General features: G+C 39.7%; 1 protein-coding gene across 4 annotated transcripts; it reads left to right on the top strand.

Moving 5' to 3' along the window:
- The first annotated feature begins 21,025 nt into the window (after positions 1–21,025).
- On the top strand, positions 21,026–100,353 carry CTTNBP2NL (CTTNBP2 N-terminal like). Of its 4 annotated transcripts, none has more exons than XM_069090364.1 (6): positions 21,053–21,153; positions 21,950–22,044; positions 51,827–51,934; positions 85,431–85,661; positions 93,700–93,807; positions 96,266–100,353. In XM_069090364.1, the coding sequence occupies exons 2-6, from the start codon at positions 22,012–22,014 to the stop codon at positions 97,748–97,750; spliced, it is 1,965 nt and encodes a 654-aa protein (XP_068946465.1). In that variant the 5' UTR covers positions 21,053–21,153; positions 21,950–22,011; the 3' UTR covers positions 97,751–100,353. The 4 variants fall into 4 exon arrangements, with proteins under 4 accessions (XP_068946467.1, XP_068946465.1, XP_068946468.1 ...); XM_069090365.1 differs by having other exon boundaries at positions 21,132–21,213; XM_069090366.1 differs by lacking the exon at positions 21,950–22,044 and having other exon boundaries at positions 21,026–21,153.
- The last annotated feature ends 3,474 nt before the right edge of the window (positions 100,354–103,827 follow it).

The raw sequence follows: 103,827 nt of genomic DNA, 5'->3' as shown, positions 1-103,827 counted from the left end.
TTCCTAATATCATGGTGTTATGATTTGAGGTGTTGGGAACCCCAAAATGCAAGCATACAGGGGGTCTGCCTTGAAAGAATTTAACCGCTCAAGCCTTCTTTCAGTCAGAGTAGGAAGGTTTTATTATAACACACTGCTCAAGCTGGCAAAATTCCTAGTAAATCTGCTGTATTGTATAACCAATGGAAGCTGGTGAGATTCTAAAAATGTGATCAATTTAATGGAGATAAGATTGGTACTTATATAAAAGAAAAGATAGTGAGAAGATCTGGATGGAATAAAGGAGTAGTAAATGGCCTGGGGTGGGCCAGACATTGCAGACAATGAAAGGAGTTAAATGATTCCAGCTGGGTCAGAGGGCCACAGGGAAAAGACAGTTAAAAGGATTATTGAGTATCTAGATAGACTGGGATGGGCCAGATGCCTCAGGCAAAATACCAGTGACCTGAGCTATTGAAATGTGTGGGAAAGTTTAGGGGCTGGGGGTCTTTTCCTTTTAGGGGTCCAGGTTTCATTGCCCCATTGATGGTCCTCTTTGAAAACTAAGGACAAACAACAGTCAAGTGATCCTGGGTAAGTCACTTGTTCTCTGTTTGCCTTAGTTTCTCTAATTGTAAGATTAGAGATAATAACAATACCTACCTCCCTCAGTTTTTATGAGGATCAAATGAGATTATATTTGTAAAATGCTAAGCACAGTTCCTGGCACTATAGGCATGATATAAATGCTTATTTCTTTTCTTTCACGTCTCACTATCAGCCTTCAAGCAATAACAGCTTGAACTTTCATAGTAAAAACTGAGAGCTTTCACAGTGTGGCAGTTAGACAGCATCCCCACCCCATCCCTGCCTTAAACTTGAGCTACATTCTCCCACAAACACACAGTGTGAATGGGAAGAGTAGACACAGAGAGTATACTCATTGTAAGGCATATATATAGGGAGTACATGTGGACAAAGCAATTCACAACTCACCACACCCCCAGTCCTACTGATGGGGTACAGGCTCTGGGAAACCCTTGGAACTCTGATTGAATCTTCCCACTTGATGAGGCATTTGCCTGAGGCCATAAGCCTTTCATGATAGCTTGGGGCCCAAATCTATTACTCTTAACCTAGCCTAACCCTCCATTGTTCAGCTACTTCCCACTCTTGATTCTATCAGACTATCTATGCCCAAATCTGTTACCTTAAACTAGCCTAGCCTTCCATTGTCTGTCATCTCCAGGGAGCCTTCAGCTACTTCCCACCCTTAATCCCTTTCCAGAGTCTGACCTCAGTCCCCTCAAGATCCTCCTTAGACTCCTCAAGACTGCCCCCAAACTCCTCTTCTAGACCATCCCTAGATCCCTCCTATAGTCTTTCTGTATATAAGATCCATCTTGCCCCCATTGCTGAGATTCAGTCTAGCTCAGACTCAGTCTGTGTCAGATTGTTCAGGGACTGCTTGTCAACACAAGTAGCACAAATACTTACGCTTCTTAAGAGTCTACCTAGGGCAGCTAGGTGGCTCCATGAATAGAGCACCAGCTCTGGAGTAAGAAGGACCTGAGTTCAAATCCGGCCTCAGACACTTTAACATTTACTAGCTGTGTGACCTTGGGCAAGTCACTTAACCCCAATTGCCCTGACCTCCCCACTCCAAAAAAAAGAGTCTACCCATTATGGCAAATATTTAATAAACTTTGTTTTACTTTGACTGAGGAGAGAAGGCTTGAGTGGAATTCTAGGCAGGACCCAGCAGGTGAGTATTTTGGGGTCTGGATCCCTACATAATCCAGATATTCTTTCTCTTCCCTGGGGTCTGGATCCCTACATAATCCAGATATTCTTTCTCTTCCCAGCATGTCCTCTTCTTGCTCCTCCGAGGGTCCATCATCTTTGACAGGCAAGTCCTTAGTTGGGAATCCTACTTTGACTTCCTGCTGCCAGGACTGACCTCTCTTTCCTACTATTAGGGATTACATACCTTGTTTATCTCTCCACTGACTTTCTCTGTTCTCCTAGGGACACCAGGGGTGTGGTCAATCTTGATCTAGTCAATGGCAAATTGCCCTCTGGTTCCATCAGGAAAAATTTCACACTTCACAAAGGGGCTATTAATGCTTATTGTCTCTACCACCCTTCTGTATTTTCACCTCCTGGGTTAATCAATTGATCAGAGGGGCCATAACTAACTCTCCCCATCTATGAATACAAAAGATACAAAATCTTTTAGGGTAGGGGGTGGGAAAGGTGCTACCATTTGGAGGGATCAAGAAAGGTTTCATGTAGAAGGTGGCACTTGACAGAAAAGAAGTTGGGAAGGAAACTAGGGGGTTCTGGGGGCTTAGAAGTGAGGAGAGTAAAATCCAGACATGGGGGACAGCCTAGTTTCCTTCAAAACAACCCAAGTACCACATTCCGTATAAATAATTTCTTGCTTCCTCTTCATTTACTAGTGCTACCTATAAAATATAACCAACTTTAGGACAAGAACTGTTTCAATTTTTGCTTTAGTTTCTGGTTCCTAGCACTTAAGGCTTTCATAAATGCTTATTGATTGATTGCTGAATGGTGGGGAGGATTTTCATTCATGCAGCACCTTGAGGCAGCTAGGTCATGTAGGTCCATAGAGCATGAGCCTGGAGGCAGGAAAACCCAGGTTCAAATCCAACAGACATTTACTAGCTGTGTGATCCTGGTCAAGTCACTAAACCCTATTTGCCTCAATTTCTTTGTCTGTAAAATGAGCTGGAGAAGGAAATGGCAAACCACTCCAGTATCTTTGCCAAGAAGACCTTAAGTGGGGTCATGAACAACAACTGGGACTATGGTTTTTCATGTTTATATCCCCTGGGGCCAGTAGTACAGTGGAAAGACCACTGGCCTTCACATTCCTCTTCTAGTGTTTACTACCCCATGACTTTGGACAATTCACTTAATCTTCCCTTAGTCTCTATTTCTTCATCTACACAATGAAGAGGTTGGACAAGTTGACCTTTGTGGTCCCTTTCAGCTCTAGCTCTATAATCCTAAAATAATGACTTGCATATAGCAAATAGGCTTTAGTACATTTCCATTGACTTGAATTCTAGAGACTAAAGCTTTCAATAACCCAAGAAAATCATTTTAAAGACATTGCAATGCAACAAAACAGTAGAGCAGAGTGGAATGCACACAGGATTTGAATCCAAAAACCTGGATTTAAGTCCCAGCTCTAAAGCTGTGTGACCTTGAGCAAGTTCCTTAGCCTTTGGGAACCAAAGTATCCTATCTATAAACTAGGCATAATGCTTGCATTACCTGACCTCAGGAGACTATTGTAAGACTCGAATGAGATAACACATGTAAAGTACATTGCAAACTATGCTCTATAAATGTCAGCTACTATAATTAAAACCAGCCTTCTTCCTCCTCCCCTCCCTCAGGCCCCTGGTCACCACTCTAAGCTGCTTGAAATTGGTATTCTGAGCAGATGCAGCCAGCTGTAGAACTGCTGTTATCTGATGGCAGAATCTGGGGAAGGAAGCAGCAAGAGGAAAGCTGTATTTTCTGGAGACTTATTTTTTCCCTCCCCAGGTTAGCAGAAGGAAATAATGGAATTCAGATTGGAATAGCCTTGAGATAGAGCTTCTGCCCACCAGGTGTTTATCCTAGCTCATGAAAATTCTATTTGAAGTAATGAAGAAACACTCCCTATTGGAGAAGCAAATGGAAACCCCTTGTTTCTGGGTCCATTTGAGAGAAAGTGGCAAAAAACAAAGAATAGAGTGACCCAAGAAGGAGAGAACTTGCAAAAATAGATATATGCATCCATCCAAATTAGAGTCAGCCAGCAAACATTTTTAAGTAAGTCAGCTTACTATGGGCCAGGTGGGGCAGCTAGGGGGTGCAGTGGATATAGAGTGCCAGGCCTGAAGTCATGAAGACTCATCTTCATGAGTTCAAATCCAGCCTTAGACACTTACTAATTGTGTGACCCTGAGCAAATCACTTAACCCTGTTTGCCTTAGTTTCCTCATCTGTAAAGTGATGGAAAGTCACTTTTAATGGAAGTGGCAAACCACCGCAGTATCTTTGCCAAGAAAACCCTAAATGGGGTCACAAAGAGTCAGATAGGATTGAAATGACTAAACAACAATGGGCAGGGCACTGTACTAAGCCCTAGAACACAAAGAAAGACAAAAACATGGTCTGTGCCCTCAAAGAGGTCACATTCTAATGGGGAAGAAAACACAAACAACTGTCACTCAATCAACAAGCATTTATTAAGCACTTACCTTGTACCAAACATTTACTAAGTGTTGGAAATAACAAAACAAGCAAAAAAAAAAAGTCCCTGGCTTCAAGGAGTTTACAAATGAAGAAAACAACACAAACACAAACACACACACACATACACACACACGACAGAAAGAAAATTAAAAGGAAGGAGGGAGAGAAGGTTTCTGGCACTGGGTCATGGTGGAGAAGTCCAGAGGAGTGCAGCCTGGTGGAAAATGAATTATGAGCATACAAGACACACAAAGTGTAAATGAAATGTGATCTCAGAGCAAAGGAACTAGTACATACAGACACAGGTATATACACCACACACATAAATATTTATAACAAGAAAACCCACACATAAGCCCAGGATTTGGAGGCAGAGGAGATGGGTTTAACTCTCAGCTCTGCTGCTTACAACCTTTGTGACCTTGGACAAATCACTTAACTGCCCTCTACCTCAGTTTCCCCACTAGGATAATTAGAGGAATTCCTGAACAACTTGTTGTGGAATGTAACATTTAAAAAGTTGAAGAGACATAATTTCTGGGTAATTAAGCATTTTATTAATAATGCTAGCATATTATCAATAAAATGGCTTAGTGAGGGGCGGCTGGGTGCGCAGTGAATAGAGCACCGGCCCTGGAGTCAGGAGGACCTGAGTTCAAATGTGACCTCAGACACTTAACACATACTAGCTGTGTGACCTTGGGTAAGTCACTTAACCCCAACTGCCCTCCAAAAAGCAAAAATAAAATAAAATGGTTCAGTGACACTCTTAAAAGCTAAAGACCCCTCATGGTGGTGGGCTCACAGTTTATATGCCCCTAGAGGAGTGAGTATTCCTGAGGGTGGAAATCAATTCTGATTAGTTAGCAATTAATGAGACGATGAATATTATAAAATAGAACAAATATTATAAATAGAGGACCTATTCTAATGATGAGGTAAGGGATATGGATTTACTTCTAAGTCAACCCCAGCCTCTGGAAATGTAGACAAATGATATTTATCCCTCACCCAAGTGTAAGTAGAACACAATGGACCAGATAGATTAAATCTCTTGTAAAGTTGGGTAGGGTAGCAAATACCTAGATTGAGGAGAATATTAATCTTATCTGCCATCATTACTCTTGTCCTTTAGAGGCTGAGTCTTGAAATGAGGACTTTAGAAAAGAGGGGAGAACTTTGTATCTCCCCAAATCATTGGCTCTTAATAATAATTTCTCTCAGAATCTTTGTTTAGGTCTTTGGTTATAGTTTATCATTTAGCAATGATTTGGCTGATATGGGCTACTGTGGATCTATTGGAGATTAATTGTTTGACTCAGATCATTGAAGGTGCCCTATAATAAAGTTGCATAGAGTCAACCTTTCAAATCCCCCTCCCATCTTGAAGAAGCACCCAAAGACCAACAGAGTTAAGAAACAATCTGTATCCCAAAAGGGCAGCTGGAAGCCTATACATGAAGAGCAGCTGACTCAACAGAGATGCTTATAATGGCCTTGGGACAAAGGCACACGGGAATTGCATGTGTCTTCAACTACATGATCTAAAGGGATAGTTCCTAGACACCAAATTCTAGTTTCCAGAAAGAATATGTTTGTAATATAAGTTTCCAGAAAGATAGGGGAGAATTCATAGGCAATGCCAGCTGAGAGGTTGCTTCTACAGCAACATTTCCCCCCTCCCTATCCTGCCTACCCCATCCCAGTTCTTGAGTTCTACAATCCATCCTCCTACAGAGAAAAAAAGGTTGTTTTTTTTTTTTTTTTGGCAGCATCCATCTCTTGGAGAGAAGTTAATTGAAAAATTGAATTGAATTGAAAAATCAACCAGGACTAAGGTACAGGATGGGGAAGCCAAAGACCTAGATTTTTCACTATTATTAGCATGACTTATTTAGATAGTGTAGGTCCAAATGGCAAGGAGAAAGGCTTTCTAGAAACACAACATGAATTTTCTTTCTGAGGGATTTCAAGCCCTCAAGGAAGTAACATAAAAGTATAAAAGTAGATATCTCTATAGTGGGTGTCTGAGGCAAAAAAAAAAAAACAAAAAAACCAACCAGGACTCACTGGAATACTGGGGCTTTCCCCTGTGGCAATACCAAGTTCATTTGCCTTCCACCAGGAATCCAAAATCCAGGGTGGTTTTGAGTCTGGAGGACTACATAGGACTCCAGAGAAGAGTAGTATTCACTAGAGAGGAAGAGGAATCATATAAATTGGAAAGACTACTGGAAGGCCATTATGCATTTTCCTTGGGGAAAATTAAAGACTTTCCTGTACTTAATATACGTTTTGCACTATGACCTTATGTGTTTATGTAGGAGTTTGGGATCCTTTTATGTCTGTGGAGAGATAAACGTGAGTTTTATTTTTATCATATGCTGAGATGTCCTGAAGGGAACTTGGAGTAGGTACAGAAAGAGCCAGAGTTATGATTCGAATGGGATGCCCCTATGATTAGACACTCTCTGTTAGTCTAGAGTTTGAAATCCTAAACCACAGATACAAGGAAAATGATAGGATTGGACTACATAACCAGATCTACATCTGGTCCCATGATCCTAGAGACCATCAAGCACTTTTAATTTGTGCACCTTGAACTGACTCTCCAAACCAGACAGTATTTTCCAGGTAAAGTCACATGACAAAGGATAGATTGAAAGGGATTTCTCAGTGGATCCATGACTCAGGTGTTGGGGGCTGGGGAAGAGGTTGAGGAGAGTAGCTATATTTTGTGCTTCTCTGGGCACTAGGTCATTCCACAGCACTGCAGAAGACTGTAACTTTCCTACATCACAATTAGGTAAACTGAGGCAAAAACTCCCCCCAGCAATAAACAATAGTAAATATTACCACTAAGACTTAAGGCTAGGGGCAAAAGTTCACAGTTGTAAAGTTGAAGTCAATGGTCCCTTACAGGAAGCCCAAAATTGGGAGCATCAGCGTCTTGCTCCTTTGATCAGAAAAGGTCACTCTAGTCAGCTCAGAAAGCCACAGTGTTTTATATGGAGAGGAGGAAAACTGCTAATACCAGTTTCTTTCAAAGGGCCATTTATAGGGAAACTGCTTAGAAATGACAGCATAGCTATAATCAGGTCATTATCTTTCCCTACAAATATTTCGTTCCTTTTGTGAACAACAATGATCCATTCAGCAAACTGTGTGGCTACTTCAGCTGTAATAACAGAGCAAGAGAAACCTAGAATTGGCTTTCATCAACTCGAGACTGTGGGGCAGATTGGCAAAGCAAGAATTCGGTCTCTGGCACCATCACCTGCCCATTGTTTGCTCTGCAGGGTCAGATTGAGGTGGGAATAGGGGAAGGAAATGGGTCCACCTTCAAGAGCTGTCTTCTTGGCAATGGCAATATTAGTAATAATTACTGATGTTAATATAGTGGTGTAAGATTTACTGGACCTTTTTCATATATTATCTCACTTGAGCTTAACAACAACCCTTCAGATAGATATTACAGGTATTATTATGCCCATTTAAGAGATGAAGAAACAGGATAAGGTTATCTGAGGTTAAGTCACTTGCCCATAATCACTTCACCTGCTCAGGGAAGAAGATAACCTGAGAATAAAGGCAACTGAAGGAAAAGAAAGGAGTAAAAGGTCAGAAACTGACCTTTCATGACCCCTTACAAATAAGTACAAAATCTTCAGCCATTCATATACACCTTCTCCTAGACTCTCAACCTCCATAGAGAGTGGTTACACTTGAGAGTAAGAGAGAGATGACATCAATAATTTCACTGACTAACCAACTCACCTAGATTTTACAATAGAAGGTGTTTACCTTGGTGATTCCCAAGGCTACATTGAAAAGGAAAAAGGTATTGATTCTTCCCCACCACTGGCTATAAACCATGAAGTATTTCTACAAGGTGTTAGGGTATTTTAATGAGTACTTTTCCAATGGTGAGAAGGGAGCTATAGTGGCTCAAAGTTTTAGACTCAATATGAGTGATGAGTGTGATACAACTGCCAAAATGTTCCTTTGGTTTGGGGCTACGCTTTTTTAAAAAAGGCATAGATTCCAGGAATAAGTAGATCATGGTCCCAGTGCTCATCCCTGATCAGACCCCAGCTGTGTACTGTGTTCAGACCCATTCATCACACTTAGGAAGGACTTTGACAAGCTAGAAAATATCTAAGGATGGGTGATAAGATTGATGGAGGGCCTTGAGTGCATGCCATATAATGATCAGCTGAAGGAACTGGGGCTGTTTAACTTGGGGAAGAGAACATTTGTGGTGGGGAACATGATACCTGTCTTCAAGTATTTGAAGGGCTGTCATGTGAAATGGGAGTCAATTTGTTTTTCTTGGCCCCAAAGGCAGAACTTGAAATAATGTGCAAATGCCGGGAAGAGACAAATTTAGGTTTTATTGCAGGAAAAACTGCTTAACATTTATCCAAAAAGTGAGGTGGGCTGCCTTAAGAAGTAGTGGGCTCATCTAAGACAACTCCAAAGGACTCATGATGGAAAATGCTCTCCACATCCAGAGAAAGAACTTTGGAGTATGAATGAAGATAGAAGTATACTATTTGCTCTTGTTTTTTTGTTGTTTTGTTTTTTGTTTCTTCTGTCTCTTGGTTCCTCCCATGGGTTCTAATTCTTCTTTACCACATAAGTAATGCAAAAAATATGTTTAAATCAGGTGGGATTTATTCCAGGAATGCAAGGGTGGTTCAATATCAGGAAAACTATCAGTATAATTGATCACATCAATAACAAAATTGACAGAAACCATATGACTATCTCAATAGATGCAGAAAAGGCTTTTGACAAAATACAATACCCATTCCTATTAAAAACACTAGAAAGCATAGGAATAAATGGAGTCTTCCTTAAAATAATAAGTAGTATCTATCTAAAACCATCTTCAAATATTAGATGTAATGGGGATAAGCTAGAAGCATTTCCAATAAGATCAAGGGTGAAACAAAGATGTCCACTATCACCCCTCTTATTCAATCTGGTATGTGAAATGTTAGCAGTAGCAATCAGAAGAAAAAGAAATTGAAGGAATCAGATTAGGCAAAGAAGAGACTAAGCTATCACTCTTTGCAGATGATATGATGATATACTTAGAGAATCCTAGAGAATCAAGTAAAAACTATTTGAGATAATAAATAAATTTGGCAAAGTTGCAGGATATAAAATAAACTCACATAAGTCCTTGGCATTCCTATATATTTCTAACAAAATCCAAAAGCAAGAGATAGAAAGAGCAATTCCACTTAAAGTTACTCTATAAAATATTTGGGAATCTAACCTGCCAAAACAAACCCAGGACCTATATGAACACAATTACAAAACACTTTTCAAATAAGGTCAGGTTGTAAAGAAGGATTAATAATAAAGTCATATCTAACTAATTGGAAAAACATCAGTTGCTCGTGGCTGGGTTAAGCTACTATAATAAAAATGACAATTTTACCTAAATTAAAATTACATATTTAGTGCCATATCAATCAATCTACCAAAAAATTACTTTATATGGGGGCGGCCAGGTAGCACAGTGAGTAAGAGCACCGGCTCCAGTGTCGGGATGACCTGGATCAAATCCGGGCTCAGATACTCAGCACCACACCCAGAAATAATAACTGGCCATGTAACCTTGAGCAAGTTACTTAACCCTGATTGCTTAAAAAAAAATTACTTTATAGAGCTAGAAAAAAATAGGAGCAAAATTCATTTGGAAGAACAAAAAGTCCAGAATATCAAGGGAATTAATGAAAAGAAATGCTAGGTAAAGTGGCCTAGCCATACCAGATTTTAATCTGTATTATAAAGCAGCAATTATCAAAACTACTTGGTACTGGCTGAGGAATAGAGTAATAGATCAATGGAATAGATTAGGTACAAGAGACTCAGCAGCCAATGACTATAGTGATCTACTATTTGATTAACCCAAAGACCCCAGTTTTGGGGATAAGAACTCACTATTTGACAAAAACTGCTGGGAAAACTGGAACATAGTATGGCAGAAATTGGGCATAGACCAATATCTTATACCGTATGCCAAAATAAAGTCAAAATGGGTGCACAATCTAGGTATAAAGGCTGATATTATAAGCAATCTGAGAAAGCAAGGAATAGTTTACCTGTCAGATCTATGGAGAGGGCGAGATTTTATGATGAAACAAGAGTTAGAGAGCATTATAAAATGCAAAATGGATAATTTTGATTACATTAAATTGAAAAGTTTCTGTACAAATAAAGCCAATGTAACCAAGATTAAGAGGGAAGTAGAAAATTGGGAAAGAATTTTTACAAGTATCTCTGATAAAGGCCTCATTTCTAACATATACAAAGAATTGAGTCAAATCTATAAGAATACAAGTCATTCCCCAATTGATAAATGGTCAAAGGATATGAACAGGCAGTTCTCAGAAGATGAAATTAAAGATATATATATATATAAGCATATGAAAAAATGCTCTAAATCACTATTGATTAGAGAAATGCAAATCAAAAGAACTCTGAAGTACCACATCTCACTGGTCAGATTGGCTAAGATGATCAAACAGGAAAATGATTAATGCTGGAGAGGATATGGAAAAATTGGAACACTAATGCATTGTTGGTGGAGTTGTGAACTGATCCAACTATTCTGGAAAACAATCTGGAACTATGCCCAAAGGGCTATAAATAAGTGCATACCTTTTGACCCAGCAATATCACTTCTAGGGTTGTATCCCAAAGAGATCAGAGAAGGGGGAGGAGGACCTATGTGTACAAAAATATTTATAGCAGCTCTTCTTGTGGTGACAAAGAATTGGAAATCAAGGGGATGCCCATTAATTGGGGAATGGCTGAACAAGTTGTGGTATATGAATGTAATGGAATACTATTGTGCTATAAGAAATGAGGAGCAGACAGACTTCATAACCTGGAGAGACATATAAACAGGTATTGAGTGAGAAGAGCAGAACCAGGAGAAATTTGTACACAATTACAGACACGACACATGTGTGACAACCAACTTTGATAGACTGGGCTCCTCTCAGCAATGTAAGTTTACAAGAACTCCAAAAGACTCATGATGGAAAGAGATATCCACATTCAGAGAAAGAGCTGCAGAGTCTGAATGCAGGCTGAAGCAAACTACTTGCTCTCTTTCTTTTTCTTGTTTTGTTTCTTCTTTCCTGCTGATCATTCCATTGGTTATAATCCTTCTTTACAACCTGACTAATGCTTAGTGTGAAGGATTTTTTATATTCTATATTGTATTGGGGGGGGGGGGGAGAGGGGAAGAAAATTTTAAATTCAAGGGACTGTGGAACTGAATGTTGTAAACTAAAAGTAAATAAACAAATTAATTTAAAAAAAAAGAAAATATGTTTAAGATGAATGTATGCCTATATGAAATTGCATGCTATCCTGGGGAGGGAAGAGAGGAGGGAGGGGGAGAAAATTTTAAACTCAAAATCTTTTGGCAGTGAGTATTTGAAAAATAAATTTTTTTTTCTAAATTAAAAAAAAAGTAGTGGGCTCCCTCTCTTTGAGCAAAAGCTGGGTGGCCATTTGTTGGGTATGTTGTAAAGGGAATTCTTCTCCTCCTTCTCCTCCTTCTCCTTCTTTACTGATTGGACTAGATGGCCTATTTGGTCTAGAAGGTTCTTGCAAACATGTGATGCTATGATTCAGTGGCTTTAGTAACCTGGGTATCTGTTTAACTTTCTTTGAGGGAGTTTTCTACTCCATTCTACCCCAGTTAGTCTTTCCTCTCTCCCCACGCCAGCCAGTCTTCCAATAAAATTATATACCTAACTAGATATAGAGCCATGACTAGAAAAGAATTGTCACCATAACCAAATTTTGGTTTTTTGCTAAGATAATGCCATGACAGTGGGAGAGAGGGAGGAAAGAGAAGCTTCCTTACACCACTATGATGATGTGGAGAGGGTTCTTCTTGCCCTCAAATAAAAAAATATTGGGCACCATATATAGAAAGGGTCCCCCATATCAGCACCCCTCCCAGCCCTCACTCCCAAGGGATGATGATGAGGATGATGATAAAGTATTTATTAAGGGCTTACTATGTGCCAAGAGGGCAGCTAGATGGTGAAGGGGATATAGTACCAGGCCTGGAGTCAGGAAGATTCATCTTCTTGAGATCAAATACAGCCTCCAACACTTACTAACTGTGTGACCCTGGGCAAGCCACTTAACCCTGTTTGCCTCAGTTCCTCATCTGGAAAATGAGCTGGAAAAGAAAATGGCAAACCATTCCAATATCTTTGCCAAGAAAATCCCAAGTGAGGAAAAACAACTCAACATACAACATATCTCTAGCTAAGAGCTAGAGATACAAATATAAGAAAGCAAGACTTTCTATACGGTAAAGAAATTTCCATCTGGCTGGAGGAAGACAAAAGGGAGCTAGAAGGTGTGTGGGGGAGGGGCACGTTTGGATATACCTAGGAAGTGCCATGGAGACCTAGAGTAGGTATGCAGACCTGCTTCCAGGCAAGATAAGGTAAAAAGCTCATCTATCAAAGCCTAGACAGGGGTGGAGAACCTTCAACCTCAAGACCACATGTGGTACGGCTTTCTATGTCCTTGGATGAGACCTTTTGACTGAGTCCAAGTTTTACTGAACAAATCCTTTTATTAAGGATTGTAATGTTTGTATTCAGTCAAAGGGCTGTACTTGAGGACCTAGAGGGCACATGTGGCCTCAAGGCCGAAGGTTCCCCACCCCTAGAGGAGGTGACAGGGTCATAATCTAATGTTCCAGTAGGAGGGGATGAGGAGTTTGAAGTGATAGGTAGATTGCATCAGAAACATCAATGAGATCCAGTCACAGAAGGCTCCGTCTCCCTATCCCAATTTCTGAATATGCCCCAGGTACTAGTGTTCCTGATAATGATTCTGAAATGGATCTAAGATGTGCTTCTGCACCCTTAAGACTTTAGGCTTTCCCCATAACAACCTTGTGAGTTAGGTAATGCAAGTATGTTTATCCCCATCTTATAGATAAAAAAATTAACACCAAGAGAGGCAAAATAATCACATAGCTACTAAGTGTCAGAGTCAGGGCTCTGTTGCTCTGACTTCTGGAATTAGGTTCTATTTCTTCCCTCAGTCTCAAGCCCTCGCCTCCTTCCAAATACATTCTCTTTCTCCCCTTCCCCTCCTCCTCCCTCAAAAAAATTTTACTAAATTCTGTATAAGGCTTAACGAGACTGAAGAAATTGCCCTTTGATTTTGCAATCTCTTGGACCAGACAAAAGACATCTTCCTCCCACACAAGAGCTCCCCAGACTGCCTTTTAATTACATAATAACCATCCCAGACTGGCAGGAAGGGACCAAAGGAGAAGTGCTTTGAGCCAGTTTGGTTGGGCTATGAGGATATGACAGACGCCTGCAGAACAGTCCTATTCCCAGCAGAAACTGCAGAAAAAGAAAATTAAACAAGTCAATGGTAGAGAATGAGTTTAGCCTGGAGAGGGCAGAGACGGCTCTGGATGCTGGGAAGCTGCAGTGTTCACTATTTAGCACAAGGGGGAGTAGGAGGTACGTGCAAACAAACAGAGAAACTTATTCTGAGACAGTATCATTCCACGACAATGTACATAGTTACAGTTACCTTGCTCAGCAGCCAAAGATATTCCCTATGTGCTCTGTGCCCTGAGACTGACCCTACTGTTCCCAGGACAAGAAGAGCCTGATATGTTGGCCTCTAGCTCTGTTGTTCAGTCGTTTTACTAATGTCCAACCCCTCTTGACCACATTTGGAATTTTATTGGCAAAGATATTGAAATGGTTTGCCATTTCCTTCTCCAACTCATTTTACATATGAGGAAACTGAGGCAAAGAGGATTAAGTGACTTGCCTAGGGTCACCCAGCTAGTGTCTGAGGCCATATTTGAACTCAGATCTTTCTAATTCCAGGTCCTGCTCTCTATCCTGTGTACCACCTAGCTGCCTAACTGTCTGCTGGGTCTCATTGCAGGAAAATGGTACTTCTGTAGGTGAGTGACTTAAGAAAAATGTGGGACCAAGTGGGAAAAGACGTATATAACATTCACTCCAGATTGAGTTACAAGACTGGGATGTTATTCAAAACACACATACACACTAACTTTTCTCTAGAAGTTTATGGAGAATATGGGGCTGAATTAGCCCCTTAATTCCCTTTCCCAGTTCTCAACCTCATAAGCTTTCAGCCAGATACTCTTCAATTTCTAGACCTTCAGTTAGCCTCTTCCCTTTCTTCTAAATCTAGTTCAAATTTGACACCTACTCCAGGAATACTCCTCTCCCCTTTTCAGCCCTGATCACCCAATTAATCAATGTACAGGTATTTATTGAGCACCAATTATATACGTACATTTTCTAGGGAAGGTAAGCTGGTTACACACAAAGGATAATGGAAAGGACCTTAGATTCCTAATTGGTCTCCTGCTTCAGGTCTCTTCTGTCCCCAGTTCTTTATCCTCCACACAGCTGCCAATGACATTTAAAAAGTACACATCTATCTTTCTTCCAAACAAACTCGGGTGGTTTCCTATTATCTCAGGACTCCTCAGTCATTTAGAGCCCTTCACATCCTGATTTTAATAAACTTTACAAGACTTATCATACATTATTCCCTTTTACCCTCTCTATTTACTATTCTTCACACAAATCATTACCTCTCCATCTATGGGCCTTTACACAATTTGCTCACCATGTCTGGAATGTGTACTTTCCTTACCCCTAGTATCCTTCGAAGCTCAGTTCAAAAGCTAGCTACCAGATTAGGAGAACTTTCTTACTCTACTCCCACCACACCCTGCCCCCAGCACCTACTGCCCTTTCCCCAATACCATGTGTTTATTCCTTTTATATACTTCTGTACACATAGAATCTCTTCCTACAAAATATAAGTTCCTTCCACGTGGGATTGTTGATTTACTCTTTCTCTTCCTAGCTCCTAAGACAGTGCCTGACACATAGTAGGTACTTAATAAACCCTTATTGATTGATAGAGACACTAGTGATTCTCTTAGTGCTGTGGTAGACCAGAGAGCCCTCTACACATGGAGTTTCAAGAGAACTAAGTTCAAGTCCTGATTCCTATTAGCTTTCTGATCTTGGGCAAGTGAAATAACCTCTCTGGCCTATTGTTTTTTGTCTGTGAAATGGCAATAATAGTGCCATCCTGGCCCATTTCTCAGGTTTGTTCACAAGTCAGTCGGTTAAGTGCATATTACATGCCAGGCACTGTGCTAAAAACACTGGGGATACAAGAAAGGTCAACTGGGGAGACAACATGAAAATAGCTTTGTGGAAATGTTGCATCTAGGGGTGCTAGGAACCCCAAAATGCAAGGGTCCAGGGCAGAGGTCTGCCTCGAATGAACTCAACCAGTCAAGTCTTCTTTCAGTCCAACTATTGAGTTTATTAAGATACTGGTTGAGTGGGGAAGATTCCTAGTGAGTCTGTGGTATTTATGACACCAATACAGGCAGGCCAGATTCTAAGAATCTTCACAATTTAAGGGGGGTAAGATTGGTATTTTTATACCAATAAGAAGATCTGGATGGGATCTAGGAGTGGCAAGTAGCCTGGGGTGGGCTAGGTGCCAACAATGAGGGCTACCATGAAAGAACAGTTAAAAGGATTATACTGGGATGGACCAGGTACCTCAGGGAAACTTGGTTGCTGAAATTTGTGGGAAAGTTCAAGGGCATTTCAGGGGTACAGCTCCTATCCCCATCATTAACAAGATATACACAGGATAAATTAGAGATAATCAAGAGAAGGAAGGCACCAGTACAATGTCTGGTGCATAATAAGCACTTAATAAATGTTTGTGGGTTGATAATAGATTTAGAGCTGGAAGGCACCTTAGAGATTTTCCTGAAAAAAAAGAAAATACAGATGAGGACACTAGGCCCAGAAAAGGTAAGTGACTTGTCCAAGGTAAATAGTAGAAGAGTCAGTACTTGAACCTTCAAAAAGGATATTTTTCCACTTTTTCAAGATGAGAATTTAAGGACTAATTTATAAGGTGGTTTTTTTTTAAGCTTTGTAATTTGTAAATCTAGAAGAAGAGATAGGAAAAAACTTTGAAAAGGTAAATCTTCCACCTTAAGGTGTTATTATGCTATCTGTTTACACTACATGTGCTCATTTGCATTTGTTTCTAAATTTCCTCATAAAGTTCTTTTGTAAGGGCACATTACTCCCTAGAGACCAGGTACTCCCTAAGGGCCCAAGTACTTTCTGCTTCTTTTTATTCTGCTCTAAAGCATTTAAAGCCTGGGCTCTGCCAATTGTAGGTTTTGTTGGAAGATAGGGTGTACTATCCCCACCCACTCACTATCCCCTGGAGTAATAAATTAAAAAGAGGAGTAACCAGAAAACACCAAGCAGAGCTGATATCATTCATGTTGGGTTCTCCCACACAAGTCCAGGAGGAGACCGGAAGGGGACTCATTGGAAGTCTGGGAAGATTTTGTTGTTGCTACGAAGGAAACAAGTCACAAAACAGAACTCCCACTCGTCCCAGCAGTGGAGCAAAGGTTGGGTGGAGAGGTCAATGGCTACGAGTGTGTGGAGGAAAGACTGATTCACCAGACTTGCTCTCCTGGTGATTCAGGAACAGGCAGAAAAAAGCCAGAGTTTCTCCCCATTGTCAAGGGATATGGCACTTCCTCATCATATTGCAGAGCAAATGGGAGGAGAAGGAAATGAAACTATTTGTGGCCCTGTATCTATACCAGCACCTAGCTTATACAGGGTGTCCCCAAAGTCTTTTAAGTTTTAGAAACTTTAAATCACATGAAAACTTTTGGAATAACCTATATTTTAACATTTTGGCCATTTGCTTCCCCCTTCTTTCCTACTAAACTCTAAGCACCCTGAAATAAAGACCCACAACATTTCATTTTTATATCCCTATAATAGTACCTGAGGTTCTAGCCTCCTCCCTGGACCCTCAAACCAGAATACAAATAGCAGACTAAAGGGTAGAGAAGAGTGGTCTCTGATTCTGTCATTTTTCCCTTACCAATTGTACTGCATCCAGAAGCAACGAAGAATTAGATAATGGGTGAATGAATTTGCCATCCTTCACACACAAAGGTGACACCATTAGTCTACCACAAACAAGTTAGATGTCATGCTGAGTAGTTTTTCTGTTTAGACCTGTTAGGTTTACACTATCCTTTCCTACCCTGTCCCTCTTGTGACTACTAGTATAGACAGGTGAAATAGATTGGGTGGTGCAATCTTCCACCATGGAATCCTGGGATTCTGACCTCCATTGTACCACACTCATAAGAGCAATCTCACTCAAGACATCTTTCCTCCATCACTCAATGTTGGTCTTCCAAGTACCAGCATGGATTGTGCTCCAAACAGTCCATAGAAAGGGAGAAGGAAACACTTGGTAAGGTGTCTTGAAGTATTTGAAGGGTTGATACTATAGAAGAGGGATTATATTTTAGAGGATATCTAAGGTCCTTTTGATCTACAGATCCTTTTGCTTGGGGGGAGGGGAGGAGGAAGAGTGGTAGAAGTTTGGGAGAGACAAATTTCAAAGTATAGAAATTTATCAAGAGATAAATTTCTATATTTATCATGAGAATAGATGAGAGAAAAGGGACAGTACAGATCATTTAATCCAATTCATTTAAAAGTGAAGAAATTAAGAGTCATCCTGGATTCCTCTCCCCACCCATCCCCCCTAAACCCCCCCACACACACACACACACACATCATGTCCAATCTGCTGCCAAGGCCTGTCAATTTTACCTTTGCAACATCTCTCCAATTCACCCCCTTCTCTCACTGTTGTTTAGTCATTCTGTTTTTTTCATTTGTTTTCAGTCATGTCTGATTCTTCATGACCCTATTTAGGGTTTTCTTGGCAAAGACGCTAGGAGTGGTTTGTCATTTCCTTTTCCAGCTTTTTTAAAGATGAAGAAACTGAGGCAGAGTTAAGTGACTTGCCCAGGGTCGCATAGCTAGTAAATGTCAGAGGCTAGATTTGAACTTCTTAAAAGGAGTCTTCCTGACTCCAGGTACTCTATCCATATCCACTTCATCACCTAACCTTTACCCATCTAATACAGGCCCTTGTCACTGCACACCTATGCTACTGAAATAGCCTGCTGGTGAATGTCTGCCTCAAGTCTCTCCCTGCTCCAATTTATCCTCAATTCGTCCCCTAAAGTGAATTTCCCAAAATGCAACTCCAATCATGCTACTTTCCTACTCAATTAACTCTAGTGGCTCCATATCACCTCCAGGATTGAATATAAAATCCTCTGTCTGGCAATCAAAGCCCTTTAAAACCTAGCCCACTCCCCTATACACACATCTTTCCAGTCTTCTTGTACTTTCCATTCCAGTGACTGTCTCAAGTCTCTCCCTTCACCAATTTATCCTCAGTTCCAGAGATTGTTCTCCTTGCTGTTCTTCCAAGAAACACTCCACCTCTTATCTCTGAGCATTTTCACTGGCTGTCCCTCAGGCCTGGAACCTTCTGCCTCCTGGTTTCCCTGGCTTCCTTCAAGTCCCAGCTAAAATCCCACCTTGTTCTGGAAGTCTTCTCTTAAATCTAGTGTTTGCCCTCTATTGGTTAATTCCTATTTATTATAGTGATGAGGTGCAGGCTCTGGGAACCTCCTTGAACTCTGATTGAATCATCACATTTGATGAGGCATTTGCATGAGGCCATAAACCTTTCATTGTGGCTCTGCCCAAACTTTTGTTACTAGCTTGGCCCTCCATTGTCCTTCTACTTCCCACCCTGGAGCCTTCAAAATACCTATACCCAAATCAACTAACTGACCTCATTAACTCCTCCTGAAGACCCTCCCCAAACTCCTCTCCTAGACCATCCCTAGATTCCTCCCACAACCTTTCTGTATATAAGACTCCATCTTGTCTCCATGTGGTGTGAGGGCACCATAGAATTTTCTAGCACAGACTTACTCTGTGTCCAATATAAGCGAACTTTTAATAAACTTTGCTTTTCTTTGGCTGAGAGAAGACTTGAGTAGAATTCATTCAGCAGGACCCAGAGTGTTGGTATTTTGGGGTCTCAAGCACCCCTAACCCTATATCTCATCATTTTATGATGAACCTCTTCAATAGGATATGTATGTGTGTGACATGCATATATCTTATTTTTACATAATTGTTTGCATGTTGTCACCCTTTAGATTGAGTCCCATATTGTGGTGATTAAAAAGTTTTGAGAGACATAGTTTCTAGAGATTTGTCATGTTATTAATAAGGCTAACAAGTTATTAATAAAAGGATGGGCATTTAGCTGTCTCTCTTAGACCCAGCTTGTTATTGTTTATCCTTCCTTCTGGAAGAGGACCATGACATCAGGAAGATGGTGCCATGACTTGCAAGTGAATTGGACTTACGTGAGGGAGGGCTGTGCCAAGTCACCAGCCTCATTCTCTCCTCAGGAGCCATCTGGATCCAGTGGCAGGATGTAGAGCAGGACAACTGGAGATGGCCCTCTTGAAGCAAAGACAATCACGGCAGTGGGCTTATAGTTTATATACCCTTCAAAGAGTAGGTGTTCAATGAGAGGCTGAGAATGATATCATGTCACCCTTGGAGAGAAAAACTATCTCTATACTGGGACCACCCCCAGTCTTGGGTTATCTAGATGAAAGGATTTATTTCCACCCAAGTTTGAATAGAACGAGATGGGTTTCCCCAATTTAGATTAAATTCTCTGTAAAGTTAGGTGGGGTCTGACCAAGACTGAACAGAGTCAATTCGATCTCATTATCAGTAAAGTCCTTCAAGAGACTGAATTTAAAATCAGGGTTTTGGAAGAAGCTGAGAGCTCTGAATCTCCCTCAAGATATTGAATATTAATAATCGTTTCCTCTCAATATATAATATATATACTATGCAATTGTGCATATTTCTTTACATACATATGTGTACATAGACACATATACATGTTTACATACCTGTATTTTGGTTTTACATAGTTGTTTGCACGTGTCACCCTCGTGAGCTCCTGGAAAGCAGGGTTTGATTTTTTTTTTTTTACCTTTCTTTGTATTCCTAGCGCCTAGCACAATGCCTGGCATATAGTAGGCATCTGATCAATGCCTGTTGACGGAGTGAAGCCCTGAGTCTTTTGCCTTCAAAGAATTTGCATTCTGCTAGATTATGGAAGACAGGACGGCAAGATGCTATCATAGCGCACCCAGTTTCCACCACCATCCCTCTGCTAGCATGTGGAGTCTGGCCCCAGCCAAGATCAGGACCAGAAGGGTTATCTGCCATTCCTATTGGGGTAGCCAAGGACAAAGCGGGGTTTCTCATTTTTAAAGTGAGGGCTAGAAGGAGATCACAAATTGAATAGAGTACTGGTGAACTGGACGATGGAGTACAAATTCTCAAACCCGAACAATACGGGGTAAAATCGCAAGCCGGGAACATCATCTTTGGAACGAACGCCAAGTCCTTCCCGGTTCGTGGAGGACCAGGCGAAGGCATACACGCCCCTTGCCGCGGCCGGGCAAGCGGGCGACGGGGCGAGCAAACACAGAGCCCAGCAGAATTGCGGCGCGAGAGCGGAGCCGCGCGCCAGACAGGGAGGAGGGCTCTTCCCGCAGGAAGTGACGCGAGCTCAATCCCAGCTCGGCTCTCCCCAAACAAAAGGGATCTTGGGGCCCCGGGAGGAGCCTGAATGACATTGGAGAAGCCCCGCCTCCCCCCGGCGAGGATTGGTCAGCGAGCCGCGAGGCTGAGGTCACTATTGGCCCGGGAAGCTGTCAAGGCATGGCCCCGGCGGGGGAGGAGGCGGGGAGGCGGCGGGGAGGCGAGGGACTGTGGATGGGAGGCGGGAGGCGGAGGCGGAGGCGGCGGGGAGCGGATCCCGGAGCGCCAGGGAGAGGTAGGAGCCGCTGGGCCGGGCACTCGGGGATTGCGGGGAGACCGGGGTCTCGAGAGAAAGGTGAGGGTGGGACTGCCGGCCTCCACCCGGCCCCCAGCACCCCATTCCCCGAGGGGGCGGGGCCCCTTCCTCCTCCTTCCCTGCCCGTGCCCCCCATTCCCAGAGGAGGCGGCGCCCCGACCTTTGAGGGGATCCCCAGGCCGGCCCCAGCTTCTGTCCAGCCGCAGACCCCTTCCACGCGCTCCACCCACCTTCCAGGGGGACGCCTCCCTTTGGAAGGGGGCTCCCCCATCCCGCGCCCCTCGCCCCCCTCGGCCGGGACAGTCCCCTCCCCCCTCCCCGCCACCTGCCCCAGCTCTCGGGGACTCGGAGGGGAGCTGGATTCCTACCCTCCCGTCTTTTTAGAGTGAGTGCTGCTCTCCCTGCTCCCTTCCCCATTTAGGTCGGTACCCTCACACCTACCTGCATCCTTAAATGAAAAAGGTCTCCCCATCCCAAATCCAGCCCATCCTTCTGCCCTTCCCCGCTCCCCCAGACAGTCAGCCCCCCGGACCTCTCTTCTCCCACGAGTCGAAAGCCTCATTTTCCTCCCCTTTCAGCTGGAGGCGTGAGGCTGGACAGTAGGGGAAGCCCATCTAGCTGGACTGGCCCGATGGAGTCTCCCAAGCTTTAGAGCTGTCCCTCCCTCTTCCATTCTCCCCTTTGGGGGAACCCAGCTTGGTGCTTAGGGTACGGTTCTGTGTGGCTCGCTTCGGTCTTTGACCACCACTCCCTTCTCGCTCCACGAATTCCCTAGGGAACTTGAGATTCTACCTCCCTGTTTCTTCGAGCCCGGCTGCTGCCGAAGTTGGCTAATTGATGAACTTGACCGAGTGTGTAGAATATAAACAGGTAATGAATAACTTAGGATCCTCGGTGAGGATCCTATAGGATTGTAAATAAGGACCTTTAGTCTAGTGACCGAAGGTTTGCCGGTTGCCCTGGGAGACTTGAATAACCTTGAAAGGTGTAGATCTTGAAACAAAAGGCAGGAAGTGTTTCAAGAAAATCTTGGTCCAGTTGTTGGAAGGTTTATGATTAATCTGGTTTAATGGCCTTTGGTTCCTTTCTTCTCGATCCACACCCACTATTAGATGCTGTAGGTCTTTTCTTTAATTGAAAATATTAGTGGGTAAACGTTGTAGTTTGGTTTTTACAGGAATAGCATCACCTGCAGAATCCCAAGTAGGTTGACCAAGGTAAACTGCATATGCCACAGCTGTAACTAAGCTAAAGGATATTAACTAAAGACTCAAGGAAGCATTCATTTATTTATTAATCACCTACTTTATGCCAGCAGGCACTGTGCTAAGCAATTTACAAATACTTCATTTGATCCTCACAACGAACAGGAAATTGAGGCAGACAGCAATGTAGTGATTTGCTTAGGATCATAGAATTAGGGTCTGTCAGAGGATTTTCTGAACTTTAGGTCTTCCAGACTTCCAAGTTCAGCTCTGTGCCACTTGCCCAGCCCTTATTTCCTTGCATATTAGCTGTGGGAGGATCCTTAGAGATCCTGTAGTATAATCTCTTCATTTTACAGAGTGGTGCAATGACCTCCCTATAAAGTAATATAGCCTAGGAGTGGCAGAGACAAGACTGTCTCAGGCCTTCTGACTACTAGTCCAGTGCTTTCCACTCACTGTGATATATGGTATGTGGTATTTTGGAATTCGAATTAACATGAATGCCATTGGATTGTCAGTCATCCAATAAGCTAACACTTTGCATATATAAAAATTCATCTTACATTTTAACATTACTTCCTTAATTCTCACTTGTAAGTTACCTAATGCTGGTATAGTGTTGGAATAGTGTTAATTGTGACAAAGTGCTTAGGATCCAAGTCACCAAGGGTATACATTTGCATTAGATATTCATTATTGCTTTTACTTCCAAGACAAGTCAATAATAGGGCAACTAAGTGGTGAAGTAGATAGAGTGCCAGGCATGGAGTCATGAAGACCTGAATTCAAATTTGACCTCAGACACTTACCAGCTGTGTGACCTTGGGCAAGTCACTTAACCTTTATCTGCCTCAGTTTCCTCTTCTGTAAACTGAGCTGGGAAAGGAAATGGCAAACCATTTCAGTATCTTTACCAAGAAAATACTAAATGTCAGGGTGGCTAGGTGGTGCAGTGAATAGAGCACTGGCCCTGGAGTCAGGAGGACCTGAGTTCAAATTCTGGCCTCAGACACTTAACTAAAAAAAAAGAAAAACAAACTAGCCTTGTGACCTTGGGCAAGTCACTCAACCCCAATTGCCCTCCAAAAAAGTAAAAACAATAATAATAAGAAGAAGAAAATACTAAATGGGGTCACCAAGAGTAGGACACAACTGAACAACAACATGTGCTATAATGATAATAGCTAGCAATTCTATGGGACTTTGAAGTTGGCAAAGCACTTTACAGATTTTATCTCATTTGACCCTCACTGCAACCTGGTGAAATAGGTGCTGTTATTATCTCCATTTTCCAGATGAGGAAACTGAGGCACTCCAAAAAGAAGAAAAAAGAGTTGAAGTAACTTGCCCTGGCCTAGCCAGCTGACTGTAAAGTTTTGGAGATGCTGAGAAAGGCCATTCCAATTTCAAAGTCCAGGGTCGGCTAGGTGATACAGTGAATAGAGCACCAGCCCTGGAGTCAGAAGTACCTGAGTTCAGATCGGCCTCAGACACTTAACACACACACAAAAAAACTTGGGGAAATCAAAACCCCAATTGCCCCTCCTTCCCCCCCACAAAAAAAAAAAAAAAAAGCAAAAATAAAACCAATTACAAAGTCTATCTCAAAACTTCCCCAGGGTAATGATTTTTGAATTGTAAATCTCAAGCCTTCAGTTCTTCTACAGAGATTTTTTTAAAGGTTGTTCCCAGAAATAGTCAGAAAAACTAAAAAAGAACTGAGGCTGGTTGGAAGCACTTGAAGAGTAACATGTTTACTATGTACACAGAAGTATATGGAGATATTAATATTAACACTTGGACTCCCTTAGCCAGGCTTACAAAATCTCAAAGGGCTAAGGCTTATCAAGATGCAGAACAGAAAATAAAGTTGACTGGATATGAAACCGAAGAAACTAATTGTCAAGGCCCATCATAAATACATTGCCATTGTATTATTTGGCAGAGTAAATAAAAAAACTGGCATTTTGTGTGTCTTGGTGATCATTACAGCACCTGTTCGGTCTTGTTAATCTCAGAGCAAAGCTGGGAAGCTGTCACCTCCGTGCAGACGTACAAAGATAATTCTTTGATAAGATGAGGCCTGTCGTGATACTATAAACAATCCACTCCTTTTTACCCAACATTTGCTTTTACTTTCCTTATCTGGTCTGCCTGAAGGAACTTGTTCAGCCTAATCACCACCAGTGATTGAAGTATCCACAAAATCATTTTTTGCTTTTCTCTCTCCCTTTAAAAAAAATATGTAATTCCTCCTCAGAACCTGGGCAGGACTTAAAAATATAATCAGTACTAATCTTTTCAGGGTTTCCTTTTACTTTTCTAAGAATCTGGTGTGAATATGAGTTTAGAAAAGTATTTCAGACATTACATGTCTTTGCTTATTTCATTACTTGAGAATGGTTCCTGGATATTTTACTTTTAACAGGTTTCATAGTTTCTTTTCTTTTTTTTAAATGGATCTTCAAATTAGTTCTCAAACTTTCATAAATTACCCTGGTACTTGAAGGGTGTTCATAGAACAGTACTTGGATTTCAGACTAGAATAGACTCTAGTTCACACAAGTTGATCACAGAAGTTCTGACATGCTCAGCTTACAATGAGCTTGTGTGTTGGCTGAATCAAGTTTGCAGTGCTGCCAGTTAATTTGCAGACCAGAATTGGAATTCATTCTGTGAAAATCTTGGCTTTTCTGTATCAAGCAGAAATTCTAAGTATTGCCAGTGGAGTGGTTGGTGATCATGGCATGAGACAAGGAACTGAGATTTATTTCTAAAGGAAAGTAGAGCTATCTGTGGAAGTTGACCTCAGAAATGAGTTGTCAGCCTGTTTCTAAAGCACATTTGTTTCTGTTTCCTGAAGATTTGATGCTAATTGGATAAGTTCCAGTTCAAAGCATCCCAGGTTAAAAATGGTTTATTTGTCAGTTTGCATATGAATAAAGGCTAAGTAATGGAAGGTTATATATACTTAATATATACATATATGCTATAAATATTCCCGCCTTTGTCTTTAGACATTTAAAAAAGATGAGAGTTAAAAACTAGTAGGAAAATGGTTAACTTGCTTTGTTACATACATTGGTGAATAGCAAAGATAGCAAAGGAGAGAGTGGAGATAAACTAAAAGCCAAATCTTCCACAAATGTGTATTCTTTTACATCATATAAGGACCTGAACAGTTGATCCTGAGAAGTTTTAATAGGTTTTTTCTTGTTTTTGTCGTTAATTTTGTCATTGAGGGTTTTTTTATTTAGTGAATTCTTTTCCATTGTGGGAAAATCCTGCTGTTCATATCCCTTCCCTCCCACCTGCATCTCCCAGACTCCCATATCTTAGTTTTATAACTAGGTCCTAATTATCTAATTCTTTGGTTAGAAACCCAGAGCAGTCAGGCTTGACTAAATTGCACTTGGTAAGGCACTTGCAGCTTTAGTAAATTCAAATCCTTTTTCAGTCCCCTTTTCTGCTGGATCTAAAGCAAATACAATCTGATTGACAGTGGATTTTTTTTTTTTTTTGCTTGAGAAGGGTTTTCTTCAGGCCAGTTTCTCCAGCTTCAAACTTCTGTCCTGAGCTCTAGAACCTTCATCCTGAGCTTTGGGCTTGGGAGCTGCCAATATTACAGAGAAGAATAACATGGTTGGTTGGAGTATTTGAGATGAGAGAAACAGAGGGACAGAGTAAGGAACAGATGATAGCTGTATGATCTCCACTTGATGGGTGGCCAGTTTGGGTTTTCATTCAAAAGTACCCTTTACCTTGGGCCATACCTAGGTCGATTGCTGGAGCCACGGAAGCATACTTGTGGATGTAGTAGAGAGGGAGCTAATGAATTGGGGAGGGAGGTGAACTAGTCCAGGATCTTATCACATCACTGGGGAACTATTTCAATGGCCTCTCCAGCTCTATCAAGTCTGCCCACCCACCCCCCACGCATGGAGAAGCTGCCAGACTAATCTGCCTGAAACACTGCTTTCATCATTTCATTCCTTTGTTCAGACACCTTCAGTGGCGTCTCCTTGCCCACAGGATAAAGTCTACACTCTTTTCTCTGGCATTCAGAGCCCCCCACAATCTGGCCACAACCTTTTCCAGCATTCTCTCAATCCCAGCTACTTCACTTGTCCCCTGCTTGACACTTAGCACATTTTGGCTCATAATGTTACCAGTTTTAATGGAGTGATTCCACCAACCTGAAGAATGTGCCCTCCCTCTTTGGTTTACCTTATATTAAATTTTTATCCTACTTGTATCTTTTATGCCTCCCCCCCTTTCTCCTGTAGAAATAAATGCCTCCAGGGCGGGGACTGGTTTTGTTTTTTTGTTTTTCGTTTCCCTTTGGTATTCCTTGCCAGAGGCTAGTGCTGTGCCTCTCACTGAGTAGATGATTAATATGTTTATTGAATTTAATTCCTTTATCTCTTTTTTGCTCTGCTCACCCAACGGATTCTAGAACAGGAATCCTTCCTCCACTTCCTCCTAATCACACCATGAAGTCTTGCCTAGCCAACAACCCCTTCTCCCCATCCTACCCTTCTTCAATCTTTCATGCCAATCAATCTGAAAAATCCCATGCATGTGATCGTTTTAAACTAATATTATAATTACTTGTGTACATATCTTCCCTTTTACACACACACACACACAAGTTTATTATATATCAATGACATGCAAGGAACGTGCTGGATTCCAGAAGAACAAGAATAAAAATGGCAGTTGGACCTGCCCTCAAGGAGTTATGGGGGAGGGGCATGATATATGTATATGAGTCAGTGTACAAGACAGAAAGCAAGTACTGTATTGACCTAGTAAATGGCTTCTTAATTGAATTGAGGCACAGGAGAGAACATTGTCAGCTGAAGGAATGGGGAATGCTATATAGAAATTTGTTGAGAGCGGTGGCAGGGTTGTGTGGGTTTTAATTTTTGTATCCCCAACACTTAGCATAGGGCCTTGCATTTGGTAAGCACACAATAAAATAACTATTTATTGAATTGATATGAATATGTCTTCTCAACTAGATTGGAATTATTTTGAGAGTCAAGGAGTGCCTTATACTTATTTATATTTCCCAAAATTCCTAAACAATGGCTTTGACATAGTAGATACTCAAAAAATATTTGTTCATTTTTAATCAAGTCAAACAATCATTATTTCCCATTTAGAGCATCAGTGAATCTGGCCACCCTTGACTCAGATGCTAAAAATAAAAAGTCTCATAACAAAAGTCTCACCTTCTACAGGAAGCCTTCTCCAACTTCTCTCAATTCCAGTACCATCCTTCTGTTGGTTATTTCCTGTTTATCTTGACTTCTATATATTTGTTGGGATGTTGTCTCCCCTATTAGATTTTAAGTTCCTTAAGGACAAACTGCCTTTTGCCTCTTTTTGTATCCCCAGCACTTAGCACAGTGTTGGGTATATTGTAGGTACTTAATAAATTTTTATTGAATTGAATTTTGTCTAGTTGAATTTTGGGCTGTTGACTGTAAATTTAAGAAAAGACAGACACTTAGCATATAGAACACTTTTCTTCTCATGTCCTTTATGCATTTGGTATAACGTAAAATAGATTTTCCGAAAATATCACAGCTATTTCTCAGGCATTATAGGTTTAACATGTGACTTGATTAGAAATTGTAGAAATTCAGCTGAAAGACAGACTTGTCTGTACCATGTAAAAGAAACAGAAGGCTGATAGAAAGTAGCCATTTCTCTTCTCTAGTATCATGTAAAGTATTTGAACGATAGGTGATCTCTATGTATGCTTGTGCAAACATACTGCCTGGACTTCCTGTATTAGTGCTGATTTCCAATATCCTTCAGTGAACTATGGAAATATCCCCAAAAGTCCCAATATTTTGGCAAATGGTAACTAAATGAATCAAGTCATTACAATGTAAAATTAAACAGGTTCCAAAAGATGAAACCAAAATATGGAGACTTGCCAGGCTGAAGAAACATCATGATTACAATTACAAAACAATTTGCATAAAAAACCACCATATTGAATGTCTGGAGTTAAGTGTACAGAGTTCAGTTGTGTGATCATTGGTAACATTAAGTTGCCAAGAGCTCAGGAAGACTGTACTTCTGTACACTCATGTGAGCCTGAACAATTGCCCCATTTTTTTTTCTTTGGAGGTAGGATGGACATGGTGTTACAAATAAAATCCTTTTGAAACTCTTATGTCCAAGATTTGAAAATGCAGTCATTGTATTTGGTGGCAACCCTAGTCTTTTTCAGGAATTTACTAGAGTCTCTCCCTTTGAACCATATGGGTAGAAGTTACAGGGAGGAAAAGTTCTTACTATAAAGAAGACTGTGCTAGGTTCCCAAAATACAAGAATGAAAATGGCAGTTGGTCCTGCCTAACTCTACCTAACTCTAATTAGAGTAGGCCAAAAAAGAGGATGGACTGCCTTGGGAGGCCTTCAGTTCCTACCACCGGAGTTCTCCAAGGAAAAAGTAACTGACTACTTTTAGGAATATTGTCAAGGGAACTTATGTTTTGAATAGGGTTTGGACTAGATAAGTGTTCACTAAATGTTAGCTAATACCAGTCCACAGAAAATTGCCATTTGTTAATGCAATTTTTATTACCAACCATCTTTCTTAAAACCTATAAACTGATTTCTCCTCTCCATCTTCCCTTTGTCCTGTTTTCCCCCTCTCTCTTCCAAGCTCTGAAACTGCCCAAAGCAGCCAAGCTAAAACCTAAAGGTCAGAAGTAGATTTAGTTATTTCATTAATCTGCAGCATAGTTTGGTTTGGGAAGCACTAGACTTATATGATGGTTGAGGTAACATAGAATCTCTGGTTGTCTGGCTAATTTGCAAGTTTAGAAGCAGTAATATTTAGACCTGGCAGCCTTGTTTGGGGGCTCTAACTTAGCCACCATAACAGTAACCCATTGCTAAGAGGAACAGTTAATAAGTTCATTGTTATTGCATTGAGGGTAGGGCGGGAAGAATTTTAGATCAGATGGTCTCTTCACCCCCTCCCACAAAAAGCAGCTATTTGGACTTAGATTGGTAGTTTTAGTGCTGGTGATTTACATAGAGCCAGAGCATGAACTTCAGTGCCTTGTAGCTAGATTACAGGGGAGTAGTATGCAGTTTCCCTTTGTTTCATGTTGCCCCCCCCAAAAAAAAAGTGGGGGAGTGATCCTCCATTTCATACTTGACTACCTTTTAAACTTCCTGAATAGTTATGAGGTGAGTCTCTTCACTGTTTGCAACATTGATCCTTAAAAGGATCTTGGACCCTATTATGAAAACCTTGGTTGAAGCAGTGACTTCATCCTATGTTAGGATTGGAAAGTCTTTTGTATTCCAGATTGCCTCTAGAATCATGGACCATAAATCATTTTACTGGAAATTAAAGACATCTAAAAATCAATTTACATGTTCCATTTAACTCAATGTGTTTACAATGATGTTTCACAAATCATAGCATCCTTATTTCAGAAAGTCCTGAATTCAGGAAATAGATGCCCAGTTGAAATTGTTATAATAAATTGGTGTAGTTGTATAAGACTGATTTCATTTAAACTGGATGAAGACAAATGAAACTTTATAAAAATAATTACAGCAGCTTAAACAATGTGGAGTAATGGAAAGAACATTGGACTTAAAGTCAAGAGACCTGAGTTTCAGCTCTGTCCCTGACACTATTATAATTTTTGTAGCCTGGGGGAAATCATCAAACCTTTTTACCTCATGTGTTATGGTGAGAATCAAAGTGTAATTTTATTTTATTTATATATATACACACACATGTATATGCATATATATATGAAATGAGGATTGTTACTAATTATTCTAAATACCATGGCTCGTTAACAACCATACCAGCAATTTGACTAGTATTACTCTTTTAATCTGATCTCTTTCAAGTAAGAATATAGTAAGGACTATAAACAAATATCTAAATAGATAAACTTGGTTTTGATGGCTTTACTTATTTCCCTGACTGGGAAGGGAATGTTTACAGTTCTGCATTTGAAGCCAGTTCTCCTTCAGTACACAAACACTTCCTTCTGGTATCAATACAAGAGAGAGACATAAGTTTTATAGCACACTGAAGATTCACTGCACTGGACTGGAGGGAGGAGATCTTATGAGTCCTTCCTCCTCCAGGTCAGCATTTCTCCTGATCCATCAAATTAAGGAACCGGGCAGACTATTTCTGAGCAAGGTCCTTCCAACTCTAATGTTCTATGAACTCTAGGAGGATTGATGGTGAATTAGTAAGCTTTCTGTGGAGTTTTCCTCCTTGTCATCTTGTTTCATTTAGCATATAAGAATCTAATCCATTTGGTCAAATTGGATGATAAAATGAATTGAATCAAGTTAACTAAGATTACTACCACCAACACTCCAGGATCCCTGTACTAAAAAGGGAAACGAGAGGGGTGAAACTGGCTTGAGTTTTGGTTTTTTTTTTTGTTGTTGGTGGTTTTTTTTTTTGGAAAACATGCTACAGAGAAATTTGATGGACGTAACCTTATTTATATAATCTTTGCCTCCTCCCTTGACTGAATATAGATCTAGAGACCAGGGTGCTGCTCATATTCCTCTGGTATTGAATAGAGTAGTACAGCACTAAAATAATGATCTTTAAGAATATTTACTTGATCATAGTGTTTATCTCTTGAAGATTTTCAAAAATCTATACTGACAATATTGGGTAAACAGATAGCTTTTTCTATATACTTTGCTTGTAATAGCACTGTTGCGATTAGATCCTATAATCTGCTCAAAGTGTCCCTCTTAAAGTATCATGAAATTTATGACTTTCAAAATAATTATTCAAAATTGTGCTATTTCATATTATATACTACAGCCTAGATGTAAATGTAGACTTAATTGAGTAATAAAAAGCAAGGCATCTATAAAAAGTTGTTACATTACTTTGACAATAAAATGAAAGATTAGATTGAAGTTTAGTAGGTCTTTAAAATTACCTGTTAATTAGCATATGACAGGAGTATCCCCATTATACCTTTTAATTCCATTTCAGAAAAGTAGTGGTTTAAAAGTAGTGGTGCTAAACTGCATTGCTAAGTATTGTGGGGGAGTTTGTAACTACAAAGTTAATTTTGTGCCTTGATTTTACTACGTGGAAAAATAGCATGAGTAGAAATCCCTTTCTTTTGGAAATTATTAAAAGATCTGCTCACTTATCTAGACCTTGTCACAAAATAGAACTTTTGTTAACATTTTAAGCTATTTCGCTCTTTACCATCTTCAAAGCAGATCTTAAGCACTAACTAAGGTTCAGTCTGAAAGGGAGATGAAGATGAAGGCTGCCATTTGGAGAGCAACTTAATGTCTTGCCCATAATGTCCAAATGAGCCTTAACAGGATCCAGGAAATGTTAAAGTTCAAAATCTGAGACCTTTTAAGTACAGAAGTGATGTTTTTTATAATAAATAACTCAATTCATATGGCATGTTATCTAGGTAATATCCACAGCATGAATGAATGAGTCAATGAAAAATCATTTATTAATAACACTATGTGCAAGGAGAATACTGGGCTATGTGCTGGGGATACAAATAGAAAAGTAGACAGCCCCTGCTTTCAAAGGGCTCATGTTCTTCGGGGGACACAGCTGCTGTCAGATGTAAAGGTTCAGTAGTCCTTAGGGGATACTAGCAAAGCAGATTGTAATGCCTCTTCTTTAGTGCCATTTCAACCAGTAAAATTGTAAGAGTTTCTGATACAGAACCATTTGAAGGTGCCAAGGACTTTGGTGGTGAGAAACTTTCTTTTCTCAGTCTTTGATGGGTGTAGCTACATCACCTGCATAAGCAGATACCACACAGCATCTCCATGGCGGTTGCCTGCCAGAATGGGACCTGGGCTGAAAGAATCATGCCACTGTCCAGGGCTCCTGCTTCTTTGGGCCCAACTGTTGTTGCATTTGGTCAGCAGTGATTGCTGCACTTAAGTGATGGCCTCAGACCTAGGGGGTAGAACCTAGGCCAACGGTCTTGGAGACATGGCTATTCCAAAACCTCTTGGGTTCTAGGCTATCTCTCTAGGGTTCCAAGGAAAGACAGTGATAGTAGTTTGACTTCACTGTCATATGTTGCCTCTTGTCTCCCGCCACCCCCATGCCCAGTGCCTTGCATCTGCAGCTAGCCAGTTTGCCTGCTGCATAGATAGTGGATGGTCCTTTTTCCACCAAGAATATCTTCCCCTAACATGGCTGTGGGTATTGGACTGGAGGTCCTGGGCTTAACCTGCCAGTTGGTGGCAGTCACCATTTGGCAGAAGTACTGGGGAGATGGTAGCTCCCTTCTGCACAGGGATTGTTCCCCGACACTCTAAGGTTGTTCTTAGTGCTTAGAACAACCAGCCCTAATGAATTATTAAGCAGAAGAATTCAATTAAGATGAACATTCATGATGTCTAGGTTTCATACAGTTATTAATATAATAAGGTTATCTTTTTTCTTTTCTATTCTGACTTTCTAATAGAAACAAGTTATTTAATTCTGCTGAAAATTCAGATTTTATAATATGTAGTCAGATAATGAGTATTTCAGGTTTTCAGAATTAGCTAATATTTAGTGTTTGGATTTTGTTCATTAAAGGGGCTGTGGCAGTTTTTTGTATGTCCAGGGAAAATAGTATTTGAGTGAACTAGCTTTTCCCAATTTTGTAGCTTTTCAATCACTAGTAATAAATATTTGCTATATATTCTTAGTCTCAGCTTAGGAAATTATAACCCAAGTATGACTTTCCCAAGTGTACCCAAATATGTGCTGTGGGGGAAATTTAACAATTCTGGAGAGATCTGTTAATTATCTGATTTATTCTCTGTAATAGCTAAAGGTAATACTGCTTTTGAAAGATCTAAATGGGAGAGAAATGTTTTTCCAGATCTTTGTAGTCTCTTGAATTAACTCTTAAGCTTTGCAGAATCAATAATTCTGTCTAGGCTTTTTGCTCCTCACTGTCTGTTGTTTGGAAGGGGTGGGGGTGGGGGAGGCAAGGGAGGTGGGCAATGGGGAGAACAGGGTAGGGAAGGAAGGCCTGTGTTTTTCTAGAAGTACACACCCATATACTACTCACACAAACATATAATCTTACCTGTACTCCACCCTGTCACACCCTCCTGTACCTAGCCATTGCTGTTGTTTGGGGTGTTTCCTTTTTTGCTGCCCAAACTCCATCTAAAACAGAGCAGACCAGTAAATCTGTCCAGGCGGGAGTCAACACCTCACTCAGAACTAGGTCTCCATATTGTTCCCTGTGGAACACAGCAGAGGCAGAGCAGATGCAGCTGAAGTGCCATCCAGGGAGGGAAAAGAAGGAAACTGTGACAGCATGTCAGAGGAGCATGGAGTGCTTATTATCTCTCTAAACTTGATTCTCTTCCCTCTCCACATTCTCTGCTTTGGATTGCATCATGTCCCATGGAGTCACCTCTTGCTTTGTGCAAGTGACCCCCAAAGCTATATATCCAGCCCTAAAGTGTTTCCTGACCTTCAGTCACATATTACCAAATTCCTGCCTGACATCTCTTCCTGCATATCCCATAGGCATCTCAAACCAAAATGTTTAGAACAAAGCTCATTATATTTATCAGATCCCTCCCTTTGTAAAGTATCCCATTTCTTTTGAGGGTATCATCATCTTCCATTTTCCTATCCCCATATCCAGTCTTTTATGTGGTTACCAAAGTGATTTCCCTAAAGCCTAGAACTGACCATGTCATTCCTCTACCCAGTCAATGCCATTTATCCTAGGAACAAATACACACTCCTGTGTTTGGCGTTTGCTTTGCATTTGACTCCAGCCTATCTTTCTAGGATTCCTTATTACACATTACTCCCCTTCATACATTCTACATTCCAGCCAAATGGGACAACACGTAACATTCAATCTCTCATCTCTGTGGCTTTGCAGAGACTCTCACTTATGCCTGGAATGGCCTCCATCTTCACGTCCACCTCTTAGGATCCCTGTTTTCTTTCAAGACTCAGCTCAGATACGTTTCCTGACCCACCTACCACCCTTAGCTCCCTTCTCTCTCCCCCTGAAATTCCTAGAGCCTTCCCCACCAAAATGACCTTGTCTTCATTTTGTATATACCTAAGTATGTACACGTTGTGTCCTCTCTAGAGTGAAAGCTCCTTGAGGACAGAAACGATTTCATTTTTGTCTTTGTATTCTCAGCATTTTGCCCAGGGCCGAGGTGACACAGTCTTGGTCAGTTCTGTCTGCCACATCTCTCACATCCAATAGCCTCTAACCTTATCGTGTCTTCCCCTGGACTATTGAAGTAGCCTCCGAATTGGTTTCCCTTCCCCCAGTTTCTTCCCTGGCCAATGATCCAACTTCTACATAGCTGCCGAGTTGATATTCCTGAGACAGATCATGGGCTTATAGATTTAGAGCCGAAAGTGATCTCAGAGATCATCTGATCCAACTCTTTGGTTTTATAGATAAGAAAACCATCAAACAAGTCTGAGCCTCTTCCCCCCAACACACAGGCTTTCTGCAGGCTGCAGTGACTCTCTGTTGCCTCTAGGATAAAATACAAAGTATTCTGCCTCCATCCTCCTTTCCCGTCTTCTTATAAGGAATCTTCACACACACCCCCATACATGGCACTCCATCTCTGATTTCTGTACCTTTGCTTCAGTGGCCCCTGTCTGAAATGCATTCCTCTCCTCCCTGTGCCTCATAGACACAGCTCAGGCACCATCTCCTTCGGGAGGCCTGTCCTGATTGGACACTCCCCCCTCCCCTCCAGTTATTAACACTTTTTTGCTCCTCTCTAAATGGCTTTGCATTGACTTGGGTGCACTTTCTATTTACTTATGTACATGTACTGTCTCCTCCCCTTCCCTACTGAAAGATCTCTGAGGGCAAGGACTGTTTCCTTTTTGTACTTGTATCCCTAGGGTCTAACAATGCCTTGCTCATACTACCTTGCATGAGTAGCTGCTTGAAAAGTATTTCTTGAACTTAATCTTTGTTAAAATTTTAGCTTTCCCTTCCCCAACACTTGCCTGACACACTGCAGGTACTTTAATCAATGTTTGTTGAATGAATATGAAAGAAAACAGGGCAGAAGAGATAAAAGACCATAGCAGAATTGTTCACAACAAAAGCAGGTATGGTAGTTCAAGGAGTACCACGGTGCTATGTAAGACTCACAACCCCCAGCTTGAGACATACTTTAGAAGATGCTTCTACAGTCTGTCTAGCTGTTGGCCCTGGCTTGGTGGGAGGTACGCCTGTAAGTAGAAAGAATGGCATGCTATTAAAGCTCATTTTTAGAAACTGCTTGTGGAGAACTCAAACTGAGGTTCATACTTAGCCCTTAAATGGATATAATATCCCAAGGTATTGAAATATAGCTACTTTTTAAAAAGATTATGTAGGTAGCCTTATTTTTCATGGAAATATGAAGCTGAATATAGTTATAGCTCTGGAATATCAATATAGTTTACAGTTCATTCATATCATACATAGACTAGGGCAATACATTCAGGCAACAAGTTCATGAGCTAGTTAGAATTATAGACTAGGCCCTTCAGAGAATCATAGAGCCTTACAGCTACAAAGGACATAAGTAAACAAAGGGCAAATCATGAACCCTTTCTGTAGCTGTAGCATCCTTAACAGGTAGGCATCTAGTCTCTACTTAGAGACATTAGTGATAAGTAAAGTCACTACCCTAAGTTAAACCACACCATTTTTAGATAGTTTTGATTGTTAGTACATATCTCCTTATGTTGAGTCAAAGTCTGTATTTTTTCCTGCCCACTGATTTTAATTTTGTTTTTTAGACCCAACCAGAAAAAGTTTTAATCTTTCATCCCTATGACACTGTACCAGATATTTGATTACAGTGGTCATGGCCTCCTTCCCCCAGTCTTCTCTTCTCCAAGCAAAAAATACCAATTCTTTCAACCAGTGCTTATCCAGTTTTGAGTCCTTTCACCATCCTGGTTGCCATCCTCTGGACATCTTCCAGTTTTCAGTGAACTGGCTGGATGTGTTATTTCAAATGTTGTGTAATTAGAGCAGAATACAAGCTTATTGTACCTCCTTCACTTAGGAGAGTTTGCTACTACTAAGTAAGACTAACATCATTTTAGTTTTTCTGTTACATATCACTGCTAACACTATAGGAAATGTTTGTCAGTGTTGATCATTCCTTCATAACACCTCTCATATCTATCCCCTTGCCTGTACTCATACTACCTCTGGCTTCATTCAGGCCATCAGCATCTTCTAATCATTCTCTCCTTTCTCTGATCTCTCTTCCACACAAAGGGGAGGGAGGGAGGAGAAGGGAGCAAGCATTTATTAAGTGCTTACAATGCTCCGGGCACTGTACTAAAGACTCTACAAATACTATTTCATTTGAAATTGTGACCGATCAGTAGCCAAAATAATCTTCCTGCAGTACAGGCCTGACCATATCACTCCACTGCTCAACAACTCTCAGGAACTCCTTATGGCCTAGAGAGAATAAAATTTAAACTACTTAGCCTAGAATCTAAGACCTTCCTAATATGGCTTCCATCTACCTTTCCATCCTTATTTCTTACTATTCTCCTTCAAAACTATATTACAGCCAAACTAGACTGATAACTGTTTTGAATTTGATATACTTTCTCTGCCTTTATACATTCACACAAGATATTCCCCATTCTTAGAGTATATTTTCTCTTTATCTTGCTTGTCAGGATCCTTGTTGAGTTGGTTTTTTTTTTTAGTATTATTAAATTATATTTATTTATTTGCAAGTGAAAAGCCTTGTTTCCTTCCCAAACTCACTTCTTCCTTGCTTCCCCCCTTTGAGAAAACAAGAAAAACAAAAACTCTGTTACAAACATGTATACTTAGGCAAAACAAATTCCCACCTTGTCTGTGTTCCAAAAAGAAAAAAAATCTTAATCTACATCGAGTCCATCACCTTTTTATCAGGAGGTGGGGGGTAGCATTTTTCACCATGAATCCCTAGAATAATGGTTGGTCCTTATGTTGATGAGTGTTCCTAAGTGATTCATTGTTTCTCTTTATTATGTGGTTGTGACTATATAAATTGTTCTCCTGTTTCTGCTTACTTCATTCTGCATTGGTTGGTATGTTTTCCCAGATTTATCTGAAATCATATCCTTCATCTTTTCTTATAGCATAATAGTATTCTATCACATTCATTTACCATAACTTCCTCAGCCATTCTCCAATTGAGTACATCCTGTCTCCACTTTGATTTCTAGTTCTTTACCATCATAAAAAGAGCTGCCACATACATACTCATACACTCCCTTTTCCTCTTGCTTTGGTCTCTTTGGAGTATAGACATAATAGTGATTATTGCTGAATCAAATTTGCACAATTTAATAGCTTTTTGAGAATTGTTCCAGATTGGTTTTCAGAATGGCTGGACAGGTTCATTAAAGTACTTGTTTTCCCATAGCTCGTCCAGCATTTGTTGATTTCCTTCTTTTTTTTCCCCCAATTTTGCCAATGTGTAAAATGGAATCTCAGAGTTGTTTTAATTTGCATTTCTCTAATTATTAGTGGTTTAGACCATTTTTCCTTGTCTTCTTTCAAGGATCAACTTAGATGCCACCTCCTCTTTGAAACCTTTTCTGATTCATTCCCCTCCCTCAAGTTTCTCAATTTTCCTTACTGTTTTTCACATTTTACCTCCACCCTGCCGCCCTCCCCCCCCCATATAAGTTACTTGGGGGTAAATATTGTTTTCTTTTTGGTATTTTTGTCCTTAGCACCTTTTCCATAGTAAATACTTAATAAATGTTAGTCAAATGGAATGCAATACTCCATATGTGATTTAACCAGGGAAGACCACAAGAGGACTGTCCTCCCTCTTCCTCGATGCTGTTCTTCTCTAAAAACCATCCAAGATCACATTAGCTTTCTAGGCTGCCATCCCATACTCTCGAGCTTCTGTCCTCCAAATCCCCAAGATGCTTTTCACATGGACTAGCCAAGTAGCCACCATTTTTTTTTTTCAGTTCTGCCATTTAAAAAAAATTAAATCCTGTGACTTTACATTTATTCCCACTAAATTTCACCTTCTTAAGTTCAGTCTATTGTTGCAGCTTATTATCTTTTTGGATCACAATTCTGCCATTCAAAATATTAGCTACCACTCCCAGTTCTGTGACATCTGCAAATTTGCTCTGTGCTTCCATCTAAGTCATTGATAAAAACGTTTTTTAGAGCAGGACCAAGGACAGAGGTCTTTGAGATTGACATCAATTGATATACCACCATTCTTTGAGGCTAGCTTTTAATCTCTTTCCAAATACATCTAACTATCTATCCCACAAAGAGCTCACCTTATGTCAGACTTTGTCATATACCATGAAGAAATCCAGAACTGCTGAGTCTGCAGCATTCCCCTGATCTAATAGCCTTGCCTCCCCCCTCAAAAAAAAAAAAAAAAGAAAGGAAAGGAAAGGAAAAGAAGGAAAAAAGAAATCAAAAGAAAAAAAGAGAAATTGAGAGGCATGACTTGTTATTGATGAACCTAACTGGCTGAAAGTAATCACGCTCATCTTTTCTAAGTGCTCTAAACCTATCCCTTTAAATAATTTGATTAGAAAATAAAATCCAGATCACTAGTTTATAGGTTGAAAATATACTTTCTTTCCCTTCTTGAAAATCCATGCAAAATTTACCTCTCCCCTGTTGCATTTATGTAGTGCTTAAAAGTTTTCAGAAAACTTTACATCTATTTATTCATTTAATCCTCACAACAACTCTAGGTAAATATTTCTGTTCCTATTATATTGATATGGAAACTGAGACTGAGAGATCAGATGACTTGTCCAGGATCTTTCCAAGGCCACTGACTGTGGCTCAGCCATCACGTGTCAGTTCTCTCAGTTTCCTAGGAATGCAGTTCATCCAGAGCTGTTGAGTGAACATCATGTTTCAATTAAGTCTCTCTTCATTTTTTTCTATGCTTCCAAGTTTAAAAATCTTTCTTCTCCTTGATGGAAAAAAGAAAAATATGACTTAAGCACCTTATACTATCTCTTTTTTTTTTAATTTAATTTGTTTTTATTCTGAACTTCAAAAAATGAGCATTTCTGTATACAAAATAGAGTACAAGAAGAGGGATTGTCTATGAAACAGTGAATCTCTTTTTACTTTAAAGTATATAATGAATTCAATTTATTTTCAAATCTGTCCTTGTTTGTTGTGCTTCCTTCCGAACTTCCTCCTCTTCTTTTCAATGGATATGTGAACTTCTAGAAATGTTTCAGTGACCTTCCTCTTTCTTTTCTTGTTTTTTGGGGGAGTGGACATCCCCATTACTATCCCTCTTTCCCCTTTTAATTAAAAACAGAAAAGATGGGGAACACCTTGTAACAAATAATCTGTAGAGCAAAACAAATTCACACTGTGGCCATATTACACCATCAGCTCTCTGTTAGTAAATAGATAACATGATTCATCCTTTGTCCTCTGGAAATGTGTTTGCTCATTGATCATTTTGATCATCAGTTAGTCTTTCAAAGTTGTTTTTCTTTACAATGTTATTATTGTATTAATTGTTCTCCTAGTTTTGCTCATTTCACTTTGCATAAGGTCATTCTCTCTAGGATTCTCTGACATAATCTCTTTAATATTCTTAAAGCACAGTAATATTTTATTACATGCACAGACCACAGTTTGTTCAGCCATTAACTGTTTGATGGGAACTCTCTAAATTTCCATGTCTTTTCTTTCTCCTTTAAATGTCCTCTTCAGGATCAGGGAGTTTGTTTTACTTATGACTGTTTTCTTTCCAGAATTATACTCTCTCTTAACCAACATCTTCCATGCCCTTTTTCCTCTTGAATTTGGTGCATTTCTACACCTCACTCTTAAATCTGTGTTCAACCTTCTTTTGTCTGGTTCAGATAAAAAGAATGAAGTTCATCTGATAAAACTTACACAAGAGAAAAAGTAAAGCAAAAAGTAAGCAAGTTCCAACTCCCTTTTGTAACATTCTACACAAGTATATTTCTTTTAAACTCCCTTTTATTTACCCTCTTTATATTCTAACAACAGAATCAAAACCCCTCTCTGTTTTTCTTATTTATCTCCCTTCTTACCCTTTGAAGACATAATGGTTCTCAAAAGACCCTTGTACTCCCCCATTAGAAAGTTAAAACTGTATCATCAGAATGCTAGGGACTTCAATGACCATGTATTTGGTGTGATCACTGCAAGGAATTCAGGCATTGCTAAAGATTAAAAAGAAATAATTCCTGGACAATTAACAATCATTTTATTAGTTATGGCTAGCAGGTAATTAATAAAAGGGTCATTTGGCTGTCTCTCCTAAACCCAAGATCCCTCATGGAACCAACTCAGTGCTCATATGCCCTTGGAATAGTGGGTGTTCCTGAGGGTGGAAATCAACTCTGACTGGTTAACAAGTAAAGAGAGAATGACTATTATAATGGGAGGTGACTGTAGCAGCAAGCACCCCAAGCGTCCTCAGGGTTTGCTGCCACCACAGGTTCTTGGATCTGCTTTGATAAAGGACAGCAACTCAAAATGGGTTAACAAGCTTACTTTAATCAGTCAAACATGTATCATTTACCTAGTTCAGGGGAAAGAGGTCAGCACCCCGAACTTCAAAGTGTACAGGCAGAATTATTAAGACAGAAACAGATCAAGTAGACAGCTTTCCAAACTGTCCAGCCATTACATCCATACCCAATCAACATCTGGGTTTTTCAAAGCCGGGGGGGCTCTGGACAACGGCTTCCCAGAATCCAGATCAAATCACAGAACACTTCTCAAAGTGAGCCCCAAAACAACGCTACACATCAGGGCTGATATAGCCTTCTCCTGGCTCAGAGAATGTAACAACCTTATTGACCCACTGGCCAATCAAAAAGTATCTACTGAAAAACAAGCCTCCCTCCCCAGGCTTCTGGTGCACTTTAGCCTAGGGGCAGGGAAGATCTTCCAAATTTACATTCCCATGTCAGTGACCTTATCTGATGAGCCACCAGGGGAGGTGATTTTGATCACTCGGACTGAGACTCATCTATACTTATACCACCCCCATCTGGTAATCTGGAAAAAACAGGGAATCTACTTCCACTCAGACCTGTCTGACTAAAACTCTGCAGATGGGAATTCACCAGTTCACTCAGACTAGAATTTCTTTACCTTTTGATCAAATCTAAGGTTTTCCTGTTGTGTAAGCTTCACCCAGGAATTCTTGTCATTCATTTCATTATCAGCCGCGTACATCAAAGGCTGTCTGAATAGCCTATGGGGGTTGATTTCTGAATGAAGAAATAGAAGGAGGAAAACCTTAGTCCTAATTCAATAATTGGTTATTAATACAAGAAAGAAATAATCCTTTCACTCTGTCATCCCAGAGTGGAGGCTTGCACTCTTTTTGCCTCTGGATAACAGCAGGCTACAGTCCTCCCACTGGAAGGCTTCCAGCTTGTTTGCCTGAGTGGAGTCTTGTTTCTTATTGCTTGTGGGTTTCCCTCTAGCTTTTGGGGTGGTTCTGGGGTGCAGTAAGTCACTCGCTGAAGTTGCTCATTGAATTTCCTCATCATTATATCTGATGTCTTTTTTAGGTTGTTGGAACAAGAGTGTAGGAGCTCCTGAGTCAGCCATCTTAGCCTCTCTTTAGTCTGTTACTGCCATCTCCTCCACCCCACAAGAAGGGAGATATTACCTCAGTTTCTACCAGATATTCAAAACAAAGATGTCATGGAAAACAGACCTCTCCTAGTCCTTGATGAACACTAAAAAGGCAGACTATGGCAGCTACAGCTCATCCTTAGCCAGAGAGAAGGGCTCTTATCTTTTTCATTTCATTTTCACATTCTACTTGTTGTGTCCTTCTTTATCCCCCACTTCCTGGAACATTTTCGATATTATATGACCTAAAACTTCTAATTCTCAGTCATTCATGTATCTGTGGCTAGAAAAATGGCAACATGGCCTTGTCATTTTCTTTCATTACATCACCACCTTCTCTTGAAGCCTTGTACTATTCTCCTTCTATTCCTTGAGGCCGCGTTCAAATCCTACCTTTGAAGCTTACTGGCCTTCTGTCCCTGGCCAAGTCACTTAGATGCCGTGTCTCTCAGGCAACTCCTTAGGACTTATGGGATAAGATGTAGATGGTTTGTAGTCCTTGTCAGTGGAGGCACTTCTCATATCAGGATTTCCTCACACAAAATTTTAGCCTTTCTTACCGGACCATGGCACTCTTGTTTTCATCTTCAATTACCTGTCCTCTTATATCTCTTCTACTAGTCTTTACAATCTGAATTTGTCAGCGAGCTACCTTTTCTGCTTGTTCAAACATTTTGTTCTTTTTAGACAACTTGAGCTTTTCTCCTTACATTCTAATTTGGAGAACCTTCCAACCCCCTCGAGTCACCTGTTGGAGCATCTCCAGATGTAGAATCCTACCAGTGTAATTTCTGAAGTCTTTAACTACTCTATGAAGAGCAGACTGGGATATCCTCTTCCCTTTTTTGTCCCTCACTGTCTTAACCACGTGCCAGACATTGGGGATACGAAGAGAAAGACTAGCCCCTCCCTGCTAGGAGAATACATATTCTTACATAAAACTATGACCAACTAAGAGAAGTGACTGATTCTTAGCTAAGTCAAACACATCCTGATGGCAACTATGTTTTCTTTTTCTTCTTGACATTCCTTTTAGATTATTAGATATATACTTTCAAATGTATATTACTTTAGGTTGATTTTTAAGTACATACCTGAAATTAAAATTCCAGTTTGTAGGCTATTAGGATTAAATACTTTTTTTTAATTTAAGACACAATTTTGTTTTCATATACTTTGTTATGAAAACAAAAAAACAAGTATAGAATTTGGCACTTCACATTTATAAATAAATAACTGGGGGTGGTTGGTGACTCATCAGCATCATTCAAAACTGAGAAGTTGAGAGTGGGTTTTTTTGAGGGGATATTTTTTGGGTTATTTTTTTTTCATAAGAATTTTCCATACACTAATTTGGCAGGCTCAAGGTTCCCTTGTAGCTATGGTATTTTGCTTCCTGGGCACATCACACAGAGTCATGGTCATTCAAACAAAATTATATTTGTCTAATTCAAGGTACAACATCTGTCCTGGTTCATTTTTATTTAGATTTTAAAGTATTTTTTAATGGCAGTGGTTATCTTAAAGTCAGAATGGTTTTAAAAACAATTCCTACCTGACTATACTTGTAAAAAGGAAAATAATCTTTCAATCAGTCATTAAATATTTATTAAGCACCCACTGTTCACTAGGCTCTGTATGCTGGGGATACAAAAATCCCCCAAAAGACAGTCCCTGCCCTCAAAGAACTTATAATCTAATAGAGGTGATAACAAACAAACATATATATATGTGTGTGTGTGTGTGTGTGTGTGTGTGTGCGTGCATGTATATATACATATATATATATATGATGAACAGAAAATAATTAACAGAGAGAAAGCACTGGAATTACATAGAAAAACTTGATGTAGATGGCTTTTTCATGGAGGTTAAGTCACAAAGGGTAGAAGAGAAATAGGATGATAACTGGCATGAAAGTATCATATTTAACATTCTATTTCTGCTTAGAGGTCTGGTTGATTTCTTATTTCTTGTCAGTATTAAGACTGATTTTCCAAATGGAATTAGAAAGAATGAAATCTGACATTTATCAGATTTCCAAATTTTGTTTGGTATAGTTTTGTGGACAGTCAAATTATTTGAAGTGTTGAACATTCCTATAACCATGCTGAAAGCCTTTTAAAAAATAACTCATTTTCCCTTGAATTTGAACCAAAACCACATGAGCTTACATTTCCCCTTTAGGAGCTTTTGTTTTGTTTTAAGCCATAAGGCTTTGCCAGTTATTAGGTCTAGCACCAAGCCAAGAATATCATTGCTGTCCTGAAAATTCCATTTTATATCTTTACTATTTTTTCATTTATAGTTAAACAGGACATAAATTTTAATGTAGAGCTATAATAGGTTCATATTAGAGTCAAATATATAGTGTTCTGTAAAGTTATAAAACCCATACTTTTGAAATTAAATTCTTAGTTTCATTTTGTATAAAGGGAGAGGAACTAGAAAAAATGCAATACAAGCCTGATGATTCTTGAGTTTACACTGTATTCCTTTAAGAAGTCTGTTTCTTAACCAGTTAGAACCATTTAGTGGTGGAATAGAGAAGGCAGAGAGGTAGTATGTACCTCCTCATTGGAGGGCTTCCAGCAAAGACTGAGGGACCACTTGGCAACTGTGTTATAGAGGGAATCTTGTAAATCAAGAGGGAATCTCTTTACAACACAGAATTTTTGTAATTCTTCCTATGTTATATTTCTATTATTTTCTTCTTACACATACTAAGACCAAATTATTTCACTCTAAGTTATAGCAGAGTGTTCCAGATGTTGAAACTTGTGTTCATAAGGGTTCTCCATGGTACACAGATAACAAGAAGTAAGATTATTGCTGCCCTTGTCCTTCTACAAAGATTATTATTCTTTCTGGCTTAAGGAAGCACTGGTTTATGACTCAGTGACCCTGGAGATTGTAACAAATGTACTTCTTCCTTTCATAAAAGTAAAAATGAAATAGCTTTGATATTTTTAAAATAATATTTTGTTTATTTTTATTTTACATCATTCATTTCCACAAAATTTTGAGTTACAAATTTTCTCCCCATCTTTCCCCTACCCACCACCCCAAAACAGGGATCCCACTATATACCCCCTCCCCCAATCTGCTGTCTCCTATATCCTCCCCCATCCCTCCTCCAACTTTCTAGTAGGGCAAGATGGATCTCCATACCCCAGTGCCTGTATATTTCCCAGTTGCATATAAAAAAAAAATAATAATTTTTTTAAGCATTTGATTTTACAACTTTGAATTCCAGATTCTTTCCCTTCCTCCCTCATCACCCACCCTTTCTGGGAAGATAAGCAATTCAATATAGTTTGTGCATGTGTAGTTATGCAAAACATGGATGTACTGTGAAATACTGACTATATTTCCCTCCATCCTATCCCACCCCGCACTTGTTCTGTTCTCTACTTTAACCTTGTCCCTTTTCAAAAGTGTGTACTTCTAACTACCCTCCCCCCTAACCTGCCCTCCCCTCCATTATCCTCCCTCTCATACCCTTTCCCCCTACTCTCCAGTAGGGCAAGATACCCAATTTAGTGTGTATGTCATTCCCTCCCTAAGCCAAATTCAATGGGAGTAAGGTTGACCCATTCCCTTTTGCCTTCCTGTTCTTCCCCTCCATTGTAACAGTTATCCCTTGCCTCTTCTATGTGAGATAATTTACCCCATTCTGTCTCTTCCCATCTCCTCTCATATTCCTCTCTCATCTCTCAATTTCACCTTTTAAATATCATCCCTTCCTATTGAATTGATCCTGTACCCTCTCACACACTCACACACACACACATATATATATATATATTCAGATGCACATATACCCTCCTATATAGACATATATATGTATGTATACATGCATATATATATGCACACATTTATTTTCCCTTCAACTATCCTCATACTGAGAAGTTTCATAAGTTACAATTATTGTTTTTCCATGTAGGCATGTAAATATTTCAACTTTGATAAGTTCCTTATGATTTCTTTTTCCTGTTTACCTTCTCATGCTTTTCTTGCATTTGAATGTCAAATTTTCTTTTCAACTCTGGTTTTTTTTTTTCATCAAGAATGCTTGAAAGTCCTCTACTTCATTGAATGACCATATTTTCCCTTGAAACATTATACTCAGTTTTGCTGGGTAGGTGATTTTTAGTTTTAATCCTAGCTCCTTTGACCTCCACAATATCATTCCAAGCCCTTCGATCCCTCAGTGTAGAAGCTGCCAGATCCTGAGTTATCCTGATTGTGTTTCCACAATATTCAAATTGTTTGTTCCTGGCTGCTTATAATATTCTCTCCTTGATCTGGGAATTCTGGAACCTGGCTATAATATTCCTAGGAGTTTTCTTTTTGGGATCTTTTTCAGGAGGTGATCGGTGGATTCTTTCAACCTCTATTTTGCCTTCTGGTTCTAAAACATCAGGGCAATTTTCCTTGAGAATTTCTTGGAGGATGATTTCTAGGTTCTTTTTTTGGTCATGGCTTTCAGGTAGTCCAATAATTTTTAAATTATCTCTCTTGGATCTATTTTCCAGATCAGTGGTTTTTCCAATGAGATATTTCACATTGCCTTCTATTTTTTCATTTATTTGGATCTGTTTAAGTATCTTGATTTCTTATAAAGTCATTAGCTTCTATTTGCTGCAGTCTAATTCTGAAGGAATTATTCTCTTCATTGAGCTTGTAAAATTCTTTTTGCATCAGGCAAATTTGGCTTTTTAAGGCATTCTTCTCCTCATTGGCTTTTTGGGCCTCTTTTGCCATTTGAGTTAATCTACTTTATAAGGTGTTATTTTCTTCAGTCAGGTTGTTGACTTTCTTTTCATGATTTTCTTGCATCATTCTCATTTCTCTTCCCAATTTTTCCTCCACTTCTCTTACTTGATTTTCAAAATCCTTTGTGAGTTCCTCCATGGCTTGTAAGTAGCTCATATTTTTCTTGGAAGCTTTTGGTGCAGGAGTTCTGACGTCATCGTCTTCCTCCCGTTCCATGTATTGATCCTTTTTGTCCCCAAAAAAGGAATCTAAAGTTGGATTGCTGTGCTTGATTTACTTCCTTTGCTTGCTCATGTTGCCACTCAATTACTTGACTTTTGAGCTCTTTGTCACAGTAGAACTCTGCTTCCAGAGGGGAGGGCTTTGTCCCAAATCGCTGGAGTTTTTGTAGCTGCCAGAGCTATTAGGAGGGCACTGTCTCTGCAGTCCCCAAAAACTCTGGCTCACTGGTCACACACCCCAGGACCTCCACCCAAGTCCAGATCCAGATCCAAGCAGGTTAAAGCAAGAGCGATTGCCCTCTGAAAGTTCCCTTGGCCACCCTACGATCTGCAGGCTGGGAGCTCTGAAGCAGACACATGTAGGCGGCTGCACCTCTACCACTTCTAGCTCCAGGGGCAGAGGCTGGACCCACTCCTCCTTCCCCCCCCCCCCCAGTTCCAACAGAGTCCTATACTGACCTCTCACTTTTTCTTAGGCATTTATGGGTTAATAATTCTGGAAACCACCACAGCTGCTGGTCATCTACTCTCCTGAAGTCTGAGCAGAGGCTGGTTGGGGCCACCCTGCCCTAAAACTGCAGGCTCATGCGGGGCTGGGCTCAGCTTCCAGTGCCGGCCTACTGGGCTGCCTTCAGAGGGAGTTTTGTTTCTCTCTGTCACTTTGTGGGTTCTGCAGCTCTAAAATTTGTTTAGAGTCATATTTTGTAGGTATTTGAGGTGATTATGGGGGAAGCTCACAGAGTTTTCCTGCTTCTATGCTGCCATCTTGACTCTGCCCCCTAGGTTTGATATTTTATGATGGGAGTTACTTCTTTATAAATTCTGGACTCTGGCAAATAATGTTTCATTCATATGTAACTGAATGATAGCTTTTAGAGCTGGAAGAGATCTTAAGAGTTCATCATTACCCCACTAATTTTAAAGATAAGGAAAATGAGGTCCTAAGGGGTTGGTTGACATGCCCAGGGTAGTCACAGAGCCTAGACCAGTATCCAGATTCCCCAACTTCCAGTCCATTGACTGCCACCTTCCAGTTAAAGGTATTTGTAGAAGATAGAATAGTAACTTACATTACATACTGCTTTACCTTTTATAATGCACATTCCTCTCAACCCTCGGAACTAAGTACTGTAATGGGTATTATTATCTTCATTTTACAGATTAAGAAATTAAACTCAGAGAGTCTGAGTTACTTGTCCATACTCACAGGTTTAAACATAGATTTTTCTCCTAAGTCCAGTCTCATTTGATAATGGTCAGTTCATGTAGAAATCTTTCATTACCAGATATGTTCCTGCTATCTTAGTACTTATATAGCCAATTGATGGGCATGTAGTGATTGTTCCATAAATCCATTCTTAAGTATGAGACCCAGCCTCTTCCCTCTTAGACTTTATGATATTGTTGGTAAAATAAGACATATCCATATATATATAAAAGTTAGATAGTGATGGCTCCAGGACTGGTTCAGTGTTTTACTATGTTCAATGTAGATTGCTTCCAGTCCTTTCCATATGTGATTTTTATCCACACAAAAATCATTGGAAGCTCATTCCTAGGTTCATAGAGCTCATCTTCCCCAGTCTTATTATGATTTCCTTAGGAGTCACCATAATGGCCCCCACCCCAGTTCTGCCACATACTAGCTGTGTGGCTGTGGACCACCCATCTGAATATCAGGGTCATCATCTATTAAGGGGAAATGCTTTTTATTTTGGTTTTGGGGTTTTTTTGCTTTGTTTTTGGAGGGGGGAGGGCAGAGCAATTGGGGTTAAGTGACTTGCCAAAGGTCACATGGCTAGTAAGTGTTAAGTGTCTGAGATCGGATTTGAACTCAGGTCCTCCTGACTCCAGGGGCTGGTGGTCTATTCACTGTGCCACCTAGCTGCCCCAGGGAAATCATTTTTAAAACCCCAAGTTTATAGATAAGAAACTCAGAGAGGCTTTAGTGACTTGTCTAAGACCACATGTCTAATTGCAGCCAAGCGAGTACTTGGGCCAGACCTTTTGATTTCCAATTCCATTGCTCCCAATTTGTTGGGAGTCTGTTCCTGTGGTAAAACTTCTCCTGATGCACTATATTATCTAGTATAGTCTCGTAGCATAAGATTCTTCATTTCTTACAAATTCTACAGAGAATTGATACTTTATTTGTTCATTTTCTCCTCAATCTAATGTCAAAAGTCATATTAAGGAGTCCATGAATCTTTTGTGAACCTCTTAAAGGCACATCAGAATGCAGTTGTGTGTGGATTACTGAAGCATATGTGAACAAGTAATATTGTATTGCAGTTTAAAGCAAATTATTATGGGAGAGCCAATTAAGAATTGAAAAAGGAGAGCAAAGGGAAAAAGACAGAGTTTACACTTCTACCTCCTCAAGTAAATTATCTGACCTAAAGAAAGCCCTTCACGGAGTGTATTGCAGTCTGTGTGTAGTTTGTGGGAAATGAGTCTGTAGAAAGTATCAAATGTATGCTATACAAGATGCCACTCAGCACATTTCAAAAGGTTAATAAGTCAAATAAATGGGATTGGTCATAGAAAGTCACTTGAAAGCATAAGCATCATGTATTTATTTATGCCTATGATTAAGTCTTTGTTGCTATGTCCAATTTTATAATAGAATATTTGGCAGCTGCCCCAAGTAGACAGTTTGAAAAAGTGGATAAAAGAGGTGGCCCTTCTTGCCAAGGCCACTCCTACATGCATCTTTGATCATATCCTTCCCATTTTCTCCAGCAGGTTGACTCCTTTACCATCCCCACTCTTTAATAATCGGTCTCTCCCCACTTCCTGAGTTTTTTTTTTTTCCCAGCGACCTACAAATATGCCCCATTCTTAAAAACCCTCACTTGAACCTACCATCCCTCCTAGCAATTGTCCTTCATCTCTCCTGCACTTCTGAGCTAACCTCCCTGAAAAATCTTTCTATACTCAGTGCCTTCATTTCCTGTTCTAAACCCTTTATCATCTGAGTCCTGATCACCGCATTCAACTGAAACTGCTCTCTCCAAAGTAACCGTCTCTTAATTGCCAAATCTAAAGGCCCTTTCTCAATCCTTATCCCTCTTGACCTCCCCTCTTGACCTCTCTGAATTCATTGACCTTCTCCTGGATACTCTTTACTCTAAGTTTCTATTCTGATGCCCGCTCTTCATCATCCTCCAACCTGTCTGAATATTCTTTCTTAGTCTCCTTTGCTGGATATCCATCTGTATCATGCCCACTACCTTTGGGTGTCCCCAAGGCTCTATCCTGAGTCCTCTTCTCATTTCTCTTTATAGTCTCTTACTTAACAATCTCATCAGCTCCTGGTGGCTCAGTTTCTGTGCAGATGATTCCTAGATATGCCTATCCAGCACTAGTCTCTTCCCTCAGCTCCAGTCCTGAATCACTTATTGTATGATGTCTTATTGATCACTTATTGGACCTTTCAAAATTGGGCATGTCCCAGAGGCATCTCAGACTCTGAATGAACAAAACTGAGCTCATCATCTTCCTCCCAAACCTGTCCTCCTAGTCACCGGGTCTCACCACCTCAGAATCATCTCAACTCCTCACTCCCCCCATATAGCCAGTCATTTAGCAGATCTTGTCATTTCTTCCTTAACATCTTCATTCTTTTCTCTTTATTCACACAGACCCCACCCCAATTCAGGTCCTCATTGCCTCTTATCTGGATTTATTGTAGTAGCCTCATAATTGATCTTCTTTCCTAAGTCTCTTCCAACTCCAAACTGCTGCCAAAATGATTTTGCCACAGTTTAGGTCTGACTTCCCTCCTCAATATACTTCTGTGGCTCCCTTTACTCCTGGGACTAAATGTAAAGCCCTTTGTTTGGCATTTAAAATTCTTCACAACCTGAACTTTTCCTTCCTTTCTTATATTCTTCTTATATTCTTATATTCTACTGCCCTCACGGCACTGTGTGATCTAGCCTTACAGACCTACCTGCTGTTGCTTGCACATGGCCACTCCACCTCCCATCTGTATTTGTATTTGCTGTACCCTGTACTTGGAATGCTCTCCTTCCTCACCTCTACCTCTTAGAATCCTGGCTTTCTTCAAGATTAAGCTCAAGCACTGCCTTCTGCAGGAGGCTTTCCCTTTCTCTCTAAGGTTTGTCTTCTCTCTACCTTGTATGTATCTTTCGTGTATCTATGTATGTACATTTTATCTTCATTAAAATGCAGACTTCTTAAGGACAGGGATATTTTTGTTTTGTTTTGTGTTGGGTTTTTTTGTTTGTCTAGCATTTAGTACAATGTGTGGCACATAGTAAGAAGTTTTAAAATGCTTTTTGATTGATTGTTTGAAAAGAAGTATTTGCCCTTTGTGTTTTTGTTAGGGTATTTGGCTCCATTTAACATCTACTACCCAATTACCATCACTAGAGTTTCATCATATCCAGATACTGCTTAAAATTAATAGGCCATTAAAACAGAACTTTAAAAACATCACCTCTAAAAAGAGATTTTAGTGTCTACCCAGATCCTCAAAGATGTGTATCTGTATATATTTTAGGGAGGAAAAAAAATTTTTAATTGTCACTGTAAGCAGTTTTGGATTCTTGAAGAAAGTACATTTTTTCCTCTATTACCTTATAGTCTTTGATTAAAACCAGAAACCATTCATTGCTATTTCCAAACTAAATGTACTATTTCCCCCTTAAAGCATTTTATGACATCATTGTTGTTCTTTTAGGGTTTTTTTTTTCAACCATGCTGTTGATTGCCCTAATAGTTGTTTTTATTTTAGGAATTCAGGATGAATCTGGAAAAACTCAGCAAGCCGGAACTCCTGACCCTCTTCAGCATTCTAGAAGGCGAGCTAGAAGCAAGGGATCTCGTCATTGAAGCTTTAAAGGTATGATTTGAGCACTGAAGGGAAGGGCATGGTTCTTTCTTCCCTGCTGGTCCAGTGATAGTGATCTACTTAACCCAAATATCTATGTGCTACAGAGCCCCCAGTGAAGTTGGTGATGGGGAAGTGGGACACATGGCCATCTCTGGGATGTGACTGCAAGAACCCCCACCTCTTTCTTAACCTATTTGACGCCTAATTTCTGAAAGTTTATCCTAGAGCTTTATTCCTTTATTTAAAACTTTGATCCCCACTAAAAAGCCCTCTGCACCTGGAAGGAGACAATACTTCATTCTGTTATTAGTCATTGATGTCCTGTCAGTGAGTGTTGTTTGGATATTTTTTGAGCCCATGTTTCAATAATACTAAGTAGAAGGGCTAAGTGAATGAGATGATTACTGAAGGGCAAGTGGGTACAGGGAAAAGCAATAAATCAAGGAAAAGTTAAAAAGGAAAATAAGATAAAGATGCTAAAAACAAACTTTCTAATTTGTGTTATGCCTAGCCCTACCAGTGTCCTTTACAGGGGAAGGGGAGGAGGGAATAAGCATTATTTAGCACCTACTATGTGCTGGACAGTGCACTATGCACTTTATAAATATTTTATCTCATTTGATTCTCACAACAACACTGGGAGGCAGGTGCTGTTTTTTACAATTTACACCCATTTTACACTTGAGGAAACTGAGTCATACCGAGGTTAAGTGAATTGCCTAAGGACACACAACTGGTAAGTGCCAGGTCTTCCTAGTTCCAGCCCCAGTGCTTTATCCATTGTGCCACCAGCCGCCTATTGGTACAATTTTTTTTTTAAGTAAGTTAGTTCACTTCAGCACTTAGGAGAAAGAGTTAGCTTTATAGTCCACGGTCCTGCTGAGTTTGGATTCTAGAATCCACTCCTTTGGCTTTCATCTCCAGTACAGAGTGTCACAGACTTAGGCCAGGAAGAGAAAACTGGAGGTGAGGCCACATTATTTGCACACAGTTACATTTGTATATGTGGCAGAGCTAGCATTTGAACCCGGGTCCTCTGACTCAGAATCTTAGATTCCCTTCCAGTTCTGAATTGTGTGAAATCTATAATGACTTAGACTTTTAAGTGATTATTAAAAGCTATATGAAAATCAGGCCGTCACAATACTGTAATTAATTTTCATATAGCCAAAATCATTCTCATTAAGTGAAAGTGCGTTTCTATCAGTCTTTCACATACATTCACCTCTCACTGTCCTTTCAAAGATACTTTATAGCAATGGAAATCTTTCCCTCTCGCCTGAGTAGAGAACACTGGCCATTCCATATGAGACCACTCCCAAAGCAGTAGTGTTTCTTTTCCCGAACCTTCCTCTTCAGCCTCCTCCCCAATACTAGATACTTCAGGGTTAAGGGCTGAAGCTTAGCCATGGTTAGATAATCCTTTCCTGGATTACTTTAAAATTACAAGCCTGATAAAAGTAAAATCCACCTTGATACTTCTATATTTTGATATATTTGGAGTGAGTTGTTAATTTGTGGCTTTTGAGACTGGGTGGAAATGCCTATAGGCAGTTATTATTGCAAGTCTAAAAGCTTAATAGTGATTCTGGGAGTAATTTCAATGCAATTAGATAGATGCCTTTCAGTGTTGCTAATTATTGCAAAATATTGCTCCCTCTTTATTTTCACTTTTTTTTGTATAATTGTGTTTTTATAGAAATCCATCTTAATTTCATTTCTGTACCAGTTCATGCAGCAATGTCTTCATTGGTGGCACTTTTGTTAGAGTAATTCATCAATTTTAGAAAACTGTCCTGTTTCTCTTCTTTCTCTGCCTCCATCTACCTTCAGTTGTGTTTCCCATGACTTCACTTTGAATTATATTAATGAGTTTTCATTTGATCCATGCCATTATTTTTAATAATATATAATAGCTAACATTTATATAGCGCTTACTAGGTACCACCCAGCACGCTAAGTGCTTTACAATTTTTATCTCATCTGATCTTCACAACAACCCTGGGAAGGAGGTGCTTTTATTCCCTTCATTTTACAGATGAGGAAACTGAGGCAAACAGAATTAAATGACTTGCCCAGAGTCTAAGACCTGATTTGAACTCTGGCATTCCTGACTCCAGGCCCGACTCCCTCCACTGCATCACCAGCTGCCCCAGTTACATGCACTGACCCTCCCTAGACAGTCATTATCGACTACAGCCTGGATTGCATCTATTGGGAAGGGCACTGAGCCTGGAGAACTGGTTTCCAGTTCTGTGCTCTGCTTCCATGTCCCACCATGCCCTAGACACTCCCAGGCAAGCCCTCCCCCCTTTGTGGGCTGGGCTTCTTTTGTAAAATGAACTCTTTTAGGCTGTAGGACCCTTCCAGTCCACGTGGCCCAAAGGCAAGCATGCAACCCACTATTCTCTTTCTATCCTATCCTTCTGCTCTCCCTCCACACAAGGTGCCTCACAAAGCACTTTGTACCCAGTGAGCACTTAATCAGTGTTTCTGATTCACTGATACCTGGCCAAAGCTTTATTTAGAAAGGCAACTTAGGACACACCTACCATGTTCTGCTTCCCTCTGGGCCAGCTCACCCAGGATGCACTAAACTACCTCCATCCCACTGCCACCTGATTCCATCCCACTCCTTTCTCTGCCACCCTCCCATTCAATCCATCTCCACTGTCACTGTTTTTCTTCCAGGGCAACATGGTTAGTGGCGGGATCAGCAGTGAGTTAGAGGAAAAAGGGATGGAGGGGGCTAAGATTTTGTCTCTCAAATTCATCCTCAGCTGGAGGTGCTGTTCAGTTCCAGGAGCCAGCACTGGTGGCTTGGAACCTGGGGGGGGGGGGTTCTGAGCACTAGAGCAGAGGTTCCTGCTCCTTCTCTACCACCTCTCTTCCCCCAACCCAGGCCTAAACTGGGACTTGTTTACCTATTTCTCCATAAAACACATCGTTATAGAAAGTGGGTTAAGCTCAAGTATATTACATGTTAAGTAGGTTTATGCAGCCTAGCCTAGCAACCTAACCACTATTTATAACATTATTTCTGTTGCAAAACTGAAATCTTATTTCAAACAACTAAATTGCAAATGAACTTTTCCATGGCAGTCTCCTGAAGTTGTGGCCACTTTCATTTAGGCAGTATAAAGGATGAGTTTGCTTCTATGAAAACTCTCCCCACAGAATCTCTTGTTTTGCATCACTTCACAAGTATATAACTGAACCTAAAAAGCCATGACAAATAAGAGTGTATCTGTCTACTTTCGATGGCTGCCGTAACACTTCAAGGCTTTACGAAGTGTTAAGTTTTACAGCCTGTTCTGGGTTGTTCCATTCCTTATCTTCTGGTTCTGTCATTAGATTAATAAGTTCAGTTGCTTACCACAAATGTTTTTCCAAAAGATTTGGAGTGGGGATAGGGGGTGTAGTACATGGATCCCGTTTTATTTACCGTAGGCAACGTCCAGCAAGTTGAAAAAACAACTAGAGAAGCAATAGCTATAATTAAGGGAACATTTTGCTCCAAGATCTCATTCAGTAGCGCACACAAGTGGTGTCTTTAGGCTGTGCATGCTGCCTGCAGGTGATAGCTTTATCTTCCCAGGCTTAAACTGTATTCACTAGAGGCAAAATGAATAGCTTTACCAGAAGAGGCACATCTTGAAACACTATTATTAGATAAAACAACGAACAACTGGATTCAAAGTTTCAGTCCCAGCAGAAAGACAACTGCCATACCAGAGTCTTTGAGCTGAAATGAGATCTGACTTAATTTTTTGCCATATTCATTCCTCAGTCCATTTCTACCAGTGTATTTGTTGAACTTCTCCAAATCTTTGTTGCTCTTTATTATTTTTTTTCTTGCTTGACATTCTCTTTAATTCATGAAGATTGCTTGCCAAAAATCCTTCTTCATCCTGCATATCTACAACTACATTTTCTTTCAGGAGGAGACCTTGGGATTTATTTTTTCCTCCTTACTTTCGACCTGATTTTTCCGAGTGTGGAATCTATTCCCCAGTTTGTCTTCCAACTCTGAACAAAACCAGTGTTAGAGACCAGACTGTTCTGTTGATTCTAGATGAATAATGAGCCACATTGGGAAGCTTGAATTTACCAGAGGCAGTCTATGAAGTTACCACAGCGTGCAAGCAGAACCCTCGCTACAAAGTTCCATTTGTAAAATGGCTTCATTCATTTCTCCAGCTTCCTGGGCAGTGCCAGATCTCATCCACCCTCCTTCCCTAACCCCTACAACTATGTTCTTTTTCTCTTCGAAATATAACAAAAATGTCCTTACTTTTCTGTTGCAGTTATCACTGCTTTGGCAGCTTTATTTGCACAAAACTAGAAAATTCCATAGTGTTCAAGTTTTCTCAGTGTTAAAGTCTTAACTGTTCCATTGGCCATGGGTTTTCTATCCATAACTGAACTGTCTGGAATTTCTCTTATAAAGAAGTATTATTCCATTTCGCAAGAGTTCATATTTTTTTAGGTCCTATTCATTTAAGTGTAACATCTCCCACTACAGGACCACCCACCACAAGAAATCTCACCGTTAGAGAAGTAGAACAGGAGGGAACTCAAAAAAGAGATGCCTTAACTTGTTGTATTAAATCCTGTTGAATCCAATAAATTATTTTCTACCACAGTCTGTGACACATGCTTGAGAGATAGATGAAGAAATTTCAGAGAAAGCAATCTTTTGAGGTCAAAAGAAGCAAGTGGACTTGACACTTTACAAAAATCACATCGAGTAGTTTCTTTTTACCTGCTTTAGTTGTGTGTTGTTTTCTGCACTCCTTAATTGTGATGCAGAACCTCTTTTGGAGTATATAAAGTGGTCTGTATACCAGTTAGCAATTCATTTAAGAGGAATCCCTTTGAACTGCTTCTCCAGCAGCACGCAGGAAAGTATTACAACCTCTGAAATGATGTTAATTAACATAAGCAGTGAATACCTGTACTCTAATGAATTAATAGTTATATGACCATTGCCTTTTTAAGTCAAAACTTAGTTGCTTTTGATCAATGGCTGGCCATTGCAAAATTTCTAAAGGAGGATAGGTACATGGTGGTGTTAGAAAAAAGTTAAGGTTTTAGACAAATGTTAAAATGAGTGTGAATATGTTTAAGAGTTAAAAATTAAGTTCAAGAGATCTGTATCAAAATAATACACCATGTGTTAATGTAGTTATAGTCTAAAATAACTTCAGTTCAGATTTTTGAGACAGTGCCAAAGAGACTACATACTCTTCTGTATCTGACAGCAAGAAATTTATCTTTGGAGTAGTTCTTGATTCATTCTTTTTCTATATCTTTCTGAATAATGATGATGGCTGACCTTTCACCTTATAGCTTGCAAAGTACTTTACAGGTTCAACAAGTAATATTAGCCCAATTTTACAGATGAGGGGATTAAAACATATAAAAAGTAAATGCCTTACCCAAGGTCACACATGAAATAAGTGGCCAGGATATGAACCCAGGTCTTCTGCCACAAACCCAGTGTTCTTTTCAGGATACCTCAAAAGAAATTTGAAGAATGATTTCAGAAACATTCACTCAAGAACTCTACAAATACAGCTATTGGAACAGAAGAATCTGAGAGACATTCCTTTATATTCATGAGCATGGTCTTCAGGCATAGATCTGGTGGTCACTGCTCTACCCAAAATGCCTACTCCATGAAGCAATACAGGTCCCTGCTTTGTTATCAGAGAATTTTTGAAGTTAGGTAACTGCTGGTGGGGTCAGAAACATTTCACTGGAATGCCCAGGCTTTTACTGGAGGGGCAGTTGTCATTCCTGTCATCTGTAAGGAAAGCTGGTACATTCAAATCTGGATTTATTTTAAAAATAATGAATTTTATGGCGAGAGCTTTCTTTTAAGAATCTTTGTGGTACAGTGGATAAAGAACCGTCCTTGGAATCAAGAAACCTGAGTTCTGAGGGGTGGAGTCAAGATGGTGGAGTAGGAGGAGGACCTTCACGGGGGTTCCGGCTTCCACCTTCCCCAATCCATGTAAAAAGGGACTCTGAACAAACAAACTTTGTAGCTGCAGAACCCACAAAATGACACAGAGAAGCTAACCTCCCACTGAGGACAGCCCGGCAGGCTGGCAGCAAGCGGCCAGCGCAGCACTCTGGGAGCTGAGCCCAGGTCTGTGTGAGAGGTTTTAGCCCCAGAGTGTGCCTGACCAACCACCGGCCAGAGGGACTCCAGATCACCAGCAGCTGTGGCCGTTTCCAGATTTTTCAACACATAGATGCAAAGGGCAAAGTGAGAGATCAGTGCAGTGTGGACTTTGGGACCAATAGTTGGGAGTGCGTCTGCTTCTGGCTGAGACTGGCTTCGGCACCACATTGCAGCTTCAGCTCCTGGCCTGCAGAGTGTGGGAGACCAAGTGACCAGTCTGAGGGGTAATCGCTCTTGCTTTAACCTGCTTGGATTTGGATTGCAGTCTAGGGTGGAGGTCCCTGGGGTGCATGACCAGCTTGCCAGAGGGTGTGGAGGCCTTAGAGAGGGCACCCAACTAATACCTCCAGCAGCTGAGAAAACCCCAGCATTTGGGAAGAAAGCTCCCCTCTCTGGTGGCAGAGTCCTACTGTGGCAAAAAGCCCAGGGGTCAAGTGACTGAGGGACGACATGAACAGGCAAAGGAAACAAAGCAGACAGAAGATTCCAACGTTAGACTCCTATTTTGGGGACAAAAAGGAGCAAAGCATGGAACAGAAGGAAGACAGTGAAGTCAGAACTCCTGCACCAAAAGCTTCTAAGGAAAATACAAGCTGGTTACAGGCCATAGAGGACCTTAAGAAGCAAATAAGAGAAGTGAAGGAAAAATTGGGAAGAGAAATGAGAACAATGCAAGAAAATTATGAAATGAGAGTCAACAGCCTGACTGAGGAAAATCACACCTTAAAAAACAGACTAACTCCAATTGCAAAAGAGGCTCAAAAAGGCAATGAGGAGAGGAATGCCTTAAAAAGCCGAATTTGCCAGATGGAAAAAGAATCTCAAAAGCTCAATGAGGAGAATCATTCCCCAAGATTTAGAATGGAGCAAAGGGAAGCTAGTGACTTTAAGAGAAATCAAGATGATGTTAAACAGATCCAAACAAATGAAAGAATAGAAGGCAATGTGAAATATCTCATTGGAAAAACCACTGACCTGGAAAATAGATCCCGGAGAGATAATTTTAAAATTATTGGACTACTTGAAAGCCATGATCAAAGAAAGAACCTAGAAATCATCCTCCAAGAAATTCTCAAGGAAAATTGCCCTGATGTTTTAGAACCAGAAGGCAAAATAGAGGTTGAAAGAATCCACCGATCACCTCCTGAAAAAGATCCCAAAAAGAAAACTCCTAGGAATATTATAGCCAGGTTCCAGAATTCCCAGATCAAGGAGAGAATATTACAAGCAGCCAGGAAGAAACAATTTGAATATTGTGGAAACACAATCAGAATAACCCAGGATCTGGCAGCTTCTACACTGAGGGATCGAAGGGCCTGGAATATGATATTCCGGAGGGCAGAGGAGCTGGGATTAAAACCAAGAATCACCTACCCAGCAAAACTGAGTATCATGTTTCAGGGGAAAATATGGTCATTCAGTGGAATAGAGGACTTTCAAGCATTCTTAATGAAAAAACCAGAGTTGAATAGAAAATTTGACGTTCAGATACAAGAAGCAAGAGAAGCTTGAGAAGGTAAAGAGGGAAAAGAAATCATAAGGAATTTATCAAAGTTGAACTATTAACATTCCTACTTGGAAAAACAATAATTGTAACTGATGAAATTTTTCTCAGTATCAAAATAGTTGAAGGGAGTAGGGAGGAAGGGGATGAGACTGGGAATGATGGAAGGGAGGGCAGGCTGTTGGGGAGGGAAGTTGGAAGCACTCACTTTTGGAAAGGGACGGGATCAAAGCAGAGAATAGAACAAGTGGGTGGTGGGATAGAAGGGAGGGAAATATAGTCAGTGTTTTACAATATATCTACTATGTTAATGTTTTGCATTAGCTACACAGTACAATCTATACTGAACTGCTTATCTTCCCAGTAAGGGTAGGTGACAGGGAGGAAGGGAATGAATCTGGAATTCAAACTTTTAAAATCAAATGTTTAAAATTATATTTATTTACATATATATATATATATGAGATTATTATTATTAATACTATCTCACATGTAATTGGGAAAGAAGATATACAGGCACTGGGGCATAGAGATCTACCATGCCCTGCTGGAAAAGTTGAAGGGAGTATGGGAGAAGATATGGGAGACAGATTGGAGGAGGGGATATCCTGTGGGACTGCTATTTTGGGGTGGTGGGTAGGGGAAAAACGGGGAGAAAGTTTGTAACTCAAAATCTGATGGAAATTAATGATGTAAATCAGAAGTTAATAAAGCATTTGAAAAATGAAAAAAAAAATAAAATCTTTCTTGCGCTCCTCCAATAAAAAAAAGAAAGAAAGAAACCTGAGTTCTGGTGCTGCCTGTGACACATACTAGCTGTGTGATCTTGGGCAAGTCAACCTCCTAGGTAACTCTGTTAGACTCTTACAGTACAGATGAGTTGCTGATCTGCAATGGTAGGAGGAGTTTCCATGCCCAGCTGTTCCATTCATGGATGAAATCATAGGTGCAGACCAAAAAAAAAAATTATACATGTACATATATACATGCTTACTGAAGGATTCACTATAGAGTTCCTTCATATAGCAAATTTCCAAGTAGATGTATAATGATAGGAATGTGCTCATGCAACCTTAAACCTGAAAGTGGATTGAGATCATCTAGCATACGTTTTTGGATTTATAAAACTTTGATTACAAATAACTTTTAAAAAACACAACAGTTGCAGGAAGCAACGTAATACACTGTTGTTCAATACAAGGTCTTGTACTTAGCGTTATCTTGCAGTAGTGTTGGTTTTGAGTTCACCCATCCACACTCTTATCTCCAGCCCTCTTTGTGGCCTATTAAAAGCACATAAACACAGATTCTACATTACATGTACATTGTGTGTGTGTGTGAGTGAGACAGCTGGCTTAGGGTTAAGGGTGCAGTCTGTGGCCATGAAACAGATGTTACAATAGATTTCTCTTTTTAAAAAACAGGAAATTCTGAGGACAGGGAGAAAGCTTTTTCAGTAGAATGTTTTTCTCTGGCCTTGTGTTGCCTAGAAGAGAACCTGAACCCCTTTCCTTTTCCAGGAGCAGCTGATCCTTCCAGCTGCAGTTTGCTGCTTGTTCCTAGAAGAGTGACTCTCTATGCCACATGGTTGATTTGGCTTCCATATTGGCAGGCAAGCAGACCCCTTATGAAGGCTGTTATGTTTGCTTGAAGAAAAAATTCACAAAATTGCTTAGTTTCAAGGTTGGAAAGTATTTGAGAAGTAGAAAATTTATGACTACATCTGAAGCAGGCATTTGAATCTTAGGCAGAAAGATTTTCAACTAATAATATATGTTTTAGATTTCCTTATTATTATTAATTATTTTAGATAGTCTTCATATTCCTTAATTCTAATCATTTGAGTTTGTCTTACTGAATAAGTAGATATACAATGTCTTTTAAAAATATTTTTCTATTAAATTTTGCTAAAATATTTTGTTAATAAACACAAAAGTGTAAAAAAAGTATACAGATCCTGTTTTGCCTTTGAGATGATTTCAGCATCCTTGATGTCTCCATTCCATTTTAATTATGTATAGTTTCTATCATAAAAAAGGCAAGCATCATCTGTTTAAGTACCTTTTATTAAAATACTGTTACATCTCTAAGTAACAGGAGTGATCTATCCATGACAAATAATTTAAAGGGTTGGTTTTTATACTGAAAGAATGAAACTATTTAAATTGATTTTTTAAAAAATAAATTATACCTAGAATCACAGAATATTAGCAGTAAAAGAGAGGACCTTACTGTTCATCTATTCCAACCCTCCAGTTTTTCATATGAGAAACCTGAGTCTTAGAGATATTAATAGGAAAGGAATTGGATGCAGGAAAAAGAATACAGGACATGAGTCAGAGGTTTGAGCTCAAGGCCCAGCTCCATCACACTAATTTACTCAGCAAGCATTTACTAAGTACCTACTACGTGCTGGGTGCACTGCTGAAGCTACAAAGACATCATTAAGTGCCCCCTTCCCGAGGTGCTGACACGTTATTGGATCCTGCAAAGAATCATCTTAATATATGCAAGATAAAAACAGAGTTGGATGTCTGTTGGATGAGACCATATTGTGACATTGTGTGACTATAGGTAAGTCACCTGAGTGTTTACTCATCTGAAAAGTGGAGCTAACAGGACTTTATGATCATATCTCACAGGTACACTGTCATGAAAACACTTTGTAAAGCCTCAAAAGCTGTTATTATCCTCATTGCCCAGAGTCTCACAGTGAGCTCGTGGCAGAATCCTCCCATCACAAAGACTGCCAGAAGAATGTTTACTTTGAGTAGAACATGGGCTGGGATGACCTCTAAGATTCCATCCAAGCCAGAACACTTAATGACGATTCTCTTATGACCCTTAATAATTAGTCAGTATTGATCAAAATATACGGACTTCAGGCTTAGAAAATAGTAGTTTTCAGCATCTTAGTCTGAGCACCAATACAAGGAGGGCATGGAAAGGTCAATGGTGGAAAGGAGGCAGAATCTTTGGGATTCAGGAGACCTGACTGACACTTTAGCAGCCATGTAAGTCTTCACTTCCTTGAAGCTTGTTTTCCTGATTTGTAAAAATTAAGAGGGTCATCTGTGTGCTACATTCCTCACAGAGTTGCAAGAAAAATGCTTTCTAAACCTTAAAACATTATTTCAGTGAGTTATATATTTGTAGAAGACATTTGTCTTATTTCTCACTTGACATCAAAAATTCTATTCAGAGCCCCTCTAGATGTAAAATTGTTGCAGAATCACAAAAACCACGGGAGACAAAACACCTTTTGAGACTGTCTGTGTCTCTTGTGCATTTTGCTGCTCTCGTTCCCTGTCAAGCACAAGCACAAGTTTAGTAGTGTTTATACAATTTAACTAAATTGGATGTTTGGTCTTTATGTGATACTTTGAAAGATGATTTGACTAAAAGTCTTCAAAATAAACTAAAGCTATTTTTACCCTATAGAGGCTGACATGTTCTTAAATGACATGTTCTTAAACTATTCACCATTCTCATTTCCAAAAACAAGAACATGGAATCCAAAATGTTAAAATAATATTTTCTTTAAAAATCTAAAACTGAAATTTATTTTCCTCTAAAAACACCAGACAGGAAGCCTGAATTTTTAAGACTCCTGTACCTAGTATGGTGTTGATAGTAGAACTATATGTGCATGGGATGACTGGAAAGGGGTTATATTTAGTACCATGAAGATTTCTTCCAGAAAATGCTTTATGGTATATTTTTTTCATTGAACTTGTTCCTTCAGCAGCTTTTTATTGAAAAGAAAGTGAGTGGATGTAGTCTGTAATAGCTTGTACAAGATACTGACAAAATCCCATTATAATGAAGGTTTTCTGTATAACAGACCTATTTCCATTTTCCAGAGTGTGGCCTAAAGTAACACAGTTATATTGATCTCATTTTAGAAAATCCTGTCAAAGAAATAACCCTGTACAGTGATGGTTTTTCAAGTCCAATTATGTGGTATTTTTATCATGGGAGGGAAAGTAAAGCTAATCTGAACTATAGCTGGGTTCTTCATGGTGTCATTTGTTCTGCCATCAAATTGAAAGTATCATTTCCTTCTCAGATAACTAAATCCTGCCCTGGAAATTTTACTCAAATTTACCTGAACTAGCAGACAAAATAATACATCAAACAAAGATCAAGGGGTTTGGGAGAAAGGAATGAAGTCATAAGGTCTTAAAATCTGAGCTGAAAGGGACCTGAGAGTTCATCTAGTCCAGCCCCCTCATTTACAGATGAAAATCTCCGGCTTGGAGTGGTTGAAGTAACTTGCCCAAGGCCACACAGGTAGTAAGTAACAGCTTCAGAATTTGAACCAGCATCCTCTTAACTCTAAACTCAACACTGTTTTCCAGTTGTAAATGTTGCTGTAGACACAGGGTCTCAGCTTGATTTCGCCAGATCCTGCCGACTAGGGATGTGATTTCCAGCAGGGTAGTCATTATAGCCAAATTACATTACAACAAAACAGTTTTAATATTTGGTAGAGTTGCAAGAAGACCTTAGAAGTTCCTTTGTAAGTTAGTTGTTTGGAACTCATATTTTTCCATATAAACAGTTGTATAAAGGTTAAGTTCTCAGAGCAAACCAAAAACCTAACAGAACTGTAGAACCTAACCACCATTTGTAATATTGTCTATAGGAAAAAGGCATTCTGAGTTCCAACTAGCAATGGTAAGAACATTTTTTCTTTCCTTCATCCCTATGAGACTGGCCTGGCTTCTTAGGGTTAGAGTATCCTGGTAAAAAGAACTTCCACTGTGGTGAATGAGAATGAGCTTTTGGGGAGGTCAGCTGGAAGCTTCCTGGGGAGTGAAGGTCTTTGAGGTTAGGGGGAACTGGTGGGGAGTGAAGATACTTCAAAGTGCCAAGAAATCAAGTCATGACTCTTTGAAGGCACCAGCAACCTTGGAAAATGGAAGGACTTTGGGGGAAAGGAGTCAGAGGAGGAAATAATTTTTAGATATACAAGTCACTTGTAAATCAGGTGCTTACTAAGTAAGGGACTTTCTAATATGATTTTACTTAAGTTTAAGTAATGTACTTGTTTCTGGATGAAGACAGGCTGCCACTGTACCCCCAAACAGGCCTCATTCAATACCCATACTTTAAAGCAGAAGAATTTTGTTTATGTGGTATAAGCAACTTGATAACAAAAACTGGTTGTCTTTCTTTGCATCCCCAAGAGCTTAGCACAGTGCACTGACACATAGTAAATGCTTGTTGATTTGACCTATTCAGAAATTAAACTTATTTTCTGAATGCAGAAAAACAGGGGACACCATATATGACAGCTATTTCCTAAAAATAATCAGTTAGAAGATATATGTGTCAGCCGATTTTCTCCCAACCTTTTGTCACTCTATTCATACCACAAACTGCTGCAGTAGGGAATGGGCGGGGGGGGGCGCTAGGGAGATACAAGAGTCAAAGTGCCAAGAGAGTAAGCAAATCCTTCATTTAACTGATATCTGCCTGTCAGTTCTGTTTTTTCTAATGTCTGTTGTGAAAGAAAAGAGAAGCTTAATTTGCAGAATGATAGCTAAGAACATACAGTTCTCCCAAAATCAAAGAAAAACCATAGTGTGGATCATGCTGGTGGGGAGTTTTGTTTCATTTATTCAGTTGGAAACTAAAATAGTTTAAAAAGGGAAATGGCTTATTCCTCTTCTTTTCATTTCCTCTTGTGACTTGTATCTTCCTGACATGTTTTAGTCTTGTGATTTGGGCTTAATCAGAGATTACTTCCAACTCCCTATCTTCCCCACCCCATAAAGAAAAGAATTATAAAGTCAGGCTATGGTTACTTCTAAAATCGTAGCCAGTAAAACCTTCCAGAGTGTTTCAGTAAAGCCAGTTGTTGAGGATGATTTGGAGGACAGGAGGAAATGCCTTATGTTATTGCCTAAACCCTTTAGTGAAAGGGGGCATTTAGAAAAGTGAGCCAGAGATTTCATGTGTGGGAAATATTCAGCATAGAAAAGGCCTTACTTAGCAATCCCAGGGGAAAACATGAGCTTTTCCCCAGCAGAGAGGCACTTTGTCTACTTATCTTTGATTCTTCCCTACTCCAATAGCTAAATGTCCCACAACTTCCAAGCAGAAATTTCCATACAGAAAAGCTAAATTATGCTCTTTCAAAACAGACTTTCAGTCATCACTGATGCAGATTGTACAAAGTAGGCAAGTTGGACTATATGCTTAAACAATTACTAAATAGAAATAAAGAAGTTTTTATTATCACACAAAGGTGGACAACCCTTCTAAATATTTCTTTCATTGTCAGTTTGGTTTACCTTTCCATAATTTCATTCATCTTACTTAAATGTAGTTTTCTGTCTCATAAAATTATCTCCTAGTAATGCATTTTTAAAAGTATAAATATTAAGGAAGGCCTGCATTTTTGTTTTTTAAAACTTAATTGAGTATAGAATGGGGAAGATATGGTTAGATAGTATTTTGTGTGAATCAAACCTGAGAGGGGAGTGAGAGGAATAGTTATAGCTGACTGAAAACTGAGTATGAGTCAAGAGTAGGCTGTCCCTGCCCAAAAGGTTATTGTGATATTAGACCACACATTAATAGAAGTATAGGTCAGCTAGGAGATACAGTGGATAAAGTGCCAGGTCTAAAGTCAGGAAGCTTTATCAACCTGAGTTCAAATGTAGCCTCAGATACTTGCTAGCTGTGCAACCGTAAGCAAGTCACTTAACCTTGTTTGCCTCAGTTTCATCATCTGTAAAATGAGCTGGAGAAGGAAATGGCAAACCATTCTAGTATTTCTGCCAAGAAAACTCCAAATGGGGTCATGAAGAGTCAGACAGGACTGGCCAACAAAAGTGTTTAAAACAAGGGAGTTGATCATCCCACACTGTTCTGTGTTAGACCGTACTTGGAGTTTTGTATTCCATTCTGGGCACACATTTAAAGAAACTGATAGCCAGAGCTGTCAGTGGAACAACAGAAGACTCCCAGGATGATGAAGGAACTAGAAACCAAGCTATTATCTAAGTGTTGATTTAAAGAATGGGGGGGTAGTTAGCCTGTAGAAAAGAGGGGATGGTGAGAGGGGATAAATGTCTTCAAATATTTGCTGAGTTATTGTATAGGAAATAAATTTCACTTGTTTTCCATTGTTCAGGAGAAAACTGAGACCAATGTGTAAAAGTTATAGGGAAGCATATTTTAGTGCATTGTGGGAAAGAGCTTCCTAAGATTTAGACTTGTCCAACAATGGATTGTACTGAGTCACGAGGGTAGTTAATGGCTATCCTGACATTGAAGGTGTGAATGATCCTCAATTGGAGATATTGTGATCTAGAAGTTCTTAAACTTCTGGGGGGTCTTGGTCCCCTTTGTCAGCCTAGTGAGGTCTCTGTACCCCTTCTTTCAGAAGAATGTTTTTAAATGAAAAAATGAAATACATAAGATTATAATTTATATATATATATAAATGCAATTTATATTGAAATACAGCTATTTTAAAAGAAACAAATTCATCTGTAACTTAACATCTTAACTCATCTGTAACTTAAAGCCTTAGAAAGGTGCCTGGGATTCTGAGAAGTTCAGTAATTGGCCCATAGTTTCACAGTCAACATGAGTCAGAAGTAGGCAATTTCTACACACTACATCAGCCTAACTCTCCTAGACACAGCATAGTAACAATTGCTGATTAAAGGGCAAAAGCTATTAGCACAAATTAGTATGTGTCTTCAGATTGCCCTCCTGAATTATTTACACCAGAAGTCTGAATTTTTGTGGACAGAAAGTGCGACACATCACATTTCATATATTACTTGGCTTCTTGTCCCTTCACCATCCTGGGATTCTTTTTCTGTTCCTCCATTGATAGCTCTGGCTATCCATGTCTTTCCTAGACTGATGATGGTGTGACTTGAAAATCTTCATAAAGAAGCTGTAAGTCTTTATAAAGATTTGCAACCTCACAGTTGAATTGCTCTAATCCCTTTTTTAGTTTTCTTGGTGTCTACCGTGTTTCCCTGATAATAAGACACTGTCTTATTAATTTTTTTGGACAGAAAAACACCAGAGGGCTTATTTTCAGGGGAGGGCTTATTTTAATGAACATTGACAGCAATTTTAATAAACAGGTAAATGTGAACAAAAAAATGTACCTTGATTCAATAATGATCATGTCATCTTCTTCAACAACATCGTCATAAGTGTCCATACCCTGAATTCCGTCCTGGATGTCTTGCGCTTCCATTTCCTTCAGAAGAAGTGGACCCAATCTGTCATGTCTAGCAATATAGCTCTCTTTAAATGAATATGTCTTGTCCAGGTAACCTGCTCATAGTGCCTTGGCGACACAGCTGTCAGTAATTTTATCCCATGATTTCTTCACCCAAGTCACAACTTCTTGCAGACAGGGTTTCACAAAGTTTCCACGGCGATTTCTTTCCATTCTATTTTCAATGTAGTCATTGACTTCCATGCTCAAATGGTCCTTGAATGGCTTCTTTATTGCAATATCAAGGGTCTGGAGATAGGCAGTCATTCCTGCAGGAATCATTACTTGATCTATTCTTCTCTCTGCAATGAAGTTCTTCATTTCTTTAGTGCGGTGAGTGCTGGCTGAATCCCAGACTATCAGACCTCTTTGGTTACCTCGCATAACAAGTGGCAGCATTAAATCAACCCACTTTCTTATAACGGCTTGTGTACACCAGGCTTTTTCGGTTTCAACAACGTAAATGCCAGATACACGTTCAATCTTATCTTTCTTGCCCTTACTGATTATTAGAGGTGTGGCTTTCTTTCCATCCAAACGAATTGCCAGAACACAGGTGACCCGTGCACTTTCATAGCCAGTGGTGGGAATGTAGATTGACGTTGCACCCCTGTGATGAATTGTTGTTTGAGATCCTTGTCCCATAAACACTGCAGTTTCATCCATAGCAATCATATTGCAGGTTTGGTACTTGGAAATGTCGATCCTATCAATAAAGGACTTGAATGCAAGTGCACGTTTAATAACTTCAGCATCTTCCAGCTTAAACAGTGTTGTTGATCTTCTTAGGGACAGTTCATACCATTGAAGGAAACCGTCCAACCAGTGTTGTGATGCTTTGAATCCTTCTGAGACCATTTCAAACTGGTGCCATTGAAAGGGCAAATGCTTGAATATCAGCCCTGCGCACAACCAAGGCCTTTGCTCTCCTGTCAGCAATCCATTCACCAATGAGGATCTCCAAGTCAGGATATAAAGGCTGCCGACCTGATCCAGACCTGCGCTTTTTCCCTTTTCCCTCATCCACCTATTGATTGAGGTTATTATAATCTGCTCTCCATTTTCTGACCATTCAAAGATCCAAAAGTTTTTCTTTACAGAAAACTGCTAGATTCTTGCCATGTGACTCCTCTACAATTGCTTTCTTATACTCAACAGTATAGCTCTTCCCTTTTGTACTCATGTCTGGGGGTCAAAACAGACAGAATAATAAAATTATGACCATCAGTCCTTCTTTTCACTCCATCATGCCCCCTGAGTTCTTCTTTTTTCCTCCATCATGCCCCCTCACTCCAGCTTACATACCGGGTTTTTATGTTGTCCTGCCTCAGCTCTCCTCTGCGGCACTGCTCTCAATGGCGCCAGCAAGCAAATCACTGGGGAAGAACAGGATGACGCGCTCACTGCTGCAGCTCTGATTGGATGCAGCTCGGAGCGCGGCATGCGTTTCATGGGGGGGGGGGACGGTGCATACAGAGGGTACCGTAATGTAGCGTGTAGCACAGGGGATCACCTTCACTACAGTAGCAATCTCAATAGGGCTTATTTTTTGGGGAGGGCTTATTTTAGAGGAATCTTACACAGTAAGGGGAGGGCTTATTTTCGGGATAGGTCTTATTATCGGGGAAATACGGTAGTACTTGAATATGGTTAAGCTTATTAATGTCATTGACTTAAGGAAATAGATGGAGACTATAGATATAAAGCTGGAAAGAATCTTAGAGGTCATCTGGTCCAAACTCATTTTTATAAGTGAGGGAACTGAGGCCCAGATAGGTTCAGTGACCTGTGGAAAGTCATACCAGTCATATAGAGGAGAGCAGGGATTCCAAAATGTGGGGTCCTCTTAAATCCAGCCCTGTTTCCACTGAAATAGTTGATAGCTCTATTCAGTATCAGTGATGGTACTTTTTACCAAGCCCGAGGAAGAACAAGTTGTTCTTCAGGCAGTAAATTGCTTATTTGTCTTTGTTTCAACATTTGTAGTGTGCTGACTCTGAAGAGCTGGAATATGTGACTTTGTCCATTCTGTATCTGCATTCACCCCACAAATCAAAGACCATCTTTGTTTGCCTTGCAAATGATTCTTTTTGATCCTTTTGCTTCTTTACCTCAGTATCTCTTTCTATCAAATTGAGAAGTGGTCATACCCCTGATTACCAAATGACTTGTAAAGATGGCCTTATTACTTTGTTTCTCTTCGTCTATCTGGATTTCAAACCATGGGTTTAAATTAAGGAATTACTTCCAAGACTTTAGCTGCAGGCTTCTTTTGGCACCTATCTTAATTTTACATAACTTCTGTCTAATTTTTTATATTTAATGTTTTTTCTCTTTTGCGTTCTCTATGCACTGAGTTTTGGCTTTCCCAGAATCTTCAGTTTCTAACTTTTTTCCCCCTTGGATGCTTCCCAGAAAGATAACTACTGGCTCTTTTCCTTGCAGAAATTTCCCTACCAGTTCCTGATCCCTTCCCCTCTGGCAGCTTCTTTTATCCCTGTTATATGTAATTTTTAACTCCTACATGAATTATTGAACATGTCCAATAAGGAGCTACATACCATACCTTCAGACACTAATGCAAATCTTTTGCATAATGACACAAATGTCTGGACAAGAATTAGCTTTTTAGAGATTTTTCATCCTCGTGTTCCTATTCTTGTCCCTGCTAAAACTATGCTTCCCTACTTGTGTTGCAACTACTTCTCGGAAATAGGAGAGTACCAGATTTTCCCTCTTCCTCTTTATCCTCATCTGAAGCCCAGCTTATATATTCACAAGCAGATTGGTTCTCTTTTTTGCTATAAAATTGAGAAAGATCTAAGTTAGGGATTATTTAGACAGAAAGTCAACCTAGAAGAATGGCTAGAGTGCTGGCCTTAAAGTCAGGAAAACCAGAGTTCTTGCTTCCAGCACTTTCCAGCTCTTGAATTATGTCAGTCCTTCACCTCCCAATGTGTTTGCTCATGGAGAAGATGAGAATACCTATAGTAGATACCTCATGGCATCAATCATTGAGTGAAATAGTGAATTTTAAGTGCCTTGTAAACTTTAAATCACTATACAAGTCCCAGTAGTTGGTGTTATTATCACTATTACTGTGATTACAGTAAATGGTTATGGTTTAGCTTGACCAAGTTCAAAGTGCTGAGATAGCTGGAATAATATTTGTTTTTTCCTTGCTTTTTGGGCTGAACTAATATAATAAGAATAACACTTATCTAATGGCCAAGATTAGCTCTGAAGAGGAGAAAATGAATTTCCCTCCCTTCGTTGCACAAGTGGGGAACTATGGGTGTGGAGTATTGCATCATGTGTCTGTCCCAGTTGATGGCTTAGTTAGCTTCACAGAAGTGCTTTGATTTTCTCTTTCTTTTTTATTTTTTGCTACAGGGAATGGATGGCTCCTTGGATGGGGGAAGTTGGCAGGATATATGTGCAAGTGAAAGTTGTAAAAACAAATTATATCAATTAAAATGGGGGAAAAAGGGAAAGTAAATTCATGGAACAGAGTAGAGAAGCAAAAATCAGAAACAATCCAACTCAATAAACTAGTGCTTGATAAACCCAAGGAATATCTTTTTTACAAGAACTGCTGGGAAAATAAGATCAGTTTGTCAGGAATTTGGTTTCAAGCAAGAGCTTATACCACAATAAGCCCTAAGTGGATATGCAACCTAGAGATAAAAAGGCCATATAAAAAATTAGGTTAGGAGATCAGGTATCTTTTATAGCTATGGCTAGGGGGAGACCTCCAAATGCTATAGACATAACAAAAGACAAAATTAGTAGTTTTGATTACATTAAATTGAAAAGCTTTTGCACAAACAAAATTGATGCAGCTGGGGGTAGGAAGGGAAATTCATTGGAGGGAATAAAAATTTGTATTATATCTCTGATAAGCATCTGATATCCAAGATTTTTAAAGGATTAACAGATATATAAGACCAAGAGCCATTTCCCATGGATAACCAGCCAGAGGATATGAATAAAAAGTTCTCAAGCATTACAAACTATTAACAGCCATGTGAAAGATTTGTTCCACAGGGTTAATGAAAAATGCAGATTGAAACAATTCTAATGTTTCACCTTGAATCCAGCAAATTCATAATGATGACAAAAGATAGAAATAATTGTTGGTTGAAAGGCTGTAAGAAACTAATCAATAGTCAGTATTTATTAAGTACCTACTATGTGACTGGCACTGTGCTACAGGTTACAAAGAAAGGTGAAAGATGGTCCCCACTCTCAAGTTCATAGTCAAATGGGGACAACACCATCCAAACAACTATGTACAAACAAGATTTATACAGGATAAATTGGAGATAATCAACAGAGGAAAGTCACTAGTATTAAGAAAAATCAGGAAAGACTACTTGTAGAAGGTAGGAATTTAGCTGGGGAATTGAAGGAAGCCAGGAGGCAGACATGAAGAGGGAGAAAATTCCAGTCATGGGGGACAGTCAATATAAATGCTTAGAGTATCTTGTGTAACAAATAGAAAGGAGGCTAGTGTCACTGAATCTCAGAGCATATAGGGGGAGAAAATTGGAAAGGGAGGAGGTGTAGCTATGTTGTAAAAGACTTTGGATGGCAATGGATTTTATATTTGTTCCCGAGGATGATAAGAAGCCACTGAAGTTGATTGAATATAGGGATTTAGTCTTTAACCATCAAAAAGTTGAATGGGATGCTTAAGGAAGTACTGGTCTTACCTAACCATAGGTTTCCAGCAAAGTCTGTGTGAACATTTATTGGGTACAACATAGAGAAGATTCTTGTTTTGACACAGGTCAGACTACATTGATTCTGGGGTACCTTCCAACTCTGAGATTATGTGATGCCTCTACAAAGAGACTGCCTTTTGAGTATCTCTAATGAAGAGACTTTTCAAAAATTATTCCAAATGTTAGACATTGTCCAAATCATTGGGCTGACACTCATATTGTTTAATACAGAACTTGATTGTTTGAGTTATTTGGTTGTTTTCCCCACTTGTATCTGTACCTACAATCAACTTTGTGGTGTTTCCTGTGATTCATTAAACTGCTGATAATCTTATTTATCCACTACAACCCACCCACTTCCAGGGTTGGCCTTTTCCTTCCTTTTCCTTATATATGTAAGGAACTCGGCTTTGAAATTTCTGGTCAAGTAAGTTGTGTTTAGTTTTGCCCTAAACTTTGATAGCATGGTTTAGAAAATTGTTATATAACCATAGGCTATCTTCTCATTCTTTGCTATAAGAATGCTATAAAATACTATGCCCCCCCATAAATCATATGTACCTAAGATACTTTCTTTTCCAGAACACTACAAGATTTATTTTGCTTGTCAGACATTGTGGGTGATAGTTTCCTGTTTCAAAATATGGGGTATTTTACTTAAGACCAACTCTGTCTCTATAAGACATTAGCCATTTATTTTACTTTGGGGGGGAAATAGTGTTAATGCTGATCATGCACCTTCTCTCAAAGAGTCTGCTTATATATCAAATTTACTTTGTTTTATTAGCTCTTCTAAAAAATTGTATGCTAGGTAAGTATTTATTGAATAATAAAATTGTAGATCCCCACTGACTTCTATTATACTTTCAAGGATATTTTTCTGAGAGGAAAAAAAAAAGCAAGTGCCAGAAAGAATCATACTTAGGAATGCTAACTTCTTGAAAGGAAGTGAATTCTGCTTTTGGTTATTTAGCAGACCTCATTGGAAAGAAGAGTAGAAGAATTTCATTAAGTGAGAAGGTTCAATGAAATGACCTTTAAGATACATCCTAGCTCTGAGTCCTAGGATTCTGATCTATCAAAAGCACACATATTTCACCTTTTCACTCCATTAGGCATTCTTACTGATTCCATGAACCGTAGATGTTTAATAATAGTAACTAGCACTTACACAGGTAGAACTCTAAGGTTTATGAAGTATTTTATTATATGTGTTATCTCATTCGATAATCACAACCCTGTGAGAGAGGTGCTATTGTTATCCCCATTTGACAAATACAGATGAGAGAAGTTCAATGACTTGTCCAAGGTTACAAAGTTATTAAGTATCAGAAGTAAGCTTTGAATTCAAGGTTTCCTGATTTCAGATCTAGAGTGCTGCCATCTGGCTGCACCTCCAGCAGCCATACTGATTGTTCCTGATCTTTAGCTAGAGCAGTCATGAGAAGAAATGTGCATTGAATTCACCAATTTAGAAGTACCATATAGCATTCATTTATCATAACCCTGTTCTGAAGACTCTTGTTATTATTAGAATTTAAATATGTTCAAACCTATTATACTTTTGTCCTTAAGTAAACAATGACTTAGATAACATCTGCTGTTGTAGACTGACCCTAAAGAGTGTCTTTGCAGCATAATTTACTTTTAGTTTCTCTTTAATTAAGAGTGTAAAGTAAAACTGACCCAGATATATTTGCTAAGTGAATAGTAAATTACCAGTATTAAAGTGAACTGTTGTTGATAATTATCACTTCAAATGTGGAGTGTGCTATCTTAGTGTGAGAGCTTGGGAAGAGTCTTAGGGAGAGGAAACTCTCCCTAAGGGAAAGGAGATCAATTAACAGTCATTCACAAAGAGTATGCAAATCCTAAACTACAAATTGGAGAGGATAGATACTTAGACTGAGATGGGATCCTCCTCAGGAAGCTTGTAATCTAGACAAGATCCTTATAGAGATCAGAATGTTAAATAATACAAAAAGCAGTGAAAGAAATATCACAAGGCAGTATATTATCAATTACTAAATGAAGGATACAGACTATGCCAGTCAGCATAAGCAGTCTTTAAGTTCGTATTTCATAGGTCATCATCCCAACCCTATACCACCTGATTGCTCATTCCCTGTCCCTCTCAACCCTCCCATCCCAGAGTTTCCACCTAACTCCACTAACCCTTTCACTGTGCTCTTCTGGAATGTTAGCTCCCTAAACAACAAACTTTGATCTTAAAATTTTCCTCCTCCATTCCTTCCATCTACTAACTCTTACTGAAACTTGACTTCTACCTGATGACACAGCCTTCCTGGCCACCCTTCCAGTATGGCTATACCTTTGCTTTTTCTCCTCAGCTCACTTGGTTGAGGTGGGTGAGTTGAAATGCTCCTTGCTCCCCATTGCCACTTCCAGGTCCTTCCCCTTCCTCCATCACTCAGGAACCTTTCTTCATTTGAGTTTCTTGTTAGTCATAGCTACCACCCAGTCAAAACTCTGGTTGCTATTATCTACAGATCCCTGGAGCACTCCCCTTCCTTCCTCAGTAAGTTCAATACCTGGTTTTCTCTCCCCCTTAATACCTACCCTCATACTAGGGGACTTCAACATACATATTGATTCTCCTTCAAATTCCCTAACCAGTCAGTTCCTCAACTTACCTCCCATGAGCTACTCCTCTAACCCAACCTCAACCACACACAAAGATAAAACCTTTGATCATGCTGTCACCTGAAAATGTTGTTACCTCCATGTTCAAGAATTCTGAAATCCCTTTATCCCAGCATAATCTATTGACTCTTCCCTCTGCCTTCCCTTATGTAACCCTACTCTTTATTCTTATTGTGACCTCCAATCCTTTGACCCCTCAGTTCTCTCCCAGGCCATCTCCCCTTTATTAGCCGCTCTCTCCTCTTCTCTCCATCTTGTCTCTTTAACAAACCAGTTCAACTCTATACTATCCTCTCTTCAATTCCTCAACCTTTTATCATTGCTGAATATGCCCAACCAAGCCTCAATCTTGGATCACTCCCACAATTCATCACCATCACTCTGATCCACCTTCTCTTGAGCAAAAGTAAATAAAATCACACAACTGTTCTGGATTCACTACACATTTGTCTTATATAGCCTCAACTGGGCCCTCACTGTTGCTAGACAATCTTAGTATACCTCTCTTATCAATGTACTATCCCATTCTCCACAGTGGCTCTTCCAAACCTTTCCATCCTCCCATGGTTCCCCCTCCTCCCACAATCTCAGCTGAGAACCTTGCCTTATATTTGATAGAAAAAATATAGCCATTCATCATGAACTCCCTCCTCTCCCCTCTTCCTCATGTCCTGTCACTCAGGTACCTTCTACCACTATCTCCTTCTTCACCCATTTCACATGATGAAGTTTTTCCTTATCAACCCTCACTTTCCCCATTAGTTCAAGTGATCCCATTCCAACCCACTTCCTCCAACAGATTGCCCCCTCTGTCATCCCCACTTTCTCACTTATTTTCAATCTCTCCCTCCCAGCTGGCTCACTTCCTCCTACTAACAAATGTGCCTGGGTCTCCCCTCCCATTTTTTTCCCTGCCCTTTGTACCTAATCTTAAAAAAAAAAAAAAGCTGTGGACAATGTGTCTCCACTCTCTCTCCTCTCACTTTTTTTAAACTTCATACAATCTGACCCGTGACCTTTTATTTATACTGAATATGTTCTCTCCAAAGTTACCAGTGATCTCTTAACTGCCAGATTCAGTGACCTTTTCTCAATCCTCATTCTCCTTGACCTCTCTGCAGCTTTTGAGACTGTTGATCACTCTCTCTTCCTTGATACTCTCTTCGCTGTCAGTTTTCAGGAGACCACTCTCTCTTGGTTTTCCTCTTATCTGCTACTTCTCAGTCTTCTTTGCTGGATCCTCCTCCAGATCATGCCCTCTAACCATAGAGGTCCCTCAGGATTCTAGCCTGGGCCTTCTGTTCTTCACTCTTTTCTCTCTCTTCATTATGTAAGGTCAAGAAAAGTTGAGATAACACTAATTATTTCACATAAATATGACTTTAAGATAAAACATTTAAAGAGATACAAAGTGAAATTGTTATAATAAAAGGAAAAATAAATAACAGATATCATCATTACTTCAAGAATGTGTAACCTTATTGTTTTGGGTATATCCTCCACTAATATACAAGATAGCTGTCTGACATCTGTTGATCACACTCTCTGTAAGTTTATTATGAATGAAAAATATCAGTGTCCGGCCACTTTCTGGTGATGAGGCTTTAGATAATCAACATACAGACTGAGTTTTTCCAACTTGGTAGGACCTACCAGCTGGTGCCCCTTTTGGATTAGCCTTTAGGAACCCAGAATCATTTTATGTCACAATGAGGCATAGACTGAATAGAATTTTAGGATAGAGGAAATACCTAACAATTTTAAATGCATGTGGACCACACACCATGACATTTAAATTTATAAATATATATAAAGAAGTTTTAAAAAGAAAAGCTAATCATATTACTAGAAGAAATAAATGCAATAATAGTAGAGGATCTTCACACCCACATTTAGAACACCATATGCTTAGACAACAATGTATAACAATTTGAAATAAGCAGTAAAATACCAATATATACTTAGCAAACTAAGTAAACTATTAAATAAAGAAGAAACAGTAAAACATAACTATCAAAATCTATGAAATGCAGTCAAAACAAGTTCTCAGAAGCAAGTTTATGGTAGTTAAATGCCTATGTAAGAGAAAACTAACAATCAGATCTATGGCCAAAGATACAAAAAAAGGAATGAAGTCATAGTCCAAAAGTAAAGTAGGAAAGAAGAAACATCAAGGACTAGAACAAAAATAAGTATAATGGAAAATTAGGGGGTAAAAAAACCTAAAGTGGATAAACCATTAGCAAATAAATAGTCAAAAGAGAGAGAATCCTTATCAAAATCATAAAAAAAGATCACAAGATTTCTTAAAATTAAGAACATCATCAGAGTTTACTGCATGTAATTATTTATTAATAAATAACAGGTTAAATAGTCATAAAAATACAAAATGCCAAACCTGACTCAATAGGAAATAAACCAAATTCAGAGTAAGAAATAAAACAAATTATCCATAATCTACCTCACAAAACCTTTCTAGGCCTGATGACTACACAAGGGAATTTTTCCAAACAGAAGAAGACTGCATCTTAAGTCAGGACCTTGGGTTCCAATTCTAGCTCTGCTACTTCCTGGTTGTGTGACTTGGAACCAGTTACTCAGCTTCCCTGGACCTCAGTTTCCTCATTTGTAAAATTAGAGAGTTGACCTAGATGACTTCTAAAGTCCATTCTGGCTCTAAGTCCATAGCCCTATGAACAAATGATTCATGTAATTACACAAGACATGTTGCATATAGCTGCACACTAAAAAAAAATTACTTATGACCAAGTGGAACTTAAACCTGAGAGGCAAGGATAATTCATTATTAGGAAAATAATTAATATGATATCATCAGTATAAGCATCAAAAAACATCTGATTGCATTCAGCAGATTCAGAAGCTGTTTATGAGATCCAAGTCATTAGGATTTTTTCCTTAACTTGATAAATAGCATCGACCTGGAGCTAAGAGCTAATATTATATGGAATAGAAAATTATTAGAAGCAAGTTCTTTTAAAACAGATACACATCCTATCTATTTGCCACAGTGTTAGAAATGCTAACAACTGCAATAAGAGAAGAAGAAGGGGGGAGCTAGGTAGCGCAGTGAATAGAGCACCAGCCCTGGAGTCAGGAGGACCTGAGTTCAAATCCGGCCTCAGACACTTAACACTTACTAGCCATGAGACCTTGGGCAAGTCACTTAACCCCAATTGCCCTCCAAAAAGCAAAAAAAAAAAAGAGAGAGAAGAAGAAGAAGAAATGAGAGGAATTGACATTTGGAAATAAATAGGTCAGATTACTGTTCTGTGTAGATAACATGGTTGTTTACTTAGAAAATCTAGAAGGTTCAACATAGAAAATTATTTGAGACTGTAATTACTTGAGCAAAGTGAGTTATAAGAACCATCCATTAAAAATCACTTAGGATCTTATGCTCAGCTGATAAAAAATAAAGACCATTTATAATAACAACAAATATTAAATATTTGAAAGCCAATCTACCTAGGCACACAGTTGACCCATAAATATAAGTCTTGATTAGAAGAAATCAAGGAAGATTTTAATAATTGAATGCACAATAATACAGATTAATTTTATCAACAGTGCAAATGTGAGTAACTCTAAAATTATTTTAAAGATTAGATGTAGTGCCTATCAAAATGCTGATAGTTTTCTTTATAAAACTAAACAAAATCATAATGAAATTTATATGGAAATCATAACAAGAATATATAGGAGTATATATTTTTTTAAAAACTAAAGAAAGATTATAAAGGGCAACCTGTTTTTATCATTTTAATTTTACATTTAAATATGTGACTTTGAACAAGAATTTTGACCTTTCTTGGCCTCAGTTTCTTCATCTATAAAATTATGAAGAACTAGATAGTCTGTTAAGTCCCCTTCCAGCTCTAAATCTGTGCTCCTTTATTACTATTACAAAGCTGTTTTCATCAGAATTATAAGGTGCTGTATTAAAAAGTAGAGATCCATATAGAAAACATGTAACTATTATATAGTGTGCATTATACTTGTATATTTATTTAAACATTATATCTTGTATGTTGCATATTGTATTTTGGATAACTTGTATAGAAATACAATAGAATTGAAACAGAACAGAATTCAGAAATAGATTTAGCAATACACAGATTTTTTTTTTGGAGAGTCTTTTTTTTTTTTTTTTGGCTTTTTGGTGGGCAGTTGGGGTTAAGTAACTTGCCCGAGGTTACACGGCTGGAGAATCTATTAAATCCAAGAATCTGGAAAATAAAAAGAGGAAAAGAATGCAATGTTTAATAAATGTTGCTAGAAAACAACATGGTCATAGGACGAATTAACTCACATCTTCACTGTATATATTGAGTACATACACTAGGTAAAAAGACCATCTGCTATACATAGGGTGTTGATTTAGAAAAAGTGGCATACAAGGCATCAAGGAGTGGCAAGCTTTCCTGGTTGGCAGAGAACTGACCTCAGTCAGGAAGAACCAACCTCTGAAGCCTACTGGCTGAGTGACCCCAGACAGCTCTCTAAGATGCACAGCAGTTGCCTATCTCTATTGGTAGGTAGAGTTTTCCAAATGGAGTTTTCAAGGACGTATCTGATCAGAAAAGGAGCTGGACCAGTCAGGTAGCAATGCAGAGGGAACAGATAGACAGCCCATGTGCAATATTCATTATCATAAGGTATTAAAAAGAATGGAGGAAGGCCCCTGTTGCATTGGTAGTTACTTTATGAAACTGTTTCAGGAAAAGAGTGGGCAAGAATCCCACAAAACAGGCATAGAGGTTGTAATGTCCGTGAGTAGAAGGAGTACCAACACTAAAAAAGTGGTCACAGATCCACTGAAATACTTAAGATTTCTTAGACATGTTTTTAATAATCCTATTTAAAATCTTTCCACTTTTCAGGTTCATACCTTTTCTGAAAGTTCAGTTTCATGGGTGTGAGGAAAAAGGTACAGTGAAAGTTACTGACTTTTCCAGTTGGCCATCATCATTGTTTGGGTTTGGGTCTTTTTGGAGGGGGGAAAGCAAGGCATTTGGGGTTAAGTGACTTGCCCAAGGTCAGACCACTAGTAAGTATCAAGTGTCTGAATTAGAATTTGAACTCAGGGCTACAGGGCTAGTCCTTTATTCACTGTGCCACCTAGCTCTCCCAACCATCATCATTGTTGACCATGAAAGCGTACTTCTTTTTTTTTTTAAAGGTAAAAGGCTTTCTAGAACAAATGCTATTTTCATGACATTATTGCCATTTTTATTCAGAGTAATTACATTGTTCATTTTTTGAGATAACTACTTATGGTTTATCAGAGACACCAGAGAATGCATTATTCAACAATGAATGAATTATCTTTGGATTTAATAGTCTGTGGTAAAAAAAATGAAAATAATCTTGAGTAATGTGTAATTGTTTTGGGGGCACTAGAATAAAGGCACTCAAGTTTAAAGAGGGCCCATGGTATTTCTTTTGTTGGTGTGATATTTTCATAGGTGACTTCATCTTAGAATCATTTCATGAATGGCAAAGCTCCACCCTAAGCATATTTATTATAGCCTGATTTCCTAAAAATAAAAATTGCATGACCTACAATCTTTAATTGAATATGTTTCCCCAATAGAATAAATGTTGGCTGGACCTCTGAATTTGAAATCACACATAACTTTTGCTGTTTACTTAAAGAAGTGGGTAGCGTAATCACAGAATAATTTAGCTAACATTTATAGAATACTTTTTAGCTTGGCAATGTACTTTAAATGTATTGTCTCATTTGATCTTCACAGTCACTGTATGAGGTGAGTGTTCTTATTATGCCCATGTGAGAGCTAGAAAGAAAGAACCCTTGAGAATCATAGAGTCTAACAATTTTTTTAAACAAATGAGAATGTTGAAGATCAGAGCTGTGAAAGTCACTTATCCAGAATAAAAAAACCAGTAAGTAATAGAGCCAGGACTTCTGAATCATAATCCAGAGCTCTTCCCATTATATTATACTTCCTTATCAAAACTGTGACCATGTACTGCTGTTAAACTGATCATTTCCAACTGGCTTAACTTATTTTTGCTCTGTAAATGATCTATCTGGCATTAGAAAAACTGTCAAAAAAAAAAAACCACCCATATTATTGTCCAATCCAGTGTTTTGACTTCACCTTTCTTTTTTTGGGGGGGGGGGCAGCATTGGGGTTAAGTGACTTGGTCACATGGCTGGTAAGTGTCTTGAGGCCAGATTTGAACTCAAATCCTCCTGACTCCAGGGCCGGTGTTCTATTTACTGTACCACCTAGCCACCTCAACTTCACCTTTCTTGTCTTGAACACATTTGAGGTTGTACTCAAAATGATTATGTTCTTTATGGGATAAAACCCCATGGATAAAAATCCTACAAGTATTTTTTAGATTCTTTCCATAGGTTCTTTTTCATTTATATGCAAAGCCACCAATTTCATGTAACTTGTAATTACTGTGCAAGTGATTTATCTAATTACTGTGCAAGTAGTTTAAGAGAAAACAGACAACCTAACAACTGAGACCTTGCCAGAGAAGCTTCTTTTCATATATTACTGGTAACTCTATGATGCTTATTAAATTATGTAAGATAATCACAGTGTTGGTTTTTAAAGAAGTTGTATTATTTAAGATTAGAAAGTAGATACACTCCAAGCTAAGAGACAGCTTCTCTGTGGATCCAGCATCAGATATGCTGTGGGATATACTTTGCACTAAAGAAAATCGGATTTGATTTTGATCAGATTTGCTGGATTTCCCAGCACATTGGCCCATCCATGCCAGTTCATCCTAGCATGGTATCCCAAAAAGGAGACAAGGAATAACTTTTTCTCAGGCTGGGAAAATGAGTTGGTAACACTCTTCTTTTTTGTATAATTTCTTTCCTATCTGCAGTACCTCCTCATGACCATGGAGGTGACCCTTAATTCTCATTAACCCCCTCTGAGGTTCTGAGAGCAAATGATAACCAAGGAACAGCCCATTGTGCTCTGCAGGAAGACATTGAGAAAAGTTCTACAAGATGAGGGGACATGGGCAGGGAGTGATCTGCACTTGGAGAAAATATGCTTGCACAGCACAATGGAGTGTTGGTTTGCTTTAGAGTCAGGGACTGGATTTAAATCCCTGTCCTACCTACTGTGCACTGGACCTTAGTTTCTTCATCTATAAAATGAAAACATTGAACTGAGGTCATCATTAATGGCCCTTCAGCCTTAAATCTTTGACTCATTGAAGAATCAAATGAATATAATTCTCAAGATTGCTTTCAAGAAAAACTCCCTGTGAGTCAGGAAATATGATACAATTGAAAACATGGCAATGCATCTGCTTCAGGAGACACATAGTCACCTTGAGCAGTTTCTGTGCTTGTAAGCTTACATTTGTCCATTTGTGGGTTACCCATCTAGTATGTTTTTGTACCTCTGTTCAGAAGAGCTAAGATGATATTGGTGAAAAACAAGGAGCCAGTTGACCAGTAAGCAAACTATAGAAGGGTTAAGAATTGCTCTGATCAAGTTCTTGTGTTACTTAGAACCTTGCTTTTCTATAGGAAGAAAACACATTACTAATCGCTAATTACTAATTACACATCACTAATAGCTAATTCAGGAGGGTGCGGGTGTATATGTGTATCTGTCTGTCTCTTTTTCTCCCCCACTCGACATAAGTGTGTTTGTTTCTTTGTCATCCCTACCCTGTGCCTCTGATTTTAGATCATTGGTGGAACTTGCTATGTAATTTGGAGCTGGAAAAGGTATCCTGTCTTGTACTTTGCAGCACCAGGAGCCCTTTTCTCTCCCTCTAAAAATATACCCAGCTAAATTAAAATAAAAAAGATGATCATTAGCATTCCATTCTCCAGATCTCAGGTAGAAGAAAGTACATGAGAAAGAAAATCATGTTATCCAAAGATTTCTAATAACATGGTCAACATGGTCATATGAGTGTGTAGCAAAGTCAGATATGGAAGTCAGAATTCCTGGGTTCTATTTAGCTGCTCCAAAGATCAGATGACTGGCATCACCAATTGTGGAATGAGATTCAATTATCCCAGGGACCAAAATTTGGTCACGCCATTTAGATACACCTCCTCAAATTTTTCACCACGACTCTTAATCTTCTGGTTGATTCTTACTGTACTATAGCAAACTCAATACAAGTCAACAGTGTGGCAGCCAAAAGAAATGTTGCTGTCCTTGACTATATCAAGAGAAACATAGTTTCCAGTATGAGGGAAGTAATAATTCCTCCTTATGCTCAGGTCAAGTCATCCTGGAATATAGTGTGCAGTTTACAAGCATCACATTTATCTAGAACAAGGTTTCCAAGACGATGGGAGGACTGGAAAACTTGTCATAGCAGGATCAGTTGAAGGAACTGGGGCTGTTTAGTAGCATGGAGAAGACTTAGAGTGGATGTTCTTCATTAAAAATCTTCAGTTCTTCACTCAAAATCTTCAGTATTCAAAGGCCTCTCCTGTGGAAGAAAGGTTAAAAATGTTCTGTTTGGTTTCAGAGGGCAGAACAAGTGGCTCAAGGTTACAGAGAAATAGATTTGAGCTTGATTTAAAGAAAAACTTCCTAGTAATTAACACCTTCCAAAAATAGGATAGGATCCCTTAGGAGGGGGGTGTGTTCCATGTCTCCATTTTGTTGGAGGCCTGAAAGCTGAGTCTGGATGACCACTTGCGAGGGATGTTATCAGAGGGGAGGATTGAACTAGATGTAGACCCCAAGGGAAGCCTCTTGGGGCTCTTAGAGGTAGTGTGTTTGATTAGCTCTTTGGGAAAAGGAGGGCTGGTACATGAGTCCAGCTTAGTCATAGTATGCTTTTAGTCAACATTCAGGTCATGATCTATTTGCAATTAATATATAAATGCACTTGTTCTTCAAGTTTGTGGGGCTACAAAGTGATGATGAATCCACTGAAAGAAGTAAATGCCATGTTTGTTTTATTTGGGGGGCAGAGTGGGGGAAGGGAAGCAAGGAAGGGAGGATTGGTTTTCATTAAAAAATCTCATCTCCCTAGCTATTTAGTTGTCAATTTCCCTTGCTTACAAATGGTTTCCTGTTTGTGGGCAGTGGTGTAAAGATATGGTAAGTTCTACTGAAATAGAGAAACAGATAAATGATGAGAATTTTTATAATTCAACATTTTATAATTCAACATGTCTCCCTTCTACAGCAAAGCTTATTGCTAGGATTTTTTGTGTTTCCATAACTATATTTTTAACTTTTCATGCCTTTTATAAAGTACCCTAAGAAATTATTATTGCTTTTTATCATATGATGGTGTTATAATTTGGCATAATTGTTAGTTTTCTTAGTTCTGTTTAGTTCTTAGTGCATTTCATCGGTGTGAATTCAGTTCATTTAAAAATATATGGATATATACATATGTATAAGGAAAAGTGTCATTTCTGAAAGTCATCTTGCTGAGCAGAGAAGATAGAATGGTAGGAGTAAAATCAACATTCCTAGTAAAAATGATAATTCAATTTAACAAGCACTTTTTGCATTCCTGCTATGATACAGGCACTAGGCACAAGGATACAAGTAACTGTAAGGCAGAACATAACCCAAGTGTCATAAGAGAGGCCATTGAGATAATCTTCTCCCCTCATTTTGCAGATGAAGAAATTGAGGCCCAGAGAAATCTGATGACTTGCCTAGGTCACAAGCAGGAAAGCGGAGAGAATTGGAATTTGAACCCAGAATCTCCAACTCCAAATCTAGTTTCTTTGCATCATTATATTCATTCTTACAGCTTTTTTTACATTCATTTTTTAAATCCTATTTTTACAGCTTTCCACAGTCAACAAAGCACTTTTCTCACAGCACCCACATAAGATAGGCTGCTTGTGTGTTATCTTCGTTTTACAGATGAGGAAACCGAGGTTCAGGGAGGAGAAGAATTGTGCCCAAAGCAATATGGGGAGGAAGGGGCCAAGTCTGTATTCAATCCCAGGTCTAGGCCTGTATCTATTTAAATATCCTGATCTGATTTTTAATAAACAGGTGCATAGCGCTTACTTTTTCACATAATTCCAAGCTATCTAACCTCTATCTTAAACTGGATTGTTATTGCTTTATGTTATTAAGCAAACATTTGATAGTTTTGTATGTATGTGTGTGTTTCCGTTTTTCTCTCAGGCCCAACACAGAGACACTTTCATTGAAGAGCGCTATGGAAAATATAACATCAGTGATCCTTTAATGGCTCTACAGAGAGACTTTGAAACACTCAAGGAGGAAAATCATGGAGATAAGCAACCTGTCAGTCCCCACCCCCTGTCTGTTCTTAAGGCGGTGATGAAGCAGTGCAGAAACATGCAAGAGCGCATGCTGTCCCAACTGGCTGCCGCAGAAAGTCGGCATCGCAAGGTAGGTCCACTCGGGTTAGCGGGTGGTGTCAGGATCCAGACTGAGATCCTTTCAGTGCTTCCCTGTGCTTTTTTGTGATTTAGCATTCTTAGAAGTGGCTAGAAGAATTTCAGTTTACCTAGAGCAAGAGTTCTTAACCTCTTTTGTGTCATAGACCCTTTGGCAGTTTGGTGAAGACTATAAACCCCTTCTTAGAATAATATTTGTTGCCTTACCTTCATAATTGATGGAAATCCTAAATTTCAGTTAGAGATTAGTGTAAATAAAGGTGTAATTTTCTCTTTTTTTATCCAAATTCATGGACCTCCTGAAATCTGTCCATGAACTGTAGTTGGGGGTGGTAAGGATTCTCTTATTCCAAATGTGAAGTTCATTCCTTCTTGTGACACCACTCTAGAATGCTGTTTGTCCACCTCTTGATGCAGTCTGAACTTTGGCAGCACACTGGGACTGGATGGGGTTTGTAATTGAACGGAGTGTTCTCTGTTTGCTTACTTAAATGATAACTATGTATGGTTAACAGATATTTGGGGAAAGTTGTGGCCAATAAAATCCATGTGTATAGTCATCTAAATATAAACATACATGTGCACGCACACACTCCTTCATAGATTATTTTCATTTATTCCCTATTTTGAATTTCATTGCCTTTTCCTGCTTATAAGACCATAAACAGTGCCTAGTAATGGTTACCTTAGGGCAATTCCAGCCTATTGGAAATGACTTTTTCTCCCAAGTCATATAGAGACTGCTAGCCATGAAAGCAGACCTGTGCTTTTCCTGACCTCATCCCATTGGAATCCTGGTGCCTGTGAGTTGACTCCCCGTCTGTTGTCATTGGCTGCTCAGAGTTGGCCCATATGAGGTATTGGCAGGAGTCGGTATTTCCTCAGTATCATTCTGGCTTTGGGCCAACACAGAGGGAGGCATCAGGGTATTCAGTAGGAGACCATTAGACCTAGAGAAACTGCTTTAGTGACTCAAAACCCAGAAATCCCAGGGACACTATGACTGTCCCTGAATTAAACTACTTAGCTGCCACACATCTTAACCAGGATGGTCTTCACCCTTCTCGCTTGAGTCTAGGTGCAAGGTCTAATTAGAAAACACCTGAAAACATCAAGGCTTCACTGTGGCAGGTGGCTCTGGGGTGATTTGTTTGGGGCTGAATTTGTGTGGGTTCTTTATACTTTTCCAAGTATTTTTATTTAGTTATGCCAAATGACCTTCACACTGCCCTGAGAGGAAAGCACCATAAATGGTGTCATCTTCACTTGACAACCAAGGAAAATGAGAAGCTCCTGAGACTGACACATATATTCAAGGAAGTGGTCCCAGAAAGATTTGCTGCTGTATGCGCATGCACACACACACATAAGCACTCGCACATGTACATGGAGGGGGAGGGGGAATCAACACCAAATTCCATAATATCTTATTTCAGTGAAAGACGTGCAGTGTGTTAAATCTGGTTTTTAAAAGACACTTGAAATCTCAAGGCATGTATTGGGCTCTATTAAGTGGAAGAACTTAAGCTCTTTCAACTGTACCTTAGTCATAACAGCCTCCAGAACAGCTGTGTTAGTCTCTAAGCCCTCCTTGGAGCCACACTCAAGGAATTTTTATTCTCCAATCAGGAAAACTGTTAGTAAAGAAAAGTGTCAAGAAAACAGGATGGGCAGTACAAAATGTGAAGATGGATAGCATGCCAAGACTTAGGCATCAGAAACATTGACTGTGTTCCTGTACTGGACACTTCATGCCATGGACAAGAACCCTCTCTTTCCAGAACATCATACAGTAAAATCTAGATGCCTCCTTAAACTTTCATTCTCCTTTATAATTATATTGAAGTCTATGGCACTCATTTTTAAAATTAAATTTTTTATTGACATCTTTTGTTTTTACATCAATTTCCCACTATATCCCTCCCCTCCATTCCCTCTCAAAGAAATCATCCCTTATAATTAAGGTTTTTTTTTAAGAGGAAGGAAAAGAGTTAAGCAAAAATGATATTTAAAAGTCTGACATTCTGTACAATTTTCCAAACCCCACCTAGGCCTGACTCAGTGCTACTTTTTTAGATTTGGGACTAAAATGAAATGAGATACCTGGAGACCTTCTACCCATTGAGAAAAAGAGGTTGGGGGTAAAGCCAAGATGGTAGAGTATTGGAAAGCAGTGTAGTGAATTCCCCTCCACAACCTCCTCTGAACAGATTGAAAAAATGCACCAAATGAAATCCTGATAAGGGAATCCAGAAAAGTCCTTTGTCTAAACTAGAAAGGTAGTCTGCCAGCAGTAAGTATGGGTCAGCTTAGATGAGCTGAATGCTGCAGTATTCAGTGATAGACTGTGCATCAGGACAGAGGTCCCAGACCCATACAAGATCACTGCAACAGGGTCAGGAACCAACTGGTAGCTTTCTTGCCCACTACTCAGTTCCATATCACAGATCCAGTGAGGAATGAGAAGGGGACTTGTGTAGAAGAATGGCATCCCCTGGATAGGGAGGCCTTAGGCTAAGTGCAAGAGAAAGAAGGAAGTTCAGAAGTCAGCAGAAGCAACAGTGTGGCTCAGACCCCAAGCTCAGGGCAGGGTCTCACTTCCAGCAACTAACCCAACCTTCAGAGGAATAACCAAAGCAGGAATCCCAAAGCAAATGGGAACCTACAGTTCTCCCACTTGGAGCGAACAGAGCTTTTCAGGTGGATGATAAAGGCAGAGTCCAGCAGCAATCTGCTCTTGCACAGACTCAAACCCAGATCAGGTCAGGAATTTTGCAAAGTTCAGATCAGGGGGGCAGCCATCAGACTGCTTTTGGGAGCATTGAAAGCTTGCAGTTTCTCCAGCCTCACTGAGGTCCTGGAAGAACACAACACTTATTATCCCAAAAAAGAACAGCAGGATTAGCCTAAACCTTCCCTACAGAAAAAATGGCAAAGCCCAGCCTGAAGATCAAGTCCAAGTAGGCTGAAAGAATGGACAAACAAAAAAAGAATCCCACTATAATGAGCTAGGAGATGGCAGGAGCACTCAACACAAACACAGAAGAAGAGAATGACTCCAAAATATCTACAAGCAAAGTCTCAGAGAAACACAACTTGAGCACAAACTCAATTAGAATTCCTGGAAGAGATAAAGCAAAAGTTTTTAAAAAGGGCCAAAAATAATTTTTTAATAGAATGAGAGCATTTGAGGAATAAAATGGAAAAGAAATGAGAAATTTAGAAGAAAGAATTGGAAAGGAAATTAACAGGTTGGCACAAAAGGTACAAATGTTGCCCAAGCAACAAATTTCGTGAAAATTAGAATGGACCAAATAAAAGTTAGAGACTTCATACGGCAATAATAAGAAATATTAAATCAAAGTCGAGGCTAAAAAAAATAGACGAAACTTTGTAGTTCAAAAACAGGAGTGAAAAAAACATTAAAGAGGTAAACATGAATGAACAATGATAAAGGTTCTAAACAGGAATAAACTGTTTACATTCAAATATGAGAAGATGATACATGTGCCCCCCCTTGAGCCCTGTCATCAACGTGGTTCATAGAAGGAATGCAATTAGACAAGGCCTTGGAGTAATTCTATCATGTCTTGATTATCTTAAAAAAAAGAATGGGAAGAGAGAGAAAGAGGAGTATACGAGGTGGAAAGGGAAAAGAAGATTAGAGAAAATTAATCTCACATTGTCAGGATGCATGGGTAAGACATACATACACAAACAGAGAAGAGAGTAGGAGAATTGAACTTCACTCTCATCTGTACTTGTCAAAAGAAGGAAGAACACACACACGTATGCACGAAATACAGTTTATTCAACAGAAAAAGAGCAGGAGAAAGCGAGGGAGAATCAGAAAGAGGGTAGATTAAGGGAAGGATTAATTCCTTAGCAAAGCAAATTCTAACAATACGTAAAAATACTTATGGCTGTTTTTGAAGTGACAAAGAATGGGGATCTGAGGAAGTGTCCATAAATTAGAGAATAGATGAGCAAGTTATGGTTTATAAATGTGATGGAATACTACTGTGCTGAATTCTTATCAGCATGATGACCAACCAGGATTTCAGAGAACTAATGATGAAACATACTCCCTACCACCTGAGAGAGAGATGAAGGACTCAGAATGTGGAAGGAGACCAGTATTTTTGGTCACGACCAGTGTGGAAATTGTTTTGATTGACAATACATGTTTATAATGAATTTTATTTTCCCTGTGTTCTTAACTAGGAGGTTGGGGGTGGAAGAGTGAGAAAGTAGATCTTGACTGATTAAAACAAATAAAATATTTAAGAAAAGAAGTTTTCTTTAACCATAGCATGGAAAAGCTATTGAGCAAGGAGACAACATTGACTTATTTCAGCCTACCTTCCCTGGCTCTCTGTGGTCAAGCCAGAGGGAGGAGCTCCTGACTCTTCAAGCAGCCAGGAAGCTCTTTTAGTGCTTAGTGCTTAATCCTGTGGGCCAGTCAAGTCTTTTAGGGAAAAACTGGCCTTGTCTGTGTGGGATAGAGCCATATTGTTCCTACTACTAACTTACGCAAAAAAAGCAGAGACAACTATCTTTTCATGTCTCTTTTGGGAGCAAGCTTGATCATCATTTTGTAGCATTCAGGTTATATTATATGTTGGGAGTGGTCCAGGTTTTAAGGTAGTATGTTTGTTTATGCCTCCTTTTCTGTTCTTGTGTAAGTTATGTTGCATTTGAGAAATGGCACACACAATGTGAAGGGAGTACTGGACCAAGAGTCAGGGGATCTGGTTTTAAATCACAGTTCTGCTACCTGCTTTCTGTGTGACCTTGGACAAGTTTAGTCCTTTTTTTATGTGTAAAATGAGAGCATTGGATTGACTGAAATCTAAGTTTCCTTTCAAATCTATATTAAACAGGATACTTAGGTGAGGAAGTCACCTTTTTAATCCACTCAGCCATTTTTGGTACTGACTTGACTTGGGTTTTGAGGTAGGCACTCTCGAAAGGATATATATATATATATATATATATATATGTATATATATATATAACCACTGTACTTCAGAAGGTTTTATGGAATAGAATAGGAAAGCTAAGCATGTTGAGTTTTTGTGCACTGTGGATTTAGGAACATCCAGTGTCAAAGGGTTCAGATGAAGGAAAGTTAGGATACTGTGGACAAAAATTCTACCATAAAAGTCTTCAGAGGAAACACAAAAGCCTTCAAGAATGAAATTCTGGTTATGCAAAGGTAAACATTTCCATTGAAGAAAGGGGGGAGTTATCTAAGGAGATCAATGTGGATACACAGGGAAGTCCTCAACCTACATCAAAGGACAATAAAAGGAGATTTTTAGTGATAATGGGGGAAAGAGGAGGATCAAAGCAAGGACAGGGCCACTGGATAGAACAAGGAAAACATGATGGAAAGAAGGCAAGCCCTGTCATTTTCATCATGTATCCCCAAAGCATAGATGGAAAGAACTACTAAACACATATTTTACTTCCCTTTTTTTTTTCAGTCAAGGAGATTAATCTTGGGACTAGAAAGGATAAAACATAAATAGCTAATAGGGAGCTGATAATCATGATAAGAAGGGAGATCGTAAGAGATCACCTAAGTTCAAGTCACAGGCTCAAAAATCCTCTCTCTCAAGCGTCTTCAGAACTGCCAGATGTTATTCTGGAGCCACAGTCAATGGTATTTGAAAAATCATGGAGGTTCAGCTAGGTGGCTCAGTGAATAGAGCACCAGCCATGGAGTCAGGAGGACCTGAGTTCAAATCCAGCCTCAGACACTTAACACAATAAAGCTAGCCATGTAACTTTGGGCAAGTCACCTAACCCCAATTGCCCTGCCTTTCCCCCTCCAAAAAGAAAAAAAAAGAAAAATTGTGAAACCGAAAAGGTGCATGGGACTGGAGAAGGGCAGATACCTCTCTTTTCAAAAGAAGGAATGGAATAGAGACTACAAACTAAAGGACAGTACACATAGCTTCATTATCTGGCAAAATTCTAGAAGGTTTTTTTTTAAAGGGGTACTCTAAAAAGGAAGTGATTGCAAAGATCAGCACAGTTTCATCAAATGTAGTTCATACCAGCCTGACTAACATCATTTCCTTTTTTGACAGTGTTCCTACATTCCTAGATCAAAGGAATGCTGCAGATAGAGTTTGCCAGGATTTTAGCAAAGAATTTGACAAAGCTTGTCTTGCTATTCTTGTATGTTAGACGTATTTAGGCTAGACAGTGGAACAGTTAGTTGGATTTCAGAACTGGCTGCCTGATGTCTCAACCCAAAGAGTGGTCATGATGCGTCAGTGTCAACTTGGAAGGAAAACTGTAGTGAAACTTGGGGTCCTTGAGGGCAAGCCCTGTCATTTTTGTCATGTATCCCCAAAGCATAGTACAGTGCCTTGCATATAATTGATACTTAATCAATGTTTGTTAAGATAGAAAGGAATTTAGGCTTGGTCTTGTGCTATTTAATATTTCTGTCTATGACTTCAATATTAACATAGTCACCAAGCATTTATTATGCACTTATTTTGTGCCATAAACTATGTAAAGTGCTGGGAATATAAATAGAAGCAAAAGGAAAGATAGCCCTTGACCACAGGGAGGTTGTATTCTTTTTTTTTTGTTCTTGGTATTGGGGTTTTTTTTGGAGGGGAGAAGGTAGGGCAGTTGGGGTTAAGTGACTTGCCCAAGGTCACAGAGCTAGTGTGTGTGTGTGTGTGTGTGTGTGTGTGTGTGTGTGTGTGTGTGTGTTAAGTGTCTGAGACTGGATTTGAACTCAGGTCCTCCTGAATCCAGGGCCAGTGCTCTATTCACTGTGCCACCCAGCTTCCCAGGAGGTTATTTTCTAATGGATGAAAACATCACATAAAAGAAAGCTGAAAAGGTGTAGAAGAGAAGGTACTGTGTGAGGACATGTCAAAGAAAGAAGTCCAGAAACCCAAGATGAAGGAGTAAACATGGCTGGCCTGGCACTTCCTTAAAATGAAGGTTCTGGGAAGAACTGACCCATCAGAGAAAGGGGCTACCAGGATGGTGAGATCTCCCATTGTGTGGGGAGGACTAGGGAAAGAAGTCTGGAGATTCAGGAGAAGAGCCCTCAAAGGAACATAGATGGCATGGTTTTCCCCTTTTCAGATGAAACAAAGTTGGCAGGAATTGCTATCCTACTAGATGACAGAATACCCAAAAAAATATTTTTGATTGGCTAGAAAATTGAACTGAATCTAATAAAGATGAAATTTAATAGTAATAAATCTAAAGCATTGCAGGTGGGCTCGAAAAATTGACTGCACAAGTATCAGATGAAAAGATATGGCTAAACAGCAATTCACCTGAAAAAGATCTGGGTGTTTTAGTGGACTGCAAGTTCAGTGTGAGCCAGAAGTCTGATATGGCAGCCACAGATGCTGATAGGACACCCATACCAAGGAAGTGAGAGCTCCACTTAATTCTACCCTGGGCAGCCCATATCTGAAGTAGTTTTTGTCCCAGTCACCACATTTTCAGAAAGTCACAGACAAACTGTAATGTTCCACTTGAAAAAGAAAAGGTTCATGGAGGATATGATAACTGTCTTCAAATATTTGAAAGGTTATCATGTGGAAAAGGGATTGGATATATTCTGTTTTACTCCAGAGGCAACCAGAACTAGGAGCAAATAGTCAAAGTTACAAAGAAGTAGATTTAGGCTTAATATAAAAAACCATATACATATACCCCCCTCAAAAAAAAACACCCTAAAAACAAGCTATCCAAAAGTGGAATGGGCTATCTTAGGAGGCAGTGGGTTCTTTCTCACTGGAGGTTTTCAAGCAAATACTGGAAGATCATTTGTTAAATATGTAGTAAAAGGGGTTTATTGGTCAGATGCAGGTTGAACTAGATGATCTCTGAAGTTTCTTTTAACTCTAATATTATGTGATATATAGCCTTTAATTTTATCTTATATGACCGCTAATACTTGATTAAATTATAAGAAACTATGACTTTTTTATATTTAGAGATAACTTGGTAGTGATTTTTTTTGTTTTTATACTTGGAAGGTGATCCTAGATCTTGAGGAAGAAAGACAGAGACATGCACAAGATACAGCTGAAGGAGATGATGTCACATACATGTTGGAGAAGGAGCGAGAACGGCTGACTCAGCAGGTATGTCAGGACTATGGGAATGTCAAGTTGGGTGCTTAACAGCTTCGCCTTCATCCTTTGATTTCCCCCTCCCCTCCCTCCAGGTGCCACATACACACACACTTTTAGTATACTTTGACTGTTGGGATATAGTCACAATTGTGTTAAAAAATAATTTTGTTAATGTTAGATTTAAAAGGGACCTTAAAATCATCTTGTTCAACCTTTTTTCTTTTTTAAACCAATAAGGAAATTGAAATTTATAGAGGATGAGTGATTTACTTAAGGTCATACAGGTAGTAAAGTCAAATGCATTTTCTGTTTGTTTATGGTTAAGAGCTAATACATCTATTACTATCTCTTAAATCATTTGTTCCCCTTTTACAGGTATCCTTGTATAATGGAAACAAGAAGTGAGTTTGAGTCTTAGCTTCAGCACTAGCTAACTGCCTGACTTTGAGCAAATCTCTCTGAGCCTCAGTTTCCTCATCTGTAAGAGATAATAATACTTTCCCCACGTACCTCACAGGTTGCTGTGATGAAACCACTTTTTAAGCCAAAGACTCCAGCTTCTGGGATAAGAACTCATTATTTGACAAAAACTTCTGGGAAAACAAGGAAATAGTATGACAGAAACTAGGTATAGACCAGCATCTCACACCCCATACCAAGATAAGGTCAAAATGGGTACATGATTTAGACATAAAAGGTGATACCATAAGCAAATTAGGAAAGCAAGGAATAGTTTACCTGTCAGATCTATGGAGAAGAGAAGAATTTATGACCATAACAAGAGATAGAGGAGAACACTGTGAAATGCAAAATGAATAATTTTGATTGTGTTAAATTAAAAAGGTTTTACACAAACAAAACCAGTGCAATCAAAATTAGAAGGAAAGTAGAAAGCTAGGAAGTTATTTTTATAGTCAATGTTTCTGATAAAGGGCTAATTTCTAAAATATATAAAGAACTGAGTTGTATTTATAAGAATACAAATCATGCCCCAAATGATAAATGTTGAAAGGATATGACTAAGCAGTTTTCAAATGTAGAAATTAAAGCTATCTATACTCATATGAAGAAATGGTCTAAATCATTATTGATTAGAGAAACACAAAACAACTCTGAGGTACTACCTCATACCTATCAGATTGGCTAATATGACAAACAAGGAAAATTATCAATTTTGGAGAAAATTGGAACATTCATGCATTGTTGGTGAAGTTGTGAACTGATCCAACCATTCTAGAGAGTAATTTGGAACTATACTATAGTATAGTATCGTATGCTATAAAATTGCACATACTCTTTGATCCAATAATACCACCACTAGGCCTGTATCCCAAAGGGATCATAAAAAAGGGAAAAGGACCCAAATATACAATAATATTTATAGTTCTTTCTGTGGTGGCAAAGAATTGGGAATTGAGGGGATGTCCATCATTTGGGGAATGGCTGAACAAGTTTTGGTATATGAATGCAATAGAATACTATTCCATAAGAAATGATGAGCAGGATGATTTCAGAAAACCTTGAAGGACTTACATGGACTGATACTGAGTGAGGGGAGCAGAACCAGGAGAACATTGTACACAGTAACAGCAGCATTGTGCGATGACTGACTCTGATAGCCTTAGATCTTCTCAGCAGTACAACTGTCTAAGACAATTCCAAGGTACTCATGATGGAAAACGCACATCCAGAGAAACAGTTATGGAGTCTGAATGCAGATTGAAGCAAACTATTTTCACTTGTTTTTTGTTTTTTGTTTTTCATGGTTTTTCCCTTTTGTTCTGATTCTTCTTTCACAGCATGACTGATGTGAAGATATGTCTCATATGATAGTACATGTGTAACCTATATCAGATTCCTGTCTTGGGGAGAGGGGAGGGAGAAAAAATTTGGAACTCAAAATCTTATAATAATAAATGTTGAAAACTATCTTTACATAAAATACTATTGGGGGAGAAACTGATTTCTAAACTTTGAAGAGCAATGTAAGTTGAGTAATTATTATCATATACACTGATTATCTGGCCTTCTGAGGGGATTGGAGTCAGAAGACTTAGATAAATCCACTCTGCAACGTGCTGGGACCCACGTGGCTTTGGACAAGTTAGTTCTCCCCTAGCTGCCATTCACTCATCTGTAAAAGGATACACTTCCACTGGTGACTGGTCATGTGCCCTCACTGTTCTTCAGGGTGGCCCTAGTCTCAAGAGTATGAAGTGCTAATTGATGCTCATAGTGTTGACCCTCAGTGCAAGATCTAGAAGTGCCTTCTGAATCATAGAAAAAAATCCCTCACATTCCATTTCCATTTCCTACTGAATGTATTTTAATTACTTTGAAAAGCCACACTCTGTGGTAACTCTGAATCAGAACACTGAATTGCTCTTCTCATCCCCCAGTCACAAAGAGAGCTGTCAGTATGCTTCCGTTTCCTGTTCTAATTAAGATGTTGTGGTGTTTTTTCCAGTTGGAATTTGAAAAGTCTCAAGTGAAAAAGTTCGAAAAGGAGCAAAAGAAGCTGTCGAGCCAGTTGGAGGAAGAGCGGTCCCGCCACAAGCAGCTTTCCTCCATGCTGGTGATGGAGTGCAAGAAGGCCACCAGCAAGGCTGCCGAGGAGGGCCAGAAAGCCGGGGAGCTGAGCCTGAGGCTGGAGAAGGAGAAGAGCCGCGTGAGCAAGCTGGAGGAGGAGCTGGCCGCGGAGCGGCGGCGGGGCCTGCAGACCGAGGCCCAAGTGGAGAAGCAGCTGTCAGAGTTTGACATCGAGAGGGAGCAGCTGCGGGCCAAGCTGAAGCGGGAGGAGAGCCGCACCAAGACTCTCAAGGAGGAAATGGAGAGCTTGAGGAAGGCCCTGAGGGACCTGGAGGCTGCGCAGCCAAGCAGCAGTCCTGGGGAGCATGCAGGGGCACCTGGCACCGCATCCAGAGGCACCGCCACCCACTCCCCTGGGCTCGTGTCCGTGCTCTGCCAGACTGAGAACCTTCCAGCAGAAAGAACCCACGGGAGTAGTGCGAGCAAGGCAACAGCTGTTGGGTCACCAGGCCCTTCCCCATCCATACACTCATCATATGCAAAAACCAATGGCCATTGTGACATGGAAATGCAAACCAACAGGGATTTGTTACCCAGCAGTGGGGCAGAAAGTCTGATGCCACCACGAGAGAAATCTGCTGGGTCCACCCAAGATAATATGGTAGAGAATGGTGGGTCTCCTGTAGGGACAGAACCTCCCGTTCCCCTAGCCACTCACCTCCCCTCCACAGGCAGCTCTCTGTCTCCAAATAGCACTGCTGCTTCCTCTTTGACCTCCTCCCCCTGTTCTTCACCAGTACTATCTAAACGCTTAGTGGGGTCAGCAGCCAACAGCCCTGGCTACCAATCATCCTACCAAGTGGGCATCAACCAACGTTTTCACGCAGCTCGACACAAATTCCAGGCCCAAGCTGATCAGGACCAACAGACCAGTGGCCTGCAGAGCCCGCCCTCCAGAGATCTGTCACCCACCCTTGTGGACAACTCTGCTGCCAAGCAGCTGGCCCGAAACACAGTCACTCAAGTGCTCTCCAGATTCACCAGCCAACAAGGGCCCATTAAGCCCATTTCTCCCAACAGCTCTCCCTTTGGCACAGACTATCGCAATCTGGCCAATACCACCAGCCCAAGAAGCGACACCAGCCATTCACCCACTCCAGGGAAAGTCTCCAGCCCTCTGAGCCCCCTGTCTCCTGGAATCAAATCGCCCACCATTCCCAGAGCTGAAAGAGGGAACCCTCCTCCCATCCCTCCCAAAAAGCCTGGCCTTACCCCGGCTCCATCCCCGACCACTCCATTAACCAGAACCCCTTCACAGGCCGCCTCTTTAGGCACCACGGATGACCTTTCCAGTAGCTGCTGTGCCACCGCTGTTGTAGCCAATGGCAAAGACATTGAGATACTCCTGCCTACCAGCAGCTAGTCTCTAGGAGACTACATCAGACATTCCATTGCATTGCGTCCAAGAGCTTAAAGACAGACCATTGGGTCGGATCGTGTTATTTATTTTGATAGTGGTGGAAATTTTCTTTGATACATTTTAGTGTATTTTCACCTTTTTTGTATTTTTTTAAAGTAGAAACTGGGTAGTTTGGGGTTTTTGTCTCAAATCTTTGTACTGAAGCTGGAAAAGGCACCTCAAAGATGTCTCCAGGCTGAACAATCACCATCATGTCGTGATGGAGAAGAGCTTTTTACAGACCAGGTGGCAACTTGTTCTCTATTCTGGGATGGGAAACATTCACTTTCCATTATGCAGAAATGATTCATGCAGATTTTTATTCCAGATGAACATGTATAAAAAGTGCCTGAAAAAAGATTGCCTGCCATATGACTGAGGCTCTGTGGCAAAATACATGTAAAGGGGTCATGTCTCTACAGAAAATGAGACCTTCCAGGACTCCAGAATGTTCCAGATCAGCACTGCTTTTAAGCCTTTTAGAGTGTTCTTAATACAAACTGTTCTGAAACAAGGCTGCATTAGTAAAACAGAAACCTTTTCCAGGTAAGGATGAACGTAAGCTGAGAGCTTTAGGCAGCCCCTGCCAAGCCTTCCTGAGCAGTAAGCAGTTGAAATGCTCAGCTTTTGGTGACTTTTAAGTAACTCCTGGCATCAATTTTCAGATAAAATGAAATTGCTAAAGGTCAAATCCCTTCCTCTCTCCATCCCCTCCCCTCCCAAAAAAAGTTCTTAGAGCATCTACTGTCGTGTGGAGAACTGCTGAGTCCAAAATCTTCTTATTACTTGAAAAGGAGATTTGTTAAACATTCTGCATAAATATCTTGTGACAGAATGATGAGATCTTCTTTACTATGTAATCAAAAAGCAATAACTTAAAAGTTACTCATTTTGCAGTGTTTGAAATCCAAATCACACAGGTTTTACCGAATGGTCACATGTACTGTCCCAGCCTGCCAATATATGGTGACTGTTACTTGGGAACCAAATTAATGTTTGCCTAGATAGACACATATCATGTCAGTATAGATACACATCCATGTACATGTTAACATGCACACACCTACCACATGCATATAGCATATAAATTTTAGTGTGATTATATTCTTGGAGTTTCCAGTATTGCATAAAGAAAAAGTAGAAATGCGCATTAAGATTACCTACCAAAGTAGCCAGCTTGCTCTCAATTCTGCTGCTGGGCCCCATTTAGGCATTGGGAGGAATGGTCTCAGCAGAGCACTGGGCAGAGTTGCTCCCTCGCTCTTTGAATTTCAAAGCTGAATCCAAATCCCTTATCATCCTGAGGAATGTTCCTGGAAGAAGGATAAGGTAATCTGGCCTTTTCTCATTTTAGCAACTCATCTCTCAGTAGGGTTTCTTTCCCATTTCCCAGATGGCATATTGGAGATACAGATATATGGTATAGACATTTCAAGGGAGGGTGAAGGCAGATGCTTTCTTAACTTGGCATAAACTTGTCGCGGAGGTCTAATCCCCCCAAAAGTATAGGATCAACCTCTTATTGCAGTCAGGACTGCTCTTAACCTAGCCCAGACAGATGAATGTTTTGTCCTTCATAGATGGCTGCAGAGAATGGGAGTCTTAACATGCCTCCCTGGGGACACCATTTTAGTATTTAACAACTCTAGTGAAAATCTTTCAGATGTGTAACTTTTCAGTTCCTCTTAGAGATTTTAAATATGTTCCCTCTTATCTGGCATCAGTTCATGGGGAAAGCAGCCACTAAATAGAAATTATTCTGTAAATCAGTTATTTCTTAAATGGTTCATAAATTCACAGGGTTCATGTTTTGATCTACTGGTGGTCCATTTGCCACCAAGGAAAAATAGCAATGCTATTAATTACTGCCCCAAGATAGGTACTCAATGATAAATGGAGAGGGCGGGGGGGGGGTGGTTGTCCTTAAATTGTCCAAAGCTACTACTGTGCACTGAATTTCATCCTCATTCTTGGCACAAATTAACAATGTCTATGATAAATGACTAAACTTTCTCAGCTAGAGAGGGGGTCTGCAGCTCTTAATATGTTTATTACCTCTCTTTAAATGGTAATCTTAAATGTTGCATTGTGCTCTTTCTTTATGGCATAGATATAGAGAGAGATATATACTATAATGAAGTTTATTTCTTAGGAAATGCACTGAATAATGTATTTCTTCTACAGTGTAATAAGGGGTGGGGAAATGCAAAAGAAAATGTGTATTTTTGCAAGTAGCCTATCTTCTGAGACAAATAAGCACAAATATTGCAATGGATCCAACTAATACAGTTAGGTTTTATAGGTCTAGTATTTAAGTTTTGCTGTAGATTGTGTGTTGATAAGTAAAAAAAAAAGTATGATTCACATGTTGGTAATTATAATCAAGTTGTCGCAAAGCTTTGTCACTGGTTATGAAGTTCAGACACTTAACAGTAGCATTAATTGTCCATTAACACATGTAAAGCCAAATGTTTCATGGGAAATTCTTCATTTTTTTATAGCAGAGATAACATTAAAACATGTTAAATTGTATTGCCAAGAAAACTTATCTTGTACTAAATGAAAAATGTTGTGCAACAAGGTGTATTTTATTTAGGGTAGAAGGGGAGGGGAGGGAGGGAAAGAGAAGAACTTTAGAGAGAGACTTGCTTCTAGCTTTAAAAAAACCACTAACGGGTGTGTGCGGGCATGTGCACACTGACTTTATAAGAGAATTACAAAGTACGTTAATACCAGGAGAAGTCAGGAGGACCACCATTAGCTTAATCTACAGTTGGATTATATCAGAGTTGGAAGAGGCCTTTAGAAATCCTTATTTTGCAAAGGAGGAAGCAGCCCCAACGTCAGGCCATACCACTGGGTTTTCAGAACCCAGTTCTCAAAACCAGCTTCCCCAATCTAAATCCAGTGGCTTTTCAGTCCTGCATCTTGTGGTCCGGCTTTTCTGGCCTCTCAGACAAATGAGGGCCATGAGTCAGATGACCTTTAAGTTTTCTTCCAGGTCTAGGATGCTGTGAAGAGTGCCTTTGGCCTGCTGGAAAGCAGACATTTCTATCTCCATGCCTTCCAGAGCCGTTGAGCCAGTTCACCCAGAGGATAACTCTATGGGGGCACAGTTTCATATGGCAGCACTAGTGTGACTCGTGACTCCAGCCTTCCCAGTCTCTTCCTTTCCCTCCCTCCCCAAATGTACTTTTGTAAAGAGTGCCTGGAATACTTAATCCTTTCAAATTAAACAGAACTTCAAGTGTCTTTTGAAACCCTGGCTTGTAAACATGATCCTGTTTTCGTAAAGATGAGTCAGTGGTGGATAATGAACATTGTTCCATGGGAGCAATTTTTAATTGCCATAAAACTAACAAGCAGAACTTGTAAGAGTATTATCCACCTGTTCTCATCTGCAATTCATGCATAGGGCTTTTTCAAAAGATGAACATATGTGGAAAAGCAACATGGGATGGTAGAGTATTAGACTTGGAGTCTGGAAGGCCCAGGTTCAAACCCATCCTTCTATGCCTGCTGTGTGACCAGGGGCAAATAATCCAACGTCTCAGAGCTTCAGGTGAGCAGGAGTTGTCTACTAAGTCATAAACTGGTTACGGCCTTCCTTGATGCAAGGAATTCCCATAAAGTCATAGATCCTGAACCATTGACTTTACGGACTTGAGTCTCTCACTTTAATCTCAATAACTCGCTGTCTCCTTCAGACCCGGACAGCAGTTGTTTGAAGTCAAGGCATAGCACTAGCACAACCTGCCCTTGGAAAACCTGTTACATGCTTCTCCAATGCTTGCAGGATCCACTGTTTGATCAGTGTGGGTACTTTCACCACCAGTGCACATCACAAGCTTTAGGTTATTTCATGAATTTCAATGGCTATTTAAAGAAAATTCTCTAGTGGCCAGTGGTATATATTGAACTTTGAACTTTGCTAAGCTGACCCATAGGTATCATACCCAAAGCCTCTCAGACTCAATGGGATCTGCCTGGACCTATAGTCAGGAGACATAGGCTTCAGGAACCCAGGATTAGTGTAGGCCTGTCATACTAAATTTAAAAAAAAATCTCTTACTCCTAGCAATTAAATTAAGCACCTATTTCCTGGACTCGAGAAATATTAGGAAGAGTAAAAATAGCCCCAGTTCTCAATTAGCTAAGGACCTAAAGTGATACAAAGTCTAAATGCTCAACACAATATTAAAAATGTCACAAAGTGGGGTGGCTAGGTGGCACAATGAATAAAGCACTGACCCTGAAATCAGGAGGACCTGAGTTCAAATGTGGCCTCAGACACTTAACACTAGCCGTGTGATCTTGAGCAAACCACTTAACCCCAATTGCCCTACTTTCCTCCCTCCAAAAAAGTTTAAAAAAAATTGTCACAAGGTAGTAATGATCAATGACCAGTGAGTGGTACATAGTACTATAGAGGTTTATAGGAAGCAGAAATAGAGTGGGCAGAGGAGATGGGTTCTTTTTAATCTCTCTCATCCCCCATCTCCTAAGGCATCTACAGTATTTCACTGTGCTGGATTTATGGTCCAGAATGCTTTTTTGTGATCCTGTGGAGTTGGACCAACTGTAACTAAAGAGTTCCATCAGTGAAACCCTATTTTGAAGTCACCTGGATGTACACAGCTCAATCACAGAATCCAAAGCTGGAAGGAGCCTCAGAGGGCAGGTCAAACAACTTTTACCCACAATGTCACTCTCTACAAAATCCCCAGCAAGTAGAAATCCCATTTTTTGCCTGATGATCTCTAGAAATGACAATGAACCAGCCTTTGGAAATTCTTGGAGCAGGTGTGAGGAGGGCATACTTCTGTTCTTAATACACTGAAAAATTACCTAGGAATGGTCTAAAAGCATACAAGGGGCAGACATCTAAGAAGCTTATTTCTCAGACCATTGTATAGAACAAGACCGTTCTCCCCAGGATCCTAGGATCCTACACACCTCACTCACAGTTATCCATAGGTATCAAGAAAACCTTGGAAATAAAATTAGGACGCTCCCTAAGGATGTGCTCCCGTGGGAGGGTGTTGAAGTCTTACTGTTCATTCTGCCCAGCCCTTTTCCTTTCCCTACAGATTAACAATTCTTTTGTTTGCATTACTATTCAATTTGAGAAGCCACCAGGATGATTCATCTAAGGCAATCCACAGTGGAGTGAAATGTTTTGTTCTGAGTTACTACTCTGAACTATTGACAAGATTTAGAAAGAGAAGGGACTTTAGAGGCCCCCAAATGCATCTTCCCCTTATTTGATAGATGAGGGAAGCAAGTACAGGGAGGTTGACTCGCCCAGGGTCACACGGATGGTTAAGTGTCTGAGGCAGGCTTTGAAACTGGTTCTTCCTGACTCAGAAGTCCAGACCCCTATCTATTATACCCCAAGCACTGAGGCCCAGTGCCTTTTAGGGTAGCCAACTACATGCCCAGTGTGATTCCAGAAGCATAGGGAAAGACCCCCTTGGGGAAGAATGTAGCTTTCCTATATTTGTCAAATCAGCTGAAATCCCAAGGTCAGAGAGTTATTCATTTGTGTGAAATTATACCTGCATTTTACTCTTAAGAGGTAGGGCAAGGAGAACGTTTTGTTATCAATCTGTCATCCACTTTTACCAGTGTGAATTACCATAAAACCCACTAGCGGAAAGCATAGAGTGCCAGGACTGGAGTTAGGAAGACTCATTTTCCTGGGTTCAAATATGGCCCCAGACACTTCATAGCAGTGTGACCCTAGCAAGTCACTTAACCCTCTTTGCTCCTGTATGTAAAATGAGATAGAGAAGGAAATGGCAAACCACTCCTGTGTTTTTGCCAAGAAAACCCCAAATGGAGTCATGAAGAGTCAGACACAACTGAAAAAGATGACTGAACAACAAATGTAGGGCATAGTACAATAATATGTTGTTTGTCCTTCATTCTTGAGGAAGACCATGACATCACAGAGGTGATTCCATGATTTAAGTGAGAGAGGGCTGTGCAGCCTCACTTTCTCCTCCAGAACCATCTGGATACAGTGGTGGATTATAGAT

This window comes from Petaurus breviceps, unplaced genomic scaffold (assembly GCF_028583685.1).
Source record: "Petaurus breviceps papuanus isolate PSGF00001 unplaced genomic scaffold, PetGlider_PUasm1.0 186, whole genome shotgun sequence".
NCBI lineage: Eukaryota > Metazoa > Chordata > Mammalia > Diprotodontia > Petauridae > Petaurus > Petaurus breviceps.
This window is presented reverse-complemented; position numbering and strand designations above follow the sequence as displayed.

Excerpts from the sequence above, each read along its gene's own strand:
- CTTNBP2NL (XM_069090364.1), top strand. The coding sequence starts at position 22,012 with ATGAACTTGACCGAGTGTGTAGAATATAAACAG. Across the intron at positions 51,935-85,430 it reads TCGTCATTGAAGCTTTAAAG|GCCCAACACAGAGACACTTT; the intron begins GTATGATTTGAG and ends TTTTTCTCTCAG. Across the intron at positions 93,808-96,265 it reads GAGAACGGCTGACTCAGCAG|TTGGAATTTGAAAAGTCTCA; the intron begins GTATGTCAGGAC and ends TGTTTTTTCCAG.